Source organism: Hemitrygon akajei, chromosome 3, assembly GCF_048418815.1.
Source record: "Hemitrygon akajei chromosome 3, sHemAka1.3, whole genome shotgun sequence".
NCBI lineage: Eukaryota > Metazoa > Chordata > Chondrichthyes > Myliobatiformes > Dasyatidae > Hemitrygon > Hemitrygon akajei.
This window is the reverse complement of record NC_133126.1, coordinates 81150886-81295064: the sequence shown is the minus strand read 5'-3', so window position 1 is coordinate 81295064 and position 144179 is coordinate 81150886. Positions and strand designations below refer to the sequence as shown.

The 144179-nt window shown below is 40.8% G+C and overlaps 1 protein-coding gene across 2 annotated transcripts; it reads right to left on the bottom strand.

Annotated features, from left to right (window-relative positions):
- Positions 1 to 37744: 37744 nt before the first annotated feature.
- Positions 37745 to 124063, bottom strand: cox16 (cytochrome c oxidase assembly factor COX16). Of its 2 annotated transcripts, none has more exons than XM_073040232.1 (4): positions 124037 to 124063; positions 79760 to 79837; positions 45134 to 45202; positions 37745 to 37963 (listed from the first exon to the last, which is right to left on the bottom strand). In XM_073040232.1, the coding sequence occupies exons 1-4, from the start codon at positions 124046 to 124048 to the stop codon at positions 37847 to 37849; spliced, it is 276 nt and encodes a 91-aa protein (XP_072896333.1). In that variant the 5' UTR covers positions 124049 to 124063; the 3' UTR covers positions 37745 to 37846. The 2 variants fall into 2 exon arrangements, with proteins under 2 accessions (XP_072896333.1, XP_072896332.1); XM_073040231.1 differs by lacking the exon at positions 124037 to 124063 and adding an exon at positions 109991 to 110112.
- Positions 124064 to 144179: the final 20116 nt, after the last annotated feature.

Below are 144179 nucleotides of genomic sequence, written 5' to 3'. Positions count from 1 at the left end.
AGGAGATTACAGAGAGAGCTATCCCTGTCTGAAGTGGGGAATGTGGGGGGGGGGGAGGTAAAGGTATGTTTGGCGGTAGGATCCCTTTGGAGATAGCCGACATTGCAGAGAATGATGTGTTGAATGCAGAGGCTCCTGGAGTGGTAGGTAAGGACAAGAGGAACTCTATCACTGTTAAAGTGGTGAGGAGATGGGGTGAGCACAGGATGTTCGGGAAATGGAGATGCGGGTGAGGGCAGCATCAATGGTGGAGAAGAGAATTCCTGTTCTTTGAAGAAACAGGAAATCACTGAGGTCCTGGAAAGAAAGGCTACATCGTGGAAACAGATGCAGTGGACACGAAGGAACTGAGAAAAGGGAAGAGCATTTTTACAGGAGACAGGGTGGGAAGATAACACACACAAAATGCTGGAGGAACTCAGCAGGCCAGGCAGCATTTTGGGCCGAAACCCTTTGGCAGGACTGGAGAATAAAAAGCTGAGGAGTAGGTTTGAAAGTTGGGGGGAGGGGAGAGAGAAACGCCAGGCGATAGGTGAAACTTGGAGGGGTGGGGGAGAGCTGGGAAGTTGATTGGTGAAAGAGACAGAAGGCCATGGAAGAAAGAAGAAAGGGGAGGGGGAGCACTAGAGGGAGGTGATGGGTGGGCATGGAGTTAACATGAGAGAGGGACAAGGGGATGGGAAATGGTAAGGGGGGGTTGACAGTTAAGATAACAGTGGGAAAAGGTAGGCTTGTATAAGAGGTCGGTCAACAATTTGTCTCCCTACTTCCTCAACACTACCTGCCCCTCCACTTATCTTCATATCATCCTCAAACTTGGCCAGAAAACCATCAATTCCTTCATCCAAATCATCGACATATAATGAGAAATGAAGCGGTCCAAACACCTGTGGAACACCAGTTCCCACCAGTAGCCAACCAGAAAAGGCTCCCTTTATTCCCACTCCTGCCAGTCACCCAATCTTCTATCCATCCTGTAATACCATGGTGTTACATATCTTTCTTGTAATACCATGGTGTCTTATCTTCTTTAGCAGCCTCATGTGTGGCACCTTCTCAAAGGCCTTCTGAAAATCCAAGTCAATAGCATCCACTGTCTGTCCTGCCTGATAGTTCCCCAAAGAACTCCAAAAGATTTGTCAGGCAAGGTTTTCCCTTAAGGAAACTATTCTGACTTTGGCCTATTTTATCATGTGCCTCCAAGTACTCTGAAACCTCACGCTTAATAATGGACTTCAACATCTTTCCAATCACTGAAGTCAAATTACTGGCCTATAACTTCCTTTCTTCTCCCTCCCTCCCTTCTTAAAGAGTGGAGAAAAAATTAGTAATTTTCCAGTCCTCCAGAATCTTTCCCGAATCTAATGATTCTTGAAAGACCATCACTGATGTCTCCACAATCTCTTCAGCTACCTTTCAGAATCCTGGGGTGTAGTTCATCTGGTCCAAGTAACTTATCTATCTTCAGACTTTTCGGCTTCCTGAGCACCTTCTCCTTCGTAATAGCATCTACACTTATTTCTGCCCCCTGACATTCTAAAGTTTCTGGCATACTTGCGAGTATCTTCCACAGTGAAGACTGATGCAAAATACTGAAGTTCATCCACCACTTCTTTGTGTCTCCAGTGTCATTTTCCAGCAGACCAGAATCCACTCTCATCCCTCTGTTATCTTTATATATCTGAAAAAAAACACTTTTATTACCCTCTTTTACTGTTAATTGTCAGTACACAAGTGTAAAGGAAAATGAAATGATTGTACCTCAGATACGATGCAGTAAATAGAACACAATCAAATAAAAAGCACAATAAATATAAATACAGTGGATTCCAGTTAATTGGGACGTTACAGGACCAGTATATTTTGGCCCAGTTAAGCAGTTGCTCCAATAAGTTTCATGGGACTAGTTAAAAAAGTATAAAAATGACAAACTACCATTCAACCGAGTAACAAATTAAGTATTTAAATGAAATACAGAACATATTAGAACACTGTCAAAACTTCTACAGTTACTATAAAACTGTGTATTGGTTCCTAATTGTTATCAACAGTAGAATTCATCCAATGTACCTGTATGCTGCTGTGTTCTTTTGATTGACTGTGATTGAACAAAATCAGTGCAGACACTTAGTGTAGGTAACGGACTGCCTTCATACAATGCTAACGATGATTACATCTTCCAAATCTTCATTTTCATTGTAATATTCAAGGTGATTCAAAACCTTCAAATCCTTCATAGTTTCTAACTTACTGAAGCAGTGAAGTTGTTTCATTTCAACTCCTGGCTGTTTCTGGCATCTCCAAGCCCGAATGTTTGAAGGCACAGTGAGCAATATAGTTCTAAATTTTCTTACTGCTTACTTCTCCCCAGCTAATCAGTGGCAAAAATCACTGCTTTTTAAGCACGTGCAACTGATGCTATTTAAAAAACTGCTTGCTCTAAGCTTGGTGTAGTGTCTAAAGGCCACACAAGTGCACGTCTGATGTTAGTCAGAGATTGTTTGGCAACAGACTACTGCCCCAATTAAGCAACATAGTATCCCAAATAAATGAAGGGAATCCCAGCTATAGTATTTGTACTATAAGAGTTGCCCCAAATAAGTGGCTGCCCGACTAACCGAGGGCCCAATTAACCGGAATCCACTCTACGTAAGGTCACCTTATATACGTTAACTGTTTGCATGTACATAAAGTGACACTAAGTACAGGAATATACACTTTTTGTGTTCATCTCTGGTTCATGAGCAACAGCAACCCACAGATAGGTGGATTCTGTTTCTGATTTCCAGAGAGAGAGCTTGATCTAAACAAAATAGAACAGCACATCGCAGGTCATTTCCAAAATCATAATCTCCAACTGTCATGCATTGTTCTCTGTTGCACCTGCCAGAGAGCAGAAATCTTTGTACTCCCTCTTTGTTTTACATTAATAGCATTTCCTTTACATTATTACCTGCTTGGTTAAAAGCTTATTCTCAACTGGCTAACTACACCAAAGTTAAATCACTCCTTTGCTGGCCATTTGTATCCAAACATCCATGATGAAGCTTTTATGTAGTTGACACTCCTATTGTCATTAACATACTAAGAAATGTTAAAACCTTACTTATTGTCTCTGGTGCCAATAATTAGATAGATAATGGAACATGATTCCCAGACCTTAAGAAAAATCCTACAGACATGTGCGATAAAAATTAAAATTGTTCTATTGTAGAGCCCCTAAGTTGTAAATCAAGGAATAAATAACATGCAAGGTTTATTTTAGTAACAAGCATGCATTTCTTTTTGATGAGTGCAACTGGTTCTTTTATTTAAACAAATGAGAGGGAAATGTTGGATTATCAATAATGTCCTACCGGTCTGACAAACTTAACAATATGAGATAGGAGATAGATATTGGCTCAGATTTTATAATTGTCATGGTGAAAAATGTTCCACCATTTTACTTTGAAACTGACACCAGCAACTTGTACAGAATGCAAAAGCAAAATTATGCTGAGTGCTGTCAGTAAATCCTTGTACCTCTGAGGACTGTGCAGTTTTGCAACTTTCTCCAATGATTTAGTGGTATTCTAAACTAACCATAAAATGATCCAAACTGATAGTCAGTCTTCAAGACCCGGGGCTCTATTTCTCCCATAACAACTGGATCCTAGACTTCCTCGTCAGGAATGACAATCGTAATCATGGACTGATACTATCTTCTCCTCACTGATAATTAACGCAGGGGGTGCACCGCAAAGATGGGCATTTTGCCCCCCAATCAATACCCTATATGCACACAACTGTGTGGCTAAGCACAGCTCCAATGCCATGTGCAAATTCTCTGAAAACACCGTTGTTGTTAGATGAATCACAGATGATGAGTCAGCCTAAAGGAGCCACATAGGACACTTGGTGGCCACAATAACAACTTTTCATTCAACATCAGTAAAACTAGAGAGTGGTTGATGATTTCAGGAAGAGGTACAAGGGAGAACTTGTGTCAGTCTATGTTGGTGGATCAGCAATGGAGAGAGTCAACAGCTTTACATTCCTGGCTGTTAACATGTCAGGTGACCTGTCCTGGGCCCAGCATATAGATGCAGTCACAAGGAAACCACACCCATGCCTCTACTTTCATAGGAGGCCAAACCAATGGAGATGTACTGTTAAAGGATATCCTGCTGGGTTGTATCATGACCTGGTACAGCAATTTGGAAATGCAAAATTATAAGAAGCTGCAGAGTCTAGTAGACTCAGCCTGGTACATTATGGGCACAACTCTCCCCTCCATTGGGAGTATTGGCATGAGGCGTTGCTTCAAGGAAACATCCCCACCACCAGGGTAATGCCATCCTCCTGCAGCTACCAGCAGGCAGGAGACACAGGTGGTACACTTATCTCCCTCCCAGCACTTATCCTTGCAAGCAGCCCAAGTGCTACACCTGCCCATCCACCTCCTCCCTCACCCCCATTCAGGGCCCAAGCAGTCCTTCCAGGTGAGGAAACACTTACCCAAAAATCTGCTAGGGTTGTCTATTGTGTCTGGTGCTCCCAATGAGGCCTCCTCTACATTGGTGAGACTTGTCGCAAACTGGGTGACCATTTCGGCGAGCTCCTTGGCACCATCCGCCACAAGCAGGACTTCCCAGTGGCCAAACATTTTAATTCCCATTCCCGTTCCAACCTGTCGGTCCATGGCCACCTCGTGCCAAGATGAGGCCACCCTCAGGGTGGAGTAGCAACACCTTATATTCTGTCTGGGTAGCCTCCAACCTGATGGCATGAATATCAATTTCCCCTTTTGGTAAAATAAAAAAAATCCCTTCTCCAACCCTTTATCTTTCCAACCCACCTGGCTTCACCTATCACCTTCTAGCTATCCTTATTACCCTCCCCCCACTTTTTTATTCTAACATCTTCCCCCTTCCCTTTCAGTCATGAAGAAGGGTCTCCGCCTGAAACATAGATTGTTTACTCGCTGCCAGACCTGCCAAGTTCCTCCAGCATTTTGTGTGTGTTGATTTGGATTTCCAGCATCTACAGAATCTCTCATGTTTGGGAGATCCAGAAGCCTTAAGTTCCACACCATCAGATTCAGGAACAGCTACTTCCCTCGGATGTTTAGTTTGAACCCTTTTGCACAACAATTAACTTTTCTTTTAGTTCTGGAGTTACAGAGTGCTGCTGTACAGAGTCAGGCTCTTCGACCATCTAATCTGTGCCAGACCATAGCTCTCCATACCCCTGCCATCCATATACTTATCCAAACTTCTTTTAAATTTTGAAATTGAACCCACATCCACTATCTCTGCTGGCAGCCTGTCCGCCCACACATCACCCTCGAAGCGAAGAAGATCCCCCTCAGATTCCCCTTAAGTATTTCATCTTTCACCCTTAACCTAAGATATCTAGTTCTGGTCTCACCCAACTTCAGTGGAAAAAACCTGCTTGCATTTACCCTATATGCACCTCTCATAATATTTATACCCCTATCAAAATTTCCCCTCATTCTCCTACAGTCCAAGGAATTAAGTCTTAACCTGTTAAACATTTCCCTATTACTCATTTTCTCAAGTCCTGGCAACATCCTTGTAAATCTTCTCTGTACTTCTTTAATCTTATTGCTATCTTTCTGATAAGTAGGTGATCAGAACTGCACACAATAGTCCAAGTTTGACTTCACCAATGTCTTATACAACTTCAACATAACATTCCAATACTTTCTGTGCTCGTTGCTTTGATTTATGAAGGCCTCTCTTTATGAACCTATCTACCTGTGATGCCACTTTGAAGGACTGATGGATCAGTATTCCCAGATCCCTCTGTTCTACTGCACACATCAGTTTCTTACCATTTACTCTGCAGGTCCTATCTTCCCAAAGTGCAATATGTCACACTTAATGTCTGCATTAAATCCCAACTGCCATCTTTCAGCCCATTTTTCCAGCTGATCTAGATCCCGCTACAAGCTATGATAGCGTCTCCTAGAACCATAGAATACTACAGCACAGTACAGGCCCTTCAGCTCTCCATGTTGTGCCGACCCATATAATCCTTAAAAAAAAGTACTAAACCCACACTACTCCATAACCCTCCATTTTTCTTTCATCCATGTGCCTGTCCAAGAGGCTCTGAAATACCCCTAATGTTTTAGCCTCCACCACCATCCCAGGCAAGTCATTCCAGTCACTCACAACCCTCTGTGTAAAAAACTTACCCCTGATGTCTCTCCTAAACTTCCCTCCCTTAATTTTGTACCTATGCCCTCTGGTGTTTGCTATTGGTGCCCTGGGAAACAAGTACTGACTATCCACCCTATCTATGCCTCTCATAATCTTGTAGACCTCTATCAAGTCCCATCTCATTCTTCTACACTCTAAAGAGAAAAGTCCCAGCTCTGCTAACCTTGCTTCATATGACTTGTTCTCCGAACCAGGCAACATCCTGGTAAATCTCCTCTGCACCCTCTCCATAGCTTCCACATCCTTCCTATAATGAGGTGACCAGAATTAAACACAATACTCTAAGTGCAGTCTCACCAGAGATTTGTAGAGTTGCAACATGACCTCTCTGCTCTTGAACTCAATCCCCCGTTAATGAAGCCTAGCATCCCATAAGCCTTCTTAACTACCCTATCAACCTGCACAGCGACCTTGAGGGATGTATGGATTTGAACCCCGAGGTCCCTTTGTTCATCCACACTCTTAAGTAACTGACCATTAATCCTGTACTCAGTCTTCTGGTTTGTCCGTCCAAAATACATCACCTCACACTTGTCTGGATTGAACTCCATCTGCCATTTTTCTGCCCAACTCTGCAGCCTGTCTATATCCTCTTGTAACCTTCGACAACCTACAGCTCCATCCACAACTCCTCCAATCTTCGTGTCATCCGTAAACTTACTCACCCATTCTTCCGCCTCTACATCCAGGTCATTTATAAAAATCACAAATAGCAGGGGTCCCAGGACAGATCCCTGCGGCACTCCACTAATCACCGACCTCTAGGCAGAATACTTTCCTTCCACAACTACCCTCTGCTTTCTTCCTTTAAGCCAATTTTTTTATCCAAACAGCCAAGGTTCCACTTATCCCATGCCTCATGACTTTCTGGATGAGTCTCTCGTGAGGGACCTTGTCAAATGCTCCTACTGTTCACTATATGCTGAATCTTGGTGTCATCCAAGACTGTGCTCTTTCTTGTATAATTTAATGTTTAATTTATGGTTTTCTTGTGAAAGTTGTGTATCTGATGCTATGTGCCCATGAATACGTTCCTGGGTGTTAATGTCTCTGAGGATCTAACCTGGATCCTACATATCGATGCAGCTACAAAAAAGGCACGACAACAGCTATATTTCATGAGGAGTTTGAGGAGATTTGGTATGTCACCAAAACCACTCACAAATTTCTACAGATAAACTACTGAGAGCATTCTAACTGGCTGCATCACCATCTGGTGCAGTAGGGGGAGGAGAAGTTGTAAACTTAGTCAGTTCCATCATGGGCACTATCCTCTGTAGTATCCAGGATACCTTCAAGGAGTGATGCTCAAAAAGATGACATCTATCATTAAGGACCCCCATCACCCAGGTCATGTCTTTTTCTCATTGCTACGATCAGGAAGGAGGTACAGCAGCGTGGAGGCACACACCCAATGATTCAGGAACAGCTGCTTCCCCTCTGCCGTCCAGCTTCTGAATGGAAATTGAACCCATAAGCACTACCTTACTACTTTTTTTTATTTTTGCACTACTTAATTAAACTAATATATACATTTACTGTACTTCATGATTTTTTTTTCTATTTTCATTATTGCATTGTACTGCTACCATAAAGTCAACAAATTTCATGGCATATGCCAGTGATAGTAAACTTGATTCTGACTGAGTTTCTCAATGTACCTGTGAATACATGTACTCGTGCAGATAGCAATAAATTCAATTTTGACTTTGTGTCAACTGTAATTCCCTTGAATCTTGAAATCATAAAATCCATATTTTAAATGTGTATATTTCAGTTTCTACTGTGATCCCAATTTCCATTGTTATTTAAAGTATTTCAAAAACACCTTACGTTTTTTTTTACTTTTAGCACAATAATATTGAGAATTCTCTATTGTAATTAACTGTGTAATCAACCTGCTGGCATTAGTGCAACACACACTAAATGCTGGAGGAACTCATGAAGGGTCTTGGGCCGAATTGTTGACTATTCATTCCTCCCCATAGATGCTGCCTGACCTGCTGACTTCCTCCAGCACTTTGTGCATGTTACACTGGAGTTTTAGCATTTGTAGAATCTGGTGCCGGTGGTAAGTGTTTTGAGGTGCCAGGTTGTCACTCACCAACATATTAAGGACAATTTACAGTGACCAATTAACCTACTAAATCATACATTTTTGGGTCATGGGAGAAAACTGGAGCACCCGCAGGAAACTAAAGTGATCAGAGGGAGGAAGTGGCAATTCCGCACATTTCGGGATTGAATCAAGGTCTCCAGCACAATGAAGCATCCACTAATTGTAGTACTGTGCCTTCCATGTTGCATCACTAAAAAGTTACTGACTGGAAGATGTAGTCCATCCACACCTACTGTTCGGGTTACTCAAGGTTGAGTGACCAAAGCTGTTGTTAAATATCATTTGCCCTGCCTTTTCACAAGCTTCCCTAAAGTCTGCCACTCCATCTGCCATGTGGGCTCCTTGCCTCAATGCAGATTACTGATTTTGGAGAGGGATGGTTTTGGAGAAAGTCTGTCTCCTGAAGTAACATAAAAACATAGAAAATAGGTGCAGGAGTGGGCCATTCGGCCCTTCGAGCCTGCACCACCATTCAGTATGATCATGGCTGATCATCCAACTCAGAACCCTGTACCTGCTTTCTCTCCATACCCCCGATCCCTTTAGCCACAAGGGCCATATCTAACTTCCTCTTAAATATAGCCAATGAACCGGCCTCAACTGTTTCCTGTGGCAGAGAATTCCACAGATTCACCACTCTCTGTGTGAAGAAGTTTCTCCTCATCTCGGTCCTAAAAGGCTTCACCTTTATCCTTAAACTGTGACCCCTTGTTCTGGACTTCCCCAACATCGGAAACAATCTTCCTGCATCTAGCCTGTCCAATCCCTTTAGAATTTTATACGTTTCAATAAGATCCCCCCTCAATCTTCTAAATTCCAGCAAGTATAAGCCTAGTATAAGTAGTGACACCAAGTACTGAGATAATGGATTCTGAATCATTTTAAAGTTCATGGTCTTAACAAGACACTTAACACATTTGCACTTTCTTAACTGAGTTTACAGAATCCCCGGTGGAGCAAGTTTGCTCAGATTTTATGTTTATCCTGGTTATGTTTACAAATAAGTCAAGCAAAACTCATTGAGGTTGATAAGAAGAGTTGGCAGCGATAAGAACTGACAATATCAAGATCTACACTGTCCATGACATTGAAAATAGCAGTCCTAGCTAACTTAGTACCAGTGGGGAACAAATAGAGTGCAAGGAAGACCGTTCAATTCAACCATTTTTTCCGAATGATACTTACACCCTTATGTTAAACTATGAGAGAAGGATTAGGCAGAGCGGCCCCATCCAGACAATATAAGTGCCGGCTGCACACAGCCCAACTTCTGTGGGGACTGAGATAATAGGGACCTTGGGAGTTTGGGCAAGGATATCAGACCCTGTGTCTCAACATCAAGCTTCAGTCATGAATGAACTCAGCAGAGTTCCAATGGCCAAGATGGTGGACTTTGCTCCTCTTTTCCTTAAAGCTACTGCTAGAAACTGTTTCTAGGGCACTTTACCAGTAAAATCTAGGTTTTGAAGTTTTGCAGCGATTCTGGTTAACTGGGCTGTCTATTAATAAGGGCAGCTGCTTATTTCGGACAACTCTTGGAGAACAAAACCTAATTAAGAAAATCGCTTGAGTTCCTTTCATTAATTTGGGACACTATTCTGCTTAATTGAGACAGGAGACTGTCAGATGCATGTATTTGTTTTTAAAGTGAACAGTAGTGTCAGTTGCGTGTGTTTGTGTTCAAAAAAGTTACTTTTGTCACTGATAATTGGTGAGAAATGTGCAGTAAAACAATTCAGAACCATATTGCTCACTGTGGTTTCAAGCATTCAGACTTGAAATGCCAGAAACAACCCGGAGTGAAAATGAAAGAAGTTTACTACTTCAACAAGTTAGGAACTGTAAAGAATTTGACGGTATCAACAATCATCTTGAATGTTGCAATGAAAATGAAGATTTGGAGGATGCAATTGTCGATAAGATTGTATAAAACAGTCTATTATCCAAACAAGCGGTCTATGAATTCCTCCTTTCATAATGATTAGTAACTAATACACAGTTTTATAGTACTATAGTAGAATTCTGATTTGTTCTATACTTCTCAAAATACACCATATAAATACAATGTCTTTGATACTGATACTTTAATACAATCATACTAGACATGCATTTTCCTTTGCACCAGTCTTGTGTTGCATCCAAATTAGGATTATTTACAAACTTTGTACATTATATTTTAACATTAGGAGACAGGCTGCAGTTGTGAGTATTTCAAGTTGAACACAAGTGGTAGAGGTTATAGCTGGGGGTCATTGTGGGCAGGATCTCCCCCACCTCCAACTATATTATGCAGCACCCATTGTGCAGCCTCAATGGGCCAAATGGACTTTTAAAATATGTGACATGTTATTAAACAAAAAAAGACAAGAAATAAAATGTTTGTCCACCAGTTCTTTATTCCTTCTTGCTTAGTAGTAAAAGCAACGCTGCAAGCCTTTTAAAGTGCATGCGATAATGGCTCACTATATTGTTCCTGGATGAAACGGTTGTCCAGGAGGGAAGCACGAGAAGAATGGGCTCTGCACTCTGGAGTTAAGAGAAAAGTGACAAACTTCGAAATGCCTAAAATATGTGACAAAATGCATTTTGCCTGAACTGTAGAGATGAAAACTACACATTATATCCTTGGGATGAAGGGCAGTCATTTCTTTCATAAATTTGAAGATCTTTATGTGTCCAGCTTCAAGGGCAGTGGATGTCCAGTTACAAAATACATTAAGGATAGGGCAGGAAGTGGAATTCATTGATGAAAATCAACCATGACCTCATTGGATGGTGAAAGGAATTGGTGGGCTGTGATTCTATTATGAATCCTGTGGCTGTGGTATGAAAGGTTTACATGAAATTGACAAGTCTCAGTGTTCCTTTTGGAGGATACTAGGTTTCCATGATGACACAAATCACTGAAATAAAAAGCTTTGACAATTTGAGTATAAATTTTCTACTTCAATGCTTTTACATAATGTATAAGTGTCTAGATATTCACATATGCATTCGTTTTATGCCCACTTCCATTCATTGCTCTGTTCATCAGTCACAGCAATGCGCGCCAGGGCTAAACATCACATGGTGATCATGTTAGCAAAGAAAATTCATCATTCAATTGATAGTCCAAGTTATATCAAAGCTCACTTCTGCACCTTTTATTTGGTACATGGTCGTTTGCAGGCTAGCTCATATGGCAAGAACACCACCAAATTTAGGCTGTTTAAACTTTTCTTAAAAAGATATATTCTTCCTAGCATCCCTTCCTATTCAAAAATCAAACTAAAGGAGTTTCCCTTATCTTTTTGTCTCTCTTTCGTCTGCTTTTATTCCTTATTTTTCATTCCTCCTCTTCCAACATGCTCATCTTTGTCCTATGTTAAAAGAATCCAATCATCCACACCCAAGGTTAGTGGTTAATAGCCACCACTATCAGAACTTGGAAATCGTACCACATATGGCAAGGTAAAATTCTCCGTAAGAGAATGAAGTGGTTCATGTAACCCGAGGCAGAAAGGCAAGAGGAGCATCTGGACTTGGTCTTATAGTTTGACTGGCACAACTGATAAGATGGCACGTCAGCTTCTGGCTTTCTTACACATTCATGTAATCTCTTTGAGACAGCTCACAAGTTGCTTGTTTGAGCAAATTAAAAATATGTAGCTGTCTGATTTGTCTGGGTTGAGTGTGCTTTATAAAATTAAAATAATTTCTCAGCAGACATGCTGTTCTGCATCGCTTTATCCTTTGTGTATTATGGACAACAGCAAGAGCCATTATGTGACATGCATGGCTGCTGATGGCAAATGAATGAAATGGATTCATCTCCGTGGAAATAGAATACTTCCTTGTGGAAGCTGATGAAGCATAACAAAAGTTTTATACAGTTTGCACTAACTTCTGCGGCTTCACTGTGTATTCATTACAGCAAGTGACCCAAAATTCAATCAAGCTTTTGATAATCAATGTAACATAGGAATATCCCCGAGTAAATCTTGATTAACAGGCCTCAAGAGAATCTCTACTCTTCAGCAGGGGACCAGTATTAATCGTGAAATATTTGCACTTCATGTTTGAAAATAAAATTGACCATGTAAATCTTTGCCAGGAATGATTTGTTTGCAATATATTACATAATCCAACATTAAAAATCAATGGTTTTTTGCTGTGTGGCTTCTGTCAGTCATGGTCGACCATGGGTACAGCACCTCTGGTAGTCACTGGTTTGTCGAGCAGTGTCGACTGTGGCTATTTTGGCCGATCCTGGAATGGCAGGCTCTGCCACAGTTGCTGCATGTGTAGGGTGCATGGAATTGTTGTCCGCTGTCTGCTGTGCTCTCTGTTTAGCTCTCTGCTCCTCAAACTGACTCAGGATCACTCTTTCGCCTTGCTCTAGGTGTTGCTGAAGAGTACCTCGCCATTTGTTGCGGTCATCTGCTGTATCCTCCCAGCACTCTGTGTTGATTTTTAAGGCTTTCATGTCACGCTTCCAGAGGTCCTTGAAGAAAAGCTGGGGTCCACCAATGTTTCTCTTGCCTGTTGCTAGTTCTCCATAGAGGATGTCCTTTGGCAGTCTACCATCCTTCATACAATGGACATGGCGCAGCCAGCACAGTCTGCTTTGTCTTAAAAGTGTGAACATTGTGGGAAGTCCAGCGTGGAAGAGGACCTCGGAGTTTGGGACTCTGTCTCTCCAGGTGATGCTGAGGATGCGGCAAAGGCTGCGCAGGTGAAAACTATTGAGTTTCCTCTCTGGCTTGGAGTAGATGGTCCAAGTCTCGCTACCATACAGGAGGGTGCTGACAACGCATGCAATGTACACTGCAGTCTTGGTCTTTGTAGCGAGTTTCGGATTCTCCCAGACCCACGAGGAGAGTTGAGCAAGGATTGATGCTGCTTTGCCAATACGCCTATTGATTTCAGCAATGAGGGAGAGAGTATCGCTAATGGTCGACCCCGAGGATGTGAACTTGTGGACCACTTCTAGAACGTAATTGTCGATGGTAATAACTGGTGTCTCCACTACATTCTGGGCAAGGACATTTGTTTTCTTTAGGCTGATGGTAAGCTCGAAGTCCTGGCATGCCTTAGAGAAGCGGTCCATGAGTTTGTAGTTGCTGTTTGGTGTGTGAGGTTATAGCAGCATCATCGGCAAAGAGCATGTCATGTATTAAGATCTTTCGCACCTTTGTTCTTGCTCTCAGGCGCGCAAGGTTGAACAGCTACCCATCAGACCTGGTGTGCATGTACATGCCTTCTGTCAAAGTCCCAAACACATGCTTCAATAGCAGAGAGAAGATGCCGAATAATGTTGGAGCCAACGCGCATCCTTGTTTGACTCCACTACGAATAGTGAAGGGTTCTGATGAGCTGCCATCGTACTGAACAGTAGCCCTCGTGACTTGATGATACTTTGGAGTTTCAGGGGACAGCCGATCTTGAGGAGAATCTGAAAGAGCCCACCCCTGCTGACAAGGTCGAATGCCTTGGTCTCGATGAAAGCAACATAGAGGGGTTTCTGTTGTTCCCTGCACTTCTCCTGGAGTTGATGGAGTGAGAAAATCATGTTGATAGTTGGCCTCCTTGCACAAAAACCGCACTGGGACTCAGGATAGACCCATTCTGCCAGTTTGCAGACATGCCAGAGCTACACGAGCAAAAACTTTGCTGAAAATACTCAGGAGGGAGATACCCCTGTAGTTGTTGCAGTCTCTCCTATCACCCTTGTTCTTGTACAAAGTGACGATTTTGGAGTCGCACATATCCTGTGGTACAGCTCCTTCCTTCCAGCACTGATGGAGGACCTCATGTAAAGGTTGAAGGAGTGAGCTCTTGCAGTGTTTGATCAGGTCTGGAGGAATCCCATCATTGCCAGGAGCTTTTCCTGGGGCCAGACTGTCAGTTGCCTTGCTGAGGTCCTCAATGGTTGGTTTGGAGTCGAGTTCATGCATGACTAGTAGACCATCAATGGCATCAACAGCTGAGCTAACAACAACATTTTCCCTCAAGTAGAGCGCAGAGTAGTGTTCTACACAGCGTTCCATCTGCTTGCTTTTATCGGTGATTATTTCACCACTGGATGACTTCAGGGGTGCTGTCTTGCTCTGCAATGGGCCAAGGACCTTCTTGATACCATCATACATCGATCTGATGTTGCTTGTCACAGCTGCTGTCTGAATGTCCTCACTGAGCTGGAGCCAGTACTCATTTGCGCACTGCCTTGCAGTCTGTTGCACGTTGCTTCTAGCAGCTCAAAGTGCCTGGAGTGTTTGGTCGGATGGTGAGTGCTTGTACTCTGTGAGAGCTGCACGCTTGGCTTCGATGACAGGAGTCACGATGTTGGACTTTTCCTCAAACCAGTCACTGCTCTTTGTGGTCTTTCTTCCAAAGATAGAGAGTGCTGATTCGTGGATGGTGTCACGAAATACAAGGTCTCATGGTGACATCCACGGTCTCAACCCTGGCACCAGCTAGACGTGATCATCACCAGACGCTCTTTCATCAACTCTGTACTAATCACCCGCTCATACCACAGTGCAGACTGCGATACGGATCATGCGTTAGTATGCTGCAAGATCAAACTACGTCCGAAGAAAATCCACCGCTCCAAACAAACTGGAAAACAGAGATGAAACAGTCAGAAAAGGTTGACCAGTTTGCCAAGTCAGTACAGGTTGCTATGACTACCTCCTCACAAGGAGATACTGCAACAGAACAATGGTCATACCTTTTTGCTGACAGGGCACAAAATGGTAAATCCAAACTTTAGGATAATTTTTCAATGGCTTTTTCTTTCAACAGGTCTGCTCAATATTCCACAGACATTTCTGCCAGCTTTGCAAATAGATGTAAAAAAGGTGAGAAAAGACCACAAATATTGAGAAAATTGCAATGTCACTCCACTCTTTAAGAAGGGAGGGAGGCAATAGAAGGAAATTATAGCCAGTTAGCCTAACTTCAATGGTGGGAAGATGTTGGGAGTCTATTATTAAGGATGAAGTTTTGGGTACTTGGAGGCACATGACAAAATAGGCCCAAGTCAGCATGGTTTTCTTAAGGGGAAATCTTGCTTGACAAATATGTTGGAATTCTTTGAGGAAATAACAGGCAGGATAGATAAAAGAAGTGTCAGTGGATGTTGAATACTTGGATATTCAGAAGGTCTTGTCATGCGGCTTCTTAACAAGATTAGAGCTCACAGTATTACAAAAAAGATACTTGTATGGATAGAAGATTGGCTGATTGGCAGGAAGCAAAGAGTCAGAAAAAAGGTTGGCTACTGGTGACTAGCAGTGCTCCGCAGGGGTCAGTGAGGGGACTGCTTCTTTTCACGTTATATATCAATGATTTAGATGACAGAATTAATTGCATTGTGGCTAAGTTTGCAGATGGTACAAAGATAGGTGGAGTGGCTGGTAGCCTGCAGAAGGAAGCAGGGAGCCCTCAGAAGGACTTTGAAAGATTGGAAGAGAATGACAAAGAAGTCAAAGATGGAATATAGTGTAGGGAACAATATGGTCATAAACTTTGGTAGAAAGGATACAAGCTTAAACTATATTCTAAATAGGGAGAAAATTCAAAAATCAAAGCTGCAAAGGGACTTGGGAGTCCAAATGCAGGATTCCCCAAACGTTAACTTACAGGTTGAGTCAGTGGTAAGGAAGGCAAATGCAATGTAAGCATTCATTTCAAGGGGACTAGAATATAAAAGCAAGGATGTAATGCTGAGGCTTTACAAGCCATTGGTCAAACTGCACTTGGGGTATCATGAGCAGTTTTGGGGCCCTTATCTAAGAAAAGATGTGCTGGCATTGGAGAGGGCCCAGAGGAAATTCACAAGAATGATTCTGGGAATGAAAGGGTTAACGGGTGAGGATTGTTTGATAACTCTGGGCAGGTAGATGAGGTGAGGAGGTTATGAAGAGATTTTAGGAAGCTATGTAGAAAGGTGAAAAACAGGACCTCCTGGATAGTAATCTCTGGATTGCTGCCCAGGCCACATGCCAGTGAAGGTAAGTATAGGATGATTTGGCAGGTGCGGTTGAGAAACTGGTGCAGGGGGCAGGGGTTCAGATTAATGGATCATTGGGATCTCTTCTGGGGAAGGTACGACCTGTACAAAAGGGAAGAGTTACACCTGAATCCAAGGGGGTCCAAAGCCTTGCGGCCAGGTTTGCTAGAGTTCTTTGGGACTGTTTAAGCTAATTTGGCAGGGAGATGGGAACTAGATTGATAGTGCTGAGGATGAGGCAGTATATAGTGAGACTACTAGCAAGGAGAGGCTGATGATAAGGCAAAATTGAAGGAAACAGCAATGCAAAAGGCGGACAAAATAAAAAAAAAACGTGAATACAGGACTGAAGGTGCTATATTTGAATGTGCACAGTATAGGGAATAGGGTAGATGAACTTGAAGCACAGTTACAGATTGGCATGTTTGATGTAGTAGGCATCACTGAATCATGGCTGAAAGAAGAATATAGCTGGGAGCTTAACATCCATGGATACACATTGTATCGAAAGAAAAGGCAGGTAGGTGGAGAGGGGTGTGTGGCTCTCTTGGTAAGAACCAAAATCAAATCATTAGAAAGGGGTGACATGGGGTCGGAAGGTATTGAATCATTGTGGATACCGCTAGGGAACTACAAGGGTAAAAAGGCCCTGATGGGGGTTGTAAGGATATGGTCTACAAATTACAATGGGAGATACAAAATGCATGCCAAAAGGGCAGTGTTACAGGGAATGTCATAGGGAGTTTCAATATGCAGGTAAATTGGGAAGATCAGGTTGGTACTGGATCCCAAGAGGTGGAATTTCTAGAATGCCTACAAGATAATGTTTTAGAGCAGCTCATGGTTGAACCTACTAGGTGTCAGCCTTTCTGGATTGGGTGTTATGCAATGAACCAGATTGATTAGAGATTTGAGAAGGAGAAGCTAAAGTCAGGTGTATCAGTATTACAGTGGAGTAAAGAGAATTACAGAGCTATGCGAGAGGAGTTGGCCAAGATTGATTGGAAAAGAACACTGGAAGGAAAGACAGCAGAGCAGCGATATCTGGAATTTCTGGAAGCAATTTGGAAGGCACAGGATATATACATCCCAAATAGGAAGAAGTATTCTAAATATAAGATGACACAACCATGGCTAATGAGAGAAGTTAAAGCCAACATAAAACAAAAAGAGGATTCCCTAAAGATTAATTTGCAGATTGAGTTTGTGGTTAGGAAGGCAAATGCAATGTTAACATTAATTTCAAGAGGACTGGAAAATAAAAGCAAGGATGTAATGTTGAGGCTTTATAAAGAACTGGTGAGGCCTCACTTGGAGTATTGTGAGCAGTTCTGGGCCCCTCATAGAAAGGATGTGCTGATGTTGGAGAGGGTTCAAAGGAGGTTCATGAAAATTATTCCAGAATTGCACAGCTTGTTATAAAAAGAGTGTTTGTTGGCTCTAGGCCTGTAATCACTAGAATTCAGAAAAACAAGGGGAGACTTCATTGAAACCAGTCAAATGGTGAAAATCCTGATAGAGTGCACGTGGATAGGTTGTTTCCTATGGTGAGAGAGTCTAGGGCCAGAAGACACAGCAACACACACAAAATGCTGGAGAAACTCAGCAGGCCAGGCAGCATCTATGGGGAAAAAAAAAGGAGTACAGCTAATGTTTCGGGCCAAGACCCTTCAGCAAGACGGGCAAAAAAAGATAGGTCAGATTTAGAAGGTGGAGGGAGGGGAGGAATAAACACAAGGTGATAGGTGAAACTGTGGAATTCATTGCCACAGGTAGCCATGGAGGTCTTCGTTATGTATATTTAAGGCAGAGGTCGATAGATTCTTGATTAGTCAGGGCACTAAGGGATACGGGGAGAAGGCAGGAGACTGGGGCTGACAGGGAAAGTGGATCAGCCATGTTAAACTGGCAGAGCAGACTCGATGGCAAAATGGCCTACCTCTGCTCTTATATCTTATTGTCTTCTGGACCAGAGGGCACAGGTTCAGAATAAAGAAATATCCATTTATAAGGAGGGAATTTCCTTAGCCAGAGGTAGTAAATCTGTGGAATTCATTGCCACAGATGGCTGTGGAAGCAAAATCATTGGGTATCTTTAAATCAGATGGTGATAGATTCTTAATTAGTCAGGATGTGGAAGGTTACAGGGAGGAGGCAGCAGAATGGGGCTGAAAAGAATAATTAATCAGATATGATAGATTGATAGAGCAGACTTGATGGGCTGAATGGCCTAATTCTGCTCCTCTGTCTTATGGTCTTTATCTCAGCTTGTTTATTAGTTGATGAGACATTGTGTATGATTTTGCCAAACCTTGGGTGATGCAGACTGTTGAAGAAGCAGAAGACAAGATTAAACATCTGTGGACAAATTCAGAAATAAAGCCTCAGTGAAATTCTTCTCAAACTCCCTAAGGCAATCAAGTGAGATGCAGAGAAGATTACTAGATATACTTAACCTCAGCCATCACATTCTCACATTTGGTATAAATTCTCAGAAACACATAACTTGCAGCTTTTTCTACATTGTTCCTACAGCAAGCACAATAAATGAAGATCAAAAAATGTAGCATTACATTGGGAATTTCAATTTCCAGGAAGCTGAAGTAGAATACCTCAGGCAGTAATAACTCAGGCTACTTTTCCCAGCTGAAAAGGCACTGTTAAACCCGTCTGATCTTCTTCAACATCACCTCCAATTATCATCCCAGGAGCCCAGGCTTTTTACTAGAGGTACCAACCAGTCATCTCACTCTGCCACTTCTGTTAGCATCCTCAAATAACCCGCTCTGCCAGACTATTTGAGAAAACTCTTAAAGGCACCTTCCATCCCAGCCTCAAATTTGTCCATATTCTCTTTCATGATATGTCTATTATACCCATTTCCTGCTCCCTCAACCAGACTTCTGGTCAGCATTAGTCAATTCTATTAACATATACCTACAAATACAACACTATACTTGGCCGGTGTTTTTCTCACATGTACCCGCTCCTCCATTCTTGTAACTCTCTCATCTGTTCCTTTTGAGTGTGAACATGCTGCCAGATTCTTGTCCATACTTCCAAAGTATATTGTTCAATTTCCACCAGTCAGATTCCCACAACATAGTACTGAATAGCCCTCATTAAAATTAAGAGAATGTTTGATATACAATTATAAATATAAAATTATGCAAATATAAATAATTTTAATATTTATGTTTAAATATAACATTTTGATGTGTGTGTGTGTGAGGATGGCCATCCCTTAGCCTGCCCACAACCCTGGAAACAGTTCATCACATAATCCTGGTCCAGTGCCTCTCCACTGTTGCCGTGCTGAATGGAAACACACCATCCTGGCATCACTTACATCAACCCAGTCATTGCACGTCTCCTGAGATGGTTCACCTTCCCATACCATTACCTCTGGAGATTTCCCTAGTATCTACCCTTAGCCTATTATTTCTAGCCTCTGATATTATCCAGAAACACAAATTTCATATGTATACTGATACATTTACCACCACCTCTTCCAAAACCTTCCCTGACTTTAAACTGTTACTTCCTAACATATGGCTGAAATATCCTCTAACCATATGCTAGGAATGGTGAATTAACTGTCCTCAATCCAAGGCATAAACACTATTCTGTGATCCCTTCACAATCTCTAAATTGTCAGTCACATCCAATCACATCAGCAGAAATATCCTCCATCTACCGGAAAGGGTAAGCAACTGTCCAAGTCACAAGCACTATTCCTGGTTTCTAACACCATTGTGCTGCATTTGATCCCAAGAAGACCTTCCAACTAATTTGTTTCATTATGAAGACCGTTTTCCACCTCCATAAAACAGATTCCAAACTCACATGCTACTAAATCCCTGGCTTCTACCCTTGTCACTTGCACTTCTGACCATTCCAGTCAACCTCTCGTCCTCATTCCATCCTAAATTTAACCAAAGTGTATTCAACCATTATGTTCCTGTACTTGTGAACTTAGACTGACTCCTGGTCTAACAATAGCTTAATTTTACAAATCTACTAATCCACGTCCTTCCCTTCTCCATCTGCAGATCCATAAAATTCAAATTCCCTACACTTCTCTAATATTGGACTCCTTGCATTCCTGATTTTAATTGTGACAATTGTCTGGATACTAAAGTTTGGAATTCCCTCCCTAAATTCTTCTATTATCCAGCTCCTTAAACATTGTTGTGTTGTACCTTCTGCTGATCATTCCCAACAGGTCCTGAAGATCAACATTCATTTGATAATGCTCCCATGAAATGCTGTGAGATGTTTTACTACACTGAAGTTGCTATATAGATGTTTAGTAACAGTGTACACTCAGTGGCCACTTTATTAGGGACAGAAGTGGAACCCATTGTGGTCTTCCACTGCTGTGGCCCCTCCACTTCGAAGTTCGACGCATCGTGTGGTCAGAGATGCTCTATTCTACACTACCATTTTATTACATTTTTTGAGTTTCTGTCACCTTCCTGTCAGTTTGAACCCATCTGGCCATTGTCCTCTGACCCCCTTCATTAACAAGGCACGTTCAGCAGCATAACTGCTACTCACTGGGCATTTTTGTTTTATTTTTCACATTATTCTTAATGAATACTTTGCTTCAGTATTCACTGTGGAAAAGGATCTTGACGATTGTAGAGATGAATTGCAGTGGACTGAAAGGCTTGAGAATGTAGATATTAAGGAAGAGGATGTGCTGGAGCTTTTGGAAAGCATTCAGTTGGATAAGTCACTGGGACTGGACAGGTTGTACCCCAGGCTACTGTGGGAACCAAGGGTGCTGAGCCTCTGACAATGATCTTTGAATCATCAATGAGGTCGGGAGAGGTTCCGGAGGATTGGAGGGTTATGGATGTTGTTCACTTAGTCAAGAAAGGAAGTAGGAATAGCCCAGGAAATTATAGATCAGTGAGTCTTACTTCAGTGATTGGTAAGTTGATGGAGAAGATCCTGAGAGGCAGGATTTATGAGCATTTGGAGAGGCACAATATAATTAGGAATAGTCAGCAAGGCTTTGTCAAAGGCAGGTTGTGCCTTACGAGCCTGTTTGAATTTTTTGAGGATGTGACTAAACACATTGATGAAGGTAGAGCTGTGGATGTAGTGTATATGGATTTTAGCAAGGCATTTGATAAGGTACCACATGCAAGGCTTATTGAGAAAGTAAGGAGGCATGGCATCCAAGGGGACATTGCTTTGTGGATCCAGAACTGGCTTGCCCACAGAAGGCAAAGTGTGGTTGTAGAGGGGTCATATTCTGCATTGAGGCCAGTGACCAGTGGTGTGCCTCAGGGATCTGTTCTGGGTCCCCTACTCTTTTTGATTTTTATAAATGACCTGGATGAGGAAGTGGAGGGATGGGTTAGTAAATTTGCTGATGACACAAAGGTTGGGGGTGTTGTGGATAGTGTGGAGGGCTGTCAGAGGTTACATCAGGACATTGATAGAATGCAAACCTGGGCTGAGAAGTGGCAGATGGAGTTCAACCCAGATAAGTGTGAGGTGGTTCATTTTGGTAGGTCAAATATGATGGCAGAATATAGCATTAATGGCAAGACTCTTGGCAGTGTGGAAGATCAGAGGGATCTTGGGGTCCAAGTCCATAGGACACTCAAAGCTGCTACACAGGTTGACTCTGATTAAGAAGGCATACGGTGCATTGGCCTTAATCAATCGTGGGATTGATTTAAGGGCTGAGAGGTAATGTTGCAGCTATATAGGACCCTGGTCAGACCCCATTTGGAGTACTGTGCTCAATTCTGGTCACTTCACTGCAGAAAGGATGTGGAAACTATAGAAAGGGTGCAGAGAAGATTTACAAGGATGTTGCCTGGATTGGGGAGCATGCCTTATAAGAATAGAGTGAGCAGGGTGAGAGGTGACTTGATAAAGGTGTACAAGATAATGAGAGGCATTGTTTGTGTGGATAGTCAGAGGCTTTTTTCCCAGGGCTGAAATGGCCAGCGCAAGAGGGCATAGTTTTAAGGTGCTTGGAAGTAGATACAGAGGAGATGTCAGGCAGAGATTGATGAGTGCATGGAATGGACTGCCAGCAGTGGTAGCGGAGGTGGAAACGATAAGGTCATTTAAGAGACTCCTGGATGGATACATGGAGCTTCGAAAAATAGAGGGCTATGGGTAAGCCTAGCCAGTTCTAAGGTAAGAACATGTTCGGCACAGCTTTATGGGCTGTATTGTGTCAGGTGCCAAAAATCATCCCACAAAGACATTTAGATCAGATTTCTTCCCCATTCTCATCTTTAGTCTAAACAACTGAGCCTTTTGACCATGTCTACATGCTTTTATGCGATGAGTTTCTGCCACATGATCAGCTGATCAGATACTTGCATCAACAAGCAGGTGTATCTAATAAAGTGGCCACTGACTGTATATGACTCCCGTGCACAGCTACAGTTACAAAAGTAACTCAATGGCTATGCAATTCTCCGGAGGGAGTGCATGTAAACACCACCAGACTGTAATGAAGCTTGGGACTGAACGTTCACTGGAGCTGAGGCAGCAGCTCTACTACACCCAGCACTACTATTGTTGAGCCAAATGTGTATTTTGATGTCACATCCTAAATTTTGAACAGTTCCAATTTACTCATAGTCAAGTTCATCACAAAAGTAGATCCTGGGGCTTAGCAATGTGGTAATTATTTTAAAGAGAACCTTCCAACCTTACAAAAACATTAAATAAAATGAGTGACTCGAATGGTTAGACATTCAGCATGAACTTGCCAAGACTTGGGTTGCCATAAGCTAAAAACTATGAATCCATAATTGTACTTCTTCCTCAAGGACAAAAATTAGTCATGCAGCAGTGCTCTCATACATGCCCTAGTGACCAAATGCAAATGGAATTGAAAGTGGTTCAGGATTAAATGTTATATCAAATGGGAAGTGACTTGGATGCAATCAGTTTAGCATTTTTAAAAAGTTTAAACAAAAATACAAATAAACAACAGAAAAAAAGTCCTGCACAAAATCAAATATAAAAATGTAGGCAAGTTCCCTCTTAAAGAAGCGTACAAAATTAAAATTGTCATCTTTGCAGTCAGTGCTTTTACTCTGAAAGAGATCCACAAATACAAAGGAAATGTCTTCTAGTTTGCATTTGAAAGAAAGCAAAAAAAATAGTGAATCGAAATTAAAATACTTTGATTTTGGAGCAGGACCAGAAGCATCTGTGGTGAGAGAGAAACAGAATTAGCATCTCCACTCAACAGTCCTATCATCAAAACTGGAAACACTATAGCTCATTTTAACATGCAGAGAGAATGGACTGCAGAATACTGATAAAGAGAAGGATCTTGGCATGCTGGTCCATAATACTATACATGATGCAACTAATTGGGAAAGCTAACAAATTGTTAACTATTGGGTGGGAATTGTACATAAAAGTAGGGGGCACTGGTAAAACCACATCTGGAGTACTGTATACAGTATTGATGTCCTTATGTAGAGACAGAAGAGATGGCTTTACACCTGAACTGGAAGGAGAAGGTTCTATGGTAAAGGTTTGCTAATTCTGCATGGTGGAGTTCACACTAGAGTTGCAAGGTGATGGGAACCAGAGTGCCAAAACAGTTAGTGGAGAGGTTGTGGAGATAGAAGTTTGTAAGACCTCAAACAAAGTGGGGAATCTAAAGGACAACTTAGTATCCTAAGTTGCATATTTTTCAATACAATAAGTATTGTAGAAAAGGCAGATGAGCTCAGGAAATGGATCAACACCTGGAATTATGACATTGTAGCCATTAGAGAGACTTGGTTGCAGGAATGGCAGGATTGGTAGCTCAATATTCTGGGGTTCTGTTGTTTCAGACATGACAGAGCGGGAGGGATTAAAGGAGGAGGGGTAGCATTACTAGCCAGGGAAAACGTCACAGCAGTGCTCCATCAGGTCAGAACTAGAGAACTTGTCTACTGAGACATTATGGGTGAAACGGAGAAATAAGAAAGGTACAACCATGCTAATGGGGCTATATTACAGACCACCCAACAGTCGTAGGGATTTAGAGGAACACATTTGTAGACAGATTGCAGATTGTTGCAAGAAACATAAGGTTGTTTTAGTAGGTGATTTTAACTTTCCAAATATTGACTGGAAATTCCATACTGTAAGAGGACTAGATTGGATAGAGTTTGTCAAATGTGCTCAGGAAAGCTTCCTTCATCAGTATGTAGAAGTCCAAAGAAGGGAGCGTGCAATTCTGGATCTGCTATCAAGGAACGAGACAGAGCAGGCAACAAAAATTTATGCACTTTGCATCGGGTGACTTCAGTGCCATTAGTTTCAAAATAAATTAGCAAAAAGTTAGGTCTGATCCACAGGTTGAGATTCTAAATTGGAGTAACATCAGTTTTGATGGTATCAGAAATGATCTGGCAAGTAAGTGTGGATTGGGGCAGGCTGTTTTCTGGCAAAGGTGTACTGGGTAAGTGGCAGGCCTTCAAAGGGAAATTTTGAAAGTACAGAGCTTGTATGTGCCTGTCAGAATAAAAGGTAAAGATAACAAGCATAGGGAATCTTGATTTTCAGGAGATATAGATGCCCTGGTTAAAAGAAAAAAAAGGTGCATAGCAAGTATAGGCAGATAGGAACAAATGAGGTGCTTATGGAGTGTAAGAAATGCCAAGAGAACACTTAAGAAAGAAATCAGGAGGGCTAAAATAAGGCATGAAGTTGCTCTAGCAGACAAAGTGAAGGAGAATCCCAAGAGATTCTACAGATATGTTAAGAGCACAATGATTGCAAGGACACAACTGGTCCTCAGGAAGACCAGAATGGTAATCCATGTGTGAAGCCAAAACAGATGGGGGAGATCTTAATTTTTTTTTTGTATCTGTATTTACTCAAGAGACAGGCACAATTTCTATAGAAGTGAGGCAAAGCAACATCAACTTCATGGACCGTGTAGAGATTACAGAGGAGGAAGGGTTTGCTATCCTGTGGCAAATCAGTGTGGATATATCCCCAGGGTCTGACAAGGTATTCCCTCTGATGCTACGGGAGGCAAATACAGAAATTGCCTGAGCCCTAGCAGAGATATTTAAATCATCTTTAGTGACAGGAGAGGTACCAGAGGATTGAAGGAAAGCCAATGTTGTTCCACTATTTAAAAAAGGCTATACACATAAATCAGGAAATTATTGGTTGGTGAGTCTGATATCAGTTGTGGGAAAGTTACTTAAATGTATTCTAAGGGACTGGATAGACAAGTATTTGGATAACATGGACTGATTAAGGATAGACAGCATGGCTTTGTGTGTGGTAGATCATGACCAACCAATCTTACAGAGTTCTTCAGGGAAGTTACCAGGAAAGTGGATGAATACAAGGTAGTGGACGTTCTCTACATGGACATGAACAAAGCACTTGACATGGTCCCGCGGTGGGAAGTTGGTCAAGAAGGTTGAGTCACTTGGCATTCAAGATGAGGTAGTAAATTGGATTAGGCATTGACTTTGTGAGAGAAGCCAGAGAGTGGTAATAGACAGTTGCCTCTCTGACTGGAAGCCTATGACTAGTGGTGTGCTGCAGGGATCGTTGTTGGGTCCTCTGTTGTTTGTCATTTATATCAATGATCTGGATGATAATGTGGTCAATTGGATCAGCAAATTTGCAGAATGCACCAAGATTGGGGGTCCAGTGGACAGTGAGGAAGGTTATCATGACTTACAGAGGGATCTGCAACAGCTAGAAAAATGTGCTGAAAAATAGCAGATGGAATTTAATGCAGACAAGTACAAGGTTTTGCACTTTACTGGGACCATCCAGGGTAGATATAACACAGTGAAGGGTAGGGCACTGAGGAGTACAGTAGAACAAAGGGATCTTGAAATACAGGTCCATAATTTGTTGAAAATGGCATCACAGGTAGATAGGGTCGTAAAAAAGGCTTTTCACACATTGCCCTTCATAAATCAATGTAGTGAGTACAGGAGATGGACTGTTATGTTGAAGTTGCATAAGACATTGGTGAAGCCTAACTTGGAATACCATGTGCAGTTTTTGTCACCTACTACAGGAAAGATGTATACAAGGTTGAAAGAGTACAGAGAAAATTTACAAGGATGTTGCTGGGTCTGGAGGACCTGAGTTAATTATGAAATGTTGAAAAGGTTAGGACTATTGTCCTTAGAATGTAGAAGATTGAGAGGAGATTTGATAGAGGTATTCAAAATTATGAGGGGTAATGATGGGATTAATGCAAGCAGGCTTTTTCCACTGAGGTCGGGTGGGACTACAACCAGAGGTCATGGGTTAAGGGTGAAAGGTGAAAAGTTTAAGAGGAACATGAGGGAAAACTTCTTCACTCAGAGGGTCGTGAGAGTGTGGAATGAGCTGCCAGTACAAGTGGTGAATGTGAGCTCAATTTCAATATTTAAGAGAAGTTTGGATAGGTATGTGTATGGTAAGGGTATAGAGGGATGTGGCCCCGGTGCAAGTCGATGGGAGTAGGCAGTTTAACTGGTTTGGCATGGACTAGATGGGCCAAAGGGCCTGTTTCTGTGCTGTACTCCTCTATGACTCTATGTAAGGTACAGTATTAAAGAGTTGGAAACAGATCAGAGATTTACAGAACAAATTAACTGGAAAAAGTGGATTGTATTATGAAGAGAGGTTGTACCTGGTAGAGTTGTTTTTGCTGCAGTGTGAAGGATTGAGAGGGGACTTGTCTGAAACATACAAATTCCTGAAGAGAGCAACACACAAAATGCTGGAAGAACTCAGCAGGTCAGCCAGCATCAATGGAAGGAAATGAGCAATTGGCACTGCGGCTGTGATTCTTCATCAGGACTGGTTTGCACTGCTGATGAAGGATCTGAATCTGCAACATTGACTGCTCATTTCCCTCCATAGATGCAGCCTGACCCACTATGTTCCTCCAACACCTTGTGTGTGTGTGTGATTGAAGATACTGAGGGGTTGTGAATGGATAAATGCTTCCTCTTGTGGGCGAATTGAACCTCTTTGATGTGCTTAAGGCTTTAAGAGCTACAAGGAAGTGGGGTGATGGGGTTGGGGAAAAAAACAGCCATGATTGAGTGGCCTCAATGGGCCAAATTGCCTAATTCTGCTGCTTTATCTAGTCTTGTTAAAACAATGGCCACCCACTTAAAACAGAGATGAAGTCCCCACCCCACTCAGAGGCCTGTGCATCTCTGAAATTTTTTCTTCACAGGACAGTGAAGCAGAATCTAAATACTTTTACAGTATTTATTCCTGGGTGAAAAGTTGCCATGGGTAAATGGGAATGCAGAGAGTAGTGTAGAACCAGATCAGGCACAATCTTATTAAATAGCAGGGCCAGCTTGAGGAACAAGTGATCTACTATTTTGTTTATAAACAGGTGAGAGGCAAAAAGACATAGTCTGTGAAAAGTAGAAGAAAGGAGTGCTTAAATGTCAAAGGAATGATCATGCAAGGTGGAAAAATATTCTTTGGAATAAATATTAGGGACAAGAAATGAAAATGCTTAATTATTATTCAACATTACAGAGTAATCTGCTGGTAATCTAAAATAAAAATGCTAGTAATATTGATTATCTGCAACATTTGAACATATTATCAAGCCCAGGAGGTAGACATATGCCTAGTTGGCAAATGAATAGCATACTTTAACATAACACATGGAACTGCCATGTCTGAAATTATCACGTTGAGGAACGTTAGTATTGGGAAATATATCTTTCAACTCTCAGAGCCAACACTAAATGCATTTATGTATGCAAACAGATCCATTTACACTGATAACATAGCTATATAACTTAAGCAGGATTATAGTTCTGACAGAAATTATTTTTAATTATATTAGCAATGCCTCTTGCACTTACCTTTGTAACTAACACTAGGTCAATCCAGGGACACATATCGCTATCAGAGGCAACCAATCTGTGTCAGCAATCAGAAGACTTTATCCAATTGGTAAATGAAATTGTCATTTCACAACAGGATATCACACACAATCCATTCTGTATACTAAAAAAGTATACAACACTGTATACTGAAAAAGTATTTCAGGAAGCATATTGTATACATTTCTCTGACATTAAATGTACCCATTGAAACCTATTGAAAATGGTTGTGGAAGCTCAGCTGATCAGTATATTTAAGTCAAAGATAAATAATTATATTAAGATACTTTACAAATGCATCTGAAAATGTGGCAGGAAGTCAAAAAGTCACAAAACCAGGTACAATGTTGAACAGCACACTGCCAAGTACATTCTCAGAAAGACTCATACATTTAATGCAGTGCGATATTTACAGGGTATAATGTATACTCTGCTATAGTGTAAGAATCTAGGGGGATGCCATTAAACATTATGTATAGGCTCAAAAGAACAGGTGGAACACAGCAGGCCAGGCAGCATCTATAAGGAGAAGCACTGTCGACGTTTCGGGCCAAGACCCTTCGTGACGAAGGGTACTGACTGTATATTAGAATAATTATTACAGTTGCCCCCAAAAAAACCTCATCAATTGACAGTTACTATAAAGGGTGGGGGTCACAGAGGTAAATGAAGTCACCATTGGGCCACAAAACAGAAAATGGCTGAGAACCACTCGTTTAGACCAATGATTTTCACCCTTTTATCATTGAGGGCGGCATTGCCACTTAGTATTTTATATACCCAAGCAACTTCTTTATCCATTTAAAAATGTTTTGTATTAAAGGTTTTATACGCTGCAGCAGTGTGCTGATTGCAGTCTGGGTTGAGAACTCATTGGAGGACTATGGTACAAACCAGTGGGCTTCAGAGTTTCTCGAAACCCTGAACTCTACCCTGAGTGATTCCCTTATCTCCGTGATGACTGCTTCCTCTGAGCACAGCGGGGAATGAGATGACAGCCCTTTGCACGTAACCCAAATTGGTATGGAGTACTCCCACCTCACCTACAATATGCAACTTTTACATGACAAGTGACTAACAGTGTAAGCATAAAAATACTAAGATTTTTCCATTCACAAATTCAACAGCACAGTAAAATCAGGATTAGAATGGAATAGAATTGTGTAAAATACTATTACATGACATGGTGCATAGCTTTTGACCGGAAGAAGCAAATATATTTGAATATTTGTGGTTAATTGCTAGATATTACTTCTATTGATTCAGTGTCATGCTAAGACTGATGAATTCCATTGGGCATGTCCTTGATCAAAATCCTTCTGCTGGAATGACTCGTGGCATCAAACAGTCCTGCTGTTTTTAGAGAGAACTCTGACAGGTTGAGGGTCGTTTAGCTGTTCCCAACTAATTTCAGCACTAAATACCAAACACGAGGAAATCTGCAGGTGCTGGAAATTCAAACAACACACACAAAAGAACAGATTTTGAAGGAGCAGGGAGGTTCTACTGCAGTTGTACAAGGCCTTGGTGAGACCGTACCTAGAATATTGTGTGCAGTTTTGGTCCCCTAATCTGAGGAAAGACATTATTGCCATAGAGGGAGTACAGAGAAGGTTCACCAGATTGAGTCCTGGGATGGCAGGACTTTCATATGAAGAAAGACTGGATCGACTAGGCTTATACTCACTGGAATTTAGAAGACTGAGGGGGAATCTTATTGAAACGTATAAAATTCTAAAGGGATTGGACAGGCTAGATGCAGGAAGATTGTTTCTGATGTTGGGGAAGTCCAGAATGAGGGGTCACAGAATGAGGGATAAAGGGGAAGCCTTCTAGGACCGAGATGAGGAAAAACTTCACACAGAGAGTGGTGAATCTGTGGAATTCTCTGCCACAGGAAACAATTGAGGCCGGTTCATTGGCTATATTTAAGAGGAAGTTAGATATGGCCCTTGTGGCTAAAGGGATCGGGGATATGGAGAGAAAGCAGGTACAGGGTTCTGAGTTGGATGATCAGCCATGATCATACTGAATGGCGGTGCAGGCTCAAAGGGCCAAATGGCCTACTCCTGCACCTATTTTCTATGTTTCTATGTTTAACACATACAGGTCAATGGAAGGCAGAGAGAACCAGCCTCCTGCTGCATACGCACTGACTGGGCTTGCTGCAGACAGCCCCACCCAATCTGCAGTTTGTTCATCATACTCATAACTGTTATAAGATTACCAAAACATGGGCCACACCAGGCTTTCCATATTCATCCTCTTCCTGCCCTGCAGGGTGTGAACGTGACTTGTGCATGGCCAAGCAGGAGCTGAGATAACAATTGAGGGGTCACCCCTCACACACACCCCACACATATATATACACACACACATGCTAAGCTGTTTTCTGTCTTAGTTACATCAATTAGCATATTTCCCATTCATTTCATTCAGGTTTCCAGTTACTTTACATATACTAATTCCTTTTTATTTATGTAATACTCCATTAAAACAGTAAACTTACCTTGGCCCATTCAGAAACTCCTGTGGCTCTAGTTTCTTGTTTTTTTTTTACTTGTGGCCCCTATAAAATCCAGCATGGATCACTGGGAGGTCATATGATCCATATTGAGAACCAGTGGTCTAAACCATAGAAATCTCCTAACTTAAATTCACATTTACGAAAAACAATCTGCACATGCTGGAAATCTAAGCAATACACAAAATCCCAGGCAAACCTAGCAGGCCAGGCAGCATCTATGGAAGAAAGCAAACAGTCGATGTTTAGGGCCAAGACCCTTCATCAAAACTCATAAATTCATATTTAGATTGTCAAGAATTGAAGAAATCAGATTTTTAAATAGATATTATTGAAGCAGATTGCAGAAGCTTTACTTTCAATCAGCAAAACAAGCCCATGTGCCCTGTCTTGAAAACTGTTATTTTTAGATTGTTGTCACACCCAAGAACATTTGATCAAATCTGCCTAATAAGTATGCCACACTATGTAAATTAATAATTGTACACTAAATAACCACATCACATCATATCACATTATCTACCCAAGCCTAATGGTCCCAGAGTAGATAAAAACTGCAACAAAAAGACTCTCATAGCAAAGAGAGCTGTATGAAGGTAGCTAACTGCTGTCTTATTATAAAATGTTGTTTCCATATTTAGACTCATGACAAAAACAACAATAGAACAGTTCTCCGGTGCTGGTAATGTTGCATTAATATATACCTGACATCACTATTTATATTGAGCACAAATTGAACCAGAAATAATGAAGACTGACTGGAACCAAAATCAAGAATATGTCATTTTTTGAATCATTAGGCTTTTTTTGAACATGCATGGCTCAGTAGTTATTTGATGGGAAAAAGTAACTAAGAAACAAGAAAAGCCTAAAAGAAAGGAAATGCAATTATCATGAAAAGTTTTAATCTTCATGTGGAGTGGACAAATCAACTGGGCAGCAGGTTGGAGGGCAAGTTCAGAGAAATCACTGGGGACATTTGTCTAGGAACAATACATCAGGGGACTAACCAAAAAGCCTACCATTGATGCTGCCCTTACCTGCATCTCGCCACACTCACCCCATCTTCCCACTGCCTTAACAGTGTCAGAGTTGCGCATGTCCTTACCTACCACCCCATGAGCCTCTACATCTACCACATCATTCTCTGCAACTTCCACCATCTCCAAAAAGATCCTACCACCAAACACATCTTTACCTCCCCTCTACTCTCCACTTTCCACAGGGATCAACCCTGAAGAAGATGGCAGGGTTTGTCATCAAAATGTTGGTTATAATCGATATCTGTACCCGGCTGGAAGCCTGAGAAGAGTTCATTCGAGTAGATATGTCGTTTTGATCTTTCACAGCAGACTGGATTTCTGTAAGGTCTCAATGGATTAGAAGAAAGCAATTACAACAGCGTTATTCAAGAGAGGAAAGAGAAATCAGTGAACTGTAGATCATTGATATGATGACAGGAGTTCAGGAAAGTACCACCATTGAGCATCTTTATATGGAGCGGTCCCATAAAAAAGCAGCATCCATCATGAATGACCCCCCACCATCCAGGTTATGCTTCCTTCTCACTACTATCATCCGGCAAGAGCCTTAGATTCCACACTACCTTGTTCAGGAAAATCATTATCCTATAACCATCAAGCTCCTGAACCAGCATGGATAACTTCACTTACCAGAACTCTGAACTAATTGCACAACCTACAAACTCCCTTTCGAGGACTCTGCAACTCATGTTCTCAATATTATTTATTTTTCATTTGCACACTTTGTCTTCCTTTGCACATTGTTTGGCAGTCTCTGTTTATGTATAGTTTTTCATAAATTCTATTATATTTACTTATTTTCTATTAAATGTCTGCAAGAAAATAAATCTTAAGGTAACATATATGTTATTTTTACTTGAATCTGTTGTTAAGTTAGTTGTGACTGGATACTTAAGATAATCCCACAATACAATTAGGCAGTGTCAGAATATTTTATGAAACTGTAATAGATTTTGACAAACCTAACCTAACAGGGTAGAAAAACCCCCCACTGGATATAGTACAAGATTGTTAAAAAGACATTGACAAGGTATTACACGATAAGTGATCATAAGGCTGACAAGCTATCAGACTAATAGATGTGTGCTAAATGATAGACAACTGTCATAAAAAATATAACATTCAGCTCCACAGGCTGTTATATTTGGAGTGCTATTATTTTGCGTAATTATTTCTATCATACATTAATGACTGTTGAGTAAAATGTTTTACTTTTGTTAACAGTATATGACTGGAAAAATAATCAGTTAGGAGACAGATTGAAAAGGTTAATGAGCAATAAATATGACAGTAAATGAAATCTGGAGGGGAAAAAAGTGAGGCAAGAAGAATGAGAAAAATACTTTTTCATAAATAGCAAAAGCTACAAAATGCGGCTATTTGAAAGGCTGTGTACAGTGTTTTAATAGCCATTTAGATAAAGAAAGAACTTTAGATGGCAAATATTATGTAAATAAGGCAAATCTTACATGCAACCTGGAGGCCTTTTTATGGTTTGTTCTCTGTGCTGAATGGAAAGTCTTTCTTGCCTTGGCATGGTGTGACAATTCATTAGAACAATCAGCATCAGGTTTCATTATCATTGTCTCATGTGATGTGAAATTTGTTGCTTTGTGGCAGCAGTACAGTACAAAGACATAAAATTAATATAAATTACAAAATAAGCATAATGCTAAAAAGGAATAATGAGGTAGTGATCATGCATTGTTCTGGAATCTGATGGCAGAAGGGAAAAAGCAGTTTCTGAATAATTGAGTGTGAGTCTTCAGGCTCCTCTACCACCTCCCTGATGGAACTAACAAGAGGAGGGCAAGTTCACAATGGTGACAATGTTGGATGCTGCCTTCTTAAGGCACTGCTCCTTGAAAATGTCTTTGATGGTGGAGAGGGTTGTGCCCATGATAGAGCTGGCTGAGTCTACAACCCTCTGCAGCCTCTTCTAAGTATCGATGGTAACATACCTCAAAACTCCTAATGAAGTAGAGCTGCTGGTGTGCCTGCTTCATGATTTAGAAACATATTTAGAGATACAGCGCAGAATATGCCCTTCTGGCCCTACAAGCCACACCGCACAGCAATCTACCTGTTTAACACTTGACTAATCACAGGACAAATTGCAATGACCAATTACCTACTAACTGGCATGTCTTTGGAATGTGTGAGGAAACCAGGACACTCGCCTGTGGTTCACAGGGAGAATGTACAAACTTATTACTGACAGCTCCGGTGTTGTACTCCGAATTCCGGAACAAACCAAACCATAATAGCGCCACGCTAGTGGAACGCTACAGTGATACCCCACTGCATCAATGTTTTGGGAGATCCTCTGAGATGTTGACACCCAGGAATTTAAAGCTGTTAACCCTTTCCATTCCTGATCTCCCTCAATGAGGACTGATGTGCATTTTCCAGACTTCCCATTCCCCAAGTCCACAATCTATTCCTCAGTTTTGCTGATATTGAGTTCAAGGTTGTTGTTGCGGCATCGTTCAACCAGTTGATCTGTCAGCTCTGTACTCCTCCTCATTACTATCTGAGATTTTAACCAACACAGTGCTGTCACCCACGAATTTATAGATCACATTTCTCCTTTGGCTAGATAGTCACGAATGTAGAGAGTAAGCACACATCCTTGAGATGCGATTATGTTGATTATTAGCAAGGAGATGCAGTCACCAATCCATCCTAATAGTAGACTCAAGAACACCAACACATGATGTAGTCTTCAGGCACATCTGGCTTCTGGAATGGGTCTGCCCAGTGCACCTCCAGCCCTCTTAGGTCCACTTCTGTCTTGTTGTCATTGCACTTGCTGCCATATGAGATTTGTTTCTATCACCCAGTTTCACTCCAAATCCCATGAGGTCCTAACACTAATGGCATTATATTGCTGGTCTTGACTGGCCGATAAAAATGTTCTTCAGCTTGGGCAGCCTTGGTGTTACCACAGGAACTGGTGTGTTTTAATTAGGACATGGAAATAAAAACACTTCCTTCTCACTATCAAGGGTAAATCTGCAGATGCTGGAAATCAAAGCAACATACACCAAAAACTAGAGGAACCCAGCAGACACTGGGTCTTGGCCCGAAACATCAACCGTTTACTCTTTTCCACAGATGCTGCCTGGCCTGCTGAGATCCTCCAGCATTTTGTGTGTGTTCCTTCTCACTGTGACTATTTTCTCTTGGAAGAATACAAACCTAGCATCAGTTGTATTCAAGGGTTCCAATCCTCAATTTGATGCTGTTCAAAACATTTTTCACACAATGGAATTCATCCATATTGAATCACTATATATCTGATTCAACTCTGCAGCTTGTTTTTTTAAAAATTTGATTACCAATGGAATATTGAAATTCTTAATTTTAGCTACGAAAGTAAGCAGATCCTGGAGCAAGATTATGTGACTGAATATGGTGTTCATAATGCTTTATCTCATCTCATCTCATCACATGCTTCCCTTCACCAGTGTTTTGTAAGTTGGTGTAAGAGGTATGCTGGAGCACAGAATATTCTGTATTACATGGGTAAGGGATGGCAGGAATATACAGGAGAATAATGAATGGGAACTGCATAATAGAGTTAATTCTAAATTGGTTAAAAAAAAGTGCATAACACCTAAAATCTTTTCCAAGATCATTTTCTGACTGCTCGTTAAAATGGCGTTCAATTCCCTGAAGCATATTTAATTTTGCTCACCAAGCATTTGGCAAAAGGAAACTTATTTAATTTAAAGTTTTGAATATCTAGGATTACAAGGACTATACCATTATAGCTCTTTGAGCTTGCATCACGTTTTAATCTCATAGTTTATACCTTATTTCAAATTTACTTTCCCACCAAGTTTCTGACTTTGAGTCCAAAAACAAAATTGATCTTGGTCTTGAATGGACTCAGTAATTGAGCGTCCACAGCCTATGGGCTTGTTAATTCCAACATCCCTCCCCACCATCGGCCATATCTACAGCAGGCAACATCTATCATCAAAGATCCTCACCATTCAGGCCATGCCATCTTTCTGCAGCAACCATCAGACAGCAGGTACAAAAGCCCGAAGCCCCACACCACCAGGTTCAAGGACAGCTACTGCCCTTCAAACATTCCGTTCCTGGACCAAATGGCATGACCGTAATCACAACAGTTTAGCAACACGATGCCTACTTTGATCACCAAGTACTAAAATGGACTTGTTTTTGTTCTAATTGTTCTAACTTGAAAAAAAACTGCATAATTTATTCCACTTTATATTCTTCCTGTGATGCTGTGTGGCTGAGATGCTGCTACTAGTGAGTTTCTTACCATACCTGTGCATACATGCAGTTGTGGTTATGTCAATAAACTCAACTTTGTCTTTAGAGACACAGAGGGAAGGAAAAACATTTCTCCTTTTCCTTTTCTCCTGCTTCATAACCTGAGGAGAACTTCCCAACTCTTGACTAGTGAAGCATACCTTTCCTTGTGAGGACAACAGATTTACATTCAATCCACTTTCAAATATCCTATTTTAACTATACATAACCATACACAGACAATTTTAGTTACATTTAACGTTTACACTGTTCCTGTGACTTTGCTGCCTACTTGCCACATCCTCTCTTCCCCCATCCCGGCACTACATCACTGCTCTTTTCTGCTGAGACAACAATCCCCATGCTTCCACCACAGTAAGATTTCAGATAATTGATTCAGTAATTCCGCTACAATGCAACATGATGAATTGACAAGGCTTAACCCTAATAAGAAACTTAGACTTATGCTTCATAATGTAACTTATTTTTGGTAAGCTGTTTTATCAGACAATTTTTATTTAGCTGAAGAAAGATTGCATTTTTGCCAGCCCAGCAGAGAAACTGGGCCAGCTTGAAGACGCTGTATACTTCAGAGTGAAAAATGAAACTCCATAATAATGCCGAAGTTTGGAAAGAAAGCAAGATCATTATTTTATGTATATAGGATTAGAATGAATTTTGCAATTCACTGTTTATTAGTGTACACTTACTGATGTTTTCATCAATTAAGTGCATGTTCAGCTTTCCTTTTAAAGAGTGATGCAAAGGATGGCAGGTAATACATTCAAGCTGCTGGCATCCTGACAAACTTTCCTGTTGGGTTGTATGATTGTCATTCAGGATTATGAAGGCCAGTTAAGATAAACCTTGGATTATAAGGGACATGAAATCTGTTTACATTTAATGGTGAACCCAAACCCGTGCAGTCATCCAAGTCTAGAAACCTTATATAGTATTAATCCAGTGAGTATCATGCACCTAAAGTAGTTTGGGACAGTATTATGCAAAACACATGAAACTTTCTGAAGGTTAACTCTTCTCATAACAATGCAAAGTCTTCACTTACAAGCTACCAGCTTGGCCCAAGGCTGTTTTGGGTATTATTGTTCCTGATGAAGAAACTGTTGTGGGATACCTAACAAGAAACTGTGATTTTCTTTGGGGATCTGCTTAGTTGAAAAAAAAATCCAGTTAGGGTTCCATCTATTAATCTAGGAGGTGAAAATTCCTCGAGGCATCTAAGCAATCTCTAGGGATGTGCAATTACAGGTACAATTACATGAATGCAGGGAACAGACTTACCCTGGTACCTGGGGCTCCAAAAATGAAAGCCAACATGAAGCAGCTCACAAGGAGCTGCATCTTTCACAAATCTAGAGCAAGCTCTAATTGAGAGCTAGCAGCACTGGTTGCTAGGAAACAATAGATATTGCTGCTTGAAAGCAGTGTACGAACACTGGAAAACTAAGGATAGCATATGGCTATAATTTCCTGCTGCAATAGTTCAAAGCTCATTTTGCACTGTTGAAACCTTCAAAGGGTAATTTCAAAAGAAAAATCATATTTCATAGATAGTAAGGGATTTCCAATACAATCAGTAGATCCTTTCACATTCACTCTGATCTCCCATTTTACAGTTATTATTAAATCAATACAAAAAAAACAAACAGGCATTGCAAAATTTTTTTATGTATATAACATTTTAAATTCAAATTAGCTGAGGTATTCAGTTTCCAGACACAAGTGAATAACAACCAGGCGATTCACGTCACTATTTAATGCTGCTCCCAATTTGTATCTTCCGTTGTTGTTCTTGGACAGCTTTTGAATCTTCCCAGGGACGTGGTCCTCTGATGTTTACCCATTCAGAGTCAGGCTTTGGAAGTTTCTGTATTTTTATTTAAGAGAACAAAGTTGGATATCATCACTCTGTTACATAACAAAATTGATGTATTATATTCTTTACCAAAAGACAATTTTAAAAAATCACATGCACAACAGAACATATGCAGTATAATATAAACAATTACAATTCAGTGGTTTGAACATCATAACATCAATACTTGCACATACTCTGAAAGCTATGTCACTGTTCCTCTAAACACTTCACAACCACCTTTCTGTAGATGCAGTGCTATCTTTGATGACAATTCCTTGTTCCAGCTAATACTGTTCCATATGCCCATTACAGGGCATTGCAATGCTAGAATAGAACACTTTCCCCCTTTCTCATCAGTGAAAGCAAGGGGTCTGGAACAGCAGGTATGTGTCATCCTCACTAAGATCTCATTTCGTGCTTTCAGCAATATCTCTCAAAGCAAGGAAAAAAAGTGGAAAAGCTTCAGAAGAATAAAGTGTTTCCATGCAGAAATATATTTGCACCTCTTTAAACATTGTTTAGATTTCTGTTCAATTGTCTTTTCTTATTCTGTACATTTCCTCCAAAAGAAAACTAACAGCTGAAGTATAATCCAAGATGGGGTACTGCCTTTCACTCTTTAGGAAACAGGTAAGCATCAAATTGGATTGTTTGTTATCTTTTCACTAACCTGCCTTCCCTTACTTTGGAAAAAGTAGTGAGCTTCTCGAGCTGATAGTCTTCAACAATCAAACAGAAACTCAGTTTGGGAATCGGTGAGGCTTCACTACTGTAATAGAGCTTTATACAGAATTTCTGAAACTGGCATTGTCAAGAAACACCTTTGGAAATGCAACCCTCAGCAAAGAGTTTATGAGTAGCACTGCTTTAGAAACTACTTGTATAAAATGTCACATGAACCACCTATGCAATATGTGTATAATTAATCAGGTTGTGTGTTGACTCAGGATACAAACCAACTATGATGCTACAAATTGCAAAGTAAAATTCAAATTATTCAACTGTTCAAACATGTTCATTCCTAAACTCTTCAGATAAATAAAAGTCATTGTGTACACTCACAGAATTTAATGAATGAGCAACAAGACATCACACAACAGCAAACAGATCAGCACCATATCCTTTCTTTCCTCTGACCAGGAAACATCACTACATCAAACTGGGCCAAACCCACACTAACTAAAGCTTGCTCCCAAAGTAAGGTATTGTCCCAAAGCTCCACAGTGGAGAACAAAGCACCACTTTCAAAATTAGAATGAGCAAGGGCTGAGGCAGTTATTCAATTAAGACTGTTCTACAATCATGAATACTTGGAACCTGTTTCATTGCAATCTCACATTTTCACAGTCCACGGGGAAGGAAGACTTTTACTCTGTCAATTTTAGCTCCAGTTGAACTTAAGTCTTAAGTATAGTAGGACAATCAGCCACTGCACATTGCTGTAATATAAATGTTAATAATGGGAAGATTTGTCCTCTCCACTCAAGGGAGCAAAACCTACGCAAGGAAAGATTCCGAAGAATTTCTGGACAGAAGAATCCTATTATCAGAATTTAGGAATGCTTTCCATAAATAGAAATGTTAACCCATTAAGATTTCCAAGTACAAATCCTTTAAACAGCACTGGACTTTCAGACAAACATATCCTGAACACCAAAAATAGTAACGCAAATTTTGTATTTTGGTCAGCACTGGGTCAACATCCGGCAGATGGGTGGTCACAGGTTGAATGAAGTATATTCTTGGAACAATCGTTCGTCCGTTATGTGATGGGCCATATGACCTGGGTGATCATGGTCTTTCCATGACCATGATTGTTCTTGGCAAATTTTTCTACAGAACTCATTTGCCATTGCCATTTTCAGGGCAATGTCTTTACAAGACAGGTGACCCCAGCCATTATCAACACTCTTCAGAGATTGTCTGCCTAGTGTCAGTGGTCACATAAATCAGGACTTGTGATATGCACCAGCTGTTCAGACGACCATCCACTACTTGCTCCTACAGCTTTATGTAACCCTGGTCAGAGGGGCTAAACAAGTACTACATCTTGCCCAAGGGTGTCCTGCAAGCTAGTGGAGGGAAGGAACACCCTACGCTTCCTTTGGAAGAGATGTTTCTCCAATCACCAACCCCTCTCTGCAAACAATATCAGAATTAAAAAGACTGTTATAATGTTAAATTATACACTTTAAATATAACTGTGATATATCTGCACAGAGACTGACCTTGGTTTTGATACATGTCACAATGGCAAGTACATATGTACATTTTAGATATAGGCTGTCCCGGGGTTACGAATAAGTTCCTTTCCTGAGTCCATCTTTAAGTCAGATTTGTACATAAGTCAGAACAGGTACATCCGGTATTATTTAGCGTCAGTTAGTCAAACGTGTGTCTTAGTATATAGTTTATGTTTTACCTTTCTATGCATATAAAACACTTAAGAAACGTAAGTATTTCAATAATTAAACCACTGCTTTGCTTAATAATAATTGTAGCTTTCATCAGGGCAGGGCCTTTCACATGCTCCACTATTCTCACTTTATCCTTTACCTGTATCCTTTAAAGTTGTTCCGATCATTGACTGACTGTAGCCTAACGCTTTTCCAATGACTGATGGTGTTTCACCTCTTTCCAATTACTTTATTATTTCCACCTTATTTTCAATCGCAATCGTTTTCCGTCAATGGAACAGAAAACTGCGGATTTTATGTTCTATCGCTGAGCAGCAGTGAACCGTCTGATTGGCCTATCAGTGTTCTCTTTAGGAACTAGTTGACTTGATCAGCATTTCTGATCTGGCTATTGTTCACGATCACACTTAATAAAAAAAATACAGCAGCAGCCGTGGGCGGCGGGTTGTTCCTGGACCTAAAGTCAACCCACGCTGTGAAAGGTTAAATGGGACAAGAGGGAGCAGTGCTGACTGGAAAAGGGGGGTCAGGGTGAATCTTGCTAAGAAATATTTAAGCCAAATACAAAGTTACACACTCAACAGAGTGTTAACAGCATCGCGATCTGACTTAAAATGGTGGACGGCGTTCTCCTCCCTCCGTTCGTAAATACAAGTTGTCCATAAGTCGGACATTCGTAACTCGGGGACTGCCTGTATTATATAGTGTACCTGCATTTGGTCGTACACATGTGAAAATAATTTTGCATAGAAATCTATATTTTTACATTTGAAGATCTTTGTTCTTTTCTTCCTTCAACCACAAAGACCTCAATGAAGTATATTTGCAGAATTACATAACTGTATCACTTATGATAGTCAACATTTTAATTGGACTGAGAAATCCCATTACCTCCAGGATTTTCAGACGAATCTTCATTACTTTCAGTTACTCTCGCTGAATAGTTCAAGCCAGAACAACTGCCCACCTCTTCAAATGGAAAGCATCACAATGGAAATTCTGTACAGGACAGCTGCACAGCTTAGAAGGAATCATGGCTGACAGCTACAGTGGCAGTTCTGATGTAGCAGATTGAAAACTCTCCTAATCAGAATTCTCGATCATAAAACTCCGGAGCTTTGTTTTGACTCTCGAATCAGAAGCTATGTTGCATGTCAAATTTATCATTCCTTCATAACTATTTTCTTCAATTCATTTACTGCAATTAATATAGAGATCCAGCAGAAAATGAGCTTTTAGAATTCTGAAAAGATTTTACAGCTGCAAGACAGAGAACCTTTGTTGCCTGTAAAAATGAAATGTTGAAAATGTCACTACACTGACTTCTCTGCACAGTACTCGTCACTTGGCTCAGAGATAATTAGGCAGAATAAGAATTCCCAAATGGAAGGGACAAATCCTTCTCACAGTACAGTGCTGACATAAAGGGCACTATAATCAATCTTATGGCTTGCAGTGGTCTAACATTAATCATGGTGCTAACTCCAGTCAATCTCAGCTGCATCAGTCTTCCAGTACTGATTTCCCCTTCTTTCCTCCTCAAAGTCATTCTAAATAATAGTAAATAATTCTAAACAACATATAATGATAGATGGCACATTACAGCAGCTAAAGGAAGGTCACAGAGCCAAAGAAAAAGTACAAAACAACATGGAGATTATGTATTGTGCAAAATCACAAAAAGGGAAACAATCAACATTGAAACCAATGAATTCAGTAGAGTCATAGAAAAGTACAGCACAAAAACAGGTTCTTCGGCCCATCTAGTCTGTACTGAAACATTTAAACTGTCTTCTCCCATTGACCTGCACCGGGACCAAAGCCCTTCTTAGTGCTACTTATCCAAACTTCCCTTAAACATTGCAATCGAGCTTGCATGCAACACTTGTGCTGGCAGATCATTCCACACTTTCTTGACCCTCTGAGTGAAGTGGTTCCCACTCATGTTCCCCTTAAACTTTTCACCTTTCACTTGTAACCTCTGGTCCCACCAAACTTCTGTGGAAAATGCCTGCTTGCATTTACCCTGTCTACTATACCTCTCGTAATTTAGTATACCTCTATCAAATCTCTCAATCTTCTACATTCTAAGGAATGATATCCTAACCTATTCAATCTTCCCTTATAACTCAGATCATCCAGACCCAGCAATGTCCTGGTAAATGTTCTCTGTACTCTTTCAACCTTATATAAATCCTTCCTGTAGGTAGGTGACTAAAACTGCATGCAATATTCCAAATTAGGCTACACCAATGTCTTGTATTGCTGATGGCTCACTGAATAGAGTGCAACCAAACCATATAGTTGTACATCAAAGAATCAGGCCCCTTGACTCACTCTGTCTATGGCTCATCTAGACCAATTCTAAAGATTGAAAAGATAAGCTTTATTAGTCACATGTACATTGGCACATACAGTGAAATAATCATTTATGCCAAATGAAATCAGTGAGGATTGTGCTGGGGCAGACCACAGTGGTTGCCATGCATGTCCACAACTTACTAACCCTATGCCTTTGGAATGTGGAAAGAAACCCACACGTCCATGGGAGAACATACAAATTCCTTACAGACATTGGCGGGTATCAAACCCCAATCAGTGATCGCCTACGCTGTAAAGAGACTGCGCTCAACACTATGCTACCATGCTTGTGTTAACTCCATATTCCTCTATGCCTTCATCTTCAAAGACTCTTGAAGTTATTGGTATTCCTGCTGCCTCTCCCTCCTCTGACAGCTCTTTCCAGACACAATTATCTTATGAATGATTTACCTTTCAGATCAACTTTCAACCAACACCCTCTTACTTTAAACCTGTGCCCTCTAGTTTTAGCACCTCTATTAGGGAAACAAATGCTGACTATTTCTCGTATTTATGCCACTCATAAATTTATCATCATGTCACCTCTCAGCTTTCTTCACTCCAGGGATAACTGACCTAGCCTATTCAATCTCTTTAGAACTCCAGCCAAAAAAAAATAATCAAAGGATGATCTGTAAGGTATGTTAAGTTAAATCAACCCAAGGAGAGGAATTAGAAAAAAAATGCAGCAGGAGCCTTTGGGTGGGCATTCCATCTAATGGTGCAATTGAACAGCATGCTAGTGAGCTTACATCTGTGGAACTTGGCTGCAACAATGTTACCTTGTAGTTTTCCCTTAGTTTATAAAATTGAAAGGAAAGTACACAGCACAAAGATTAAAACCATGCTAGTTTCATTTGGCATTGATTGCCTTTCAACCTTCTGGATTTAATTTTCCAGCTACTGGTGGTTTGCAAAGGCACCAGACACGAGTCATCATCAGATCACAGCACGTTTTGGTTACCTGACTTTTTAGTGTCCAGTTTGCTCCTCCAGTCACAAAACTGAACGAAGATTGTACAATTCCACTTCATCGAATTAAAGTGAAATTATACAGTCTTTTATCAGTTCTGTGAACGGTAGAGATTACAGAGCTGGCATCACCTATACCACTGATCCGTAGGATTAGGGTAGTGTGGAAGAATGCAAGTATTCAGGTGCATATCCCCAAGACAAAACTAGTCAGTGAATCAACAGCATTCAGGTGTACTACAGAACTACACTTCCAAGGCATTAGCCTAGTAAGACTAACAAGGGACACGTGATAGTGCCAAATATTAATCATCAGAACAACTGTGGCATGAGAGAGCTTTAGTTACCTTCAAAGGAAAATAACTGAAGAGAAAAGAAGAATAAGTTGTGGTAATCAATGCCAAATGAAACTAGCATGGTTTTAATATTTGTGCTGTGTACTTTCCTTTCAATTTTATAAACTAAGGGAAAACTACAAGGTAACATTGTTGCAGCCAAGTTCCACAGATGTAAGCTCACTAGCATGCTGTTCAATTGCACCATTAGATGGAATGCCCACCCAAAGGCTCCAGATTGGCACTTAAATTGTCCTACAGTCTTTACTCATACCTCTTCACTAACCAAGCGACATTTCCAGCCATTCCTTTCACCTTCATCAACTTACCTGGTTTAACCGTTATTAAAACTAACTTGTTGGCAGTTTGTGGAAGACATCTCAAGAGCCCATTGGCATCCTGTATCTGTTGTTCACAGATCTATATGCTCAGCAATACAGATTAGGATTCTTTGTGAGTATAGTTCATTCACCTTTTCAAAAGACAAGAAAAGCTGTCTGGAGGTTCCAATACCAAGCGCTGGAACTTGTGAGCAATTTGTGACGAAGTATTTTAAGTACAGGGTGAGGAGTAGAAATAAAAGTTTCACTAATAGGGTATGCTTTGAGACTCCTCTAGAAAATCCCCATTCGATGTTTTGATCAACATTGTCCACTTGGCCGCATCTACAATCCTGCTATAGTACAATTACTCCTTATATAACATGATAATGTAAACTTAAAAACATCACTCAGCTTTCTTATGAAGTAGCAAAACAATCTTGCAATGAAAAGAAATAGCTAATCCAGTGAAATCAAGTGGAAGTGTGAAGCTAGTGTTGGCTGGATGAGCATTCAGAATATAGCTCTGAGATTCTCCAGAGTACAGAGACAGGAAGATCAAAACAAACATGGGCATAATAGCAAACCAAAATACTGATGGTTTAACTGTACTAGGGCAGGGGGAAGAAATAAGGAGACACACAGGGAGGGTTTGAGCAGGTCCGAGGTAGCATCAACGATATTGAATGAATACAATGCGTTCATAAATCCTGAATAAAATGCTACTAAACATTGAGATTAGTTGACCAGGACCACATAATTTTAATACTACACCTGATATTCTGACTCCAGTGTAACCTTGTCTTTATTCTTCTTTAACTGTGCTTCAAGTGCAGGATCCAACTGGGAAAAAAACAAGATATATATAAATGACTATTTAATGTAAATACATAAGACAAAAAAATTGTGAACATAGTTTGTTAAACATTACTTGGTCAAAGTTAGTAGAAGATAAAATTTCACGGCATACTGAAAAATGTTCCAAGTGCCAAGAACTTCAGGATTCTATTACCAAACAACATTTTAGAACAGATTGCTTCAGTTACTTAGTGGCTACTCATGTGTATATTCCAACAGCTGGCATCAGCAAGTCATTTGATCACTCAGACATCCTATCTGAGCCAAGCCTGAACCAATCATTGCTTTAATGTCCTATGTTATCACCTTCCAAAAGGAGTTAGTGGTGAGCAAGAAGCAGCAACTCGTGTCTGTCTGATTCTTATTTAAAGCTAATACTTAAAAGCAATCAGAGCAAAACCAGTTTTAACTTGGATTAATCAGACTAGAAAAATTTCTTCAGTTCAGTGCAGCTTGGAATTATATAGAACATATTGGTCTTTTCTATTTGGAGACTGATAGAAAGACCACCATTTTATTTCCATAAGAGTTCTTATTACAGAGTTATATAATATCGCTATTATATCATAAATAAATACATAAGTATATTGCCCATCTTCTAAAGATTAAAGTTATTAATTACAAGAAATTCTGTACTCAGCTGTTTTGATGAAACAGTGCAAGAAAATGAAAGTCTGGAAAATTTAATGACACAATTGAAGAGAACATACTCCACTCAAATTGGAGACACTGTTTCTTATTCTGTCTTTTGTCCCCTTCCTTTCCAGTCCCAATGACGGGTCTCATGCCAAAATATCGACTGCTCACTTCCCTCCATAGCTGCTGCCTGACCTATTAAGTTCCTCCAGCATGTGTGTTGCTCAAGGTTTCCAGCATCTGCAGAATCTATTGTATTTCCAATTCAAGACAGATAACGTGATTTGTATTGTATCCATACTGCCGGGTGAGACATTGGCAAACTGTCAAATGGCGAGAGTTGCATTTGACAGAGAAGACTGTGGAATGCATTACAATATCAAGTTTTTTTTTGTTGTAAGTAAACTTGGAGCTAATATGGTCAACAGCCATTGACAGTAAATGAAAATAATATAACTACAGATGACGAAAGTCAGAATAAAAGCAACCATGCTCAAAACACTCAAGTCAGGCAGAATTTTTGTTAATGGTTCATGCCAAGACGCCTCAACCGAACTGAAAAAGAGAAACAGTCAACAGTTAATAGTCAAGTGCAATTGCAAGTTGCACAACTTAAGAAATTGCAGATAAATGCTGTGAATATTTATGTTTGTATTAAGTGCAAATTCCTTTTCCAATTTTAAGATCATAACATTTCTTATGTCAAATTTAGATTACTGTGAACATTTATAACATAAACTGTTCTAAATAAATTAATGGATGGCTATAAAATCTAGAAGAAATTATCTTAATATGACAATCTTAAAGGGAGAACCCATACTGAGAAGCATTTTCCCTAAAGATTTAGCTTCGTTCCTGGAGCTGATTTTTCATTATTCCATCTGTTTGGTTTTAGTAGCACAGTCTTAAACTAAGTTTGGGAAACAGAAGGTTTCCTAATCAAATCTGTGTTGTGTATTTAAAATTTCAGTGATATTTGAGTGATACTGTTAATATATTCTTTAAGCATTCTTTGTTGTTCACCTATTTCATTATGAGTTATGGATAAAAGTATGTGAATAGCATACGTCATTAGGCCACCGTGTCATATGAGCATGCTTCGCTAAAGTAAAAATGAACTAGACACATTTTCCCAGGCTCCCATCTTTTTCTTTCAATTGTGTTTTGTAACTTAAAAAAACTAACAGCAGCAATGAGCAAGCTTTAAAAACGAACCTGAGACGACTACCTACCTATTGAAGTAAAACTCATAAAAAGTGAGTACCGAGTAATAATAATAGTAATAAAAATAAATAAAGCAGAAATGGTTAGCTACTTTGGAAAGATAGATGAGTTCAATTGCACAACAGATGACTGAACCATCTATACTGAACAGATTGAGCAGTACTTTAAAGCAAATGGAATAGTCAATAAGAAACAAGTGACAGCTTTTCTGACTGTTATAGGTGGAAGAGCACACAGCTTGCTTAGAAGTTTGATTGTTCCAACCAAACCAACCAAGATGAATTTTGCTAATATCATGAAAGTAACGCAGGAACATTTAGAACTGAAACCGTTATTGATTGCAGAATGTTTTAGGTTTCATAAGCAGAATTAAAGGGCAGGGAGTCCATTTCAGATTATGTGGCTGAATTGAAGAAATTAAGTATTGCCAGTTCAGTAGTAGGCTTAATGATGCACTGAGAGATTGCTTTGTGGAATCTTATAAAAAGGATTCAAAAATGGGTTCTAATTGAAGCACAACTCACACTTAGAAAGAGCAGTTGAAATTGCCGTATCAAAGGAAGCAGCTACCAGAGACACAACTGAGCTGCAGTCAGGAATGAAAGGGTGTGAACAAAATTGCAATGTCTAGATAGAAACTTGCCTGACTGAACAAATTGTGTTACTGTTGTGGCAAAGGCTTACATACACTAGACCAATGCAAGTTTAAAGATCAAACTTGCAGAAAATGCAACAAAGTAGGAAATATACAAAGAGCTTGTCAGGCAGACGAAAATAAATGGACTGCATAGGAAAGAGTAAGAGCTAGGAAGTCAAATTGCAGCATCAAAAAGATCACTAATCTACATCCTGTTGATGAAAACACAGGACTGAGTAGCCTTGAGATTTACAATGTGGAAACTAACAGAAGGCAAGCAATACGGCTTACACCAGAAGTGAACGGCAAATTAATTAAAGTATTAGACACTGGCTCGGCTGTTTCAGTCATTCAACAAAATGAGTTTAAATGGCATTTCAAAGATACTGAACTGAAGCCTGCAGATATCCAGCTAAGAACTTATACTGGAGGAAAGATCATTCCTGTGGGAATGACATTCGTAACAGCGAGAGAAGAATTGCATCCAGAATTGTCAGAATCACTTCCTGCAGCCCAGAGTCAACTCCTAGAACCACCATGGAGGAGGCCCCAGAACCAATTATGTTCTATACCGAGTTGGAATTTATACCTAAGCAGGGAGGAGTGTTGTGTATTTAACATCTCAGCAATAATTGAATAACATTGTAAATGTATTGTTTGATTAAGCATTCTTTGTATGTTTACATAATTCATTATGGGTTATACATAAAAGTACGTGAATAGCAGATGTCATTACGCCACCACATCATGTGCGTAGCTTGCTAAAGTAACAATGAAACAGACACCTTTTCCTAGACTCCCAAGCTTTAGTTTTTGGAGTTACAAAGCAGAATAATCTGGAGTAGCCTCCTGATGAGTCCACCAGGAAGCAGAACATGAGGCGGTAGGGACACTCAGAGCAAAGCATCCATTATTAAGGAGCCCCAGCACCCAGGGCATGACCTTTTCTTACTGTTACCATCAGGAAGGAGGCACAGAAGCCTGAAGACAAACACTCAGCGATTCAGGAACAGTTTCTTCCCCTCTGCCATCTGATTCCTAAATGGACTTTGAACCTTTGAACAGTACCTCACTTTTTAAAAATATACAGTATTTCTGTTTTACTGCACATTTTTTAATCTATTCAATATACGTATACTGTATTTGATTTACTTATTTTTCCTCTTCTATATTATGTATTGCATTGAACTGCGCTGCTAAGTTAACAAATTTCATGTCACATGCCAGTGATAATAAACCTGATTTTGATTCTACACATGGATATCATCATCTTCTGTTCTGACTTACTGTTGGTCCACAGATAGAAAAGCAGCTGCGAACAGTTCCAACTCGCCTTGGCAGTCACACCGAACCCAAGCAAAATCAAGGCCATGCTCAGTGGCAGCTACACTAACCAATGCTGTTTACAGTCAGATTGGATTACTAGAGAGTGCTGGCAATGTGAACTGCTGCGAATGGAGCAAGGTCTATATGCAGGGTGAAGAAACTACATAGACAGTAGCGCTCACACTTGATCATTAGAAAGAATTGGGTCGTCAAGTGCATGGGGCTCTGGGGTTTGCCCTTAGTACAGGGTGGCCCACAACCAGCACATGCACTACATCTCCTGTTTTTATTTCCGATTTCCCACATATGCAATGATGTTTTTTAAATGACATTTGGTTTACCTGGAACTCCAAAACAGATTCAATTCACAGAAACATAATGAAAAATCTGCAAAGACAGACAGATGTGGTGGCCTTCATTTTGATGTCTACATTTCTATATTGTTGCATAAAGTTGTACATAGATCCTGAATAGACAGATGTATCAGAATGTGCTCAAATTCTATTTGTCCCTGACAGTGCAAAGGATAGTTTGGTCAAGTTACCACAAAACATTTATTTTAGTTGGACTATGCTATTTCACCTAATCCTTGCAGACCCTTTTATCACAAAGCACCTGAAATGTACTTAAAGCCCTACATGAAAGGGATAGGGTGGATCTTGTTGGACAGGCTGTCAGTTAGCTAGCAGAATGCTTTATCACAAGAACTGTCAAACAAGCTCCATGAGATTGCTTGGTTGCTGGTGGTAAGGACACATGTATCTGGAGTCTCAGTGTCAACTCATGCTATTTTCGAGATAGTTTCTCAAAACTAAGATCACCATCTATCTCTTACTGTGTTATGCAACCAGCAGCGACAGATATGGAGTTGAGTCAAGTTTTTATAAATAAACAATAAAATTTATTAACCTCTACTCAAAAACATTAAAGAGTAAACAAACGACTAACTTAAACTGAAGTTAACTGTTATGCGTCTATAGTTATCAAACAGTCAAACTTAGCAATAATTCTTAACAATTCTTATTCAAGCACAGTTTTAAAGTGGTAGTTTAATAAGTCCATATGATTCATAAAGTATGGGAGAGGAGAGGCTTCCCAAACCAGCTTTGGATTGATGCTTGAAGAAAGACGAAACTGCTGATGCAGATCCCAGCCGCTAAATGCCTTTTCCGTAGAGAACCTGAAGAATAAGATTTCTCAAAGTAACTGACCTTTCGCCAGAGGTGGTCACCACACACCTGAGACCTTGCAGGAGTTAACCAAAAGTGTGTGCCACACTTCACATCAATCACGTCGATACACACAGAATGCCATTGATTTTCTACCCAATTCTTTGGGTTTGCACGAAGCTGGTATTTCTTCACTCTCTGTCTCTCTCTCTCTCCTTCTATGATTACGTAACCACCGACTGCAATTCCCAACGAAGCAACTACGCAACTAATTACTGTATCTCCTTTCACACCAGCGGGACATGCCATCACATCACTCCACTATCACAAGACAATTACATCATGCTCACGAGAAACTCACAGGACAAGTAACATCTCCACTTTTGATCTATTAAGAGCAAAATTTTTAACTACTATTTGCAAAATATACAAATGTATAAAATTTACAAAATGCACAATATACATACAATTATCATACAGCACTCTACAAACTAATATAACATATGGCAGGAGTGTATATAAATATCAAAATTCCACTCCATAAAAAAATTTACATTGCAAGTTCAACATCTGGACACAGTCGGCAATCACATTACCTTTGGTTTTAATGTGAGTTATTAAGAGATCATATTCTTGTAAAATCAAACTCCAATTTAACAACCTTCTGTTTCTGTTTTTCAGTTTACTCAAAAATACCAATGGGTTATGATCGGTGTAAACCACAAGTGATTTCTGAGTTGCACCAACACACACATCAAAATGTTGCAGAGCCAAAATAAGAGATAATAATTCCTTTTCTATGGTTGAATAATTTCTTTGAGGCCCATTAAATTTCTTGGAAAAGTAAGCCACAGGATGGTCAACATCATCACAATTATCCCTTTGTAGTAACACTGCTCCTGCAGCCTCGTCACTGGTATCCACAACTAAGGAAAATGGCTTTGCAAAGTCAGGTGACCTGAGCACAGGTTGGTGACATAGGATAGCTTTCAATTTATCAAAGGCCTCCTGACAAGGCTCTTTCCACACAAACTTCTCACCTTTCTTCAGGAGGTTAGTTAATGGAAGGGCAACCTCAGCAAAGTTCTTACAGAACTTGTGGTAATATCCCACCATTCCGAAGAATCTTCGGAGAGCCTTTTTACCAGTTAGAGAGGGAACCTCCAAAATTGCCTGAACTTTTGCCTGAATATGTGCCAACCTGCCTTGACCTACAATGTAACCAAGATAGGTCACAGTGGCATGGTCAAATTCACTTTTAGCTAAATTAACAGTTAAGTTAGCTTCTGAAAGCCTTTCAAATAGCTTTTCCACTGCAAGAGATATGTGCTTCCCAAGTGTCATTCCCTGTGACTAAATCATCAATATAGGCATCCGTATGTTTCAACCCTTGAATAACAGAATTGATCATTCTCTGGAAAGTTCCTAGAGCATTCTTCATTCCAAATGGAAAAATATTATATTCATATAACCCAGATGGTGTTACAAATGCAGAAATTTCTCTACCTTTATCCGTCAGTGGAACACAGCAATAACATTTTTAACAGATCGATCTTTGTAAGAAACTTAGCTTTTCCAACCTTGTCCACACAATCATCTACCCTAGGGATTGGATACGCATCAGTTTTTGTTACAGCATTCACCTTTCTGTAATCAGTACAAAACCAAATACTACCATCTGGTTTAGGCACTATGACACAAGGTAAACTCCAATCTGAAGTAGAGGGTCTAATAATATCATTTTCTAACATAAATGCTCTCTCTTGTTCAGCAATTCTACATTTTTCCATGTCCATTTGATATGGATGTTGTTTTATGGATTTGACATTTCCAACATCTATATCATGCAAGCCTAATGTGGTTCTTTTTGGAACGTCTTGAAATAAATTACTAAATTTCATAATTAACTGTTTCATTTGCTGTCACTGCTGTGGCTGTAGATGAGCCAATTTCTCATCAATATTTTCCAAAATTGTCGAATTTGGTGGCCTGGCGAAAATAATGTTCAGTTTAAAATAAGCCTCAGATAGATCAGCTGCCAAGTTCCCAGGGAGATCAGACTCATTGTTATTGACAACAACAGTCATAGTGGCAGACTGTTTTTCATATTATGGTTTTAGCATGTATACATGACAAAGCTGTGTTGGCCTTCGTCGATCTGGTGTTTTTAACCACATAGTCCACATTATTAACTTTAGATATAATCTCATAAGGATCATGAAATTTAGCTTGTAAAGGGTTCATTTACACAGGGAAAAGAACCAACACCTTATCTCCCGACTTAAATGACCTCATTCTAGCTTCCTTGTCATACCAAGTTTTCATTCTTTCCTGAGCAGATTTTAAATTTTCCCTTGCTAGGCTGCAAGCTTTTTGTAATCTTTCCTTAAATTTTAATATATAATCCAACAAATTAATATGTAGTTCTTTGTTAACCCACTGTTCTTTTAACAATGCCAAAGGTCCTCAGACTCTGTGCCCAAACACAAGTTCAAAGGGACTAAAGCCTAGGGACTCCTGCACTGACTTCCTTACTGCAAACAAAAGCAAATGATTTCCCTCATCCCAATCCTTCTCATTCGCAACACAAAACATCTAAATTATTGTTTTGAGGGTAGAATGGAACATTTCTAAGGCCCCTTGTGATTCTGGATGGTACGCAGACGATGTAATCTGTTTGGCTCCCAGTTTATAAACTACCTGCTGGAATAACCCAGACATAAAATTACTTCCCTGATCAGACTGGATTTCTTTAGGTAGCCCAAATAAAGTAAAGTTATGAGAGCCTTGGTCACAGTTTTAGCTTTTATATTCCTGAAAGGGATTGCTTCTGGAAACCTAGACACTGTACACATGATGGTCAGCAAATACTGATGGCCAGCTTTAGTTTTTGGCAATGGGCCAACACAATCTACAATAACTTTAGAAAATGGTTCACCAAATGCATGAATAGGTTGCAATGGGGCCACTGGGGTGACTTGATTATGTTTTCCCACAACGTGACAAATGTGACCAAAATGTGGCCACATCTTTTCTCAAACCAGGCCAGTAGAAGTGTTTATAAACCTTGTTCGCTGTTTTCTTCACATCAAGATGGCCACCCAAGGGCATACTATGAGCCAAAGTTAAAATCTCATTCCTGTAGACTTTAGGAACTACTACCTGGTGAACAACTGCCCATTCCTCACTTGCCAGAATCTCAGGTGGTTTCTATTTCCTCATTAACACTCCACTATTGAAATAAAACCCAAAAGGTACTTTCTAAATTTCACTATCTGGAAGAGCATTCTCTCTCAAGCTGGCAATTTCAGTATTTCTGCACTGCTCCACTATGATCTCCTTCCTAGACAGAGACAAGTCATTATGGTCAGACTTAATACAAGGATCTTGGTCAAACAAGGAAGGTAGGAAAGTTCCTGACAAATCATCAAAATCTGAATCCCGATTTGAGCTGTCATGGGTATCAGACCCATGTTGCACAGAACCATCTGCCTTGAAAGACAGTTTGCCCATACAACACACACAAAATGCTGGTGAAACACAGCAGGCCAAGCAGCATCTATAAGGAGAAGCACTGTCGACGTTTCGGGCTGAGACCCTTCGAAGTCAGTCCTGTCGAAGGGTCTTGGCCCGAAACGTCAACAGTGCTTCTCCTTATAGATGCTGCCTGGCCTGCTGTGTTCCACCAGCATTTTGTGTGTGTTGTTTGAATTTCCAACATCTGCAGATTTCCTCATGTTTGCAGTTCGCCCATAGCTCAGGATACTGCACAGAAAGGATACATGTTAGAATCATTGTTGGATCATCAGTGATTGGCTTAGTTGTCAGCTGCTCTGCAGGAACAACTTTCCCACCTGCTAGATCATTCCCTAACAATAAAGAAACACCATCCACCAGTAAACTGGGTCGTAGTCCGATTTTAACAGGTCCTGAAACTAACCCTGACTTTAAAACTACTTTGTGCTGAGGCACAGACATAAGGTTGCCCTCAATACTGCGTATAAGATTTACTTCACCAGTGTCAGTCTCATCACTAAACTCTAGAACACTGTCTAAAATAAGTGTCTGAGAAGCCTCAGTATCCCGAAGAATTTTTACTGGTACTTGAGTGGACCCTTCCTTCATGGAAACAAATTCCTCTGACAAAAAAGGATCAAATCCCCCCCCCCCCCACCACCACAACTCGGTCAGATCTTGACAGAGCTTCCTTTGTATGTCCCGAACCCTGCAGGTTTATGGCGTTTTCAAAGTGTTGCACACAAGCATCTGGAACTGCCTCCTTTTCTCTCTTCTTCAAACGGAAACAATTAGCCATCACATGACCAGATTTCCTACAACAGTGACAAATAGGACCAAAATGTTTTTCCTTCACTGGCTTCCATCTATCCTTATATTTATCACTAGCTTCTGATTTAATTTCTGGTTTACCCCGACTATCCATGCTATTCCTTTGGAAAGTTTTACTTGGAGTAAATTTACTCTTGTGGGTTAGAGCATACTCATCTGCTAATTTAGCAGACTCTCGCAATGTGGCAGTGTCCTTTTCATCCAAATATGCCTTTATATCATCAGGGACGCACCTTTTAAATTCCTCAATCAAAACAAACTCTTTCAAGTTGTAATAACCTTCATTCACATTTTTAGATGTGTAGCATTGCTCAAAACACACAGATCTGTCATCGGCAAATTCCACATAGGTCTGGTTCACAGATTTCTTCAAATTTCTAAATCTTTGTCTATAAGTTTCCGGAACCAATTCATAAGCTTTAAGTATAACCTGCTTCACAGTATTGTAATTAGCTGCCTGTTCACTGGCTAAGGCTGTATAAACCTGTTGTACTTTACCATTAAAAACACTAAGTAAAAGGACAAGCCAGCCCTCTTTCGGCCAATTTGAACTCAGAGCAACTTTTCCAAAATGCTGGAAGTATTTACATCCACTTCCTGACTAGCAATAAACGGTACAACCAGTTTCCTAGAACCAGCTTGATTCTCGAGCCTCAACCTCGTTATCTCTAGCTCAAATTCCCTCTTTTTCTCTGCTTCTTCAGCTTCAAATTGCCTTTGTTTTTCTGCAGCTTCTCTTTGTTCATCTGCTTCTTTGGCATCAAACTGCCTCTGTCTTTCTTTATCCTCTAACCTTATTTGTTCCAGTCTTAACTGGATCTCCTCGTTACTTACAGGAAATTTCTCTAACACATTCTTATCAAAGTCCCCCTTAGACACATAGTACTCAGATATTTTCCTCTGAATCACTGGCTTTGACATAGCCAGATTTATCTCCATAAGCTCCAGCTCTCTAGCAATTTCCAGCACCTCACCCTTTTTCGCTTTTGCTAATACCTCAGGAGTTGGCAATGCCAGAACTTCCCCAATATCCATTGCTGCTGATATTCACTCACAAACCAATCACACAAAAGGAATTGGGTATTTCCCCTTTCCCAATCAGATCGTTAATTAAACAATCAATTAAGCTCCAAATTTGTTCATATCCTGGACGAGCCCCCAATTTTTGTTACGCAACCAGCAGCGATAGATATGAAGTTGAGTCAGGTTTTTATAAATAAACAATGAAATTTATTAACCTCTAACTCACAAAAATCAAAAAGTATACAACCGACTAACTTAAATGGAAGTTAACAGTATGTGTCTATCGTTATCAAACAATCAAACTTAGCGATAATTCTTAACAATTCTTATTCAAGCACAGTCTTAAAATGGTAGTTTAATAAGTCCATATGATTCATAAAGTAAGGGAGAGAAGAGGCTTCCCGAACCAACTTTGGATCGATGCTTGAAGAAAGATTAAACTGCTAATGCCAAATCCCTTTTCCGAAGAGATCCCGAAGAATAAGAGTTCTCAAAGTAATTGCCCTTTCAGCAGAGGTGGTCACCACACACCCAAGACCTTGCAGGGGTTAACCAAAAGTGCATGTCACACTTCACGTCAATCACTTTGATACACACAGAACGCCGTTGATTTTCTACCCAATTGTTCGGGTTCACACAAAGCTGGTTTTTTTCTCTCTCTCTCTCCCTCCTACGATTACGTAACCACCAACTGTGACTCCCAACAAAACAAATATGCAACAAATTATTGTCTCCCCTTTTATACTAGCAGGACATGCCATCACGTGACATCACATCACCCCACTATCAGAAGACAATTACATCATACCAATATCACAAGACAATTACATTATGCTCACGAGAAACTCACGGGACAGGTAACAACTGAACTGCACGTTTGCTAAGAAGATCTGAGCATTGGTAGAGCAGGTTCAACCCTCAAAGCTGCATTAAACATCACACTGTGCTATAATGTGTTGGATTGGTTTGTAGAATTGTTATTTCTTGTAGTTTAATTTTCCTATGCTTTCTTGTATTTTTATATAATTATTACATTAGTTAGATTTGAGTGTGTGGGGGGCTTTGGATGCTATTGTCATTGATTTTTTTGTGAGGGAAGGGATTGGGGTTTTGATGTGATCATCATTCCTTTATTTCGAGGCTAGCTGGAGAACCCAAATATCAGAGTTGTATTGCACATGCATACTTTGACAATAAAATGAACCTTTGAATATACATTTTTTTTTGTTCAGTGAATTTTCCAATAATTATGGTACAGTTCTGTATTTTTCTAGATATGTCTTATTTTTCTGAAGCAGATGTTATGCCACTTGATCTGGTTATTTTGTAGATTAATTGTTATCATCAAACTTTTGTTTATCACTAGTCTGAATATAGAAGACCACAACTACTGTTTTGCCTTTTTTTCCCCCTTTGTTCTCTCGGCTCTTCTTTCTTGTTCATTTTCCACTCTTGTAGCACTTAATAAAACTATTATGAACTACACGTTTTATGCCTCATTCTAGATTTCCAAAGAACTTTGGATTGCAAAAGCACCAGGGTCCAACAATGGGTGGTTCCCAGGGATACACACTGAGACAAGTAGACACTGCTGTTGGAGGACCACAAGTCATTCATCAACTTGGTGAAGGATCCTTAACGAACTGCCCAAAGCTCATTGGATCTCCAAAGGAAGGTACTGCCCAGAAACAAACACACTCCAAGTCTAGGGCTATTCTTTGCAAGTCAGACTGAAGACAGGTGCATCCACTGCAAAAGTTCCACGATAAAGGGCACTGTTTAAGACCCTCCAGGCATTACACACTATGCAGCTCGAATCTGTAAAAGTTTTAGAAACTGCTCAAATTAATGTAAACAAAAATTGACAGCTTGTTAATATTAAGTAAATGGAATAATATGACATGCTGAAAGTGCCCTTTAAATATTTTGTATTATATAAATCTGTGTAAATAAAGTATTTTCAAGAAATTTAAAAAATCTATTTGACAGGTTAGATAAAAGATTGCCTCCTCTAAATAGCAAAACCAGTCAATCTGCCGTAGTTTTGTACTAAATTAGTTTTCAACCTATGCTGGGGCATGCTGATGCTATTTTTAAGTTATACATGTATCATTTGTGTTAAATTAGCAAAAACAGATGCTGGTATAAAACCAAGTCTTAAAACATGCAGGCTAAAATATAGGGATTGCTTTAAACACCTGGGAGATACAGCACTCAGTATAGTAATGGTGCTGTTTACGTTATAAAAAAAGCAAAATTTATTTTTAAGTATGTACATGGAATACATTAAAGATATCTGCCTCAGAGGTCACTTCATTAGGTACTTCCTTGTACATATTTGTGATTTTCTACTGCTGTAGCCCAACCATTTCAAGGTTCAGAGATGCTTTTCTGCGCACCATTGTTGTAACATGTGGTTTTTTGAGTTACTGTCGCTGTTGTCAACTTGAACCAGTCTGGCCATTCTCCTCTTACCTCGCTCACTAATAAGGCATTTTTCCTCACAGAACCGTCTCTCACTGGATGCTTTTGTTTATCACACCATTCTCTGTAAATTCTAGAGACTTGTGTGTGAAAAGTTCAGGATGTCAGCAATTTCTGTCAAACTTAAATTACCCTGTCTGGCATCAACAAACATTCCATGGTCAAAGTCATTTATATCACATTTCTCCCCCATTCTGATGTTTGCTCTGAAGAACAACTGAACCTCTTGACCGTGGCCACATGCTTTTCTGGACTGAGCTGCTGTTACATTATTGATTGATTAGATATTTGCACTAACAAGCAAATACGTAATAAAGTGGCCATTGAGTATAAAGCCAATATATACACATGCCTGCCCAAACTTAAAACAAGGATGAACACTCTTCTGGCAAGGATTGATTCTGGCACAGAGACCAGAGTTTCAGTCATCAAAGTGATCAACTTGAACTGAAATAAAATTAATAGAACTTAGAACATGGTGTCAAGATATGTTGTACACTTTAACAGAGATATCTTGTTTATACATCAGCTTAGCACCATTGATTTCTATGTTTTTCTGGGTAAGAAAATATTTAAATTAAAAGGTTTGTTAAAAGGTCAGTTGGTGCTTATAAAAGTTAATTCTCATGTCTCACATACTTTCTGATTTGGTGACAATGGAAGTGTATAGCGTGGGATGTGAGGGCAGTGTAGGTGGAGGCTGAATGAAATAGGGATAGATGTGAATTTAGAAAAAGTTGCCCAAAGAGAAATGGGTTACCTTTTAAAATTTTAAACATTTCATTTCAAACCAGAGAGGATTAGATGTAATGCAAGAATGACATATTCACCAAGCACAGAAGGGTTTTATCTGGCTAGTAAGCTGCAATCAGGCAAAATATCACTCAACTCTACAGGAAAAAGAAACAGTAGATCCTTTGCCAAAGAATCTTATGGTATTCAGATTTCATTGGTATGGTACTCCTCAGCTGTAAGGGAAAGGGATAAATACGAGGTATTTTGCAGATGCTGGAAATCTTGAGCAACGTGTACAGAATGCTAGAAAAACTAACAAGTCAGGCAGCAGCTATGGAGAAGAATAAGCAGTGGATGTTTCAGGCCAATCAGGACTAGAAAGGAAGGGGGGGGGCAGCTGTCAGAATAAGGTAGGGGAAGGAGTACAAGCTGGTTGGTGTTAGGTGAAAACAGGTGAGGGGGAATCTCCACCACCTGGGATTGAGATGAGGTGAGTGGGTGGGTGTGGGATGAAGTAAATTAGAAGACAGGTGGAAGAGATAAAGGGCTGAAGAAGAAAAAATCTAATACATATTCAAATTCATTTATTTATCACTTCACATATGGTGAAATGTGTCATTTGTGTTAACAACCAACACAACCTAAGGATATGCTGGGGGAAGTCTGCAGGTGTCACTAGATATTCCAGCACCGACACAGCATGCCCACAATGCTCGACAGACCATCACAAACACAACAAAACGAAACACAAGTAGCAACAAAACAACACCAAAACAAGCCCCTTTCCCTCTCCCATCCATGCATACGGAGAGGACTCAAGCTCCAAGTCAAGCCTCCAGTCTCTGGGCTTTGGGCTATAACCTCTGGATTTCCAATCAACACTCAGGCTTTGATCTTTAGTATCAACCCCTGGCCTGATCAATGACAGGACCCCAAACTCCAGGCTCAAACTCGGAGCCCGCCTCCTGCTCACAGTGATATCCACCGATCTGGGACAGCGCAAAACCCACGTGCCCTTCATCACCATGTCTACATCTCTGGCCTTTCATGCGTGGAGTGGAGACCTAGATTTCATCACCCATTCTCGTCGGTGGCCTTCAAAATGCAGTTCAGCATTCATCATGTTATGAGTAATGCCTATAAAACACAACTTTACATCCACTACACTCTGGTCTACTTTTCCTTCTACTTAAAACAACAGCTCCCTTGGTTTACAAATTTCCTCAGCATACCCCAAGTGCTCATCTTTCAAAAGTCAGCCAGATAACACCACACAGGATATATGACCAAACAGAAGCTAGTGCGTTGTGGACTGAAAATCATAGCATGGCACTTTTACACACCGGGAGGAGGGGGGAAGTATGCTATACTACATACAGGCACAGGTATATCTTACGAGAATGGGAGGTGATGACAAATCTATTAAAGCCTCCATCTTCTAAGATATTAAAGCAAAGGACAAGTACCCATCTCAGAGGGATTTGGATGCCCCGGTAGCACACAGAGAATACGAATTCTGCTAGTGCACCAGTAAAATCATACTCTCCAATTATTATCACCTAAACCAAACCATTTTGCCTAATGCAAGATGTTGCTATGCAACAAAATGCTACTGTAGTTTCCAACCTAATCCAAGTAATTAATTGTAAGTGAAGCTCTTGAATTAATTATTGAAACATAACAACTCTTTCCTTCCAGCTTGGATCTTGGTCATCATACCACTATGTGAGCAGGCCACTTATAGTTGAAAGGAGTACAATGGGGTGAGTGGGATGGATGTCGTTCTCCTGCCTTATGAGAACTCTGACACTGATGAATGGAAGTCCTAGATTTAGAAACGGAATTCTTTAAAGATAGCAAAGGAGAAAGAAGTCAGTTGCTTTCAATGGTTGTAAAAAAACCTTTAAATTCAGTGTCAGAGACTTTTTTGATCACAGCTACAATGTGCCAAATGAAGTGAAGGCAGCATAGATATTCTCAAGTCAGTAACAGTTCTACAGCACAAACTGACAATGGAACAAATCAAAATCCTAGAGCACAGAAATTGGCCAACCAGTCCACTGAACATTTCAAGCAGTAGCTAAAATGATCCCTTTTGGTTGATATTTATCAGCTCTTATCAACAGAAACTATCGCACCTCGCTTATTCATTACAAAGCCACTTGCAATTGAAAAGCTCTGCAAAACTCCTACTAACCATCTTTGTTCCCAGCTTCAGCCATCTCTCCATCTAAATGAATTCTTTCACCCCTGTAATACTGCAATACCGCATCCGGTTTTAGCTTCTCCCTCTCAAGCTGCAGAGTACGGTAAATTCTATCATATGACGATTATTGGCTCCTTTACCCTTAAGCTCCCCTATGAAATCCGGTTCATTATTCAACACCTAATCCAGAACTGCCCTCTCCCTAGTGGGCTCAATCACAATTTCCTCTAAAAAGCCATTTCACAAGCATTCTACAAATTTCTTCTCTTGGGATCCAACAACAACCTGATTTTCCCAATCTACCTGCATAATGAAATCCACAAGACTATCATAACATTGTGCTTGTTACAATTATTTTCTATCTCCCATTGTAATTTGTACACCTAATTCTGGCTACTGTTTGGGGGCTTGTATATAGCTCCTGTCAGGGACGTTTTACCTTGCAGTTTCTTAACTCTACCCAAAAGGAATTTGCACCTTTTGATCCTATGTCACTTCATTCTAAGGATTTGATTTCATTTCTTCCAACAAAGCCACACCACCCCCTGATTACCTGCCTGTTCTTTTGATACAATAATGTATGCTTGGATGTTAAGCTTTCAAACACCACTCTGTGATGCCCATACTTGCCAATCTCTAACTGCACTACAAAATTATCTAGCTTATTTCAATATACTGTGTGCATTCAATTATAGCACCCTCAGTCCTGTATTCGCCACTCTTCTTTTCAATTTTGTCTCCATGTTGCCTGAAGTTAAATTCATATTCCTTTCTAAACCTTTTGGCTTATTCATTATTCTGGGGACTTCAGTAACCTGTCCTGCACTCACCTTCCCTCTTACTTTATCCATACTTTTCCAAGCTATTGAATACACCTTTCTTATTTAATAATGTATTGATAATCATAAATCCATTGTTACAGTTACATAGCCTAAGTGAAAACTTCGTTGTCTTAAGCTACCTGCCAATTGTTATATTTTTGTTATCAGATTTACAGAAATTAGTATTGCTTAGTCAATGTAGTAAATAAGTTCAGACACCACAAGGACATAGTACTCTGGATTTTCTTGTCAAAGCAGCAGTGAAATTAATAGTTCCATTCTTCATCCAGAAATGGAAAGGTTAAGTTTCAATTTTAAATTCACATATTTAAAATTTGATGTTGAAATTGGGGAGCTTCATCATATATTTTGTAAAACCAGTGCCTCAATGTCTGTTCAGTATATTTGTAGTAAAGAACACACAGAATGTCCAGCACATAGGTTTGTGCTGATGCTTCACAAATAGTACAAAATTTTACAAAAATCCCATCTCAGTCTTCAATGATCCCTTCTTGTTATTTTTATCTCAACTGCTTATCTAGTTCAGGAGTTCCACGGACCTCTCAGTTGATGGTGAGGCTCACTGGCGTAAAAAAGGTTGGGAACGCCTAAACTGGTTTCTTCTTTACATTGGTTTACATGTTTGCTTCAGCTGCTTTCTGTGGTGATCGATTCCAGATTCTAATCACTGACTTGTACAGATAATTTTTCTTTCCCTTTTGGATTTTTTATTAACTATTTCGTATATATGGCTTCTGTTTTAGTATCCCCTACAGGCAAGTTTATTCTATTCAACAGATTTATAATTTTGAGATCTTCATTTAGTCACCTCAATCTTCTCAACAAAAAAACCTGTTCATTCTTCTCTTACTCTGCTTATTCTGTACAGAGTGCTTCACTAACTTGTTGTGCTACATGCTAATAACTAGTTTACCTCCACCTACAGATACCTTAGTTAATTTATCTCAAGCAGTCAACAATTTGTTTTTGGAGCTGTAGGTGACTCTATATTTCCCGCAATCAACTTGCATTTACCCATATTAACATACAGTCTGAATCCTGTAGTGACCAAATGAAGTTCAGTGACTGTCAGTCTCTTGGGCAGTGCACATTAACTGCAATTAAAATGGAATCTCATTTCTCCAGATCTTTATTGCTATTTGAGATTCACCGAAATGTTTGGTGTAAGCCCTGTGCTATTGGTAATAATCCTTCTGTCTCATTGGTCAAGGATGTAGACATTTGCTTAGCCAGTTTTCTTCATTGCACTCTTATCAGCTTACAGATTTTCTTTGGTGACGTGCCATGAACAATTTTAAAATCTTAAACGTGTAAAGGAAAACCAAATGGCTGGTAGGTTTGGTGAAGTTGAATAATTTGACCCATTGATTCTGATCTGGGATCCAAATATTCTTGTGCAGTGTTGGCAAGAGTAAGTGGAGGCTGCAGTTAGTGGCTGGGTCACTTGGTTGCTCATTCTCTGCTTCCGCAGATACAATTTGTCTGCACCACAGCAGAGATCATTCTCATGTAGCAACATAAAGAGTATAAGAGAACCACAAATGGACATCAGAATACTGGAAAATTATGCCGGTGAGGTAGCAATGGGGAACAAAGAAATGGCGGGTGAATTGAATAAATATTTTGCACTATGGAAGACACCAGCAGTCTGACAGAAATTTGAGAGTCAGGGTCAGAAGTGGTGACTGTAGTTGCTATTACAAAGGAGTAGGTGCTTGGGAAGTTGGAAGGTCTTAATGTAGGCAAGTCACCAGGACCAGATGGACTACACTCCTGGTTTCTGAAAGAGGTAGCTGAAGAGATTGTGGGGATATTAATAGTGATCTTCCAAGAATCACTAGATTCAGGAATGGTTCTGAAGAACTAGAAATTTGCAAATGTCATTCCACTCTTTAAGATAGGAGAGGCAAAAGACAGGAGATTATAGGCCAGTTAGCTTGACTTCAGTGGTTGGCAACATGTTAGAGTACATTATTAAGGACAAGGTTTCAGAGTACCTGGAGGCATATGATAAAATAATCCAAAGTCAGCATGGTTTCCTAAGGGTAAATCTTGTTTGACAAATCTGTTGGAATTCTTTTGAGGAAATACTGGGCAGGGTTCAAAGTAAATTTGTTATCAAAGTATGTATATGTCACCATGTACTACCTTCAGATTCATTTTCTTGCAGGCATTCACAGTAGAACAGACAAGTACAACAGAATCAATAAAATTACACACAAAGACTGACAATCAACTAACACACATAAGAAGAAAAACTGTGCAAATAAAAAAAAGTGAATAAATAATACCAAGAACATGAGTTGTAGAGTTCTTGAAAGTGAGTCCATAGATTGTAGAGTCTATTGTGGAGGTGAGGGAAGTTACCTAAGTAAGTTCAGAAACCTGATGGTTGAAGGGTAATAACTGTTCCCAAACCTGGTGGTGTGGGACATAAAGCTCCTTTCCGATGGCAGAAGAGTATGGTCTGAATGGTGGGGGTGTTGATAATAAATGCTGATTTCTTGTGGCAGCAATTCCTTTAGATGTGCTTAATGTTGGGGAAGGCTTTACCCATGATGAACTGGGCAGTATCCACCACTTTTTTGTAGGCTTTTCCGTTCGTGGCATTGGTGTTTCCATAACAGGCTGTGATGCAACCAGTCAGGATACTCTCACTGTTCATCTATAAAAGTTTGTCAAAGTTGTAGATGACAACAGAGGGATTGTTGTGTCTTCTTTGTGATGGTGCTTATGGGTGCTGGTCGTAGGACAGATCCTCTGCAAAGGAGAGGTAGTAGATGCTGTTTACTTGGATTTTCAGAAGGCCTTTGACAAAGAAGGCTGCACATGAAGCTACTAAAGAAGATAAGAACTTATGGTATTACAGGAAAGATACTATCATGGATAGAAGTTTGCTTCTATCAGTCAGCCAAAGAGTGGGAATAAAGAGGGCCTTTTCCTGGTTGCCCGCCAGTGACTAGTAGTGTTCCTCAGGGGTTGGTGTGGATCCGCTACTTTTCACACTATATGCAAATGATCTAGATGACAGAATAGATAGCTTAATGGCCAAGTTTGTGGATGATACAAAGATAGGTGGAGAGGCAGGCAATGTTGAGGAAGCAAGAAGTCTGCAAAAGGACTTTAATAGATTAGAAGATTCAGCAAAGAAGTGGCATATACAGGAAAGTATAGGGAAGTGGATGGTAGAAGGAATAAAGGCATAGACTATTTTCTAAATGGGGAGTAAATTCAGAAATTCAGATTCAGATTCAGTTGTTGCAAAGGGATTTGACAGACCTTGTGCAAGAATGTCTAAAGAAGGCGGAACTTAGGAGGGTTAATGGCACCTAACAGTGACTCCTTTGCTTGCATCTTTGGAAATAGTTCTATTTCCATCTTTAATATCTCTATTTTTCTCTTGAAGACCCTGACCTGACTATGGTTCTTCATGGGAACAGGGTCCACTCTCAGGGTTGCATAATTGGCTGTTGTTTGGCATGCCAAAGGCTTGGCGTAAGAGTCCAGCTTGGATTCGGAAGCCTAGGATCTTGGGGCTCTGGTGTCACGACAGGAGACTCGTGTGTCATTGGGAATTGTTGTTCACTGCTGCTTACGCGCAGGAGAGGGGAGCTGGGGGGTACATTTGGGGTTCTAACATTTCACTGACGTTCATTCTTTGGGGCATTCCTCTGTTTTCCCAGATAGTTCAAAGAAAAAAGCATTTCAGGATGTATATTGTATACATTTCTCTAACATTAAATTGCACCTTTGAACCTTTGAAAGGTTAATTTGCAGGTTGAGTCAGTAGTAAGAAAGGCAAATGCAAAGTTAATGTTCATTTGGAGAGGACTAAAATATAAAAGCAAGGATGTAATGTTGAGGTCTTATAAGACATTGGTCAGACCACATTTACATTACTGTGAGCAGTTTTGGGCACCCAACTACAAAAGGATGTGCTGACATTGGAGAGAGTCCAGATGAGGTTTACAAGAATGATCCTGGGACTGAAAGGGTTAACATATGAGCAGCTCTGGGCCAGTGCTCTCTGGAATTTAGAAGAATGGGGGGGGGGGGGGGGAGAATCTCAATGACACCTGTTGAATTTTGAAAGGCCTAGATAGAGTGGATGTGGAGAGGATGTTTCCTATAGTGGGGTAATCTAGGACTAGAGGACACAGCCTCAGAATAGGACATTCCTTTAGAAAAGGGATGAGGAGGAATTTATTTATATTACACACACACACACACACAGATATAGATATAGATATAGATATAGATATTATATATAAATAAATCTAGAAACTTAATAACTTCCAAATGCAAGTATAGGTTTATTTGAACAGTTTGGAAACATTAGAGCAGGAAGAGGCCTGCTCCATCATTCTATCAAAAAGTGGCTGCTCTAAAGCTGTTTTGTACTGCTGACCTGCAAGTCAGAAAGAGATGGAAGAGAAAACATGTTGGCAAATTATGGGTGTGAAAATAACAAGGCAGTAACTGTAAGGGTCTTCAAAAGCATTAACTGGATATAGTATTTGAGTAAGTTATAAAAGAATTCTTGAAACTTCAGAAATTTCTTTAAAAGAAATCATAGTGTAGCAAGTCCCAAAGGGAGAGGGCAGTAAAAGACTTAGTTTTCATCAATAAACCTGGAAAAGTGGAAAGGGCATTGGGGAGAAAACAGTGGAGACTCGGTTCAATTTAACATGATGAGAGAAAGGACTGAAAGGTAAACCAGTTCTAAATTGGGATAAGACCACTTGGACTAAGTTGTGGCACTATTTATCAAAAGCAAACAGAAAAAAAGGACTTGAAAGTAAATAGTAGAGAAATGAGTATTGGGGTACTCCAATAGTTACATCCTCCCAATCTGAAAAAGAAACAAAATACTGGTGGCTACTCATTTTGGTGACTTTTTGAACAATTTCAGCCAACCCAAAAATCAGTTAGAAAATTTTCAACTTATTCAGCAATTTATGGTCTTGATGAAAAAGACTTTGTCACTACCTCTTGTGTGTAAAGATGAACTCTGATTTCACTCCAGATTGGTCAAGCTCTACACTTAAAATTAGAACGCTAGTCTGATTTCCTCTACCAAAAGAAAAAAAAAGCTTCTGCCCCACCTAACAAATTTCTTTAGCATTTTAAGCTCTTTGGTAAATCCCCCTTTAATCTTTTTAACAGCACAGGAGTAGAAACTAAAGTTTATGCAAATTTCATTCCTTCCTCTACCCCGTTACACCATCCCTTCCACTTAAATTATTCTACTTCCAGGGAATAATGAATTCCAAAGGCTCCATTGCAGGCACCAGTAATTCTCATTCTGACTCAGAGGAATAATTTTAACAAACTTGCTTTGAATATCAATAGTGAAATTTATGTTGTATCACATTATTATACACTTAACACAAAAGCCATGTCAAAACTATAAATCTGATAAATATCTACACTTACTGACAGGATAACTCATAACTTCATGAAACCACAAGTGAGTTTTTTAAATTAAGCCCATATTATCCACATCATAAGGCTGGCCCAGATATATTTAGATTAAACTGGGTCTAATAAGTTGTAGAATGAAGCAATTTCATTTTAATGTGGACTATTATAAAAGGCACTTGAACAATTATTGCAGGATTATGTCAGAGGTCACCCACTTACACACAATATATAAAAAGTGCATCGCTCGGCAACATTTTTCAAAATGACCAAGGGCAAGTTAAAATTGTAATTATCAGGAAGACAATGCACCTCTACCAATAAAACACTTCAGATTCAGAAGTAAGATCAATGTCCAATTGCAGCATCAAATTTAAAATAAAGCTTCAGTACAACTGAAGGATCGGAGCATAAAATACCTTTGGAAATGAAAGACAAGATCTCTGTTCACCTGCACGTTTAAGCACATACTGAAAAATCTTGGTATAAATGCAAGAATATCTGGCTTCCCCCACCCCCATTTGGGTCTGCATTCCTCTCCCAACTATTAAAAGATTTCCTGGCCTTTTCTCCCATTGATTTTGGGATCTTGCTGTGCACCGTATAGCTGTGTGCTTACTTAGACACCAATTCATTGATGTAATTCATTACGAGGAACTGAGGTAGTTTAAGCATGTTATACAAATGCATTTCCAGGAGACTGTTCTTCTCTGACATCACACTGATGGCAATAGCAGCCATGAGTGTACATACCAATATTGTTTAGTTTGAATTGTCTGAATACTGTTTTCAATTTAGTTAATACTGCAGTTACATGAAGAATACCACTCTCACCCCAAAGAAGATATGGATTTGAGGTTTCACGTGGCACAAAATAAAATAAGTATTTTAAAATAAGCTCCCTCACTATGACTGCAAGTGGTTACCTTGAGCAATGCAAGCTCTCCAATTCCGTCCCAAATCTAGGCTAATTTTACAAATATCAGTTCAGTGACGCAAAATTAAGGAAGGAATGAGGCAAGACAGGCAAGAAGAAAACACCAAAACACTTGCTTCAAATGACTGCCTACCAACCTTGGCTAGAAAGTATACTATCACAAGCCATTGGAGGAGATCAGGATGAGAATTAGCTGAACAATCTCCTATTATCTGAACATGCCATTTACAACAACTAAATTGTCAAATGAAGAGATTAAGAATGGTAGCCAGCAGCCAGTCAAGAGTATTCAAAAATCCTTTTTGGCAACAAAGGAATAAAAACCAGTTTAGTAGGAAAGAGGATAATGGAGTAATTTTCACCACTATGACAGGAATTTACAAGGATTAAAGTAGTTAAAACACTCTGCAATTTACATAGCATTTATAAAAATATTGCTTACTCCACTTCTGCATATGGCAAAGAAAAGAACTTTAATGCACACAAAAGATTAAAATCCAATGTACTTCTATTTAGCATATGTCAAATTGAGGGGAATAAGATGATTGACATCCAATTACATCAAGAATTCTACAAGCATTATCAAACTTTAAATAGCTGTAACAGTGAAATGTCAACAGAATCCCTAAAGTAAATTATTGCCTTCACTGAACCAATGCAAACCTGCAATTACATAATTTTGGGGTGGAAGGTGTGGGAAAGTGGATTATAGGGAAAGGCCAGATTCATAATAACAAGACACAAGAAAGACTATTATAAAAAGAGTTTTACTTTAAGGAGGCAATTTTGGTTTACATTCAAGCCTCTAATAATCTGATTTCACTGTCATTTTTGTTGTTGCCCATCTACCACAGAACTCCCTTTCAAGCTCATTTCAGCCTCTCCAATATAGCCTAGTCTACATCTACTCCTCTCACATCAAATCCTTCACACTCTCACATGGCTCCCTCAATCCTCACCTGTCTCCTTAACTTCTTCCCCCCAACTGACCAACAAACACAGTATTTGTCATAATCTTCTGAAAGGATCCCAAGGACTTTTCATTGTCCCTGCCCCACACTCCAGGCTCTCGCAATTCCTTCTGGAATTCTTTTCCAGCTACTTTATGATCCTCGAGGCTCTGCTTGATTCTAGCTTCCTAAGATTTACACACTTTTCCTTATTTTTCATGACTAAATTAATCAGGGATGGCCGCCTCTAACCCTTCTACTTATAAGTAATATCTGCTCTGGGCCGAACTGTCCCACAACCTTCACACCTCTTCTGCCATGGATGTGTCACCCTTTGAAGCGCTTCACAGCTACCAAACCTGGTTGTTTCCCATGGAGGAGCCAACAGTGAAGGTCCCTTCTGTCAAGACCCTGGTTTGCCGCAGCCAGAATGCTTGGAAGAGGGAACAGAGGTCCATCTTAGCAGCCAACCATGCCTACTGCCACCAGCCAACCGCCAGCAGCACCCAGCCAGTCTACTCCAGCCTAGGGACTGCGTCTGGCTGCCCACCTGAGATCTGCCTCTGCACATTGACTCCCGCAAGCTCCCACAATAGTTCATTGGTCCCTTCAAAATTAACCATGGCATCAAACAAGTCTCCAGTTGCCACCATCCCTCAGGATACCTATCTTCCATGTGTCCTGCCTCAAGCCCGTTGTCCATGGACCACTCAACCCAGCATCTCCTGGGCCTGACGGTGGAAGGAGGTCCAGTGTATATGGTTGATGGATTCACATCGTCACGGATGGGGTGTGAACTACCTGGTCAACTGGGAAGGGTTTGGTGCAGTCCAGTTTCATTATGGATCCACTGCTCAGAGGAATATCACTGGACCCATCCGGATCGCCCTGTGCCATCAGCTGTCCACCAGAAGTAGTCAGGAGGGGTGGTCCCTATCAGACCTGCATAGGCAGGCCCCTCCCAGTCTCCACCCAGCTACCAGGAATCATCTGCCACTGATTTCGAATTCATCACCTGCAGCCTATTTAAACCCAGCTGTCACCACAATCCTTGTTCACCCATCGAACTAGCCAGCCTCAACCGGTTGTTTTAACCTTCATTTACCTTGCTGTTGTGTCTTGCCTTGTTAAGTATCTGTTTGCTGTTGTTTTGTTGCCACTCATGGTTTGTTATTTTGCAGTTTTTTAAATTAAAGTCATCGCTCACTACTAAATCTTCTCTGCTGCTTTACGTTTAGGTCAAACTTTCCTTACATTTCCTGACAGGAGGCCCTGCTCTAGTTTCTTTCCTAACTCTCTATACCCTCTGTGCAGGAACTCTTCCCTTTCTACCTACATAATTTGTACCAATGTATACCACAACCTCTGGCTGCTCACCCTCCCCTTTGAGAGCCTGCTCCAGCTTCTTAGAGATATCCTTCAACCAGAGATCCCCCTCAGCCTCTAACTCTCCAGGGAAAAAATAATAATCCAACAATCTGTCCAACCCCTTTCCCCAATAGGCCAAAACATCTAATCTTAAAACAAGGGTAGGAATTTGGTGGATAACCAGTTAAGATTAATGAGCCCAAGAATGCTGCATTAATCAGATTTGGTACGTTCGCCACGTTAGCAGATAATGATAGGCTCAAATTTGAGGAAGACAGATCGCAAGTTGTTGTTTCAAATTAGAAATGAATGTTTTCATTCAAATATTTTGCTGTATGCTTTCTCCTGCCAGGCCAGTTCCTTATCCATTTATAATTTCATATTGAATTCCCAAGCCAGATTCAATAAACCTCATCTTAAGATTTCTAGAAATCCAAACGCATTGGCATATTTCCAGTTGATACAGTAATGCCAAAGAGTATTTGTGCTTCCACTAATATAAACAAATATTAAATGGCCACTTTTAGAAGGAACCTGCACAAGTGATTCTTTACATTTCTTTAACCACTGTTCAAATTGCAAGTTACTTTTAGCTAATTACACTTATATATTGAAACATGTGCAAGTTTTTTTTTTTAGAAAGGTGGTAGGCAATAAAATAAAAATGCTCAGAATACGTTTTCTGGATTTCTTTCTTCCTTAATTAATTCACCTGTCTCATTAAGTGAGGCATTTTTCTACACTCCTTGTGTGCTCGTGCATGCAGTCATCATCTCCCGCCGCACACAAGTACTGAATTAAGACGTCAAATTAAGTATTTGAAACAGGCAATATTCTCCACACTCTAGCATTTGTGTGTGTTATCATAGACCATAGAACAGACATAGGTAGCACAGGCCCTTTGGTGCAAGCCATTTGCCGACCCTTTAACCTACTAGATGATTAATTTAACAGCTCCTGCCCACATAGACCTCCATTTTTCTTTCCTCCATGGACCGATCTATCCACCAATTTTGTTCCCCTTCCCTTCCACCAACAGATTTCTGAATGGTCCATGAACACAACTTTGTTATTTCTTTCTATCATACACCATTTAGTTAATTTTGTAATTTATAGTAATATTATGTCTTTGCACTGTATTATGACCTCGAACAACAAATTTCACAAGTCAATGATAATAAATTAAATTTGATTTTCTGTCTGTCTCCAAAGCCTCTTTACAGAAGATCTAAGCCATACTGAAGTACTTCTTCAACAAAAATATCAGGAACAATGAATTTGACCACAGCTAAATCAAGCTGCGCATTAATTTGCTTTCCTTAACTTTTGTGCTGTCAGCACCCACCAAAGCTAATTCTGCAAAACAATCCATTATCTTTTCAGTTGTCTCTGGTATCTTTTTTTTAAAACTTAGTTACCTTTGAAATCATTTAAGCTATGCCTGTTTTCTGTCTGATAGGGAAGAATTGAAGAATTTTAGTTTCACAACTCTGGATATTAGAAAATGAAAACATGCTACCACTTCTACTTATTGAGTCATTTGGAAGGAATTTCTATTATCCTACCTCACTGCTCCCTCAAAAAAAAATTCCCGCTGGCAAAGCATTTTTAAGAATCCCTTTGTTCCAGCCGTTCCACTACATTCGTCTTAAATGTTGCCAAAAAGCCATCTGCTGCTGACTCAAAATACTTCAAAATTATCTGAAAAATTGTGCTTCATGCCTCGCTCCTCAGCAGACTCCTGATCGGGGCATGCAAATAAAACCAGGAAAAATGACGCGTGGTTGTATCATCATTTTTTCCTGCGCAGCAGAAAGTTCAGAATACATGAGTATGCAAGGTTGGACTGTCCAATTAACTGTGCAAACACTCACTATACATTAATATTGGTGAATTAGCAATTGGACTGTAAAGGAAATTTTATAGACATTGAAAATCCCTTTATGAGGAATGCAAAATTACCTTAGACAAATATATGTACATGATTACAGCAAAAAATACAAACTGTAATATTAATCCAATTGTTATATAATTATAAACATACACATTTTTAAAAATCAGAAATGAATTTATCTTTGGAAAAGAGTCTCAATTGCACTACTTGCTTCTTTTTGTAAAGTATTAGAAGACACTCATGAGATTAACTTGTAGGTAGTGCAAATGTCAGGATATTTGACAATGAAAGTTCTGACAACAAAAAAATGGAAGCTTTCAAGTGGATTATATAACAAATAACATTTAGGAAATGAACACAAGAATGGAGCTTAACTCACTTGCTAAACCATCCATAGCTTTCATGTCAATTCCAAAAAAGTGTTTTGAGGTAGTAAAAAAGCTGCACAAAATCCGAGTAACATGCCTAATATAATTTCACACCATACATCTGCAACATACCCGAGGACAGAATACAACCATATGGATAATCTACCATTAATTTCTTTAAAAAAAAAGGTCCTTCACAACTTTGGGATTTTTTTGTGCTGTGCAAGCAAGTGTGAATATTCACGAATCAATAACTATCATCAGGAGCTTAGCACAGTTCTGCAATGTGCATGCCAATGATGGATCCACAAGCAAGTTAGCATGGAAACATGTAACAAGAGAAAATCTGCAGATTCTGGAAATCTGAGCAACACACACAAAATGCTGGAGGAACTCAGCCGGCCAGGAAGCATCTATAGAAAAAAGTCAACGTTTCGGGCTGAGACTTTTCAGCAAGACTGAAGAAAAAATAATAAGGAGCAGATTTAAAAGGTGGGGGAGGTGAGAGAGAAACACAAGGTGATAAGGTAAAACAGAGAAGGGGAGGAATGAAGTAAAGACCTGGAAAGTTGATTGGTGAAAGAGATGCAGGGCTGGAGAAGGGAGAATCCGATAGGAGAAAGCAGAAGGCCATGGAAGAAAGAAAAAGAGGGGGGTGCACCAAAGAGAGGCGATGGCAAGCAAGGAGATATGGTGAGAGAGGAAAAAGGACTTTGGCAATGGAGAAAGGGGCAGTGTCATTACCAGAAGTTTGAGAAATCGATATGCACGTCATCAGGTTTTAGGCTCCATCCTCCCTCACCACCATTCAGGGCCCAGAACAGTCCCTTCAGGTGAGGTGACACTTCACCTGTGAGTCTGTTGGGGTCATGTACTGTGTCAGGTGCTCCCAGTGTGGCCTCTTATATATCAGTGAGACCTGACATAGACTGGGAGACCACCTCACCGATCACTGATCCTCCGTCCACCAGAAGTGGAATCTCCTAGTAGCCACTTCCCATTTCCATTCTGATATGTCAATCCATGGCCTCCTCTACTGTCACGACGAGGCCACACTCAAGTTGGAGGAACAACACCTTATATTCCATCTGGGTAGCTTCCAACCTAATGTACTTCTCTCTCCCCCACTTTTAAAATTTACTCCTCATCTTTTCTTTCCTCCAGTCCTGCCAAAGGGCATCAGCCTGAAACGTTGACTGTACTCTTTTCCCATAGGTGCTGCCTGGCCTGCTGAGCTCCTCCAGCATTTTGTGTGTGTATAGCATGGAAACATGAATTGTTGGATATTTCCCACCATATCCATTCAATTCAACAGACAGGGTCAGGTGTGGGGCAACAACACCAGAGATTCTGCAGATGCTGATAATCTTGACCAAATGTACTGAAGGATGTAGGTATGAAACATCAACTGTTTATTCGCCTCCATAGAGGTTTCCCAACTTGTTGAGTTTCTCCTGCAATTTGCTTATGAGCATCAAGGTACTTGTGAGCTTATTTTTATATCTGCACAGCAGGCAGATCTGTTGCCTCACAACCTCAATGACCCAGGCTCCAACTGAGCCATATTCATCCTGACTCACAGTGTGGTTTGTGTGCAATTTACATATTCTCCCTGTGACCATGTGGGTTTCCCAATGGTTGCTCTGGTTTCCTCCCACACCCCAAAAATTGTGCCTGTGGTAGGTTAATTGACCGCTGAGTATAGTCCTTGGACTGTAAGGTCAAGGTAGAAACTGGGATGGTAGGGATGAACATAGGATTAGTGTAAAAATGAATGTTTTATGGTCAACGGGGCGCAGTTGTATGTCTTATCACTCTGCAACTCTAAAATATTCTTAGCATTTCATCTAAATGCTTCAACACTTTAAAATTTTCCCAATGTGGCCATTTATATATTGGGGAGCTCCCAATGTGGCCATTTATACATTGGGGAGACCCGCCGCAGACTGGGAGACCATTTCACTGAACACCGGTGCTCGGTCCTCCAGCAGTGGCGGGATCTCCCTGTGGCCACACACTTCGATTCCACAGACCACTCCCACTCCGACATGTCTGTCCATGGCCTCCTCTACCTTCAAGATGAGGCCACACGCAGGTCGATGGAGCAATACCTTATCTCCCGCCTAGGTAGCCTCCTTCCTGCCGGCATGAACATCCAACTCACTGACCTCCATTGATACCCCTGCCCCCCACCCTTACCCCCATCCCTATCTATTATTTTAGTCTGGTTCTCTTTCTCTCTTTTTCCCCCCTCACTATAATCTCTCCCCCCAGCCCTACCTTTCTCATTTCCCATAATTCTCCATCTTCCCCCTAGCCCATTTCCCTCCAGCCTATCACTTCCTAGCTCTCTACTTTATCCCTCCCCCCCACTTCTTATCCCCCCTCCCCTCGACCATCCCATGTTACTTCACTCCTGATGAAGGGTTTCGGCCCGAAGCGTCGTCATTACCTCCTCCCATAGATGCTGTCTGGCCTGCAGAGTTCTGCCAACATTTTGTGTTTTCTATTTATTTCCAGCATCTGCAGATTCACTCGTGTTGCCTTAAAATTTTTAAATTTGTTTTGTATAAAATTTTTTTACATCTAAAGTATTTAGTCACAATCAGTTCCAGGTAGTATGTATTAGAGAGCTGTCAGTTTTCTCACATTCCTGCATGATAATTTTTGTAGTCACATTACATATCTACAGCATGGAAGATCTTTTTGTCAAACAGTTTCTCACTGCCAGTGATGGGACATCTTTCCCCAAAATATTTCACTGTAAGGCTGTATTTTGGAAGCTGATGACAGGTTGTTCACAGCGAATTTTGGCCATTAACTTCATTTGTTTGGCACCGTTTTCATCAATGCACCTGAAAAAGGTTAATTTCCACAGATGGACTTCAGTGATTCAAGAAGATAACTCATTGCATCTCAAGGGCAATAAATACTTGTCTCTTCAGTGATACCAACATTCTGAAAAATGACAGTCATTAAAAATATATTAACTATGTTTTGAAATTTTGCAAATTATTTGTGTAAAATAAAGGGGCGGGGAAGAGAACAAGCCCAATGCCAATGATTAACACTTCAGAATTACCCAAAAGCATTCCATGTTTTCTATTGTCATCAAAGATGCACTTCATTTAGTATTCCATGTAATGGGAGCTGAAACAATGATTCGGTTCATCAGTGCAAATGGTCTCATAATGAAGTACTAACTGCAATTAACCATGTTCTTTGATGGGCTTATCTATTTGTTTGATGCTCAGTTTCACTCGATTATACATCTTGCCAAATAATTCATTAGCCTGAAGACAGGTTGCTGCAGCTACTGTGCTATACAAAATGCACACCAGCCACAGCCCTGCAGACCTTCGTGCCATGTTACCTTCATCTTATGAGAGATGGCGCACCACACGATCAAGTTTATCTGTCCTGCTCATGCTGTTTCTGTGCCTGACGCAAGAACCTACACACTGGATAGAAGCTTTCTTCACTGTTCTATCAGAATTTGGAACAGCCTTCCAGATGCTGTGGTTGGAAACATCTGCGACAATGGGGTCCAAGCCTTCAAGATTCTGGTGCACAAACACCTATTATCTCTGGGAGGGAAGTCACATGTTTCTTCATAAGCTATTATGAAGGGGACCAGGATGGCAATGCTTGGTTGTTGGCAGGTAGGGTTGATACCTGATTTTCAAGAGCACTTGTAAGTTATGTTCTGGCTGAACTTAGTCCTTAAACTGCTGGAGAACAGTGCGGAAAGAACAGTTGCTGTTTTCTCCCGGTAGGGATTAGTTTTTAGTTCCAATTGCTCCTGTCACGTTTTGTCACCCTGTAACCTTATCCTTCAATCTCTCTGAATTATGGAGGACAGCATGTTTATAAATATCTCTCTCCAGCAGACTTCATCATGATCATCATGACTCCAGTATTTCTACTATTTTTTTTAAAATGTTTTTTAATTGTACATATAATCTTTTTAATGTTCTATAACTAAGCAGCAGTGAACCATCTGATTGGCCTATCGGAGTCTCTTTGGGAACTAGTTGACTTTATCAGCATTTCTGATCTGGTTGCATTTAATAAAAAGAAAGATATACCACATAGGAAGATAATAAAATAAACTGAATGAAGGAATACACATTTAGACATTGCTTAACAGAGGTGACTGAAAGCTGGTTGAAAAGTTGTGAGAACATCCCACTTTTTCAATCTAGTCATGGGATATTTAACATTAAGCCAAGCCATTGGTACAGATGACAGAAATATGAATAATCTCTTATTTACGATATAACATTTATAATTTCATTTGCACAGGTTGTCTTCTGCACTCTGGTTGATCTTTCATTAATCCTGTTACAGTCACTGTTCTACAGATTTGCTGAGCATACCCACAAGAAAATGATTTTCAGGGTTGTATATGGTAACATATACTGTATGTTCTTTGATAATAAAATATACTTTGAACTTTGAACAGATGTGCTTTTGCTTCTAGATTGCCAAAAATTTCATTGGAGCTATAATATTCCCAACAAGCCATTATTAATGAAACAGTGACCAAAATCTCATTCACAAAAGTACAAATCAAATGCTATTAAACAATGAAACACGAACTAAAACTACAGCTGCTGAAATTTTGTACACTCTTGGGAGTAGAAGATTTATGTCTTTAGTATAATTTTGCAGTGCAGTCAGCTAAGATTATTATTAAAAAGCAAGTGTCATCATTTTCCTGTAGGAATTATTCCACAACAGTCAACTGAATATATTGGAACTAAATCAATAATATTAAAAGAATGCCCACAGGATTACTGGTGTAGAAGACAAACGTTTTACAGGTACAACATTGAATTCTTTTTGCAGATATTCATGAAGAATTTATGAAAGGAGAAAAAAGGACCCAATTGCCAGAAGACAACATTTAACAAGATGAAGAGTCCTTAACCATCAATCGGTATGACCAGTAAGAGCATCCACATTTCTGAATACAAGTAGCCAGGTCACACTCCTCATGTTATAGGCCACCAATTATAACCATCACAAGCACTCCGGCATCAATATACATTCAAGGCACTGAATTAGTCCACTTTGATTTGCATTCCAGCAAACAGTACACTACATAAAACATGCTTCAAAGGCTTTACACTTCCTGAAGATGCCCCCGCTACTGGAATTCATACAGTTTACAAGCTGCATGAAGCCTGTAGAAATAGAATAACAAGCATTCCTCAATTTACAAAAGGCATGCTGATAAAAACATTTCATTTTTTTAAATTTCGTAGTTAAGAAGGATGGCTAAAATGCATTATGGAATGTTGATACAATCTATTCCTATACATGGAAAAAGTTATTCTGAAATATAGATTCATGACTTTTAGTAATCCATCCCAAAAATCAAAGCATTACAGTGAAAATTGTAAACCAAACATCCAGAAATCAAGGAAGACGTATGCAAGAAATCTGCTCTGGAGACACTGCTATCAATGCTATGTGAACACGTTAACATAATAATAGTATTCAATATTTTGAAAGTCCTTGCTTGCTCAAGGTCAAGAAGCTACAAGAACATTATATTGTTGCTACTAATCTGACTCACCATAATAAACAAAATGAATTATAACTTATTACAACATTTTGCTCTTAATTCCAAGTGAGCAAACTATCAAAAAAGTAAACAGAAGGATTTTCCTCCCATAGTCATAGGTGTTTGAAATGAAAATTCAGCTTGCTATCCAGAAAGTTCATAGACAGTAACTGACAAAAGTATTAAGTAGTGTTTTAGCTCCTTCTCAATTAAGCAGCCTAATTACATTCTGGCTTTCACATTACAAATGGAAAGCAGACACAAATCAGGAATTTGCAAGTGCAATAACAAAACCAGCAGTATTTGTTATCGTTACTGAAAGACTGACTACAACTTCTAGATTTTGCACATGTAGCATTAAAAATGGAAAACCAAAACTTGTTTTACACAAGATACATCTTGCTGAGGTAACAACACAGAACTGGTGAACTGTAATTATTAACACTCATTCGTGTAAAACACACATTATTTCACAAAATGTTATAGAATTCTTAACTAACATGTTGAGCCTCAACCAAAGTCTTTAGTCTTGAAGATCTCATTTTATTTTTGAAATCTAATTATTTCAAAGTTCCAGGATTTTAAAAATTAAAAACTAAGGGTACAATTTGGCATTTTCCTCTAAATTAAATATTGATATTTCAACTTCTAGTCCCATTCATGTATCTGTTATATTATTATTTTCATCTCTGGTAAAGTGTTCAAAATATTTTAAAAATCAGTGATTTTCTTCACTCTGGAATTGATTGCCTTTTCAGAAATTCTCTAACCAATTGACTACTGAACTTGCTCCGTGATATTACTATTCGCTAAAGTCACAGATTGTCTTTGGAACAGAACCAGACACACATTTACAATGTGAACATGGAAATCCATGCCACCAGCTGAAGTTTTGTGGGTTGGTTTCTTCAAGGTCGACACTGAGTGCTGTTCTTCACTGCTAAGTAGGAAATCCAAGCCATTGGTGGCATGACTCAAATTAGAAGCCAATTACCCATACACCAACAGAACAAAGTCAGTCAGGAACAGGAAAGAATACCCATGATCACTGGAACTTGCTCTGTTATTCAGCCATTTGAAAATGAACAATATATACAGATCTAATATGCTAAAACATATTTTCCTTTCCTGAAATAACAATGCTGTTAGTTTGATAGAGTGTTTTATTTTAAGGGATTATTGAAATGGTTCAGCAGTTACTACATGCAGCAAAAGTTAGGTTATGCACTGTTTCTAGTGCAAATCCAGGGCATCAAGGCAAGGCAATGAAAGTAATGGTAAATTGCAGCAGTTAAGACAAAAATAGTTAGCTGTGAAATGATATCTTTTGTAACATTATTCATTTTGCAAGACAGTTTTTGAATCAAGTCTTACCACTAATTTTAGATTCTTCTAATGCTTACCTTTCTCTTCACCTTTTGGACATCATACCGAACTTGGGCAAATTCACGGAGACCAAAGGATCCTCCAATAATAAGTATCTGTGTAAAAAAAAACAGGTTGTTATTGAAATGTTATTGAAGTAATTCTACTTCTATGCCTTATGGTCTTATTTGAGAGGGATAATAGATCAGCCATGAAGGAATGGTAGAGCAGATTCGATGGGCCAAAAGACCTAATTCTGTTCCTGTAGATTATGGTCTTCAATCTGCAACAAAGCAAATACCCTGAAAATAAAAGGAGGCTTCAATTTTATGGAGAAAACATCCTTCTCCTCTTTATAGAATAGGGGAAGAGGTTGAAGAGTAAAATTTAATACACATACTCAAAATTATTTGATAAAGTACATATTAAGATATCTTTGCTGGAAGGCAGATTCAAAACCAAGGTCCATATTTAAGATAATTAGAAAAGAACAGGCAGGGAGATAATGAGAATCTCCTACTATTTATGATGGCAGCTGTTGAAAGAGTATTGGAGATAATTGAATAGATATGAAAAAAAATCTGCACGAACATGAATAAAGGGAAAAGGAAATGGATTAATTGAACTCAAAGGGCTAGCAAGGCCAGAATAGACCAAATGGTCTTAGGTATTTTTTGAATGGTTTCAGATTAGCAAGTAACATATGCAATAAGAGCAGAAGGCTAAATGGCATCTTAAGACTCCTCAACCATTTAATAAGGAGAGGGACCATAAACATAAGAAGACAATTGTACAGGGTTTGGATGCTTCCATATCTGGAGCTTTCTACAGTTTTGACCTGCTCTTAGCCTCAATTCCATGCTCATGCTTGATCCCATAAACTCAAAGAGCTCTATGGGACAGAAACAAGTCCTTCAGCCCATCTAGTCCATACCAGCATGGCTTGCTGCCTAGCCCATCTACCTACATCCCAACCATAGCCCTCCATACCTCTCACCACCTGTCAAGCCCCCTCAACATCCTGGGTTTCAAACAGAACACAGTCATTCGTCTAAACCAGGGGTTCCCAACCTGGGGTTCACGGACCCCTCGGTTAATGGTAGGAGTCCATGGTATAATAATGGCTTGGTACCCTGTTCTAAACTGAGTATAGACTTATGTGGCTTAATTATTCCTTTAATTATTCCTGAAAGACTGTCATTTTAAGAATCAACCCAATGAGCTTTCTCTGAGCTTCCTTCGCTACTCATTTAGGTCTCCTTAACTGCAGAAAACAAAACTGCAGAGTAAAAATGTTTTATAAAAATGCTTATGCTGGGAATCTAAAATATGGGGAGAAAAACAGTGTTAACACTTCTGATCGAAGACGCAATAGTGCAGTACTCCAGGCCTGGTCTCACTTGAACTCTATACAGCTATAACAAGACTTCCCTATGTTTGTAGTCCTTCTCCTTGCTATAAAGTGCTAACATTGCATTTTTTTTCTTTCTAATTACCTCCGAATCCCTCTGCACAGTTGCATTCTGTAGTCCCTGCATTTAAACAATATTCTTTTTCTACAAATATGGGCAACCTCAATCAGACTCCATCTGTCAAATGTTTGCTGACCTGCTTAACATTTCAATGCCCCCCAAACATGGTATTTTCTCACAACTTGCTTTGAAAACTTACCTTTCTAATAACAGGATAGGCTGCAACACATTCTGTATTTTCATTTGAACCATCAACTTACATGGTTGAGGCTGCAGCAGTTTATCAGTATGTATCATTAATTACAGCTTCCCATCTTAAAATTACAGATTTATTAGAGACAGATGCCCAGTCTACTATTCCTGTTAAAATATTTATCAATGTCTTATACACTTGTGCAGAAGCTTTTCGTGGGAATGTGTCGCATCTCCACATCGAGCTCATTTACTGGTGTCCCCTTTATCCACTCTGTTAGTTACACCAAGTTGAATCTGCTTAATTGTAGTCTAATGATTGTGCTATAAACTTGCTGGGGTATCAAAAGTTAAAATATTAGTTAGAATGAAATATGAAAAATAAGAATGGAACAAAAAGTCTGAAGTATGATTAAGATAAAATGAAACATACCTGGATCAGATTGGTACTATAATTGATGTGTTAGTCACAGTCATAGAAAAGCACAGCGCAAGACAGGTCATTCAGCCCATCTAGTCCATGCCAAACCATTTAAATTGCCTACTCCTATTGACCTGTACCAGGACCACAGCCCTCCATACCCATACCATCCATGTACCTATTTAAACTTCTCTTAAATGTTGAAATCGAGCCACACGCATCACTGGCACGGGCAGCTTGTTCTACACTCATGACCCTCTGAGTAAAGAAGTTCCCCTTCAGGTTCCACTTAAACTTTTCACCTTTCACCCACAAGCCATGATCTCTAGTTATAGTCCCACCCAACCTCAGTGGAAAAAGCCTGTTTGCATTTACCCTATACCCCTCATAATTTTGTATACCTCTATCAAACCTCCTCTCAATCTTCTACATTCCAAGGAATAAAGTCCTAACCTATTCAATCTTTCCTTATAACTCAAGTCCTCCAGACCCAGCAACATCCTTGTAAATTTTCACTGTACTCACTCAATCTTATTTACATATTTCCCATCAGTCAGTGACCAAAACTGTACACAATAATCCACATTAGGCCTCACTAAAGTCTTATACAACTTCAGCTTATTATCTCATCTCCAATACTCAATTCTTCGATTTATTAAGGCCAATATGGCTTTCTTTACAACCCTATCTACCTAACCTATCTGAAACATGTATAGTATATAAGCACAGTTACCCTGCCATCTCATCTCAAACATAAAATCATTAAAATTTTAGAGGCAGGGAAAATTCCAATTGATTTGTACAAGAGCTTGATAGGGTCATGAAATGACAGGAAAATACATTAAAGCAATATTATGTATAAATGCATTGCTTGAAGAAAATTCAACACCATCAAATCAATTTGCATCACTACAGAGAGCAAGTATATCCAAACTACAGCAATTCCTCAGTTTGCCAAAGGATAAATTCTGGGAGGAAAAGTTTACAAGTTAAATGAGTATTACAGCATTTGGGAGCAGTGCATTCTAATGCATGGAGAGTGGCGTATTATTTGCTCTGGCAAAAAATACCTTTGATTTTGTATACCGAATGTAAAGGTCAATGGTATTAAAGCAAAAATCTGCAAATCAAATGATTGTAAGCTGAATAATTTCTTCCACACTTAACCTTTTAAATTATTAATTCCAGCTCTTTTTTTTGTATTAAACATGTAGTACATATCCATTTTCAAAGTACACAGAAGGCATTTTTTAAAATTATAGTAGGTGTTAACAGAAGTTCGCATACTGGTGAAAAGAAACACACACAAAATGAGGTTCCATTTTAGTCAATGTGTAAAAATATACCAGCTGTACAGAACATTTCATATACAAAATATTTTAAGTCAAACACAATAAGCAAAGAGAGAATTCACACTGGCAGCACCCAGTGGCAGTGTCACCAGGATTCCACAGTCTTGGACAAATGTGAAAGGCACAGGAGAAGCTAAACTGACATTAAGTGTTCTTCATTCACCATTAGATAAAAGGGGCTTTTGGGTCACATATTCCAGATCTTGTAACAAGAGCTGACACTCATTTGATAGATTGGGAAAAAATCATGATAAACGGACCTTAAAAAGCTTAAAAATCTGTAAAGCGTTAAACTGAAGTCTTAACTTCATTACAATGGATTCTTGTGGATGATCTTAACTCAGCCTAAAGCACTGCCAAGAGTTTTGCTTAGATTTTTCAAAACACAGTTATGTAATAGCCAGCCAGAAAAAAAGAGAACAAAAGATGGGTCACAACACGTTCAGGGAAGCCTCTCACTCCAACCATCTCAGCTTTCCTTAACAACTACTCTAGCATCTAAACTTTGACTGATGCTCCAAATTGACCAGTTGTTAATCATTTACAAATATTATGTATAAAATAATGAGATTTTACCATTATTAAAATCAGAAGTACAGTATATTGGTATTGAACATTTAATTCAGATTTCAGAATCAGGTTTATATTACTGGCAAGTGTCACGAAATGTGTTTAATTAGCAGCAGCAGTTCAATGCAATACATGATAATATAGAAAGAAAAATAAATACAGTAAAATAGTGCAAAAACAGAAATAGTATATACTTAAAAAGTGAGGTAGTGTTCATGGGTTCAATGTCCATTCAGGAATCGAATGGCAGAGGGGAAGAAGCTGTTCCTGAATCACTGAGTGTGTGCCTTCAAGCTTCTGTACCTCCTTCCTCACGGTAACAATGAGAAAGGGCATGCCCTGGGTGATGGGTGTCCTTAATAATGGATGTCACCTTTCTGAGGCACCGCTCCTTTACGATATCTTGGGTACTATGGAGGTATTGGGGTACTATCACCCCCATACCAGACAGTGATGCAGCCTGTCAGAATTCTCTCCATGGTACATCTGTACAAGTTTGAGTGTCTTAGTTGACAAACCAGTTCTCTTCAAACTCCTAATGAAATAGCCGCTCTCTTGCCTTTTTTATAACTGTATCAATATGTTGGGACCAGGTTATATCCTCAGAGATCTTGACAACCCGGAACTTGAAATTGCTCACTCTCTCCACTTCTGATCCCTCTATGAGGATTGATTCGTGTTCCCTTGTCTTGCCCTTCCTGAAGTCTACAATCAGCTCTTTTGTTTTACTGACATTGAGTGCAAGGTTGTTGCTGCAACACCACTCAACTAGCTGATGCACCTTGCTCCTGTACGCCCCCTCATCTCCATCCGCGATTCTACCAACATTGGTTGTATCATCAGCAAATCTATAAATAGTATTTGAGCTATACCTAGCCACACAATCATGGGTATAGAGAGAGTAAAGCAGTGGGCTAAGCACACACCCCTGAGACGAGCCAGGGTTGTTTATCAGTGAGCAGGAGATATTATCACCAAACCACACAGGTTGTGGTTTTCCCGTTAGGAAGTCAAGGATCCAATTGCAGAGTGAGGTACAGAGGCTTAGGTTCTATAACTTATCAATCAGCCTTATGGGAATGATGGTGTTAAACGTTGAGCTACAGTTAACGAATGGCATCCTGACATAGGTATTTGTATTGTCCAGGTGATCCAAGATCGTGTGAAGAGCTATTGAGATTGCGTCTGCCGAGGACCTATTGCGGCAAAAGGCAAATTGCAGTGGGTCCAGGAGCTTGAAGAGGCAGGAGATGATTCTAGCCATAACCAACCTCTCAAAGCATTTCATCACGGTAGATGTGAGTGCTCCTAAGTGATAGTCATTAAGGCAGCTCACACACTACTCTTCTTAAGCACTAGTATATCTGCTGCCTTTTTGAAGCAGGAGGGAACTTACAACTGTAGCACTGAGAGGTTAAAAATGTCCTTGAATACTCCTGCCAGTGGGTTGACACAAGTTTTCAGAGCCTTACCAGGTACTCGATTGGGGCCTGCCGCCTTGCATGGGTTCACCCTCCTTAAAGACAGCTTAACGTTGGCCTTAGAGACAGAGATCACAAGGTCACCGGGTGCAGCAGGAATCGTCACAGCTGTAGTTATATTCTCCTTTTCAAAGCGACATAGAAGGTATTGAGCTCATTTGGTAGTGAAGCATCGCTGCTATTCATTTTATTAGGTTTTGCTTTGTGGGAATAATGTCTTGCAAACCCTGCCAGAGTTGTCGTGCATCTGATATCACCTCCAAACTGGCTTTGAATAGTCTTTTCGCCCTTGAAACAGCCCTCCAAAAGTCATACCTGGTTTTCCTTGTGCAGACCTGGGTCACCAGACTTAAATGCCACAGATCTAGCCCTTAACAGACGACGTACTTTCTGGTTCATCCAAGGCTTTCGGTTTGGGAATGCACAGCAAGTTTTCATAGTTATCCTGACATAGGTACTTGTATTGTCCAGGTGATCCAAGACTGTGTGAAGAACCATTGAGGTTGCACCTGCCAAGGACCTATTGTGGAAAAAGGCAAATTGCAGTGGGTCCAGGTGCTTGATAAGGCAGGAGATGATTCTTGCCATAACCAACTGAGATTTTAATGAAGCTGGTAACAACTACGGTATACTCATCCAGATTTGAAGATGAATCCCTGAATACAGTTCAGTCCACTGATTCAAAGCAGTCCTGTAAGCGCTCCTGTGTGTCCCCTGTCTATACCTTCCTGGTCCTCAATACTGGTGCTGCAGTCTTCAGTATCGGCCTATACTCAGGGAGTAGAAGTATAACCAGGTGATCAGTCTTTCTGCCGTGAAGGTGTGAAATAGCACGGTAGACTTTCTTGATGGTAGTGTAACAGTTTCCGGTGTGTTGTTTCCTCTCGTAGTAAAAGTGATTTGTTGATGGCAATTATTTAGTGATTAGGTTAATATCAAAGCCTCTAAAAAGCTGAAAACCCTGGAAATGCATTCTTGGCAAGTTTCCTTGCCACATGCAGCCTTGATTGAAGTGCCATTATGTTAACTAACCCAGTAATCGCAACAAGGCTAAAGTATTGCAGAGAAAAAAAAGATTTTTTAAATTGTGGAATAAAAAAAATTGCAACAAATTTGATAGTCTCAGAATGTTCCAAAGGACCTGAAGCCAATGAAGTCCTTTTGAAAGGCAGACAATGCTCTAGTTTTGGGACTAGAACACTCAATGTGCACTTGTACATGGGAACCCGGCTGTACAAAGTGATAACTGTCTAATGTGACCATGACCTTGGACGAAGAATGAATCTCCTTCTTCCTAGGCAGTTACTCAGGATCAAAGGAGATTTTCATCCTCTTGGGTTTTATAGGTACTGAGGATGTCAATGTAAAAACCATACATTCTTTCACAGATAGGGTAGGAGGTGCTGATGGATCCTCTGGATGGACAGCTTGTGCTCCTCCTGTCACTTAAACAGAACCTCTATGTTTTCTATGTTTGGTTTTGAGATTCTGAATCCCTTCTCAAACTCTCCACTTTGTTAGCCAGAGGCTCCTAGGAGTCAGAGAAGCAATGAGTACTAGCCAGAATCTTTTTCTCTGTCACAACAGATTTGGCTACATTGTCTACAATTCGATACTGGGACTCAGGCTCAGAAAAGGACAATGACAATACTTTGTTCCCCCCACCAGCGAATTTGAAGTATTTTGCACAGACATTGTGAGTGATAGTTTAATCGCCGGGCCAGATCAGAGGCAAGAGCCAACTTCGTTCACTCCCTGGGATGTTCACTCCTCTCTCCAGGGCACTGGAGCCTTTCGCTGCAGTAGTTTCCGGTACAACGTGAGGTATGATCCGTTGTTTGGTCAATTTAAATGTCAGCCTAGATAGACAGAGTGTCTGGATCCAAAGTGAGAGCCGATTTTGCTCACTCTTCAAGGCGGTCACTCCGCTTTCCATGGTGCTGAGGCTATGAAGACTGCCCTCATGGTGTGCTCTGTGCCTGCTTACACAATGAACTGATAAGTGAGACTTTGGGCCTGCTCTGGGCTCTGGATCGGAGGACTCAATGCACCCAGTGCATGCCTTTTTCTCATAGTTACCATCAGGTTGAAGGTACAGAAGCCCGAAGGCACACACTCAGCGATTCAGGAACAGCTCCTTCCCCTACGCCATCCGATTCCTAAATTGACATTGAATCTTCGAATACTACCTCACTTTTTAAAAAATATACAGTATTTCTGTTTTTGCATGTTTAAAAAAAATCTATTCAATATATATATATATAATTGATTTACTTATTTATTATTATTATTTTTTCCTCTGTTGGATTATGCATTGCATTGAACTGCTGCTGCTAAGTTAACAAATTGCACGTCACATGCCGGTGATAATAAACCTGATTCTGATTCATATATGGATTCTGCAAACAGAATAAACTATCAATATGGTGAACCAACACACAGAGATTAAAGACTCCATCATCCCAATAGGTTGACAGACAAATTTATGCAGGCAGCTTTTCAGACACATAAACATTGCATGCAGTATGCCATAAGATGAACCTTGCACAACTAGACCACTGATTGTGGATACTGAAGTTGCAGGGATACCAAAAAATCAAGAATGGAAGCCTACAGACAAGTGCTAAGTGCCATTGGCAAGTGTCTCATTTAAAGCCAACTCCAAGTTATCTGAGCCTCGGTGCAACATGTAGTGTCAATGTCCCTTTAAGAACAAGTGTATTATGTTGGACAACCTTGAGACTATTGCATTAGATGTTGCTGCACACTATGAAGATGGCTGTATTCAATACAGGACTCTTTGTTGTTAGCTCTTTCTAGTCTGAAATGACAACACAGAAACATGGAGCTTAGAAAAATAGAGGGCGATGGGTAACCCTAGGTAATTTGTAAAGCAAGTACATATTCAGCACAGCATTGTGGGCCAAAGGGTCTGTATTGTACTGTAGGTTTTCTATGTTTGTAGATACACCAAAAAGAATACTCGGAGGTATAACACTGGGGCAATAGAGATGATGCAAATGACAAAGCAATTCTCAAAATGCATGAAGACATTTAACAGAATGAGCGTGCTTCTATCAGTTTTGCTGCCAATCTGTCAGACTGGTTTGAGGTCAAGATGAGGTAGAATTAGATTTACAGCATAAGAGGCGACTGACTTGATAATTCTCCATTTCATCCACCACATGGCCAATCTCAAAAATAAAACATAATTTATGTCCCTTAGAACATAGGGAATATATTTGCCTTTTAATAAAAAGTAATGGACAAGAACCACCAGATATTTTCCTTTTGCTTTTGTGTAGAACGTTAGATCTATCAAAAAGCATTCTCAGCTTTTCCAGCAATGCAGTGCTGGAGTACTGTGCAAAAGTCTTAGACACATGCATTTAGCTAGGGTGCCTAAGACTTTTGCACAGTACTGTAGTAATTTTATGTATTGCACCGTACAGCTGCCACAAAAAATCAATACATTTCACGACATGATGATATGATGAATGATGATAAACCTGATTTTGTTATGGACTGAGAGTGGGCAATGGGGCAGGGAGAAGGGAACACACACAAAATGCTGCAGAAACTCTGCAGGCCAGGCAACATCTATGGAAAAAGTACAGTCGACGTTTCAGGCCAAAACCCTTCGGCAGGACTGGAGAAAAAGAGCTGAGGAGTAGATTAACAAGTGGGGGGAGTGGCAAGAGAAACAGCAGGTGACAGGTGAAACTTGAAGGGGGAGGGATGAAGTAGAGCTGGAAAGTTGATTGGTGAAAGAAGAGACAGAAGGCCATGGAAGAAAGAAAAAGGGGTGAGAAGCACCAGAAAGAGGCAATGGGTGGGTAAGATGAGAGAGGGAAAAGGGGATGTGAAATGGCGAAGTGGGGGGGGGGGGGGCGATTATCAGAAGTTTCAAAAATCAATGTTCTTGCCATCAGGTTGGAGGCTACCACAACAGAATACAAGGTTTTGTTCCTCCAAGAGAGGGAGAGGGGAATCATGGTTGAGAAATGGGGAAGGTAGAGGAGAGGGAGAGCACCAGAGAGACATTCTGTAATGATCAATAAACCAATTGTTTGGAATCAAACTACCTTGCCTGGCGTCAAGCAGTTCTGGCCCTCAATAATCCACAGAGCAAAATGAGGTTCACTAACGGAAATGCTTTAACAAAACTGCAACCAAAAATAGTAATAACAAATGTTACATAATAATATTAAAATGTTTACAGGCAATGATCTGGTGAGTGAAAAATTCTGAGTCCTGCTGTGCAGATCAGAAGTTCAATTTCAGGTCCTGAGAGAACTCTGGAGTCTCAGTAAAAGGAGGAACAGGTTTCAAGTTGGTCTTCATGTTCCTCTCTGACAAAGTGGGAAAGACAAGATGCACAAATACAAAATTTAGCCTCATTCCCTCTGCTGGTTTCTAGCCAGTGCCTCTTGCAGATATTTTATATCTAGGAGAGAATTAGATTTCCTTATGATTCCCCATGATGGAAAAACTTATTGACACAGAGTTTAAACTCATGCAGGTAAAAATACTGCTTTGGCAATAGGCATGAACTTCACTCAGCACGAGTCTATGCTTTCAGGATAAAAGTTTTAATATGTAATCTCAGAATTTGCTAGGAACATAATACCATGTATCTTTAACATAGTTTTCTTTGTTGACTTATTAAATAACAGATGACTTTCTTTCAATTGCATTGCACAAAAGCTCACCATCAATCATCTCATCGATTTCAGAATATTGTAGAAAGCACACTAAGCCTCTGTAATACAGAAAGAGAAAATACTGAAACATAATTTCCTTCTCTCAATCCAGTCATTTTCCCTCTCAGAACCTAAAATGAACTCCAATTGCCCCCGTTTCTTTCTCAGTTATTGCTTCTCATTCTCTTTTCTTAAATCTCTGCAGTAAGATACTTCATTTCTTCCATCAGAATTAGAATCAAAACCAGTTTTAATATCACCAGCATATGTCATGAAATTTGTTAACTTTACAACAGCAGTGCAATAAAATATATGATAAATAAACAGAGGGAAAAAAACTAAGTATATATATGTGTATTGACTAGATCAAGTTAAAATAAATAGTTGAAAAAACAGAAATAAAAAACGTGGTGAGGTAGTTCATGGGTTCAACGTCCATTTAGAAATCGGATGGCAGGGGGAAAGAAGCAGTTCTTGAATCACTGAGTGTGTGCCTTCAGGCTTCTGTACTTTCTTCCCAATAGTGACAATGAGAAGAGAGCATGTCCTGGGTGTGGGGGTCGCACTTGATGGATGTCGCCTTCCTAAGGCATCACTCCTTGAATATGTCTTGGATACTACAGAGATTAGTACCCATGATGAAACTGACTAATTTTACGAATTTCTGCAACCTGTTTCATTCATCACAAGTACAGTTTACCTTTGCCACCTGCTAAATGCTTTCTTTCTAGCAATGTGCATCACAAATTCTTTAATCTAAAGGAAGAGGAGAAAGACCTAACAAAAAGGTGAATAGTTTGTAATGACACATTCAGGCAGATTTTGAGCCAAATTTTCCATTTCGCATGTGACAGCAATTATTTTATTTGTAACCTTTTCGTTCTGCCTACACACACTTAAATTTGTGCTTCTGTGCTTCAAGATTTTAAAGAACAATAATATTCCTTCAAAATGACTCATGCTATTGCTCTAGGTTTAATAAGCAATAAATTGCAGTTAATGCTTGTGCTGAATATTTGTTCCTAATTTAGTAAATGCTCTGATTTTTAAAATCTGAATGAACTTTTCGATAATAAAAATACATTTTTGAGTGCATAAGATGTTCATGTTTGTTTTAATTGCCCAAAACACATTTTTCTTCTGCACCTCTATGTAACTGAGAAACATCTGCAGACCAAATTACTGCACTGGCATTCTAGTCCAGTTATCATTATAGAACTGAAGTTAAATACTGGTATGGGGGGTAGTGTTCAAGGGTTCAAAGTCCAATCAGAAATCTGATGGCAGAGGGGAAAAAGCTGTTCCTGAATCACGGAGTGTGTGCCTTCTGGGTCCTGTACCTCCTTCCTGATGGTAGCGATGAGAAGAGGGTATGTCCTGGGTAATTGAGGTCCTTGTTGAAGCATTGCTCCTTCAAGATGTCCTGGATGCTGGGGAGGTTAGTGCCCATGTTGGAGCTGACTGAGTTCACAACTTTTTGCAGCTTCTTTCAATCCTGTGTAGTAGCCCCCCACCACCCCCATAATATTAACAAATATTTCTCCTTGGTTTTTACTGAGGAGAAAATTATGGTTGCTCTAGAGACAATGAAATCAAGAAGAGATATTTTAGAGAAAGCATTCATATTTACACAGAGGAGTTATTTACAGCCTTAACAGTGCATCGAGGTGCATACATCCCCTGGGCCTGGCCAAGTACATCCCCGCAATATGTGGAAAGCTAAGAGAAGAAATTTCAGAGGCCCTTGTAGAGATATTTGCTTCATCATTAGCCATTGGTGAAATTCCAGAAGATTGGAAGGCAGCTAACTGTATAAGAGGGGTGGCAAGGACAAGTCAGGGGACCACAAGCTGGTCAGCCTGACATCAGGGGTCGGGAAGTTATTGGAGGGAATTCTGAGGGACAGGATCTACAGGCATTTGGATAGATGAGTCTGATTAGGAAGAGTCCGCCTGGCTTGGGATGTGGGAAGTCATGTTTGACAAATCTTTTAGAGTTTTATATAGAGGTAACCTAAAGGGTACATGAGGGCACTGTATAGCAGGCTGGTCTGGAAGGTTAGTTCCCATGGAATCCAGGGAGAGCCAGCAATGTGGAATCAAAATGGATCCAAAGGTTGGAAGCAGAGAGTGGTGGTTGAAGGTGTTTCTCAGAATGGAGATGGGTGACTAGTAGTGTGTTGTAGAGTTCAATGTTGGGAATCTGGTTATTCATTTTTGTTTAAATATAAATGATTTGGATGTGAATATGCAAAGCTTGATCAGTAAGTTTGCATAATTACTCGAAATTAGGAGATGTGATAGTGAAGGAGGTTATCAAGGGGAATCTTGATTAGCTGGGGAATTGGGCCAAGGTGTGGCAAATGGATTTCAATAGAGATAAGTGGAAGCTGACACATTTTGGAAAGTCAAACCAGCATAGGACCTCACTATGAATGGCAAGCAGTGGGGAGTGTAATGGAACAGAAGGGCCTAGAAGTACAGTGCAAAGTTTGGTGAAAGCAGCATCATAAGTAGACAGGGTGGTGAAAAAAATTGTTCAACATGCTGTCTTTCATTAGTCAGAGCATTAAGACATCATGTTGCAGTTGTATAAGTCATTGGTGAGGCTGCACTTAGAGTACTGTGTATAATTTTGGTCACCCTGTTATAGGAAAGATGTGGCTAAACTGGAGAGAGTACAGAAAAGGCTTGCAAGGATTCTGCCAAGACATGGAAGGCCTGAATTACAGGGAGAGGTTAGTCAGGCTAGATATTTACTTCTTGGAACATAGGAGAGGCAACCTTACAGAAGTGGTTAAAATTGAGAGGCACAGGTTAGGCAGGTGGTAACAGTCCTTTAACCATTTCTGTAGGGGAGCCCAAAATGAGCAGACAACTATTTTTCCCACGTAGAGAGTGGCAAGCTTATGGAATAAGAAGCCAGAGTGGTTCAGGCAGGAACAATAGTATCACTTGGATGGGCACATAGAGAGGAGAGGCCTGAAGGAACATGGGATGAGCACAGGAAATTGGGACCATCCTGCTAGACAACATGGTCAGCATGGGCTCATTGAGCCAAAGGGCCTGTATCCGTGCTGTATTCCTCTATGACTATTAATCATTCAGTAGAACCACTGTCTCAAATAAAAGCAAAAACAAAATCAAACTGCTAGAAGAACTCAGCAGGTCAGACAGCATCTGTACAGGCAAAGGAATGGTCAATGTTTCAAGCTGACTTTCTGTATCAAGGTCTCAACCTAAAACATCAACCATCCCTTCACTAACACTTGGTGCTGCCTGACTCAGTGAGTTCCTCCAGTAGGTTTTTTTTTGCTGCCGATTACAGCATCTATGGCCTCTTATTAAATACCTATCAGAGATTACGTTTGCTCAATTAAATCGAAATGTTCCTCAATTTCACCTGGTTGCAGTGGTACCTTCAGTAAATAATACCCAATACTCTAGTCTTGAAGGGCAGTGGATACATTTCCTATTTGGATCAAAATCAGATACATGTTCTTAGTATTTGTCTCCATGACTTGATCACATATCAAGATGATAATCCTTCCCTTTTCATGAACAGGAATCCATTTACCACATCAATCAGTAGAACATGGTTTACAGTGGTCTAATAGAGTGATGCAGGTCGCTGTGTTGTCCCAGACGTGCCACCCAGTCACTCTCACTACTGTATTTGCTTTTCCAGCAGGAGCAGCCTGAAGGAAAATTTCTACATATGTACAATGAAGAGTGGTGCCTCAAGAAGATGACATTCATCATTGAAGACTATCACCATCCAGGACATGCCCTCTTCTCGTTAGTCCAGAAGCCTCAAGACCCACACTTACTGCAGAGCTCCCCCTTTACCACCACCAGATTTCTGAACAGTCTGTCAACCTATGAATACCACCTCAATGTTCATCCTTTGCACTATTTGTTTTGTCACTTATGGTAATTTTTATGTCTTGCAAAGTACTTCTGTCACAAAGCAATAAATTTCATGACATGACACTGACGATAATTCAGATTCTAAAGAAACTATAACCATCCCTGAATTATAACAGAACTATATCCATCTCCCTTTCAGAGAACCTAGTCAGCATCATACAACTCCTGTGGAGATGAAAGAATCTTTTCAGAAACCCTGTTAACTTTCCAATGGCACTGGTAGTTATTTATTGCTGCAGGCTTTTGACAAATCCCTTACTCAGGAATTAATTATTTTGTTCAAAATGTCACTTTTCCCCAGAAATGACTCAACATTCACAAATATTCAGTTGAGATTCTAACCTGCAGATAGCATAGGTTAAACATATTCAATTACTTTTACTTATATATTGAGACACAGCACGAAATAGGCTGTTCCAGCCACACCAGCCCAATTTTAACCCTAGCATAACCTTGGGACAATTTACAATGACCACTAAACCCACAAACCAGTATATCTTTGGACTGTGCATGGAAACTGGAACACCCAGAGAAAACCCACAGGGTCACAGGGAGAACATACAAACTCCTTGGCAGTAATTGAACCCAGGTCACTGGTACTCTAAAGTGTTGTACTAACTACTACACTAGTGTGCCCAGATGGAATGTAACAGGAATAATAATAGTATGCCATCTCTAAGATCTATTTTCATTTAATCATTTCAATAATCCAGACGTTTTCCAAAAGAATCCACACCCACATTAGGCATGTCACAGTATGTTTCTCGATCCTCCAAGAGGACCACAACCATGTTGGGTTTGGAGGCTTGCATGCCTCAATGACCCAGAGAGCAACTGTATGTTGGCATGAGTCAGGGATTTAAGCTTTGGCTCTTGGCAGGGTCACCATGCCAAACTGGTCAAAGGGTAGAGGACAGACTAAGAGTGGTCCACTGGTCCTCCAGGTTCAGGGCTTCAGCCCAGGGCCAACAACCCTGACTGGTAAAACAAAACTGTTATGGAAACAGCAATGAAAAATCCTTCTATATCTGAGTGCAATGGCATTCCTGAGTCTCCACCCAGGGCTTGCATGACTGACAGTAGTGAAAGCTGAGAGGGAGCTACTGACACAATGAAGGAAGCCCAGAGATAGCAATCTTCATTGCTGTCCTAAAGGCCAGTAGCGGAACAGGCATAAAAAATGTTTCTCAATAAATGTGAGAGTTTATAATAATGGAAAAGTAAGAATGGTTCCATATTTGTGAAATTGCAGGTATTGTTATCAGTTGATAATAACAAGTAAATTTCTACTCAGTCCTTCGACATCCTACACCATTTTGAATTCAAGATTTAAGATTACGATGCTTTGCAACAAGAAACCATTTAAATTATTTTTGTCTTTATTAAAAAGATTTTCTGTTGTTCTTGATTATGTCTCCCCCTGTAGTTTTTCTATCGTAATGAAGCACCAGATCAGCATTTCCCTGGCATCTGCTGTTTAAGTTACTATGATTCGCACTTCAAGCTCTTTGATGCTTTGAAAGATTCTTTCATAATGGCTAAATATGCTGGGGTGGAACTTCCTCAAAAGGTACACCTAAACAAAGAAAACTGTACAGATTAATTACTGTTTTTTTTGTCTAAGAGCTCAAAGAAATCTTCATTGTGTCGGAATTCCATTCTATTCACATTTCTGATCCTCTTTTGATTATTAGCACAATACAATCTGCTATCAAAATACCCAGAATTTAAACAATACAGTACACAAGCCTAAGCCTTAAACATAACAAGGTCTTTATAATTCTGCTGCTTTATGAAACTTTTATCAGCTGTTCTTAAACTATCTCAGTGAAGCTAAACATGTACACTTTTGTATCTTTGAATGCATGCTTTTTTTAGGCATCAGGATAATTCATATTAAAAAATTAACATCCAAAAATCCATATACCTAAACACTAACGGCTTCTAATGGTTTAGGGTCATGGTGCTATTGGAAAAGTAGTGCAGTGTCTCTAATGCAGTAATGTCTTGATTCTATTGCTAAAAGAAACTGAGTTACAGGCAAACCATTTGCATTCTAATTCTTGCAATTTTTTTCTCCTGGCTCACATATTATTTTATCGAATCAGACCCTGCCCACTAACATGCAATAAAGTGCACATTTTAAGAAACCTCTCAAACTTAACTCATTTCCTTGGGTGCACATCCATATTGAAAGGGCATGCGCCTACTAAAAAAAACACTGGCTGTTAAATAGCAATTGGAAAAATGACATAAGCTGTCTGACAATTTCAAAACAGTGGGGGGGGGGGGGTGTCCAGAAATGAGAAGCTGTACCAATATTGTATTAATGATTTAATTTTGCTTTAATTTTGGGCAATATTTTTGTGCAAAAGAGGAGATGATGAAATAAATACACTCAAACTAATGGAAGAACTCAGCAGGTCAGGCAGCATCTATGGAAATTAATAAGCAGTCAACGTTTCGAGGCCCTTCATCAGGACTGGAAAGGAAAGAAGATGCCAGAATAAAGAGGTGGGGGAGGGGAAGAAGGATTAGCTAGAAGGTGATAGGTGCAGTTGGGTGGGTGGGAAAGATAAAGGGCTGGAGAGGACCAAATATTTCAACTGCAACAATGCCAGGAGTGAGAAAAGTAGTCAATGTTGGTGATTCTGCACCTACAGTTCGACAGGTAAGAACGGAGGCAACAGGTAAAAATGATCAGGAGAGTCATGAAAAGTAATTTTATCAATGGATTCTGTTTTCTAACCTGGATTAGTTTAAATACCCTAACTGATCCTGTTACATAGTCAAATGTCAACCAGATGCAACAAGGTACATTTTTTAAAAAGGTCATTCAGCTCACCTGCACTCTGCACTTCTTTAGTGCCTGCTTATCTGCAGCACCACCCATCAGCATCAAGGGATTGATAGTAACTGAGCTTCTGAGTCAGAAGAGTTTTGGTTCAAAGCCAACTCCACTGATTTGAACATATAATCTAGGCTGAATCTCTACAGAGATACTAGAGTGCTGACTTTCTGATGAGATAATAACCTTTTAATGAATGTCATTTGACATTTCAACCTGTTATCAAAGGAATAGGCATTAGTCTGAACCAAAGAGAAAACAAGGCACTATTTCAGAGATGAACAAAAGGGTAATCCCAGGTATCCTGACTAGAGTTATCCCTTAACTAATACCACTAAATCACATCACCTCGTCAACATGTTGCTAATTACATAGGTTTCCAATGAAAAGATGGTCTGCAGCATTCCCGAATTACAAGTATGACAGCAGTTTCTCATCAAGGTTTTTACTTTTGAATTGTTAAAGAGGGTTGAATCTATTGTGTTACGAAGGATGAACAACTCTGATGGGCAGAAGGGTGCAGAGTGGCCCCTGCCCCCCCCCCCTTTTTGGAGAATCGCAAATCGCTACTATTTCAATGCTGCTAACAAGGAAATAAGAGAGACAAAAAGGAAATCTGCCAGGGCAGTTGTTATTGATAACAGCTCATGAAAGAGAATGAGCGAGAGACACAGCTAAGGTGGAACGTCTCCTACTAACAAAAGAGGAGCGGAACCATTGATTACTGCTATTGTCTTTTGGAGAAGGATTGTTTACTTGGTACTGTTCTATTCATTGAAACCCCTCAGGGGGCAACCAGAGTGGGCTGGTTTGATGGGTTACATCATCCTAACCTGATTGACACCTGAGACCCTGTGAATGGGGATAAAAGTGAGGTCTGGGGTAACACCCCTCAGACGCACCAGGAGAAACGCTAGTGAGCAGCAGAAACCCACGAGACAGTGTGGGACATCGGAGACCGAATGAAGGGTCGGTAAATTTTAACTCACAGTGTTTATAGCGAGACCGGTGGGGGCTTGGGTGTGTGTCCACCCTTGCCTGGGTGACGAGTCCACCACGGAAGAACGGTCTAGCTAAAGGACGGAGGGATCATACGTGAATGGCCACAACAACAACAACGCATCGACGGATCAAAATCGTAAAGGAAGGCTGGCAAGATAATAGCTGTTACTGTTCACACGTTTTCTCTCTCTCTCTCTCTCTCCAACAATGGCAACACATTGACAAACAACTACCGCAGCCTGCATGAACTGAACTTTATATTTCCATCTGACAATTCATTATCCCCTAGACAAAGATAGAACTTGTTTCATTAGTTATTATTATTATACCCGCACTTTTAGGTTTAGTATTGCTAACGTATATTCTCTGTATATTCGCATTGATATTATTTTGTATATTTTTGCTAATAAATATTGTTGAAAATAGTATCACCAGACTCCAACGGACACTTCTATCTTTGCTGGTAAGACACCCAGTTATGGGGTACGTACCAAATTGGGGCCTCGTCTCGAGATTTGATACCAAATTGGAGGGCCAGTGAATCGGGCTATAAGTCCAGACTTTGATCTGGTTGCGTGGGTAACCAGACGGGAAACCAGCAAAGATGGACGTACACGAATTTACACAAAACCCGACTTTGAAGGCACTAGAGGATGCCATAAAGACAAACTTGGTAAATATTGCAAAAGGATTAAATCTCACAGAGGTGAAGTCGTCAATGAAAAAGTGGGAGATGCAGAGGGCCATAGCTCAGTATTATATTGAGAAGGATGTGTTTTCGGCTGAGGTATTGGAACATATCCCTGAAAAGGTACCAGCTATTGGGACGGTTCAGGTAGAGTTGGGAAAAATTGAGGCTGGACGCGGAACAGAAGGGAGTATGAGCTCCAGCTAAAGGAGTTAGAGGCGAAAAGGGAGAGGGAAAGAGCTGAAAAGCAGAGGAAGCATGAATTTAGGTTAAAACAGCTGGAAGCAGAGGAAAGGGAGAAGGAAAGAGCTGAAAGGGAGAAGGAAAGAGCTGAAAGGGAGAAGGAAAGAGCTGAAAAACAGAGAGAGTATGAGGAGAAGGAGAAACAGAGGCAGCATGAGCTGGAAATGGAGAAGTTAAAGCAAGAGAGAAGAGTCCCAGGGGCAGACCGAGAGGAGAAGTTTAATGTTAGTAGGGAGTTTAGGTTAGTACCTCCGTTCGAGGAGACAGATGTTGATAGTTATTTCTTGCATTTTGAAAAGGTGGCAGTGAATCAGAAGTGGCCCAGAGATCAGTGGGTGGCATTGTTACAAAGTGTGTTAAAAGGGAAGGCTTAACGGGCATATGCAGCATTGTCCATGGACGCGTCTGCGGATTATGAGGAAATAAAGCGGGCCATCCTTCGGACCTATGAGTTAATCCCTGAAGCATATAGACAAAAGTTCAGAGATTTAAAGAAAGTGTGGAATCAGACGTATGCAGAGTTTGCCTATGAGAAGAGTGTGCTCTTGGATCGCTGGTGTGCAGCAGAAAAGGTGGAGGAGGATTTCCGGCATTTCAGAGAGTTAATTCTGATTGAAGAATTTAAAGGTTGTGTTTCGGATGATATCCGGATGTATTTGAACGAGAAGCCGAATAAGCCTATATCAGAATTTACCAGGTTCGCAGATGAATATGCCCTAACCCACAAGACAAAGTTTTCCTCGAATAAGAGTTACCAGAAAGACCGTAGGGACAGTAGAGAAATCCCGCCGGCTAAGGTAGAAAATAAGCCGGGAGCTAGTGGTAAAGGTAAGGAGGAAGAAAGGCAGGCTGGCAGGAGGGTTCCTGGCTTGACCTGTTTTAATTGTGGAAAGGTTGGTCATATTGCATCTAAGTGCTTTGCTCCGAGGAAGGAGACAGGAAAAGGGAACGCAGCAGTCCCTACAGGGTGTATTGTGTCGATCAGCAAATCGACGAGAAAGGCCCAGGTAGATAAAATACGAGAGGGGCGTGAGAAATTTATTTCAGAAGGGACCGTGTCTGTGAAAGAGGGAGAAACCCCAGTTCCAGTGAGGATCTGGAGAGATACTGGAGCTGAGCAGTCATTGATTCTCAGTAAGGTACTAGATTTTGGTCCTGAGACTGGAGCGGTAGTTTTAAGAGGTATAGGAAAAGGGACAGAAGCTGTGCCTTTGCATGGGATCATTATAAATTGTGATCTGGTATCTGGACCAGTTGAAATAGGGGTACGGTCAGAATTACCGAGAGATGGCGTGGACGTCCTTCTTGGTAATGATTTAGCAGGGGGTGAGGTGTGTTCAGCCATGAAGCTGACGAGCGAGCCTGTAAGTGTTGAGGACCCGCCCCTAGATTCCAAGATCTATCCCGCATGCGCGATCACTCGCAGCATGTCGAGAAAGGCAGCTAAGAAAGAGACCAGTTTAAATCAGTCCAGTGTCGATTTGGCTGAGACGTTTTTACCAACCCTGTACCAAGAGGGGTTAGGGGATGGTAAAATGGAGAATAGGGAGGTGAAAGAGAGTAAAGAAGAGGAGGTAGACCTACCCTTCGCCAAGAGGGAATTTATAGAGGCACAGAGTAAGGATGAGAAACAGATAAGGCAGTTAGAAGGTCCAGGGTTAGACATGGATGATCTGTCTGGCTTGACGGAACTGTTTGAAGAAGTTGAAAAATTGAAATGTGTTCCTGATAATGATATAAGGGCAGTCCTAGATGAAAAGGATGCCGTTACCTTGAAGGAGTCTGCTGGGTTAGCAGATGAAATTGTTTTAACCCGCAGGGTTGAGTTTACTCCGTCCGGATGGGAGTTGCCCAGAGAGGAACTGGGAGGATCAGGGGAACTTAGAATTTGAAAAAAGGGACTGGTATGGAAAGCCTGGAAGAGGTAGATGTCCCGTTTGAGTGTGTTCAAGATGTGGATGCACATGGTACTGAACCTAGTAATGAAACTCGGGAAAAGTCTGAGGTATCTGATTTAGTTGAAAAGGAATGCAGTCCTTTTGGGTCAGATGGACTTGGTTCAGTGAAGAAAGGGTTAACCTTGGTACCAGTGGGAAGTGAGAATTCTCAGTTGTTTGTGTTAGAAGGTGTGTTAAAAGTTAGTGAGGAGATGGGAGCTGGTGATGTGAATATTATTATTGAAGGAGAAGGGAAAAGTGTAGTTCCTAAATTGAATAAAGAAAATTTAAAGTCTGGATTGGGTTCAGAAGCAGTAACCAGGCTGAAGGAACAATGGCTTGTTAACAAGGTGCCTGTGAATCAATTACAGTTTGTTTTGGAATTTAAAGGTAAACAACTTGCAGATGTTAAACTGAAAACTAATAGAATGAAGGGTCCTGAAGATAAAACTAATGACTTGCTTAAAAATAAAGAATTGTGTGGAAGTTCAGAAGATGGGCTAAGTTCGGAAAACATTGTTGATAAAATAACTCCTATGAAAGGAGTATGTGAAAGCCTATTCCACACTGGTGAGCAAGCTAACCACGTGAGAGTTAAGTGGAAAAGAGGCAAAGGTTGACAAAATGCCACTTTAAATAACAGGATCTGGTTTTGAGGGATTTCGACAAAGCATGTAAATAATAAAGACAACACCATGGAAGAGTGACTGTTGAGTTTAAAAGTAAAATAAAGATTAGTATTTGCATAAACTTTTGTAATGTACTACAGAATAATCACACATGTATTGGTTCACATTTTGTAATATACACTTAAGATCACAAGATCTTAAGATTTGTTTTTGCTGAAGAAAAGGAATAAAAATAGGTGGTTATTAAACTGGAGTCTGATGCTACAGGAATTTATTAAGGTACAAGATATTAAGATATTAAAGGAAGTGACAATGTAATCGCTAACTGTTTAGATGCTAAGTTGAATGTATATCTGTATTACTCTGTAGTTAAAAACTCTTTTGTATTGTGTTAGATTCTGTAATTCTGTAAGACTCTGTATTAGTTAATTTTCCCCTTTGGTGAAAATTCTTAGAAGGATGGGGGTGTTACGAAGGATGAACAACTCTGATGGGCAGAAGGGTGCAGAATGGCCCCACCCCCACCTTTTTGGAGAATCGCAAATCGCTACTATTTCGATGCTGCTAACAAGGAAGTAAGAGAGACAAAAAGGAAATCTGCCAGGGCAGTTGTTATTGATAACAGCTCATGAAAGAGAATGAGAGAGAGACACAGCTAAGGTGGAACATCTCCTACTAACAAAAGAGGAGCAGAACCATTGATTACTGCTATTGTCTTTTGGAGAAGGATTGTTTACTTGGTACTGTTCTATTCATTGAAACCCCTCGGGGGCAACCAGAGTGGGCAGGTTTGATGGGTTACATCATCCTAACCTGATTGACACCTGAGACCCCCTGAGTGGGGATAAAAGTGAGGTCTGGGGTAACACCCCTCAGACACACCAGGAGAAATGCTAGTGAGCAGCAGAAACCCACGAGACAGTGTGGGACATCGGAGACCGAACGAAGGGTCGGTAAATTTTAACTCACAGTGTTTATAGCGAGACCGGTGGGGGCTTGTGTGTCTGTCCACCCTTGCCTGGGTGACGAGTCCACCATGGAAGAACGGTCTAGCTAAAGGACGGAGGGGTCATACATGAATGGCCACAACAACAACGCATCGACGGATCAAAATCATAAAGGAAGGTTGGCAAGATAATAGCTGTTACTGTTCACACGTTTTCTCTCTCTCTCTCTCTCCAACAATGGCAACACATTGACAAACAACTACCGCAGCCTGCATGAACTGAACTGAACTTTATATTTCCATCTGACAATTCATTATCCCCTAGACAACGATAGAACTTGTTTCATTAGTTATTATTATTATACCCGCACTTTTAGGTATAGTATTGCTAATGTATATTCTCTGTATATTCGCATTGATATTATTTTGTATATTTTTGCTAATAAATATTGTTGAAAATAGTATCACCAGACTCCAACGGACACTTCTATCTTTGCTGGTAAGACACCCAGTTATGGGGTACATAACAACTGGCACAGATTAAACTTTCTGAAACAATTTGCACATTTCTGCATCTCATCCTGGCAGATCCATACACAAGTAATTGTCATGGAGAATATCATCTGTAAGGCAGAGCCAGGAAATCAGGCACAATATCCAAAACGGGAGATGATTATGCCTGCATTTTAAAAGGGTGATATAGACATCTGTGTAAAAGACTTTCTTGTCCCCAAGTAATAAAAAGCAAATAATATCCTTTAGTTTAACGGAGCAAATCTTTCTTTCCCATTAGAGGTCACACCTGATTATTATCACACAGTCACAGTTCCTAAATTAAAACAGTGACAACAGTTAAAAAGTATTTCTCTGGCTGTGAAGCACATTGCAGTGTTTTGTTTATTGAAGGGTCTCTTATGACTTCAAGTATTTCCTTTCAATGGTAAAAACCTGACACCAGTATCCAATCCAGCACAGTCACTCAACTGCACATCACAGAGGAAGGACACTTAATCCACCAATGGCACGTCAGCTCTCTCAAATACCAGTCCAGTTAGTCCCACACCATCAACATCCATAAACTCCTTACCATGGGATAAATGAAGGATGTGGGGGGCGGGGGGGGGGGGGGGGAAGCTTACCAACTTGCAAGAACCCACCTGTGATGTGACTGTATAGGCGAGGTAGTCTGGAAACTAGTCATCCAAAGACAGGAAAGACAAAGGCTCTTTTAAATTGCAAAAGCTAAGGCATGGTAATTATGGTAAAAGGTGTTTTGCCAACTTTGTCTTCTGCTGCACATTAAGTTATTTTTACAAATCACACATTGGTCACAAACACGTACTGCCAATCTCTGTGCCACATGCTCTTTTTTCTTTCCTTTGGCCAGAGACTCAGGCCACTTACTTAAATACCACCCACATTACTTTCTCAGCTAATAATGACACAAGTCACATGTTTCAAAGTAAATTTATTACCAAAGTACGTATACATCACCATATCCAACCCGGAGATTCATTTTCTTGCGATTACTCACAGTAGAACAAAGAAATACAATAGAATTGATGTAAAACTAAACACAAGCAAGACTGACAAGCAACCAATGTGCAAATAAAGACAAACTGTGCAAATGCACAAAAATAGATAATACTGACAGTGTGAGTTGCCGAGTCCTTAAAAGTGAGTCCATAGGTTGCGTTCAGTGCTGAGGTGAGTGAAGTTACCCACACTGGTTCAGGAGCCTGATGGCTGAAGGATAATAACTGTTCCTAAACCTGGTAGTGTGGGTCCTCAGGCTCCCAATTCATTCTACCCTTTCATAGAAACATAGAAAACCTACAGCACAATACAGGCCCTTCGACCCACAAAGTTGTGCCGAACATGTCCTTACCTTAGAAATTACTAGGCTTACCCATAGGCCTCTATTTTTCTAAGCTCCATGTACCTATCCAGGAGTCTCTTAAAAGACCCTACCGTTTCCGCCTCCACCGCCGGCAGCCCATTCCATGCACTCACCACTCTCTGCGTAAAAAACTTACCCCTGACATCTCCTCTGTACCCATTTCCAAGCACCTTAAACCTGTGCCCTCTTGTGGCAGCCTTTTCAGCCCTGAGAAAAAGCCTCTGACTATCCACACAATCAATGCCTCTCATCATCTTATACACCTCTATCAGGTCACCTCTCATCCTCCGTCACTCCAAGGAGAAAAGGCCGAGTTCACTCATCCTGTCTTCATAAGGCATGCTCCCCAATCCAGGCAAAATCCTTGTAAATCTCCTCTGCACCCTTTCCATGGTTTCCACATCCTTCCTGTAGTGAGGTGACAAGAACTGAGCACAGTACTCTAAGTGGGGTCTGACCAGGGTCCTATATAGCTGCAAGCTTTCCACCAAACACATTCTGCCCCTACCTTCCCACTTTCAAGCATACACTTATCACATATATTTGGTGTACATTTACCACATATTTACCAAATAAATACCTATCGAGCTTTTATGGTATTGCAGTATGGGAAACAGGCAAACATTTTGAACATAATTTATTATATTCCAGAAGTAAATCCAAGTTTGGGAAACAGAGAGATCAAGGAGGGGTGTAGGAAATAGTAACACTGTAATTATAATACTGGACTGGTACTCCAGAGGCTCCAACAATTAGATGTTGAGTGCAAGAATCAAGAAGTTGAATTGTTAATTGAATAGGTTGGAATAAGGTGGTGACCATAAAAAGTTCAGCCCATGATGCTAAATCAAACTAATTAAGCTAAAGATGCCTAATCTCTTCTGCCTTCTGGCATTTTAGAGGGTCCAGAGGAGGTTTATGACAATGATCCTGGGAATGAAAGGATTAACATGTGAGGAGCGCTTGATGGCCCTGGGTCTGTACTTTCCAGAGATTAGAAGAATGGGAGGGGGGGGGGGGGGGGGAGGTGGAAATCTCATTGAAATGCACCAGATATTGAAAGGCCTAGATAGAATGGAAATGGGGAGGATGTTTCCATTAGTGGGAGAGCCTTGGACCAGAGGGTATAGCCTCAGAATAGAAGTATATCCCTTTAGAATAGATGAGGAAGGATTTCTTTAGCCAGAGGGTAACGAATACACGGAATTCGTTGTCATGGTCATTAGGTATATTTAAAGCAGACAGGTTCTTGAATAGTAGGGCATCAAAGGTTAGGAAAAGATACAAGAGAATGGGGTAGAGAGGGAAAATAAATCATCCACGATCGAATGACAGAGCAGAATTGATAGGCCAAATTCTACTTCCATGTCTCATGGCCTTCATATCCCTCAATTTTCTGCATATTCATGTGCCAATCTAAGAGCTTCCAATATCTCTTTCATGTCTGCCTCCATCACCACCTATGACACGGCATTCTATGCACACATGATTTTCTGTGTATAAATACATACCTGTGATCATTCCTCCTCTTGCCTTAAATGCACACCCTCTGGTATTAGGCATTTTGGCCCTGGGGGAAAAACATATCGGCTGTCTGCTTTATCCTCATCTCTCATTATTTTATGAATTCCCATGTCTTCCCTCAGCCTCTACTGCCTCAGAGTAAACAAGCCCGATTTATCCAGTCTCTCCTTGCCCTGTAATCCAGAAAGCAACCTCATAAACCGCTTCTGTCCACAGCCCCAACATCCTTCCTGTAAAGGGGTGACCAGAATTGAATGCAATCTTCTAGATATGACCTAAACACAGTTTCATGAAGCTGCAACACAACATTCTTGAACTCAATGCCCTACAATATTTTTTAACCACTCTATCACTTGTGCACCACCTACAGGGAGCTATCGATTTAGACCCAAAATTCCCTCTGTACATCAATACTGTTAAGGGTCTTGCCATAAACTGTTTACTTTCCCCTTACATACGAGGAAGTGCCAAACATCACATTTGCCTGCAATAAATTCCATATGTCATTCCTCTACCCACATCTGAAAGTGCAAAGTATTGAGTCCCAATGATGTGCTCAGCACATCACTGGGACACAACTACTGGACCTGGAGACAATCCACAACTCACAATGCCTACACCACACTTGTAACATCATTAAAAACACATACCATCCTGGGCACTGTCTGTTCAATCTCCTGCCATCTGGTAGGAGATACAGAAACATCTTAGCCAAGACAGGAAGAATGAAAAGCAGCTGCTTTCTGAGGGCTGTTGTGCAGCTGAATAATGCTACACTCTGGCTTGCCAACAGCCTTAGAGTGTTTACGGACTGTCAAAGTCACTTGCTGCATGTAAACATGTGATCTTTTTTAAATTAAGCCGTACACACGCATTGTAAATATCTGCTTTGCATGGACTAGAGTAGCACCGCAATCTCGTTGCCTTGAGTAATGACAATAAAGTTCTATTCTATACTACATTGGCAAATCAGTTTATTGTTGTCATATGTTCAAGGTTTGGTAAAAACTTTGTTTCACCATCCATACAGATAAATTCATTACAACAGTGCACTAAGGTAGTACAAACGAAAACAATAACAGAATGTAAAATAAAATAGCAAAGTTGCAGAGAAAGTGCCGTGCAGGCAAACAATAAAGTGCAAGGCTATAACAAGGTAGATTGCGATGTGAAAAATACACCTTATTGTACAAGGAAACAATTCAATTGTCTTTTTACAGGAGGACAGATGCTGTTCTTGACCACTGTGGAAGTGCTTACATGATTTTATAGCTTCTGGTCGAATGGAGGGGGGAGAAAGGACAATGTCTCGGGCAGGTGGGGTCTTTGATTATACTGCTTGCTTTACCAAAGCAGCAAGAAGTGTAGAGAGAGGCCATAGGGGATGCTGGTTTCTGTGATGTGCTGAACCATGCCCACAGCTCTGTGTATTTGCTTGTGGTCCCAGACAGAGCAGTTGTCATATCAATCCATGATGCATCTGAATAGGATGCTTCTATAGTTCATCGGCAAAAAGTAGAACATGCTAAATTTCTTTGTCCTCCTGATGAATTAGATGTGCCTTCTTGGTCATGGCATCTCCATGGTTGGACCAGGGCAGGCTATTGGTGATGTTCACTCCAAGGATCTTGATGCTCTCAACTGCCTGACCTCAGCATCACTACATCATCCTCCTTTCTGAAGTCAATCATCAATTCTTTTGTTTTGCTGACATTACGGGAAAGGTTGCTGTTGTGACACCATGCTACTGGCCTCTCTTTCTCCTTCTTATACTCCATCTCATTGTTATTTGAGATTCAGTCTACTATGGTGATATCTGCATATCTGTAGATGCAGTTGTGAATACATAGGGAGCAGAGTAGGGGCTGAGGTCACAGTCATGTGGCATCCTTGTCGAGGACAATTGTGGTAGAGGAGTTGCTGTCTATCTTTACAGAATGCAGTCTGTTGGTCAGGAAGTTAAGGATTCAATTGCAAAGAGAGGTGTTGAGTCCCAGGTCCAGGAGTTCGGAGCTGAGTTTGCTGGGAATTATAATATTGAAAGTGAATCTGTAGTCAATAACAATGTGTCTAACAATGGTGCCTTTATTGTCCAGATGCTCCAGAGATGAATTTAAGGCCAGGAAGATGGCATGTGCCTTGGACCTGTTTTGGCAGTAGGTGAATTGTACTGGGTTGAGGCTATCTGCATGGCTGTAGTTAATGTGTGCCATAAATGATCTAAATCCCACTTTATCCTTTGGAACTCTTCCACAGTAGCCATAACAGCAACAATCTGCAACCTTACTAACCTACCATTCCACAGTTTCATCTAAGTAAATTAGATACATCTCAAAGAGCAGAGGTCCCTGTACAGATCCTTCCAGAACACCGTTACAGACCCCCGCTGAAATAGGACACATCAACCACTATTCAGATTCATAAACTCACATGTTATGAATCTGAAAATTTTCACCCAGTTTCTGTTTCCATAGAAGCTGCCTGACCTGTTGAGCATTTCCAGTGTTTTCTTTGTTTATTTCAGAATTCTATCATCTGTAGCAAGAAATTTTTTGTGTAAACCATGTGCTGTAATATCATCAATGGCATAATATTATAAAGCAAGAGAATTCCATTATCTGTATGAATATGGGGATTCATAGTGAGTACAAATTAAAAATATGACAAATCAGAATTTACAACTGGAAATACAAAATATTGGGAATATGATGTTCTTGGCATTTCACATACAAGGGTCAAGGCTGTGGGTGAAATTAAGATCAAGCAGATTTAGACATCAGCCAATTATTGAACCAGAACAATACAGAGAAACACACAAAAATGCTAGCGGAACTCATCTATGGAAAAGAGTCATCTATAGAAAAGAGTAAACAGTCGACGTTCCAGGCTGAGACCCTGATTTCCTGCATCTGAAGATTTTCTCATCTTTGTGCTACTACAATACAGAGGACTTGGAGGGAGAATCAAAGCGTGTGGAGCGACACGCAGCACAATGAAACAAGAATGTCACAAAAACAAAAAGCAGCCATGAATATCATTAGTCCTTTGGACCACGCATTGAATCACTTTGATTATTCACTTTTGTTGGTAGCTACACCCCACAAAGAAACTACTTTTATGGAATAAACATTTATATTTAAGAAATAAACCATTTCCTATTAGATTGCTTCTATTTCAGACATTTATCCTTCCACTTATCACCTCCCAACCTCTTACACCATTCACTTCTCCCTCCCCACCCACCCACCTCCCCCCCTCACCTGATCTCATCTAACACTTGCCAGCTTATACTCCTCCTCCTCCCCCCTACACCTCCTCATTGTGGCTTCTGACTCCTTTCTTTCCAGTTCTGATGAAAGATCTCAGTCTGAAACATTGATTGTTTATTTCCATCCATAGATGCTGCCTGACCTGCTGAATTCCTCCAACATTTTATGTGTGCTGCTATTTCATGTATCTATATTTCTATATTGAAACTTTCAGTTGATTCATCATGGGAGTCAAGCAGGAAAACAGAGCAAAGATCAAGATCACATCAAAATCTTACTGAATGGCAGAGCAAGTCCTAAGGAAAGGTCTCAGCCTGACACGTTGACTACTTCCTCTATTCTATAGATGCTGCCTGACCTGCTGGGCTCCTCCAGCATTTTGTGTGTATTACTTTAACTTCCAGCATCTGCAGATTTTCTCTTGTTTACAATGGACAGTTTAGCCTTCTTACTTTTTTATACATTCACAAATTTTTGGAGGACAAATCCAGGAACTTTCACCACAATGTGAAAATGTTCCTCCCTCTAATTTTAATAATCAGTGTTACCTCAACAGAAAGGATACTTTCTTTGTACCAACACAATCAAATTGCTGATTCATTCTAAACAATTAATAGATCACCATTCAAATCTTTCAACTCAAAGGAGTAAAACAAGTTTATGAAAACTGCTCTCTTGAATAATAAATGGAGAACAGTGAGTACTTCTGTATTTATGAACGTTGATACAATATTTCACATCGAGTCAGATTAAGGATCTGTATCACATTTTGAATATCAATCTCTGAGAAAGGCCAACAGTCATTTACTTTTATACTTGTACATCTATTTCCATTGTAGCCTGACCCCTTAAATTCCATTTCTTTTTACCTCATAATAAAAAGTTATTCCAACGTACATCATCTATGAATCCAAAGCGGTGGTTCGTCCCTCATCCCTATGTCAATCTCTTCCCATCATGTGATCAACTAATTATTACAGAATGGAGAGAGGTATGGGCTGGGGTACTCCTCTGCCCATCTACAACTTTCCACACACACATCCCCCACATGCATGTCTCCCAAAAAACACACACAAATATCCCCCACATGTTTCTCCTAACAAACATTCAGTCCCTTTATTATCCTCGTCCCACACGCCCTCTCTTTCCACACAGGATCTCACCAGCATCGGCAGCCCGAACCTTAGTGTTCTGCTCCCTCTCAGATAGTCCATGACACAGACCGGGGTTGGGTGCCGGGGAAACGTTTCATCGATGCACACCTACTTCCGCTTGTACATCGCCAACCTCGTCCGGGCGGCTGCTAGCCTGTTCAGCCTATTTCAAGGCAAAGTTAAACATTTCCTTTATTCAAATCACCCTATTTAACGTGACCATTACAATTGTTCTAGTGAAACCGATTTTGTTTTTTGCTGTTCACTACTCCCTGCTTATTATGATAGGGCAACTTGTATGGTCTGACGATCTCGAGGTTCTCCTGCCAGTTTCCGTAATTTCGCTTTGGTCTGAGTTAGAGCCAGCTAAAACAAACGCCTCGGCCCTCTAGATTTCAGATTAGACACAAAGTTTTCATCTAGCAGACGAATGTGTTTCAGAAAAAGGAATGGGAAAAACCAGCAGCTGCTCAGTATGATGTCGTTCAGGAATTTGTGTCTGCCAGTGGCGAAAGCTGAAAGGAAGTCGATGGTGTGAAGAGTGAAGTACTCATCACAAAAGCAAAAGGGCAAAATTGTTTTATTCGGAACATATAGAAAATGTAGAAAACAGAAAACAGCAGAGGTCACAATTCAGATGCGACATCTGAGGAGATAAGATCTTCGTGACCTTTCTAGTCACGGACGAGGTTTGAAGAGTGGCGGGTAGGTAATACCGTTCAATTATTCATGAAGGGAAATAAAAATAATCCCACAAAATATAGACTACTGCATCTCACGTCAGCGACAGGAAACTACTTGGAGAGGATTCTTTGGGAAGGGATTTATGAGCATTCGGAAAACCATAGCCTAAGTAGTTACAGTCAGCATAGTTTTGTGTGAGGCAAATTATGCCTTACTAACTTCACTGTGCTGATGTATAGAGAGATCTTGGGGTCCGTCATAACACGCTGAAAGTAGCTGTACTGATTGATAGGGCTAAATGTGATAACTACAAACTGCTAAATAAGGGGGCCATAAAGCTTAGGTTCTCTGAAGCATCATAAACCTTTCTTCCACTGTTAAAGAATAGGTTACAGGCATTTGCAAACCTTGATGCAGAGGAAAGTAACATTGATGAGGAGACTAACAAGTAGAACAAAGTGGCAACTATCAACGGACAGAACAGTGAAGCTATAGATAAGAGAAAAGAAAGGAGTGGGTTACAAAGAGTCATACAACATGGAAACAGACCCTTTGATCAAACTGATCCATGCCGACCAAGATTCCCATGTAAGATGGTACCATGTGCCCACATTTGGCCCCTATCCCTCAAAACCTTTCCTATCCATGGACCTGTTAAAATATTATTTAAATGTTCATATACCTTGCTCAACCTCTTCCTCTGGCGGGTCATTCAATATGTTATTGACACTAAAGGTGAAAAGGTTCCTATTAATTTTTTCCTTTCTTATCTTAACCTCCTGCCCTCTAGTTCTTGACTCCCGAAATCTTGGAGGAAGAACTTAGCATTCACCCTATCTGTGCTCCTCGTGATTTTGCACACCTCTATGGGATCAGCCCTCATACTGCTACACTGCAATGGAAAAAGACCCAACCTGCTCAATCTCCATAATTCAGTGCTTAAAGTTCTAACCACGTCCTCATAAATCTCTCCTGCACTTTTTACAGCTTAATGGCATCTTTCTGATAATAGTGGAGCCAAAACTGAATACAGAATTTTAAATGCAGTTCCACTAGCATCTTGCAGCACAACATCCCAACTTCTATATTCAGTGACCTGACTGATGAAGAGCAGCACCCCAAAGACCTTCTTCACCACCCTAATTTCCTACAATGCCACTTTCTAGGTCACTCTGTTTTCCAACACTTTCCCAGTGTACATCCAGTATGTGGAATACCACGGACATTAGATGTCCATAAAAGAAGCTGACCCAGAGGTTACAGGACAAATGGGATACATGGGTGTTACTCTGGTTGGCAATCAGTGGTGAGCGATGTGCTGCGGGGTCGGTGCTGGGCCCGCAACCATACACGATATACATTTTAACGATCTGAAAGAGGGACCAAGTGTAATGTATCTAAGTTTGCTGATGATACTAAATTGAGTGGAAAAGCAAATTGTGCAGAAGATATGGAGTGTCCACAGTGAGATATGGATAGGTTAAGTAAGTGAGCAAGGGTTTGGCAGATGGAGTACAATGTTGGTAAATGCGAGGTCATCCACCTTGGAAGGGAAAATAGAAGATCAGATTATTATTTAAATGGTAAAAAAATTGCAGCATGCTGCTGAGCAGGGGGCCTTGCGGGTGCTTGTGCATGAATTACAAAAGGTTGGTTTGCAGGTGCAGGAATGTTGGCCTTCATTGCCAGAGGGATTGAACTTAAGAGCAAGGAGGTAATGCTGCAACTGTATAGTGTACTGGTGAGGCCGCACCTGGAGTACTGTGTACAGTTCTGGTCTCATTACTTGAGGAAGGATATACTGGCTTTGGAGGCAGTGCTGAAGAGGTTCACCAGGTTGATTCCAGAGATGAGGGGGTTAGGCTATGAGGAGAGATTGAGTCGCCTGGGACTGTACTCACTGGAATTCAGAAGAAAGAGAGGAGATCGTATAGAAACATATAAAATTATGAAAGGGATAGATAAGATAGAGGCAGGAAAGTTGTTTTCACTGGTAGGTGAGACTAGAACTAGGGGACATAGCCTCAAGATTCAGGGAGTAGATTTAGGACGGAGATGAGGAGGAACTGCTTTTCCCAGAAGGTGGTGAATCTGTGGAATTCTCTGCCCAATGAAGCAGTGGAGGATACCTCAGTAAATATAGATTTGGGTAGATTTTTGCATAGTAGGGGAATTAAGGGTTATGGGGAAAATGCAACTGGTGGAGATGAGTCCATGACCAGATCAGCCATGACCTTAGTGAATGGTGGAGTAGGCTCGACGGGCTAGATGGCCTATTCCTGCTCCTATTTCTTATGTTCTTGTGTTCTAAATACCAGAACAGTGAAGCATATTGAACATAGAACATAGAAATCTACAGCATATTACAGGCCCTTCGGCCCACAATGTTGTGCCGATCATGTAACCTACTCTAGAAACTGCCTAGAGTTTCCCTAGCGCAAAGCCCTCTATTTTTCTAAGCTCCATGTACCTATCTAAGAGGTTCTTAAAGGACCCTATTGTATCTGCTTTCACCACCACCGCCAGCAGTGCATTCCACGCACCCACCACTCTATGTGTGAAAAACTTACCCCTGATAACCCCTCGGTACCTATCTCCAAGCACTTTAAAGCTATGTCCCCTCATGTTATCCATTTCAGCCCTGGGAAAAAGCCTCTGGCTATCCACATGATCAATGCCCCTCATCATCTTATACATCTCTATCAGGTCACCTCTCATCCTCCGTCACTCCAAGGAGAAAAGGCCGAGTTCACTCAACCTATTCTCATGAGACATGCTCCCCAATCCAGGCAACATCCTTGTAAATCTCTTGTGTATTCTCTCTCTATAGTACCTACATCCTTCCTGTAGTGAGGTGACCAGAACTAAACACAGTATTCCAAGTGGGATCAGACCAAGGTCTTATATAGCTGTAACATTACCTCACGGCTCTTGAACTCAATCCCATGGTTGGTGAATGCCAACACACCATAAGCCTTCTTAACAACACTGTCAACTGTGCAGCAGCTTTGAGTGTCCTATGGACACGGACCCCAAGATCTCTCAGATCTTTCACGCTGCCAAGAGTCTTACCATTAATATTATATTCTGTCTTCAAATTTGACCTACCAAAATGAACCACTTCACACTTATGTGGGTTGAAGTCCATCTGCCACTTCTTAGTCCAGTTCTGCATCCAATCAATGTCCCACTGTAACCTCTGACAAACACCCAGACTATTCACACCACCCCCAACCTTTGTGTCATCAACAAACTTACTAATCCACCCTTCTTCATCCAGGTCATTTATAAAAATCACAAGGAGTAGGGGTCCCAGAACAGATCCCTGTGGAACACCACTGGTCACCAACCTCCATGTAGAATTCAAACCATCTATAATTACACTTTGCCTTCGGTGGGCAAGCCAATTCTGGATCCATAAAGCAATGTCTCCTTTGATCTCAAGCCTCCTTACTTTCTGAAGGAGCCTTCCATGGAGAACCTTATCAAATGCCTTACTGAAATCCATATACACTACATTCACTGCTCTACCTTCACCAATGTGTTTTGTTACATCCTCAAAGAATTCAATCAGGTTCATAAGGTACAACCTACCCTTGACTATGCCTGATCATTATGTCTGTCCACATTCTCATAAATCCTGCCTCTCAGAATCTTCTCCAACAACTTGCCCACCATTGAAGTCAGTCTCACTGGTTTATAATTTCCCGAATTACCTCTACTCTTTTTGTTGAACAAGGGAACAACAGTTGCAACCTCCCCAATCCTCCGGTACCTCTCCCGTCCCTATTGATGACGCAAAGATCATTGCAGGAGACTCAGGAATCTCCTCCCTCGCTTCCCACAGTAGCCTGGGATATATCTCATCCAGTCCTGGTGACTTATCCAACTTAATGCTTTTCAAAAGTTCCAGCACATCCTCTTTCTTAATGTCTATATCCTCAAGCATTTCAGTCCACTGGAAGTCAACCCCAGGATTACCAAAGTCTTTCTCTCTGGTGAATACTCAAGCAAAAGTATTTATTAAGTACCTCTGCTACCTCCTCCGAGTCCTTTATCGCACCTGATTGGTCCTATTCTCACACGGCTCATCCTCTTGCTCTTCACGTACTTGTAGAATGCTTTGGGGTTTTACTTAATCCTGCTCACCAAGGCCTTCTCGTGGTCCCTTCTGGCTCTCCTAATTCCATTCTTAAGCTCCTTTCTAGCAACCTTGTAGTTTTCTAGAGCTCTAACAGTACCTAGTTTCTTGAACCTTTTGTAAGCTTTTCTTCTCAACTAGATTTCGTACATAATTTGTACACCATGGTTCTTTAACCCTACCATCCTTTCCCTGCTTCAATGGAACATACCTATGCAGAACTCCATGCAAATGTTCCCTGAACATTTGCCACATATTTGCCATGCATTTCCCTGAGGACATCTGCTCCCAGTTTATGTTCCCAAGTTCCTGCCTAATAGCATCATATTTCCCCCTACAGGTTCCCCCACTATTCGAAGGTAGAGCATTCCTATGAAATGGTTTGTAAGCCGGAATGTCGTAAAGTGAAGAAGCAATTACCATTTATTTATATGGGAAAAATTTGTGAGCGTTCACAGACCCAAAAAATAACCTGCCAAGTCATGCCAAATAACACATAAAGCCTAAAATAACAGTAACGTATAGTAAAAGCAGGAATGATCTGATAAATACACAGCCTATACAATGTAGGAATACTTTTCTGCAATTATTGCAGCACTATCCACCGCAGCGAAAATCTCACGCAAGCGCTCTCAGCAGCACTCCCGGCAGACACACAAGGCGCAAGCGCTCCCGGCAGAAACACTCTTTCCAGTAACCTTTAAGCTATGAAGCTACCAAATAGCACATAAAAATACACAGCCTATATTACGTAGAAATAATCTATGTACAGTGTAGTTTCACTTATCGGAATCGGGAAGACAGTGAGCACACTGAAGATGGTGTGTTAGGCTGAGTGGTCGGAGGTTGGGGTGGTGGGAGGTAGAGGAGACTGGGGTGTCATCTCATCGTCATCTGTTTCCATCAGGGCAGGCAGGTCACCTTCTTCTATTTCTGCCTGCCTCGATGTCGAAGGTCGAGTTTCATCGTCTGCTGTGGCTGATGTGGAAGGCTTGAAAAACAACAGTATGCTTGACTGCTTAGCCTCGCGCACTTTTCTGTCATACAGTTCTTTGTAAGCACTCAAACCATCCTGTAAATATGCCCTAAACCTACGTACCCTTTCAAAATTAAAGTCATACTTTTCTGCAACCATTGCAGCGTTGTCAATCGCAGCGAAAATCTCACACAATTGCTTCACGTTCAGTTCCTGGACGACTTCACTTTCAGGCCGTTCGCTGCTGCATTTGGTTTCAATTGTTATCCTTTCTTCTTCATCAGCTCTTAATCTCTCAGTTCTTGGTCATGGGATGCCAAAACCTCTTCAACATCATCTTCATCAACTTCCACAAACCCTTAGCCAAACTCACTATGTCCTTACTTTGTTCACCACGATCGAAACGCTTTATTATGTCTAGTTTTACGCTAAGTGTAACACCCTTACGCGCTCTTTTAGGGTTTTCCGATACCTTAGAACTCATCTTGATAACGGATGCACAAAATAAATCGACATAAAGCACAGATGCTCACAGGCACAGGCGGCTAGAATGCAGTTCCAGGGGAGGAGCTTGGCTGCTCAGGGCGCGCACTGACTTTTTTTCGTAACAGTGAAAACACCTTCTGCTAGCGAAAACAGGTAACTAATGTAGGTCTTTAGTAACAGCGAGGTGATGTAGAGCGAACGTTCGAAAAACAGGGGACACCTGTACCGCAATTAAATGTTTTCCCAAATTGTCTGCTCTTATCCCTCTCCAGCGCTATGGTGAAGGAGATAGAGTTGTGGTCACTACCTCCAAAATGCTCTCCCATCGAGAGATCTGACACCTGACCAGGTTCATTTCCCAATACCAGATCAAGTGCAGCCTTTCCTCTTGTTGGCTTATCTACATACTGTGTCAGGAAACCTTCCTGAACACACCTAACAAACTCCACCCCATCCAAACCCCTTGCACTAACGAGATGCCAATCAATATTAGGAAAGTTAAAGTCTCCCATCACAACAACCTTACTGCTCAATTCCAGAATCTGCCTCCCTATCTGCTCCTCAATATCTCTGTTACTATTGGGAGGTCTATAAAAAATACCCAGTAGAGTTATTACCCCTCTCCTGTTTCTGACTTCCACCCACACTGACTCAGTAGATAATCATATAACCATATAACCATATAACAATCACAGCACGGAAACAGGCCATTCCGGCCCTCCTAGTCCGTGCCGAACTCTTAATCTCACCTAGTCCCACCTACCCGCACTCAGCCCATAATCGTCCACTCCTTTCCTATCCATATACCTATCCAATTTTACCTTAAATGACACAACTGAACTGGCCTCTACTACTTCTACAGGAAGCTCATTCCACACAGCTATCACTCTCTGAGTAAAGAAATACCCCCTCGTGTTTCCCTTAAACTTTTGCCCCCTAACTCTCAAATCATGTCCTCTCGTTTGAATCTCCCCTACTCTCAATGGAAACAGCCTATTCACGTCAACTCTATCTATCCCTCTCAACATTTTAAATACCTCGATCAAATCCCCCCTCAACCTTCTACGCTCCAATGAATAGAGACCTAACTTGTTCAACCTTTCTCTGTAACTTAAGTGCTGAAACCCAGGTAACATCCTAGTAAATCGTCTCTGCACTCTCTCTAATTTATTGATATCTTTCCTATAATTCGGTGACCAGAACTGTACACAATATTCCAAATTTGGCCTTACCAATGCCTTGTACAATTTTAACATTACATCCCAACTTCTGTACTCAATGCTCTGATTTATAAAGGCCAGCGTTCCAAAAGCCTTCTTCACCACCCTATCTACATGAGACTCCACCTTCAGGGAACTATGCACTGTTATTCCTAGATCTCTCTGTTCCACTGCATTCCTCAATGCCCTACCATTTACCCTGTATGTTCTATTTGGATTATTCCTGCCAAAATGTAGAACCTCACACTTCTCAGCATTAAACTCCATCTGCCAACGTTCAGCCCATTCTTCTAACCGGCATAAATCTCCCTGCAAGCTTTGAAAACCCACCTCATTATCCACAACACCTCCTACCTTAGTATCATCAGCATACTTACTAATCCAATTTACCACCCCATCATCCAGATCATTTATGTATATTACAAACAACATTGGGCCCAAAACAGATCCCTGAGGCACCCCGCTAGTCACCGGCCTCCATCCCGATAAACAATTATCCACCACTACTCTCTGGCATCTCCCATCTAGCCACTGTTGAATCCATTTTATTACTCCAGCATTAATACCTAACGACTGAACCTTCTTAACTAACCTTCCATGTGGAACTTTGTCAAAGGCCTTGCTGAAGTCCATATAGACTACATCCACTGCCTTACCCTCGTCAACATTCCTCGTAACTACTTCAAAAAATTCAATAAGGTTTGTCAAACCTTAAGTCCCTCCCTGACTTCCTCCTTTTCTGCAACCGTGACACTATCCCTGATTAGCAATGCCACACACTCACCTCTTTTGCTTCCCCCTCTGTTGTTTTTGAAGAATCTAAAGCCTGGCACACTCAGCAGTCGTTGCTGCTCCTGAGACATCAAAGTCTCTGTAATGGCCAGAACGTCACAGTTCCACGTATTGATCCACACTCTAAGTTCATCCGCCTTGTTTACAATACTCCTTGCATTAAAGTAGAACATCTCAAGCCATCAGGCTGAGTGCATCTTTGCTCTAACATCTGCCTATCCTTCCTCACAAACTCCCTACAAGCTGTCTCTACTTGTGCTCCAACCTCCCCATCCTCTGCCTCTTTACTTCGGTTCCCACCCCTCTGCAAATCTAGTTTAAACCCTCCCCAATAGCATTAGCAAACCTCCCCGCCAGGATACTGGTCCCCCTCAGATTCAAGTGCAACCCGTCCTTTCTGTACAGGTCACACCTGCCCAGAAGAGGTCCCAGTGATCCAGAAATCTGAATTCCTGCCCCCTGCTCCAATCCTTCAGCCATGCTTTTATCCTTCACCTTATTCTATTCCTATACTTACTGTTGTGTGGCACAGGCAGCAATCCCGAGATTACTACCTTTGAGGTCCCGCTTCTCAGCTTTCTTCCTAACTCCCTGTAGTCTGCTTTCAGGACCTCCACCCATTTTTCCAGCTATGTTGTTGGTACCAATTTGTACCACAACCTCTGGCTGCTCACCCTCCCGTTTCAGGATATTGATGGATATGCTCAGAAAGATCATGAACCTTGGCACCTGAGGGGCAAACTACTATCCTTGTTTCTTTTTTGTGCCCACAGAATTGTCTATCTGTCCCTTAGCTATAGAGTCCCCTATTACCACTGCCATCCTCTTCCGTTCTCTACCCTCTGAGTCACAGGGCCAGACTCAGTGCCAGAGGCATGGCCGCTGTTGCTTGCCCCAGGTAGTTCAACCCCCCCCCAACAGAACTCGAAATACTTATTATCAAGGGGGACAGCCACAGGGGTACTCTCCACTACCTGATACCCTCCCTTTCCTCTCCTGACGGTCACCCACTTATCTGTCTCCTGTGGCCCTGGGGTGACTACCTGCCTGTATCACCTCCTCACTCTCCCTAACAAGACAAAGGTCATCAAGCTGCAGCTCCCATTCCCTAACTCGGTCTCTAAGGAGTGCAGCTCAATGTATCTGGCGCAGATTTGGCCATCAGGGAGGTTGGAAGTCTCCTGGACATTCCCACATCTGATACCCAGAACAGAAGCCTGGCCTTGCAGTCATACCCACAATTCTTACTAGAGGGAGAAAAAAAGGTAACCGACCTCACCCAGACCTGTCCTTGCCGAAGCCCCAATGAGCCAAAGCCCTACTACTCTGACTTGCACTGCTCCGCTGGACAGTGTCTCTTTTTTTATTTTGGAGCTTTCTGATCATCCCTGCACGATGACGAGCTACTGCATCTGCACACTTCTTCCCAACCTGTGCAAAGCTCACTTCCTCTTCAAATCAATTGGTCCACCGCTCATGCGCCAAGCCCCTCGAAACACTCCTTTTCATACTCTTCTCCCGACCCGTGTGAAGCTCACTCTCTCTTCGAATTGATGGTCTGACGCTTATGTGCTATATTGGGAGGTCAAATGCCTTGTAAATACATTCACACAACAATATATCGATACCCTCATGATGCAAGCAGAGGATGCAACTGCTTGCAAAATGATGCAACTTATCAGTGTAGGCAGATATCGAGAAATTTGCACATCAAAGAAAAACAAGGCCACCCTCAAACCAAACGGAAATTATCAGAAATTATGCAGGAAAGAACACTTCAAGGAACTGTTGGAAAAGAAGGAAACATCCAGGAGCAGGTTGTTATAACCAACCTCTAAAAAGCAAGTGATCTTTCAATCCATCAAATCCTCAGAAATGGGGCAGTGTCTTTCCAGGTGAACCCGAATGCAGGATGGTAAAAAAAATACTGTTAGTAGCAGCTGTCCAGACACTACAATTCTTATTGGTCTAGAAGAAGGAACAAGTTCCAGTGTAGTGAGTGGATGGAGTTACAGTGAAGACAGCGAACACATGATGATTGGAATAAATTGCATGTATCTTGACAGATTTATGTGAGATTATAAGCTGGTGACAACCGTTAGTCTCGCGAGACCATGGATCTGCACCTGGAATGGTTTCCAGGGCGCAGGCCTGGGCAAGGTTGTATGGAAGATCAGTAGTTGCCCATGCAGCAAGTCTCCCCTCTCCATGACACCGATGTTGTCCAAGGGAAGGGCAAGGGCCGATACAGCTTGGCACCGGTGTCGTTGCAGGAGTTACCAGAACAAGGTTGAAAGCAACGTCGGACTGCCTTAGGGACTCCAGCTCCAGATTTGTCCTCAGGGTTTACTCCCGAAGCCTTTCCCATGAGTGGTTATGGCCGCAAGGTAGCAGAGGTTTGAAATCAGAGTTTTCCCTCTCTTAGATGAACTGCCTTCCCAGGCTGACGAGCTCCATCTACCCGATTATAAGTTGGAGCCATTTGATAACCTTCTCAGAAAGGAATCAGCTTGTTTTAGAAAGTCTGCGGATGTATAAACTTTACAAACTGATGGAAAAATGCTGAAAATAGAAAAGCCTACTCAAGATGAGCCACAGACCTTCAGAGGGCTTTCTACAGGATTCACAGGACACGCTGTGGACAAATGAAATCATCTTGTGAGAGTGGCAAATGGCACTGAAGGTAGTGTCGTTATCGCACAGGCACCCAGCTTTGATTCTTACCTCCAGCGCAGGGTGGAGTTGTTGGGCACATGACAGAGAATAGGGTACAGGAAAAGTAAGTGAAGGCATGAGATCGCTCTGAGAGCCAGCACAGATTTGATGAACTAATCAGATCCCTTCTATTTGAAAGTGGCCCAAAACATTGACTGTACTCTTTTCCATAGATGCTGCCTGGCCTGCTGAGTTCCTCCAGCATTTTGTGTGTGTGTTGCTTCAATTTCCAGCATCTGCAGATTTTCTCCTGTTTCTGATAAAAATATAATCAACATCTCCAAAAGTTTCAGTCTAACTGTTGAACCCAACTTTGAAGATGTGGGTCAGTTTATTCTTATTATGTTCTTTCCATAGGGGCAAGTGAAGTTGAGTTCTCACAAAGATGGCACCAAGTGGCTGACTCTTTGAGCTCATCTGTGGAAACAGCTTAAATTCCTCTCTTTAATGTCTTTTTTCCCTTTCCAAGATGGTTGGAGTTGTATCGATGTCCGGATCTGCAAGTGGCACTCAAACTGCCGTTTAAAGCAGATGAGTTCCCCATCCTGGAGCTCACTAGCTGACTGCGACGTTCTCCAGGCGTGGCTTGGAAGATGGCGCCTCCGGGTTGTGGCCCTGTGGACAACCGATTCCAGGCCAGTGTTGCCGACTGAGGCGTCGTAGGAGATGGAACATCAGGATTTCACTGTGGCAGATATCTCTGTAGTGAAGCGGTCTCACTCTCCCTCTCTTCCTCTCAAAGGCGGGGAGAGTTTTCTACCGACTGTCGAGTTGGAGAATCTCAGAATAAAAAGCGATGCGGCAGACTGTAATACTGTATTGTAACAGCCATTATCGCTTTCCCTTTTTGCTGGGAAAATGGGTGATGTCTCTCTGTCCCTTGTTAGTGAGAGAGAGAACCTGTGGCATGGTAAACTGTTGGGTAATCAACAGTTTTTGTTGACTGCAGATCGTGGTCTCCTCTTTGGGGAGTTTTGCTGTTGCTTGGTGAGTGGTGGGTATTGACAATTTTTGCTGAAACAGGCAGGGGGGAAGGTGGGAGACTGATCCATTGATGCTTTGCTGGTTGCATGGGGAAGGGCTGGACAGTGTGTTTTTGGGGTTCTAATGTTTTTCTGTCATTCATTCTTTTGGAGTTCTGTTTTACATGGATGCCTGTGAAGACAAGTATTTCAGGTTGTATAGTGTACATATTCTATGACATTAAATGGAACCATTTGAGTGAAGTTATTCCTCCTGGTTCAACAGCCAGATGGCTGAGGGGTAATAACTGTTCCTGAACCTGATGTGTGAGTCCTGAGGCTCCTTTAACTTCTTCCTGACAGCATCAGTGGGAAGAGAGCATGACCTGGGTGTTGGGGGTCCCAGGTGATGGTTGCTGCTTTCCTATGACAATGGTTTGTGTAGGTGTGCTCAGTGGTGGGGAGGGCTTTACCCGTGATAGACAGGGCCGTATCCACTGCTTTTTCTATGGTTTTCCATTCAAGGTATTGGTGTTTCCATACCAGGCCGTGATGCAGCCAGTCAATATATGTCGACATTGATACTTATACTTATTAAGTACTCTTATTACTTTGCTTTGTGGCTGCAGTCAGTGCAAAACATAAAATTAATATAAGTTACAAGAAGAAATAAATAATACAAAAGAAAAATAACATGGCAGTGTTCACAGGTACTTAAGATATAGGAGCAGAATTAGGCCATTTGTCCCATCGAGTCTGCTCTGCCATTTCAACAATGCTGATCCATTTTCCCTCTCAGCCCCAATCTCCTGTCTTCTCTCTGTACCCCTTCATGCCCTGACTAATCAAGAATCTATCAACCTCTGCCTTAAATATACCCAGTAACTTGGCCTTCACAGCTGCCTGTGGCAATGAATTCCACAAATTCACCACTCCCTGGCTAAAGAAATTACTCCTCATCTCCATTCTAAAAGGAAACCTCTGTATTCTGAGGCTGTGTCCTCTGGTCTTAAATTTTCAATGAAATCCCCTCATTTTTCTGAAGTCCAGTGAGTAGAGGCCCAGAGCTATCAACTGTTCCTCGTATGACAAGCCTTTTTGTCTGTGTGAGGAGTGGCGCGCCACACAGTCTTTAGTTCTGCACCTTGTAAGGCATGAAAATGCCCGACGCTGGCCTGAGTTGGCATCATCATTTCAATCCCAGGATAATTTTCGTGAACTTCCGTTCTTGATCAGAAATCTGATGGCCAAGGAGAATAAGCTGTTCCTAAAACATTGTGTGTGTGTCTTCAGGCTCCTGTACCTCCTCCCTGACGGGAGTAGCAAAGGAAGGGGTGTCTTTGATTATATTAATGATTTAGTATTCTTGTTTTATGTAATTTCCAGTACACGTGTACAAGAGAATGAAATAATTGTTCCTTCAGATCCAATGCAGCACAAAAAAACACAATAAGATTTAAAAAAGCAATAAGTATAAATGCACAAGATAGCTTATATACATTGATTGTATATCCATAAAGTGATACTGGGTACAGGAGTGTCCATAGATAAGGTACTCTGACAGGAAATAATAAAGTAGTGGTAGTGGGGTGGGTTAGTAGGTGGGCGTGTTGATCAACCTTACTGCTTGAAGGAAGTAACTGCATTTGAGACTGGTGGTCCTGGTCTGGATACTATATAACCTCCTCCAAAAGGGAGTAGGGCAAACAGTCCATGAGCAGGGTGGGTGGGATCCTTCATAATACTGCTGGCCCTTTTCCAGCAGCTCTCTGTATATATGTCATGTGTATTTATTGGTTGTAAACAACAGTCTGTGGAGACTACTAAAAAGCTTGGAACAATTTTAGGCTTCCTGCATCAAATTGTTTGTTGCAGTAACCCTAAAGCAGCTGTCAGTTTCATTTTGTGGTGAAAAGGAATTCCAACAATCTCAGCATCAGAGCAAGTGCTGAAGTGATGCTCTTGCCTTATTAAGTTTTAATAAATGGCACAACTGGTAGAGTCACTGCCTCACAGGGTCAGTGAACCGGGTACAATCCGGAGCTCGGGTGATACTTGTATGGAATTCATATATCCTACCTGTGACTGCATGGATTTCCTCTGAATGTTCCAGCTTTCTCAGGCATATAAAAGATGGGTTGGTAAGTTAAATAGCCCTCGTGTGTAGGTGAGTGATCGAATCCAGAAGCAGATGAAGAGAACATAGGGAGAATAAAGAATCTGAGATTAATGTTGGATTAGTACAAATAGGTGAAGCAGACTCAGTGGACAGGAGGGTATGTCTCCATGTTGTGTCTCTTAATGATATTGTGACCACATAAGCTGCTGTATCACACACAAGCTGTAGATGGCAGTGTGGTAAAATGGAAATAACTATCTGTGCATTGTATTGTCTCCGAAAAAACTCAAAGTGATCCCTTGTGAGGTAGACAAATATTTTAAGAGCTTAAGTTCAGTCTTTAATATTTGATAACGATACACATAAAATGTTGAAGGAACTCAACAGGTCAGGCAGCATCTATGGAGGTGAATAACAGTTAACATTTTGGACCAAGACCCTTCATCAGGACTGGAAAGGAAGGGGGCATAAGCCAAAATAAGGAGGAGAGGGACTTGCCTCATAAAATATTTTTTATGACTTCTGACCTATCCTTTATGGTCCCATTTATTAGATTTTTGACACATCCAGGCAAAAAATTTGATGTCCATAATACACTGTTGTATACTTGGTGGTTACTATTGATATAGATATTTTGTTCAGCATCATTTTCTGCTGTACACATATAGAAAACATTTCCCTTAACTATTCCTGTATCTGTTCTGCATTGGAATAATAATTGATGTGTAACTGCTAAGGGAAAAATCCTACTGCAGTGAGCTTGTTAAGTGATAATCAGCATGCATTCATCACAAGGTTAATGACAATAAAAATCTGCAAATATATTGAATTACTGTATTAATACATATAAATTACAAAATGCCCACAATCCAATAAATTGTGCAATTTAATACAATGAATTATTTGTCCAATGCAGTGAACACTGCCAGATATGGGGAATCAACAGCTAATTTATATGAATGACATCTCAACAACTAATTACAAAAATCAAAAACTGAATTTATTGAGAATGTGAAATAATGCGCCCTGGAAGTCCATAGCGAGGGTACTCCCTTCTGCCGCCTGCGTGGGATGACAAGTCTATCGGGACCCAGAGGACTTGTGGAAACTGCGTGGTGGTTTCTTTCGAACTTATAGTCTTTTAACATCTTTGGACTATTTTTACTGTGCCCATGGTCTGTTTTTTTAATCAATTATGGTATTTCTGCACTGTTGTAACTATATGTTAACTATAACTATATGTAACTATGTGGTTTTGTGTAGGACTTGTAGCTTTAGTTTTTGGTTTGTTGGATGGTAGAGTTCGTCTCCTGACTTGGTGTGTCTGGGTAGACACAAGGAAATCCACAGAAGCTGGAAAGTCAAGCAACACACACAAAATGCTGGCAGAACGCAGCAGGCCAGGCAGCATCAATAGGGAGAAGCGCTGTCAACATTTCGGGCTGAGACCCTTCGTCAGGACTAACTGAAAGGAAAGATAGTAAGAGATTTGAAAGTAGGAGGGAGAGGGGAAAATGTGAAATGATAGGAGAAGACCAGAGGGGGTGGGGTGAAGCAGAGAGCCAGAAAGGTGATTGGCAAAAGGGATACAGAGCTAGAGAAGGGTAAGGATCATGGGACGGGAGGCCTAGGGAGAAAGAAAGGGGGAGGGGAGCACCAGAGGGAGATGGAGAACAGGCAGAGTGATGGGCAGAGAGAGAGAAAGAAAACAAAAGAGAGGGGGAAAAAAAACACAAAAAAACTAATATATCAGGGATGGGGTAAGAAGGGGAGGAGGGGCATTAACGGAAGTTAGAGAAGTCAATGCTCATGCCATCAGGTTGGAGGCTACCCAGCAGGTATATAAGGTGTTGTTCTTCCAACCTGAGTGTGGCTTCATCTTGACAGTAGAGGAGGCCATGGATAGACATATCAGAATGGGAATGGGACGTGGATTCCCATTATCCTTTCCCTTCTCTAGCTCTGTATCCCTTTTGCCAATCACCTTTCTGGCTCTCTGCTTCACCCCACCCCCTACGGTCTTCTCCTATCATTTTGCATTTTCCCCTTCCCCTCCTACTTTCAAATCCCTTACTATCTTTCCTTTCAGCTAGTCCTGACGAAGGGTCTTGGCCCGAAATGTTGACAGCGCTTCTCCCAATAGATGCTGCCTGGCCTGCTGCGTTCCACCAGCATTTTGGGTTGCTTGTGTCCGGGTAGTCTTGTTTTGTCTGGTGGGTTTGGAGTTCCTTTACAGAGAAAGTGCTAAGATGGTAGCGTGATATTAATACGCAGCAGCCTCTCCGGACTCTGGATTTGGGGGATTACCAAACGTTATGTGGATTTTCTGGTGTAGTCTGTTTTGTCATGTGCTTTTGTGATATCATTCTGGAGGAACGTTGTCTCATTTTTTAACTGCATTGCAATTGTGGTTTCTCAATGACAATAAACTGAAACTGAACTGAACTGATAAAATCAGAAAATATTGGAAGTACTCAGCAAGTCAGGCAACAGCTGTGGGAAGAGAAACGGTTAACATTTCAGGACCAAAGCGCCTCACCTGTCACAGTTTTATTGGGGAGGTGGTTCAAGCTCTATATTCAAGCAAAAGAAACTTTTATCTACTTTTCCATCAGTCCATAGTAGAAGGTGGAGTGAACATAGATATTGCAGGCTTCACTGTTGAAGGGGCTTGGATTTGAAACATTAACTGGTTCTTTTCCTGCTGATGCTACTTGACCTGCTGAGTGTTTCTGGATTTTTTTTGGCTTTATGATCAAGTAATCAATTTGTTTTCTTTAGAATTGGTTAATGGAGGAAGTGAGCAGGAGGAAGAATTTCCTGCTTTTCTTTGAACGGTGCTATCTGCCTGATCTGACCATTGCAGTAAGCAAAAAAAAAGATTCATTAGCCAAGGATGGTGCCCAAGTCGGTATGGTGGCATGACACAGGAGAGGGTTCTCCTTGCATAATAATCACTTTGGGCAATGGTCTGTGAGTCAGGTTTAAACCCACTCAAAGTCTTCACACCAGAGAGAAGGGTGTTGGAACAATTATTCCAGCAGTTATTTTGTAGAAAGAAATAATGTTTTCTCTCCACTGGATTGAAACACTGAGCACTGTGTGTGTGATACAGCTAGCCAGCAATTCGGAATGGCAGCTTCTGTGTTCCTCCTTAGAAAAATATTTCCCTTCTCCTTCATTGTTCAACCGGGTCTGACAACCTAAACAATTCCAGTGAACTCTTTGTAATGTTATAGTCCAGAGGTCAAATCTCAGATGTCCTTGAGTTCAAGCATACTGAACCTGATTTCATTCACACAACTCTGAAAGAAAAACAAAAGTTTGTGATGTTGGAAGTGGGCTCAATTTGGAGTTAAGCAATTTTGTGCACCTTGTGTGTCATCATGCACGTTGGGAAATTCATCTCCCCACTTTGGCAGGGTTTTCATTCTCCCCCAAAATGATGGCAACAAAGACACAACACATAAATTTCATCTGCAATGCACTGAAAAACAGTTCTGAGTTACACAACTAGTCCCTACTAGCCTCGTTTCCTCTGTGACAAAGTATTATTGAGGAAAATCACTTGAATCAATCCAGTGTGTCCAAACACAGCCACTTTGTGTATTGGGATACCATGTCTGTGGAGATCTCTCAGTGTCCTAGGTTGAGGATCATTCCAGGGTACTGCCATTAATGTCTACAACATCTCAGCTTGCTGGACACCGTTGCATTTGTGAAGTCTTCCAACCCCATACCTGATCTACTTTTCCTTCAGCCCACTGCAAAAAGCATTGCAGGTCTCCCCAGTACGTAGGCATTCAGAAATTGTGCTCACATTTTTACAAGCATTGCATTTTCATCTCTTGGGAAGTGAATGAGTGGATACTGCTGTTATGGGAGAGAATGAGCAGAAAGGGACCATTTGAACAGTTTATGTAACTTCCTGTCACAAATGCTTGGATTTAGCACTGAAGAGTATCTAAAATCCCATTACACAAGGAACATGACTCTTTCAAGTGTTGTTTTGCACTCTCTCCCAAAACTTCCATCATTGCAATTTCCATAGATCCAATGGCAATTGTTCTCTTATGATTGAGATAGTGTTGTTTTAAGTACACGAATGCAGTTTCTGAATGACTGTTGTTTGTACTGTGATGTGTCCCACTTAAACACCAGTTGCAAAGGTTGTTTCTGAAGTGTGATATGCTGACAGTTGTAAGAATTTGCAACAAGTCCATTGGGAACACTGTTCTAAAACCAAAAATGACAGTTTCACCACAGAGTTACACAGGAAAAACTCAGCAACACTATACTATTAATTTCTTAATTGAAGTTTTGGCTCATAATATGATTTCCAAATACGAAGTATTTCTACCAATACAATGTTTAAAGTCCACAAATTCAACATGGAGTAATTTCTAGGCCAGTGGGTCAATCAAATATATACTCTTGCATCATTTTGCTACGCACTTAAATATAGTATTTCAGATCAATGTTAAATTCCTTGTTCACTGACCTTCTAAAAATACCAAAGCATGAATGTGAATTTTTGATCCACTTTAACTCCATCCACCACTGTTGAAATTGGTAAATAGTTGCAAACATTCTGTTTCAGCTGAAAAGACATCAAAGGTGAAAAACAGCAAGGCAACTCACATTGACCACAGAAGTGGACACAGAGGGGGGGAAATGATGTTAATTTGTCAAAGTTGTCATGTTAGCAACTGAAACTGCTTCACACAGCAAAATAGTCAGCCTTTGGCACAAAAACAATTGATCTATAAAATCATGAGGGGCACAGATGGGGAACCAAGAACTAGAGGGCACAAGTTTAAGGTGGAAGGGGAAAGAATTAAGAGGAACTTGAGGGCAACTTTTAAAATATGAAATCAGCCGATAGAAGAAGAGGTACAAGAACAACTTTCAAAAGACAGTAAAAAGGGAATCTAAGGAGCAGATGTGTGGAGAAATTGCAGGTGGTTGTGGGAATGATGGGGTAATGCTTGTGGGAGATTTCAATTTTTCTGGTTTCAGCTGGGCCACAAAGAGTCCGAAGGGCTTGGACGGGGTGCAATTTGTGCAGTGTGTCCGAGACAGTTTCCTCACACAATATATAAAGGAACCACTCAGGAAGGAGAAGTACCAGATCTGTTGTGAATGAAGTGGTCAAGTAACTGAGAGTGCAGTTGGGGAGCACTTTGGCCCAGTGTCCTCAATACTATTGGTTTTCAAATAGAAAAGGTCCCACAGGTGAAAGTCCTGAACTGGAGCAGGGACTGCTTTGAAGGCATTAGGCAGAAACCAGCTGGGATCTACTGGATGACTCTATTTAAAGGCAAAGGAACAGTTGCCAATAGGGAGGCTTTTAAAAGGGTCATTTCAAGAGTCCAAGGGCAGATTGTTCCTGTTAGGGTGAAGGGTACCAAGTTCAGTGAATCCTGACTGACAAGATATATCAACATTTTGCTAAAGAAAAAGAATGAAGCATACATTGGGTACGAGCGAATCCCTCACTAAATGGTGGTAGGAGTGGGACCCTCACCTCTGCCCTTCTGCCCCTCAACACAGCAGCCCCTCAGGGCTGTGCCCTAAGCCCCCTCCTTTACTCTCTGTATACCCATGACTCTGTCACCACCCATAGCTCCAATCTGCTAATTAAATTTGCAGATGATACTACATTGATTGGCCTTATCTCAAATAATAACGAGGCAGCTTACAGAGAAGAAGTCATCACCCTGACACAGTGGTGTCCAGAAAACAACCTCTCCCTCAATGTCGCAAAAACAAAGGAGCTTGTTGTGGACTACAGGAGGAATGGAGACGGGCTCACCCCTATTGACATCAATCGATCAGGGGTTGAGAGGGTAAACAGCTTTAAGTTCCTCAGTATACACGTCACTGAGTATCTCACGTGGTCTGTACATATCAACTGTGTGGTGAAAAAAGCACAACAGTGCCTCTTACACCTCAAGACAGTTGAAGAAGTTTGGCCTGAGTCCCCAAATCTTAAGAACTTTCTACAGGGACACAATTGAGAGCACCCTGACTGACTGCATCACTGCCTGTCCCAAGCCACACTTGTGAGATCCTTTCTGATACCATCAAAATTGACCATTCTCCAACTCAGAATCTCAACCCATGGTCCAGACCTCTCTTTTTCCATATTTACTTCGAACTGTACTTCCCTCAATCGCAGGGACAGCCCAGCACATTGGTGGATATGAACTTCACACTATTCAGGACATTTACAGTGACGGGTGCATAAAAAGGGCTCAAAGGATCATTGGAGACCAGATTCACCCCAACCACAACCTGTCCCAGCAGCTACCATCTGAGAAACGGTACCACAGCATAAAAGCCAGGACCAACAGGCTCCAGGTCAGCTGCTTCCACCAGGCCATCAGACTGATTAATTCACACTGACGCAATTGTATTTCTAAGCTATATTGACTGTTCTGTTGTACATATTGTTTATTACAAATTACTATAAATTGCTCATTGCACATTCAGATGGAGACATATAAAGATTTTTACTCTTCATGTATGTGAGGGATGTAAGAAATAAAGTCAATCCAATTCAATTCAATAAAATCAATTCAGAATATTGGAAGGCTTAAGAGGGTAATTAGGAGGACTCAAAGAGGCCATAAGATAGATTTGGCAGGAAGGGTTAAAAAATAAGACTGAAGTTCCTCAGTAATACTAACATAAAAGAGTGACTAGGGAGAGACTAGATCATCTTAAAGACCATCAGGCCCACTGATGTGTGAAGCGATTGGAGAGAGTTGAAGATTTTATTATCTATTTCTTCTTGTTGTTTACTAAGGAGAATATCATAAAAGCCAAAGAGATAAGGGTACTAAGTAATGAGGTCTTGGATCATGTGCATATTACAAGGAAAGAAGTATTTTCAACTTTGAATTGTATTAAAGTGGACAAATCCCCAGGGCCTAACCAAATGCACACCCCATACCTTATGGGAGGCTAGAGAAGAAATTGTAGAGTCTCTCATAGAGATATTTGCTTCATTGTTAGCCACTGATTAAGTTCCAGAAGATTGGAGGGTGGCTAATGTTGTTCCATTGTTCAAGAAGGGTAGCAAGGGCAAGCCAGGAACTATAGGTGAGCTTGAATTCAATTGTAGGGAAGTCTCTAGAAGGAATTCTGAGGAACCAGATCTACCTTCACGTAAATTGTCAAGGACGATCCTGGATTGTCAGCATGGGTGATCATGTCTGATGAATGTTTTGGAGTTTTGAAAAGGTAGCTAGGAGAGAGTGAAGGTAGAGCAGTAGATGTTGTCTGCATGAACTTTAATAAAGCCTTTGATAAGATCCTGCATGGCAGGCTACTCTGGAAGATTAGGTTGCATGGGATTCCAGGGGTTACTAATGAGGTGGATTCAGAACTGGCTCGTTGATAGGAAGAAGAGTAGGACATATAAGAGTACGGAATATAAAAGTGGATAAATCTCTGGGTCCTGACAGAATATTCCCTAGGACCTTGAGGGAAGTTAGTGTAGAAATAGCAGGGGCTCTGACAGAAATATTTCAAATATCATTAGAAACGGGGATGGTGCCGGAGGATTGGCGTATTGCTCATGTGGTTCCATTGTTTAAAAAGGGTTCTAAGAGTAAACCTAGCAATTATAGGCCTGTCAGTTTGACGTCAGTGGTGGGTAAGTTAATGGAAAGTATTCTTAGAGATGGTATATATAATTATCTGGATAGACAGGGTCTGATTAGGAACAGTCAGCATGGATTTGTGCGTGGAAGGTCATGTTTGACAAATTTTATTGAATTTTTTGAAGAGGTTACTAGGAAAGTTGACGAGGGTAAAGCAGTGGATGTTGTCTATATGGACTTCAGTAAGGCCTTTGACAAGGTTCCGCACGGAAGGTTAGTTAGGAAGATTCAATCGTTATGTATTAATATTGAAGTGGTAAAATGGATTCAACAGTGGCTGGATGGGAGACGCCAGAGAGTAGTGGTGGATAACTGTTTGTCAGGTTGGAGGCCGGTGACTAGTGGTGTGCCTTAGGGATCTGTAGTGGGTCCAGTGTTGTTTGTCATATACATTAATGATCTGGATGATGGGGTGGTAAATTGGATTAGTAAGAATGCAGATGATACTAAGGTAGGTGGCGTTGTGGATAATGAAGTAGGTTTTCAAAGCTTGCAGAGAGATTTAGGCCAGTTAGAAGAGTGGGCTGAATGATGGCAGATGGAGTTTAATGCTGATAAGTGTGAGGTGCTACATTTTGGTAGGACTAATCCAAATAGGACATACATGGTAAATGGTAGGGCATTGAAGAATGCAGTAGAACAGAGTGATCTAGGAATAATGGTGCAATCTCAAGGTGGAATCTCATGTGGATAGGGTGGTGAAGAAAGCTTTTGGTATGCTGGCCTTTATAAATCAGAGCATTGAGTGTAGGAGTTGGGATGTAATGTTAAAATTGTACAAGGCATTGGTAAGGCTGAATTTGGAGTATTGTGTACAGTTCTGGTCACTGAATTATAGGAAAGATGTCAACAAAATAGAGTACAGAGAAGATTTACTAGAATGTTACCTGGGTTTCAGCACCTAAGTTACAGGGAAAGGTTGAACAAGTTAGGTCTTTATTCTTTGGAGCATAGAAGGTTGAGGGGGGACTTGATAGAGGTATTTAAAATTATGAGGGGGATAGATAGAGTTGACGTGGATAGGCTTTTTCCATTGAGAGTAAGGGAGTTTCAAACAAGAGGACATGAGTTGAGAGTTAGGGGTCAAAAGTTTAAGGGTAACATGAGGCAGAATTTCTTTACTCAGAGAGTGGTAGCTGTGTGGAATGAGCTTCCAGTAGAAGTGGTAGAGGCAGGTTCAATATTGTCATTTGAAGTAAAATTGGATAGGTATATGGACAGGAACGGAATGGAGGGTTATGGGATGAGTGCGGGCCAGTGGGACTAGGTGAGAGTAAGCGTCTGGCATGGACTAGAAGGGCCGAGATGGCCTGTTTCCGTGCTGTAATTGCTATATGGTTATATGATATTTGAAAGTCACTTTTCAGTGTCTAGTAGGGTGCCCCAGTGGTCAGTTTTGGGACCTCTGTTATTCATTGCTTATGTAAATGATTTGGATATGAATATACAATGCACAATTACCATGTTTGTTGATGATTCTAAATTAGTGGGTCTTGTTGATAGTGAAGCAGGTTACAATAAATTGCAATGAGATCTTGATCAGTTAAGGAGATCGGCTGAAAAAGAGAAAATAGATTTCAATTTAGATAAGTGTGATACGCTTTATACAGTCAAACCAGGGTAGGACTTGTACAGTGAAGGGCAGGGCACTGACAAATGTTCTGGAACAGAGGGAAATGGGAGTACAAGTGCACAGATTGCTGAAAGCTGCCGCACAGGTAGGCAAGGTGAAGAAGGCATTTAGCATGCTGACTTTCATCTGTCAGGGCACTAAGTTCAGGAATAGAGAACACGAGGAAATCTGCAGATGCTGGAAATTCAAGCAACACACACAAAATGCTGGTGGAACACAGCAGGCCAGGGAGCATCTATAGGGAGAAGTACTGTTGATGTTTCGGGCCAAGACGAAGGGTCTCGGCCGGAAACATCAGCAGTGCTTCTCCCTATAGATGCTCCCTGGCCTGCTGCGTTCTACCAGCATTTTGTGTGTGTTGTTTGGAATAGAGATTTTTTTTGCAGTTATTTCACTTGTTGGTGAGGATACACTTCGAGTACTGTATACAGTTTTGGTCACCCTGCTATAGGAAGGGCATTGTCAAGCTAGAGATGGAGCAGAAGAGACTTACGTAGATGCTGCCCAGGCTAGAGGACCAGAGTTTAAGTTCAAGTTCAATAATGACTATTGTCATTCAACCATACACATGTATTTCAGCAAATGAAACATTATTTCTCTAGACCAAAGTGTACAATATGGTACCTATAACTTACACACATAACACACAAAGTAATATTACCACTAATAAATTAACAAATTGTAAGGTTTCTCATGGGGAGAGGTCGGCCAGCTGGATCTTTACTACCCAGAGCACAGGAAAATTTTATTTACTTCATTTTATTTAGAGATACGGTGCAGAATGGGTCCTTCCTAAGAAGGTTGGCGTCATTCAATGTCTGTAGTGAGATGCTGAAGATGTTCTATAGATCAGTTGTGGAGAGCGCCCTCTTCTTTGTGGTGGCGTGTTGGGGAGGAAGCATTAAGAAGAGGGACGCCTCACGTCTTAATAAGCTGGTAAGGAAGGCGGGCTCTGTCGTGGGCAAAGTACTGGAGAGTTTAACATCGGTAGCTGAGCGAAGGGCGCTGAGTAGGCTACGGTCAATTATGGATAACTCTGAACATCCTCTACATAGCACCATCCAGAGACAGAGAAGCAGTTTCAGTGACAGGTTACTATCGATGCAATGCTCCTCAGACAGGATGAAGAGGTCAATACTCCCCAATGCCATTAGGCTTTACAATTCTACCGCCAGGACTTAAGAACTTTTTAAAAGCTATTATTAATGCTTTTTGAGACGGTGATTTAGATGCATATCATATTTTTTTACTGAGTTAAGTATTGTATGTAATTAGTTTTGCTACAACAAGTGTATGGGACATTGGAAAAAAAGTTGAATTTCCCCTTGGGGATGAATAAAGTATCTATCTATCTATCTATCTTCCGGCCCTTTGAGCCACGCCTTCCAGCAACCCCGACAACCATAATTTAACCCTATCCAATCACAGGACAACTTACAATAACCAATTAACCTACCCGGTACATCTTCAGACTGTGGGAGAAAACCAAAGCAGCCAGGAAAAGCCCAGACAGTCCATGGGGAGGACATACAAACTCCTTACAGACAATGCCGGGATCAAACTCCAAATTCCAACACCCTGAGCTGTAAAAGCATCGCGCTAACTGCAATGCTACCCTAAGAGGTTTACCTCATAGAAGTTTATAAAATCATGGATAAGGTAGATGGTTTTCCCCTGGGGTGAGAAACCCAAAACCAGAGGGCACAGATGCAAGATAACAGGGGAGAGATTTAAACGAGTCCTGGGGGGTAACTTTACATAGAGGGTAGTGCGTACCTGGAATGAGCTGCCAGCGGAAGTGGTCAAGCAGGGTCCAATTATAACTCTTAAGAGGCATTTGGATAGGTACTGTACATGAAGGGAGGGGCTGGGAGGCTTATGGGCCAAATGTGAAACTAGGACTAGCAGGGAGAATGCTGCAGTTCTCATGAACCAGTCATATTTCTTTGCGGTGTTATTTTATGACCCTATGATTAAAGGTGGCAACAGAAGATCCATTGCCAACTTTCTAAGAAATGAATTTCAGGTGTTACAAATCCGTTGGAAGCTGCAAGAAAGGGATCTAATAGGTCAGAACAAAGCTCACACTGTGTGGCACCCTCTCTGGCATTCTTTTTTCCGCATGACTTTTCTTCCCATTTCTGTCTGTGTGCATTTCTCCATTCTTCTCTTTCTCCTTAGCTCAACAACAGCTTCCACAGCCCCATCTTGTTGATCGGCCTCAATCAATGAGAACTTTGCTAAGGCCTGTGCAGTTGAGCAAATGCTGGATCTTGGGTAACCAGCACCAGATCTCACCTCAGCATCCCGAACATGCTTCTTTGCCTGGACATCAGGACAGGCACCGGGTTCCATCCTCCGAGAAGCCCAGTGAATTATTAGTGACTGAACGTCAGAAGTCCTGCAGATGCTGGAAAAAAAATAGAAAATTCTGTAAATACTCATCCTGGTTAGTCAGCATCTGTGGAAAGTCAAGAGGAATTGGCATTTAAGATCTAAAATCCTTCCAGATGGAAAATCTCAGACTTACCTGAAATATTAGCACTGTTTCACTTTCTACAGATGCAGGCTGAACTGCTGAGCTTTTCCAGCAGTTTCTGAATTTGTGAGTGATTGATGGGCAGCAAGAGCTGTGACCAGAGTCCTTGACAAGGATGGAGTATCCAAAGCAAGGATTGAGACACAGTATCAAACTGGATCTGAGCACAAGACAAACACTAGATGATATCACTTGTAGAACTTACAATTGAGCACCAAACGTCAGTCCAGGTGCTCTTTATATACTCAATTCTTGGTGTCCAAAACATGATTGCCAATTAGGGGGACTGTCCTGAACCCTTATAGGGGCCATGCCAGCTATCCATACTCTGGAGAGTTAGAGCTTCAAAGTCCTGGAAGCTGGCATAATTGGGAGCGTCTCATAACAAAAGCCTCTTCAGCAATTTAAATCTGCACGATTTGGCGTGCTCAATGCACATGCATTCTGCAAATTATGTATTTGTCCTGAAAGTGCTTAGTAATTCTTAGGGTGTAGGGGCCAATGTTCTAGTCACTCAACTTCCCTCCATATCCACCCCACCCCCTCCCCATCCTTCTCAATGGCCCAAAAAGTGAGATTACAAAAGATGTTTGAATAAAAGGGAGAAATTAATACTTTCCATCTGGAATGAGAATACCAGAGCTCTTCAAGATCCATCCATCTTGCAGAATTGGAATAATTCTATGATTAATGGATCAAAAATCAACTCTTGGAAATCTGAAGTGAAATGTGTTTTGGTAGACTTGACCCAGCTATTGGTGTGCTTCTGAAAAGTCGGCTATAATTTACCAGGATTGTTTCAAGGCTAGTTCATGCAGATATCCTTGCCAGAGTCAAAACATGGTGAGAAAAAACAAGGACCACCAAGCCTTGACCTAATCACCAGATTTGACCAAGCCAGTTCTCATCCCTTTTATTGCAAGTGTGTGACGTACACCTCCCTAATATCTGTGGACTGGTACAGATATTTGCAGAGCTTTGTCTGCAGGTCGACACTATTGTGTTCACAGAATCATAATGTTCTCTCAGCCCAATATTTATGTATGCATGTATGTATTTATTTAGAGGTGGTGGGGTGGAGATACATCTCTAACAAAGGAGGTACAAGGCACTCCTTCCCTCCACTGCCCTGGACGTCACCCTCAGGCAAGGTGTAGCACCTGCCTAACCGCTCGATCAGGGTCACATGAAGCCATGAGAGCAGCTGGTGGACGGTCGTATGAGCAGCTGGTGCATAACACAAGTCCAGGTTATGCGACCATTGACACCAGGTTGACAATCTCTGAAACGTGTTGATAATGGCTGGGGTCACATGTCTCGTAAAGACTCTGTGGAGAAGAATGCAATGGCAAACCACTTCTGTAGGAAAAATTGCCAAGAACTTTCATGATCGTGATCGCCCATGTCATATAACACGGCACGTTATGACGATGAACCAGATAACAGGCCGTTCTGGCCCAACAAGCCCACTATTCCCTCTTCAGCATCTATCACATCCATTTGCTGGTCAGACCCATCAGACACGGTGGCAAGAGAGTACACATTTGGGAATGCACTTGGATTAGGAAGGTCAAAAATTGGCTCTCGACTGCGTAAATGCTACACCAGCAGAACTGTCGTGCACAAGGAAACATCTTGCAGCTGCCTCCTCCATTGGTTAGAAGAAGCACTCGGTATTACTAGGGCACAGAATGTGCTGTAGGTGAGTCCATCATCAAGGATATCTGGTAGCCAAGATACGAAGGACATACCTGTAGTTGTCAAATTGTGTGGCAGATGGTGAGAGAGAATAAAAAACAAAAAATGTAAAACAAAATCCAGTCCGGCTAATATCACCCCATCAGCATATTCCATCATAAGGAAAGTGATAGAGAATAGGTAGAGGTTATCAATGGTGCTGTGAAGTGACAGTAGCTCAGCTATAACCTATGTACTGATACCCAGTCTGTGTTTCACTGGGATCTCCTGGTGTTAAACTGCATTGCTGCAGAGGTCAAGAACGCACAAAAGAGCAGTTTTCCAAAAAGGTGGTGCGAAGGACGGTCCCTCACAACAAGGCAGCATCTGAGGCATGAGGCGTTTATGTACTGCAGGAAGTCTTCTGTCGTGACTCTATCATTCTTTAAACTTAACATGGAGCCCAACCACAAAATGTTCTGGTGTAAACAGAGTGGTCTGTCATTTGAGAACTATCAGACTTGTTTACCATTTAATTACTCATGGTTTGGCAGCTTTTTAATCAACTATTTCCACATCCCACCCGCAATTTATCACCTTTATATGGGGCCAGGAATCTTGCGCTGTTCCCACTGGCGTGGTGTTGGAATCCAGTTTTCAGCTTGTCAGCCTAATTTCCTGCTTCCATCCATCAATCTGACTGTCTGAGTGTCACCCCGTCAGGTCAGCCTGAGGACAACAAGGCAATGGCTAAACCTCTGCAAGACTGTTGCACCACTATCCACATTTCCAGCCGCAATGGTTCCAGTCAGAAAGGTCAGTCTCAGCTCTGTGTCAGTGTGTAACATGATAAAAATGTGCCTCAAGAGCATGATTCACATGACGTTAAAAGAAACAGAACCTGTAAGAAATATAAGGCAAGTATACCATTTTAACACACAGAAAATATAAGGTCCTCCACCCTGAGGGTGGCCATTTTGTATACCATTTTAACACACACACAATGCCGGAGCAACTCAGCAGGTCAGGCAGCATCTATGGAAATGAATAGATAGTCGACGTTTCAGGCTGAGGCCCTTCTTCAGGACTGAGAAGGAAGGGGGAAGATGCCAGAATAAAAAGCTGGGGGAGGAGAGGGAAATACACTATCTGGAAGGTGATAGGTGAAGCCAGATGGATGGGAAAGGTCAAGGGCTGGAGAAGAAGGAATCTGATTGGAGAGGAGAGTGAACCATAAGAGAAAGGGAAGGAGGAGGAGGGGTCCCAGGGGAAGTAATAGGCAGGTGAGAAGAATTAAAAGGTCAATGTTGGGGTTAAAAGAAGGGAGGGGGAATTGGTTTACTGGACGGAGAAATTGATATTTATACCATCAGATTGGAGGGTACCTAGACAGAACAGAAGGTGTTGCTTCTCCTCCTTGAGGGTGGCCATTTTGTATACCATTTTGCTATGATCCATTTCACCCAATCACATTAGGTCTAAGCTCCTCTCTGTGATCTCTGGGCAATCCTTTTTGAAGGTGCAGGCTGCAATCAAACATCTGCAAGGTTATTGTACCCCAGGAAATTGACACTTGGATCAGTTGAAAGTCCTGCATGATCTTGTTTGTGTCTTCAGTGCCACTGTTGCTAGACAGAGATTCTACCTGGATTTGGCTTGAAAGGTCTGATTTTGTATAGATTATGCAAAATAATTATCCATTTTTTTGGATCCTTGTATCTGCAGTCTTTGCCCAAGAGACTATCTAAATTGCCGCTGTTTCTTGGAAATGCGGGGCAAATGAAATTCACCAGGAGGCTGCCTGGAAAGGAGCATTTCAGTATAAAGAGAGACCACAGAGATTGGTTTGTTGTCTTGGAGGCTGAGGAGCAACTTGATAGAGGCATAAAGAATTCTAATGGGGAGAGTTAGGGTAAGGTAAGAAGTCTTTTTCCTGTGGCGGGAGTGTCTAAAATAAGAAGGCACAGGTACATAAAGATTAAAGGCTCTGTAGTTAAGCAGTTTACAGTGCCAATGCTCACTGATCGGGCTCCGATTAACAGTCACAGTCTGTAAGGAGTTTGTATATTCTCAACTGACCGAGTGGGTTTCCTCCAGGTCCTCTGGTTTCTTCCCTCATTCCATATGGCTAGGTTTAGTGAATTGTAGGCAAGCTATGTTGGAGCCAGCAACATGCTGGCAAATGCAGGCTGATTAGATTTGATGTAAACAATGCATTTCCCTGTATATATTAATGTTTCGATATACAACTGAAAAATAAAGCTAATCTTCATCTGTTTCTTTAAATTCTGAGGTGGGTGGGGGGGGGGGGGAGGTAGGGTAGATAGTAAAAATCTTTTTCCCGTGGTAGGAGTATAGCAACAATGTGAGAAGTAGAAGGCTTAGAGGGGATCTGAGGGGGATTTTTTCCACACAAATGTTGATTGGAATCTGGAACACACTGCCTATAAAGGTGGGAGAGGCAAGTACCCTCACAAAATTTAAGAAGCATTGCGACAAGCACTTGAATTGCTAGGGCGTTGAGGGCTACGAGTCATTTGTAGGTGAATGGGACTGGTATCAATAAGGACAATGGTCAGCAGTAATGGACGGATGGGCAGAAGGCCTGTGCCTGTCTCTGCCACTCAGTGACTGTGAAAAGCTGCAGCATTAAGCTCGTTCTTTACTCTGCACTCCAGCAGCATTTCCCTGGAGGCTGATTTGAAAGGCTGGAGACTGCTGCAGTCTGGATTGCTGGCAGTGCCCAAGCCTGTGCTTAGCATAAGGTGCTGAGGAATTCAAGCATTAAAAAAAATAATGAGGTCAAAGATAATTAAAATAAAAATGTAGAATTTTAAAATAAAGCACTGTTGGCAAAGAAATTAACCACTCCAGCTGTAAATACTGACAAGCATGGTTTCAAGGGTACTTGTAGGGAGAACCGGTTAATTTTTGTTCTATGTTTCTCATTGCATCACTCAACACTGAGGGCTCAATTTTTAAAAAATATGAAATCAGATTATTTATTTAATGGATATTTTGCTGAAGTGGGATTTAAATCCAAAACCTTTATGTTCAGGCGAGAATGCTACCAATGAAGCCTTCAACTGTTAACACAACACTCCAGGGAACTTCAAACACTAAACTTTGCCCAGGGCAACTTCAAGATCAATTCAAAGCTATTTCTAATTACTTGCTATTTTGAAAAGTCAGAGAAAGTGAATAAATTTGATACTTATACATAATTTCACACATGTATTAGAAGAAGCATTGATGTGTTGGGACACTTTGTCAAGGTTCTTGAAGAATAGTTTAGATATTCATTCACACAACAGCAAGAAAATATGGCACCCTGTTATTGAAAATTGGCCTTAATTGCACAACTTTCAGAATCTGATCAGGCAACAGAAAATTCAACTCCTGACTTTTCGACAGTTTTGCATCTCCTCACACAGTTCTTTTCCAGTGTAAGCCCCCAAAAATGATAACACCAGTTCTCATTTACATACAAAGGAACGAAGATTTACTGACACTGTTTCCCCTACTTAAAGGTTGAACATTGAAACTGCATTGCTTGCCCACATTGAGATCTTTGGGCTCCAGTGACCTCAATGACAATCTTGTTGTGTGCCACGAGTTTAATGTCATCAGGGTTGAGCCCATTTTCCTCAGGTTCGGCCAGCGGCTTAATCTAGGGGAAGACAGCCTCCGGTCTGGCCAAACAAGAAATCTTGTTTGGGTGGATGCTGTGTGATGTGTTCCCCTGTTACAAATCAGTAACATGAAATAACAAACAGTACACAATATGCAATTAAACAATTGAACTTTATATTTCTTAATTTGACTATAGGGTTAGTAAAGAAACAAAAAAGAATAAGGGCCTATTCTCATGAAACAGTCTAATACGCAACGTTGGAGCTTACAGTTTTCCCGTCTGTTCGTTCTCCATCGATTTTCCCCTCAGGTGTCAACTCCCAACCCCATTCCAAGTCCACTCTGTCCTGGAGACTATGACTTCCCCATTCTGGCATCTTCACTCTCCATCTTCCGCCAAACAAAAGCCTGCAAAACCTTCTCCTGGGCACACAAGAAAGAGAAACATGCTTCTCATTGGATGGCACACATTCCAAAGCCCCCCCTATCTCTAGCCATAACCCAAGCACTGCTGCTACAGAGAAGCTATTACATTAGGAGTGAAACGTTACAGAGAGGCCATTACATTAACAGTGAAACGTTACAGAGAGGCCGTTACATTAGCAATGAAACATTACAGAGAGGCCATTACATTATGAGTGAAACCTTACAGAGTGTTACACTGGCTCCTAGCTCATTCTGGGTTGCTGCTGCTGATGGAGTTGTATAGCAGAAAAACAGGCCCTTCAACCCACCATATGATCTCTGCCACATCTCACAGATGCCTCAGGGATTCACTCAATCTCCATACTCAAAGATGGACACCAATCTTTTTTCCCTCTGCCACTGAACTCGGCTGAGCAGGCAGAGTATCTGAAGCCAAAAGGAAGTTGCGGAAAGGACTCAGCATGTTAGGCAGCATCTGCAGAAAGTTGTGGGCAGTCAACCTTTTTCCCATTACGATCCCTGTTTCCTTTCTTGAACAAAGTAACAACATCTGCCACCCTCTAATCCTTTGGCACTACTCCTGGGGCCGGTGAGGATGCAAAGATCATTGCCAAAGGTGCAGCAAGCTCTACCCTTGCTTCACATGGTAATCTGGGGTATAGTCCACCCAGCCCTGGGTCTTATATATTATAATATTTTTCAAAAGTTCCACATCCCTTGTCAGCCATGTTTCCTTCATCCTACCTCAATGGGATGAACCTGTCCAGGATCCCATGCAAGAGCTGACCCATTCAACCTCATGAACATGTAACAATCCATTTTGTAAGTGAAAGGGTTTTATTTAAGCAAAGAGGACAATTTTATCTGAACACTTTCATTAGGAAACAAACAGAATTAGATGCATAAATGGATAAGCATGATGGGAGAGGCATCATGTGTCCAAAGTTTAAAGTTCAAAGTACATTTGTTATCAAAGTATGTATACTTTATACAACCTTGAGATTCGTCTCCTTACAGGCTGCCACAAAACAAAGAAACCCAATAGAAACCATTAAAAAAGAAGGCAGTGAAACACCCAATGTACAGAAAAAAAGAACATTTTTCCTTGTTAAAGTTTCCCAGTTCTGACAAATTATCTCAGACCTGGAACATTAATTGCTTCTCCATCCACAAATACGACCCCAGCCTGCTGAGTATTTCCAGCAGCTTCTGTTTTAATTATGCCACTTCACTTGAACAATTTCGCATAATATTGAATAGGGTGAAAACCAACAATTCATTCAATCTACTGGATTTGCCATTCAGTTTCAAAGTTTTGTCATAAGCTTACATACACAGGCCATAAGTGCCACGAAAATTAGCTTTTTGCAGCAGCAGCACTGCACAATACAAACATGACAAACACAAGTAAACATAAAATTAAATTAACATATATAACTTACACAACAAAATAAACAAAATAAATGCAATGACGTTAGTACAAGTTGAGAAAGAGTAAAAAGAAATATTATACAAATGTACCATGAAGGGCATTCTGACTGGCTACAACACCATCTGGTATTGGGGGAGGGGGTGGAATTACTGCACAAGATCGAAGTAAGTTGCAGAAATTTGTAAAATTAGTCAGCTCCAACATGGGCACGAGCCTCCACAGTATCCAAAACATCTTCAAGGAAAGTGGCATCCATCATTAAGGACACCAGCGCCCAGGACATGCCCTCTTCTCACTGTTACCATCAGGAAGGAGGTACAGAAGCCTGAGGACACACACTCAGCGACTCAGGAATGGCTTCTTCCCCTCTGCCATCTGATTTCTAAATAGACATTGAACCGATGAACACTACCTCACTACTTTTTTTTGCACTACTTATTTTAACTTAACTATTTAACACACACACACACACACACACACACACATATATACATTCAATGAAATTCAGTTTTTTTCTCTATATTTACTTACTGTGTGCTTCATTGTACTGCTGCCATAAAGTTAACAAATTTCACAACATGCCGGTCCTATTAAACCTGATTCTGACTCTCATATAAACTGAGGTAATATTAAGGATTTTCATGTTGGTTTAAGAACTAGATGGTGGTGGGGAAGAGCTGCAATTGAACCTTGAAGTGTGGGTCTTTAGTTTCCTGCAGCTCCTGCTAGATGGCAGCATTGTGTAGAAGGCATGGCCTGGATAGTGATGTCCCTGATGATGGATGTCGCCTTCCCGAGACATCACCTCTTGTAGGTGTCCTCAATAGTAAGGAGAGCTCTACCTGTGAAGGAAATGGCTGAGGCCATCACTCTTTGTAATCTCTTGCTTTTCCAGCGATTGGAATTTTCATACCAGGCTGTGACACAACCAGCCAGAAAGCATTCCACACTATAACTGTAGAAGTCTGTCAGAATCTTCGATGTATGACAAATCTCCTTAACCTTCTAAGAAAACAAAGACACTGATGCGCCTTGATTTATGTGTTGGGGACAGGATAGATCCTCCAAGATGTTGATACCCAGGAACTTGAAG

Excerpts from the sequence above, each read along its gene's own strand:
- cox16 (XM_073040231.1), bottom strand. The coding sequence starts at position 110,041 with ATGGACTATCTGAGAGGGAGCAGAACACTAAGGTTCGGGCTGCCGATG. Across the intron at positions 79,838-109,990 it reads GGTTCGGGCTGCCGATGCTG|ATACTTATTATTGGAGGATC; the intron begins GTGAGATCCTGT and ends TTTTTTACACAG. Across the intron at positions 45,203-79,759 it reads TCCAAAAGGTGAAGAGAAAG|TTGGATCCTGCACTTGAAGC; the intron begins GTAAGCATTAGA and ends TTTTTTTCCCAG.